This window comes from Spea bombifrons, chromosome 2 (genome assembly GCF_027358695.1).
Source record: "Spea bombifrons isolate aSpeBom1 chromosome 2, aSpeBom1.2.pri, whole genome shotgun sequence".
Classification (NCBI taxonomy): domain Eukaryota; kingdom Metazoa; phylum Chordata; class Amphibia; order Anura; family Pelobatidae; genus Spea; species Spea bombifrons.
This window is the reverse complement of record NC_071088.1, coordinates 101,186,279-101,330,457: the sequence shown is the minus strand read 5'-3', so window position 1 is coordinate 101,330,457 and position 144,179 is coordinate 101,186,279. Positions and strand designations below refer to the sequence as shown.

Here is a 144,179-nt window from a genome sequence, read left to right as displayed (position 1 = left end):
CTAAAACTGAACTTCTTATCTTCCTTCCTATAGTCAACCCCCCTTAATGTTAATGGTGCAACCATCATGCCTACCCTACATGCATGTCTCCTCTGAATCACCATTGGCCCTGTCCTCTCATTCACCGCATTAATTTTTTTTTACAGAAACTGCTGCCTACATAATAAAAAACATTGCTCATTTTCCCTCTTTCTAGCACAAGAAACAACAAAAGTTTTGATTCATGCAATCATTGTCTCCCGTTTTGACTACCTAGTCTAGTTGGTCTACCTCACACCCATCTTGCCCCCTTACAAGCCATTATAAATGCTGCCAGGCTAATCATTCTCACTTATCACTCGAGTAAGAACTTATCACTCCTCATGTATCTACAAATAAAAACGGATCAAAATCATGTCCCTCCTCTCATCTGGTGAACTGTCCTCTGCTTTAACCTCTGCCTCTAATGTTCATACACAAGCCTTCTCAAGGAATACCCTATGTCTGTTTATGTCAGCAGAAATGGTAGAGGTTAGTACAGTGAGGAAATTCAAACATGGATTGGATAGAAATAAGGTAAGCCTGAATTTAGGACAATATAGGACCAAACAAGGCTCAAGGATTTTAAAGGAGGAAAAAATGGACAGATTAGATTGGCCAAAGGGTTCTTATCTGCTATCAAAATTCTACGTGTTTATAAATTGTAATTGTGTAAAGAAAGTGTGGATTTAACAAGGCACAATATATACAAACATGAAAAATGTGTAATGTTAATTAGGGACCCAATGTTAAGAGAACAAACCTATTTTTTAGGTATTTTTTAGGTTTCAGAATTGTCTTTATAAAGATCCTTATCAAGGAGAAATAAAGGTTATTCAACTCCAATTTCACATTAGTCTATCGTTGCTTTGGTTTGTATACTGCATTTTTTTAACGTCTATACCATTTACCGATTTATATATTGCACGTGATGAGCACAAATGATTTCTGAACTATAAGCAGTCAATGGCATTTTCTCTGATTCATCACTTTCTGAGATTTATCATTCTTTTGGGGCCTTCCGGGGAAGTATCATTTTTTTTTCTTTTATCATCAGCCTCTATATTTCATTTTATGTGTCTGCCAGGGTTTTGAAAGATAAGTCTATATCTGCCTTTCCGTGTATTAAAGTTCAATATGGAATCTGTTCACCTGTCCGTCACTCCTCATTAATTCCTTACCTCTTCATTCTCATTCTGATCATTGCAAATGAACATTTGCTTAATAAATGTTCCCAAGACTAACAGTGCAGTGAAAATCCCACACAGCAGTAAATTATTAACTCAGTCACAGGGGGAGTGCCATATATGACTTTTCAGAATGAGTTATTAGGTGGATCATCATGTAATTATGAATTTTTCAAACCATGATAGAAGAAAATTGAATATTTAATATTTTATGGACATATTCTACACAGAGGACATCTTTAAAAATTTTATGATAATTTTTGGTGTAAGCAGAGCGTAGAACAAAAGTTACAAAATAATTGCAAGGTAGAATATTTAATGACAATAGACATTCCCGGCCCAGTACCAGACACTGGTTCATAATATAATTAATGTCAAATACCTTCTAAAAACATCTTAGTTAAACTTTCTAGCAATTGAGTGCATTTGTAGCGTGCATAATGTTAGCATAGTAGTTTGGTAGCAAAGTAATTGAGGTTGGAAAAGAACTTAAGTTCAGCCCGTAAATGTTTATCAAGTTTATCATTCAACTTTTCGTAGTTAACTTGAGTATATTGTTTATATGTTGGTTTATTGTAAAGTTAAATACATGTTTGGTCTTTTTTCCCAGGTGTGATCATATCTGATATACAACCACAATGGTTAAATATCATGGGTATCAAGGGTTTTGGAAAGAGTGAATAAGAGTGAATAAATTAGGGGAACACTGACAATCCCTTACACTCTCAGAGGTGTGTGTAACACAAGGCAACAGACAACTTGTAGAATGTAGTTTTCATTGGTTATTTGTTTTTTATTAATACCTGCTCTAAACTAAATTTGATACTAAACAGTGAAATACAGATTTATAGAATAATCAACTTATTTTGGTGGATAAACTTAGGTTCTACTTGTATCTACCAGCTTGAAGATGTAACTTGTTGATACCAACATTGGTAAGGTCATTCAGTAGAAATTTTGTAATACATTTCTATCAATAGAACTGCAGTCGTTCTGTTGGTACCTACTACTGACATACCCCGTGAAGAAGCTGAAGACTTACCAATCTTTATGCCTCAATCACAATAAGTGATCCTGCACCTACCAAAGGGATAACCATGTTATGTTTCAAATTCAACTTTTGCAAGATTTCCCAAATTACACTGATCCAGAAAAAGGCGCAACGACTTCTAAGCACATTACATTGGGTATTAATACTATATGTAACCTATATATACTTTCTTGTTAAAAAAAAAAAAAAAAAAACAACAACTTTATTTTCAAGGTTTTTACCTACTGTCACCATCTCAATATGTAGTGCATTCCAGAGATTTACAGCCCTTACTATGAAGCCCGGTACTGCGATTGTTTTTCTATTATTCCTAAATTTGTCTATGTGCCTACTATTTCTAATTATATTCAGGGAATTTGTGTTTACGTGTATACATCTGTATGTCTTTTCCAGTGGATAGCTGCATAAACGGAAGGAAATTCTGCTATAGGAAGAGAGCAATTTCTAAAGTGCTCTACTAAAATTTTTGTCATGGGCCCCATACATGCCAGGTTAAAATAAGAGTTATTACCAAGGGAATACAACTTGTTTCAGGCCATCTGGAGAATGTGAGTTATACAATTGTTTTATTTTTCCATGTGTAACCATAGTCTAGGTGTGGACCCTGTGGTAGCAACAAGCTTTATGAAGAATATTTCATGAACCGCCACATATGCACCAATGGCTTTTAAAAACTGTGTCATGAACACTTATATTAGCTTGGATATCACCAAAAAAACTGGGGCACAGTCTTGCTGGAATAGAAAGTGTTGGTGACTTTTACGCACCTCGGTGACCCCACTCGGTGACTTTACACGGTCTTCCTCTTCGGGGCAGAGTTTTTCAAATAATACTGCTTACAGGTGACTGTGGAATATCTAGCAGTGATGAAGTTTCTTAAACTGACTTATTGCAAATGTCTCCAGAGCGACCCATTTTTTTTAAATAAATGTTTGTAAATGCAGACTGCATGGCTAGGTGCTCGATTTTATAAACCTGTGGCAATGGGTCTGAATAAAACAGCTGAATTCAATAATTAAGAGGTGTCTGCCAATACTTTTGTCCATATAGTGCAAGTTTTAGTGTAATTATGATCAAAACTACCAATACATTATTTGCCTTCTAACATAAATTACTCTTAAAAAATGTCAATTAAAAATAAATAAATTTTACTATCTCATTGTATAATTATTCACACTGCTAAATATGACTCCTTATTTTAAATAGAGATCCCATTGTGGAAGAGCTCTGAATGTTAAAATTGTGTGCCTAGCCAAATCATAAAACTGAAGCCAACAGTGTGCACCTTTTGGTACCTGTTTGCTTCCTTGTTCCAAAGAGACCGCTGTGAAAGGTAACTAGGCCAAAAACAAGCTTAAGACTTTAATTTTACATGACAAAGAAATGTTACGTTTATAAATAAATTAAAATTATAACTTCCCATGGCAATTTCCCAAAGAATTTTATATATCCTCTGAAATCCAAAAGGATTAGAGGCATGCAGGTACATAATTATGCAAATTGAAACACGTAGCGTTCGTGTTTCAAACTTTAACATGTACTTGGAAGATTTGTAACTAAATGTCTACTGCTCAACAAAATCCTGATAGTAACTTAAATATGATGCAGGTTGAACTGGAACACAATAGGAATACATAAAAGAGAGAATGGAGTGTAGGGAAACAGCATACCTTTATTCTATAAAGTTTTATTTTTTGTGTATCACAAGGGGGTGAAAAAAAAGATCTCTCCTAAAGAGCTCACACTCTACACGTCATTATGAGTATAAAAATCATATCCTTAAGCACCTTGGGAACATACAGATACACAGATGGTGTGTTATATAAAATGTCTGTTTAATATATATATTTGAATATTTGTATATATGTTTACATATAAGCAATAGATACACATATACACTTTTACAAACATATTTATTTTGTTTATTAGGCTTTTTTCCAATGTTATCTATTTAACATTGAAGAATGGATTTAGTTCTAGAGGTCTTTTTGCTAATAGAAAAAATAACTGTTTTCCATGTAGAACTAAAAGCTAACCCTTGAAACTTTCACACATTTGACTGAATTTGATTTTTGAACAGATAAATGCATGTTTCCAGTGCACACTTTATAGGAGTAACTGATGTATTTACAGTATTGGTCAATAAAGACAATTTTTCTTTTTCTTAGAAGCTCATTGCCAGTAAAAAAGAATATTACAATATTTCCTAGATAAGAGATTATGAAGTTGTCAATACAACTCAATTATAATTTCTTTGTAGGTAAAATGCCCATTTAAAAATTAAAAAAAAAAAACATTTAAAAAAGTTATATATTGCGTGAACAGATATCTTTCATATTCCTCTTTTATTCTATTTAGTTGGTAAAATCTAGATTGTAAGCTCACAAGAGCAGGGCCATTCTCTCCTTTTGTACCAGTTTGTTATTGTGTCTGATTTTAAATTATTAAAAACATTCTTTAGCAAAATGGAAAAAAAAACTCTTGATATTTTTTATTTTCCTTCTGAATTAACATCCAGTTACATCAGCTTCTGCTGGCACTATATAAATAAATGTAATGTGTAATTGTAATATTTGCATGTGGTGCAGCAAAGACAATAGATACCCATAAAATGCATACATACAATCTGATTCATTTTTACATACAAACATTCACATAAGTTATACATAAGATTAACATAAGATTTAATTTATAAAAAGCAGAGAAAAAAATAGGATCCACCCCTGATACAGATATGTGCTCAATAGAAGTTGGATATTATTTTTTTGCGTTTTTTTTTTGTTTCAGGTAGCCAAATGTGCAGCACCCATCCCAAAAAATGTGAAAGGTAGAGAAAAGAAAAATCAAAATCCTGTGTTCCTGTTACATTTCAGGTTACAGTGGGCCACCTACAAAGATAAGAGAGGTGTCTTCTAAATCCCCTGGGGGTTTGCTTTTAGGGAATATTTCATTTCTGCAGGTTATTTGGGTGTTTAGGGAAAGTAAACCCCTCCAGAATCAAGTGTTTGGTTCACCTGATCAAATTCTCAGCTTAAAACTACTTTGCCCGCATATGAATTGGGGTCTCTCATGGATGTATCATGCTAACACAACCACACATCTCTGGTATTTATGTGTATAAGAGACATGGGTGATTCATTTGTGTGTTTTCTTTCTTGTTTGAGGTAGCCCAGCATGTAACGTTCATCCTAAAACCGGAAAACATTGAGAGAAAAAAAAAGATCTGTTCTTGGAAGACTTGTCATTGCTGATCTAGAATGGTAAGTATAGTATATGCTTATGGGGGTTATTTTGATGTGAAGAGGCACGCATTTTGGGTTCCCCTGCAATTTGTTTTCAGCTTGAAACTACTTTGAGCACTCATGATTTGAGGTCTGTCATGGCTGTGTGATGTTGACATACCATAAATGTATTGTATCTCTGTGCTCAGGATACATGTGCAATTCACTTTTAGTGTTTTTTGTCTTGTTCCATGTAGACTGTAGCATCCATCCTCAAGTATGCTTGGAACATGGTTAAAAAAACAACAAACATCTGTTTTTTGAGGATAAATGGATGCTGTGGGCCACCTAGAAAAACAAGTGGAGTGTTTTTGAAATCAACAAAAATATATAGTTTGTGTGTGTTATTTTGATGTTCAAGGGTAGTTATTATTCCCCCAAAATTACAAAGGTGTGCATTTTTGCCTCAACCACTAAAATTTCTCAACCACTTTGAGCAGTCATGGTTTGGGCACATGTTGTGTATTATGTAATAGAACGTACAGTATTGTGTTATTCAGGAGACATTGGAAATTCATCTAAAAAAATATTTGTTCCTTTCATTCAGCTAATATATCCCACAAATATTTCAACCCTGTATTTGTTATATCAATAATATATAATAAATAAAATTAATAATTAATAATAACTAAAAGACATGCTAAAAACTTTTTTTTAGTACATGTTTACAACAATATATGTAAATCTACACATGTTCAATAAAAATATATGCAGTAAAAAAACATTTATTTGAACCCACCTCATACAGTTTCGTAGTTTTATAAGATAAAATAGTATGGAAATATGTATTTTTGGGGGGTATACTTAAGGCTTAATATCGTGTCCCAAAATTCACCTCATATCAGCTACCAACTCCTGCCGGAAAAAAAATAAAATAAAAAAAATATATATAGTTTTCCAGGAATCACGATTAAAGGTGTGAATGCTCTAAAGGTTCATGATTTAACTCTTTGTTTTGCTAGCTGGAAAGTTGATGACGTCAGTCAAATAAAAATTAGGTAAATTATGTTATTTAACTTTAACAACAAACCAAGTCAGCCGTTTATCAGCGCAATTTCAATTTAGCAGTGCTTAGCTGATGGCTTTCACTAATAGTGACTCAATATTCATTTGTTTCCCGTGTAAATATTTTTCAGTAGTTTTGCGCCATGTAGTTTTACCTCAGACGGTTATTACGTGTAGTAACGACACAGGCTACAGTTCCCACATTCTAATTGGCTTCTAATGTAACCAAGGAAGTGTACATGACGCTAGGCCCTTATTACTTCATTACTATGCTTAATGCAAATCAGACAGAAATAAATGTTTGGCACCAGGTGGCCCAAATGTACAATTTAGAATTCCTTTTTTTCTGTTTCTTTGTTCTTTGATGTTCAGTAAATGAGCTTCAAGTACTCCACTCTACACACAATTCAATTTTACAGGCCTATTATCTGAGATGTAATGTTGAGGTTAAATATATCCGGGCAGTCATTATGTGAAAATAATTAACAGTAATGAATAATGCACTAATTCTGCTGATGAGAGATGGTTATATGTGTAATGAAGTGTTGGGGCGCCACTGACAAATGAAATTACACATATTTAAACACTGTTTTATGATATTACTTTGCTGTTATAATTTCCTTTACCTACAATGAGCCACTTTGATTATCACCATTATCTTGACAGCGCTAAAGGATGAAATACAGCGAGTTAATGTGACGGCGATTAGTCAGTGAGAAAGTCTGTCATACGCGCTAGAGCCCAGTGAAGTAAAAAAGGATTTTCTGTACTTTCTTGTTTCAGACATGAGAAGAATGATATCATCAACATCACTTCAATATTAAATGGATAGAATTATCTTGTCAGGCAGTTCGAGCCTCCTGAAGAACTACTTATTTGTACCTTCAATGGAAAGGTCAGCCCTTCTTAGCCATTCATAACAATGTGTTGATAGATCCATTAAATCAATAGTAATGACAGGGAACTGCGAAGGAGTCAGAGCATAATGTCACAGGGATATCTTTTTTCTATTCATGTGGCTAATAGTATTTGTGTGTAACAGGCTGCTGCTCAAACTAGCAGTTTGTCTTTGCACGGATGGGTCTAGAATAGGATAGGATATGGCACATGGCCAGCCCTAGCCAGATGCCAGCGGTGCATCACATGGAGCCATAAAACCGCATAAACCTGTTACTTTAATGATCACCAGTGGCATCCATGTTCACTCCCTGGGCACACCTTGGTCAGCAATATCCAGAATTGCTTTATATCACAAAAACACTACTATAACTAATTAGGAAAATGCCGCAGGTTGATAATTGGGCTACTAGTTCAGTGTGTTTAACTTCTGTGCGGGGATATCTTTTATGTATGGCTACCTTTACCCCCTGCAGCATTTAGAAGTCCCCAAAAATGCTAAAAACAATTAAAGGCATGTACTGTATACCTAATAAACTGACACAAACACATTTTCACATCATTAACTGTATTTATTTTAGCTACTATAGTTTGTTTTGTTTTTTTCAATCAGTGTAATTGTTTTGTAGATATTTGGTTTAAACGTTAAGGCCTTGCTGTCAGGAAATGTGCACAGTGGAGCTCAAATTTGTTTATTCATGCATTCTAGTTTTTGCAGTAGTAAAAAGAAGACTTCTGTTTTGTTTTCATCTACCCTGCCTGTTTTCAGTGAAGCAGAAAGTCTACTTTACTATGCTCAGTAACTCAAGTAAGCTGAACATGCAAGTATGGAAGTTGTGTTCCTATTAAAGGGCTTATATATTCTTGATGGTGTTTGCCACTTATCACTGCATCTTTGTTTTTACTCTTTTTTATAGGGATGGCAAAGTTAGCAGTTGAAGGACATCACAATCTTTACCTGTACACACTGATTAATACCTGATTTACTGCACTAAGGTGAGACAATCATATAGGTGTGACAATGCGCGATGTATGGGACATCTTACCCTTCTTCATTGCAGAACAGAGCAATTGATAGGTACTGACCACTGCAGACTAGGAAAACCCCATAAGAGCTGCAGTTTTGAAGATCCTCTGACTCATCTAGCCATCACAATTTGGCCCAGATCCTTATGCTTGCCCATTTTTCCTGCTTCTAACACATCAACATTGAGGACAAAATGTTCACTTGCTGCCTAATAGATCCCACCCACTGAAAGGTGACATGATAACAAGATTATCAGTGTTATTCCCTTCACCTGTCAGTGGTCATAATGTTATGGCTGATCGGTGTATATGTATGTATGTATGTATGTATGTATGTGTGTGTGTATATGTATGACATTTGATTACAATTTTCATTTTTAATAGTATGGAAACAATACTTAATTTGCTATATTCAGCCCTTGGATACTGGCATATTAATGACTTCTGTTTTCAAAATAAACAGATGGTGTTTGTGAAAAGTAGGATGCCAGAATGCTATTATTCATCTATCATCAACTACACTATCAATTGCAGGGCTTGTAAATCTTAGCTTGCATGGCAGCATTTTATGTTAGGTGAGTGTGCCAAGGCAACTGGCTCTGGAACAATGTAACATGTTTATATGTGATCTTCTTCCACCAACTAATCTCCCAAAGAGTAGTATCATCTGGGATCTGGCTCCACTGTGGCATGTTCAGTTCATTACAAACAACAATAGTGCTTTACATGAGGAAAAAGGATAAATAATGTAATTTAGGCTGGCATTATAAAATGAAAAATTATGAAAAAAGTGCAGTTTGAAGCATCCATGCACTTCTCTTGTGTATTACTGATGTCATACCCACGTGAAGTTAACAAGCTACCTCAAATCTGCCGTGGATAGGAAAGTATAAGGTAATGGGTTTGTAGGAATTGATTTGGATCAGAGGTCATTCTGCAGGCATTGAGATAGTGTGCATGGAAAGGGAGAGCAAATTAGGAGGACAGCCTCGAAGGAGTTGTTTTGCACTGAAAGTTTCTTAATGGAGCCAGATCCCTGGAGACTTGGCTTTTGGTGGGGTGCGTGCTGTGCCCTTTGTCCACCATCCCTCCTTGAAGGACTTGGGAGCACAGAAGAAGATTGAGGGCCTGTTTTCCATGGGGGCTTGGACTGTGACCACTGTGTATAGTGGGTGGGCTTAAAAGTAAACATCCTCAGTTAAAACTCCTTCATCTTGGCTCAGTATTATTTGTTGAACGCACATTGACTATCTGGTAGCAAGTAACTTTCACTGAACTTATAAGTGTTATATGACAAATGCTCATGAAGAGCAACACCTCTCTGGGCTGCTCTTCGTTTAGGCTTCTAATGGTTGGGATGGCCCGGGGGACACTCTGCAAGCAGCCAGAAAGAAACTACAAGGAAAGAAGGTAAGGTTGTGTGAAGGAGTGATTGAGTAAATATGTATGTATGCTAGAGTGAGAGTGTATGTATAAGAGCATGTGTTAGCATGAATGTGTAAGTGTATGTGAACATGAATGTGTATGTGTAAGTGTATGTGCGCATGCATTTGTATGTGTAAGTGTCTGTGTGTGAGAATTAACATGTATATGTAAGTGTGTGTGAGCATGTATGTGTATATGTATGTGTGAGACGTAGTGTGTTAGCATGAGTGTGTAATTGTGTGTAAGTATGTGTGTATATGTTTACATGTGAGGGTATATAAATAATTATGTGTGCTCATGTGAGTTACCTGGGGCCGATGGGACACTTGGATTTACCTCCCTCTGGGCCAGAATGTGCCATCCCTCCTCTGATGCTTGCAGTTGCAAATATGGCCGCAAGGTTCATATAAAATAAGATGCAGTAATTACATTTCACTGCATTGCACCTGGGTTGAAAGTCACCAGTTGCATTAGCTCAATTAATGATGCAATGTCTCTTTAACCCAGGAAGTTTACAGTTGACAATATTTATGGGACAAAAAAGAATAATTTTCAAATTACTCAAAATGTGAATCATTAAAGCTGTCATAGTGTCAAATCAAGACCTTTATAGGGACTTTGTAGAAGAAGAATCAGTAAAATGCACTACTAAAGGGTTATCAAGGGGAGTTGTGATGTGAACTTTCTCACATCACTATTCATTATGAAGAGCAAACGCTGGCAAGCTTCCCTCGCAATATGGACTGAATTGGCCCTGTATAATGCAAAATTTGTGTAAGGAGACCTTGAAAAAATCTTGCTGGTTTAACTATGCATTACACATGGCCAGCCAAGCTTTTCCTACAGCAGAAGCTTGTTGGGGACGGTCCTTCTTAATGCATAGCAGCTGAAACACAACTCTCATGACAACTCTCCCTTTAGTAAATAATGTGTGTGGATCTCTGTTATGTGCTTCATGATCCAGGGATATAATCCATAACATGGATATATTAATTTTTATACTTGTTTGATCAATATGAAGCACCCAATAGAAGCTCCGCTTAAAGATAAATGGAACCAAAAAATTTCACAAACATGGATGGAATCCTCATTTATAAAGATGGTACCGGAAACACCTGTGGAAGAGTGACTGACTACCAAATCAATGTGCCACTCACAGGTTAAATGCTCAATAATACCTTTAAGTAAAGCAACATATGAGAGCAACATTTGTGCTTTTTATTGCCTTGATTGTGTTATAGGTTTCATAAATTTCTCCAGTCCTATCTACGCTTCCTAATTTCTTCTGCCCATCTTTATTTCTATGTGGTGTATATTTGACTAAAGCCTTGTTATGTATGAAGAGAAAGGCAGACTCATTTGATAGGAGCACATTCTGTTGCCAAGTCATGTGCAATGATTTTAATCTCCCCCTATGCCTTGAACCTCAATGCGTACTACGTATTGAGTAACATACTAAATGTTAGTCTTCAAATAAAGAAATGCACATTCAATGGCTGCATATCATAGATTACATACAGTTTCATAGTAGATAAGAACCATTTGCCCTCTCTAGTCTGACCATTAATATAAAGACTCGGACATTAATCAGTCCTTGATCTTTGATTCGGGATGACTTTATTTCTAATGCATATTTAAATTCCCTCACTGTATTAGCTTCTAAGACTTCTGCTTGGGTTGGCTTCGAGGCTGTTCCATTAATCTACCACTCTCAAATTCTACAAAGATTATACACTATTGGGTGTTTCTTTTCTACTGATGTTGTATGTGCCTTTCCATGTTCGTAGATAATAAAATGTATGAAAATGTGTGGTCTAGCGTATGTTCTCCTGCTACCAAATGTATTTATAGCCCATAAAATAGTCAAGAGGATGTAAGAAAAAAAATGGACTCCAGTAACTGAGCTTGTACATTTACAGAAACCAGGAGTTCTTTTAAAAACTGGAGTCACTTTCGTAAAAATGTCAAAAAAGTGTATTCATGCGATACGCTGTACATTTTCATGCTGCTGTGGCCAATCTGGAAGTCCTGGGCGCTTCTACATTATAGAATGACACAATTGGATTTTTTAAGGGAAAAATGTTATTCTGAGACAAAAGGATTAATTTGCTCCTTGTGTTACTGTTCTTTATCGTACTCATTTACATTGCAATAAATAAATCTAAGTTACTTGGAAAAGAAAAAAAAAACAAATCCACTGGTTGTAACTGGTACAGATGGAAAATGTTCTATTCAATATATATTCAACAATTCAACTGAGGTGACTGAATATACAATCTCTATTCCAAAATGTAACAGGTAGGTTTGTTATCATTTAAGGAAGCAAAGGGACTATCTTTTGAAAACTGCCTACCATTAGCATCAAACGAGTGACAAATTGGAAGGTAGTATTTACATTACATGTGTAATTGCAATGCCTATAATATTTTTTTCTTGCATCTTGAAATTTAGTTGTGACAAGATTGACACAAAGTTAAATAACAGCTGTTTTTTGTAGCTCTTTCATTTTGCTTGTTAAAAATACAATTTAGTTCAATTATCTGACAATGAAGTCCCTTAGTAATAAATCTAACATTCAAAAAAATCATTTCCAGCAAATTACTCCAATAAAATCAATGTCAGCATTACCCAACAGTAGAGCTAAATAAATTACATTCTATTGATATGCTCAGTGGGCTCTCTTGTTATTTAAAACAGCTAGGAGCAATATACAGTTGTATATTTGTGCAGTTCAGCACTTGCATCATTAAAACAAAATGTAAAATGTATAGGCAGGAATATATTCTCTTATACATTGTGGTTACCACATATATTAAAGAATTCAGACTTTCTTGACATGAACTGTTTGGAAGTCATCTGGACATACAATGGACCATTTAAGTACATCACAATATGTAATGGCATACAGAAGAGGTTGGTTCTAATTTTCTGGATTCCACAATCTACCCAACAGCCTAATCACTCATCAAATCCTGCTGCCGTTACCCACAAAATATTTCTCTGATTCGTCCTTTCCCCATACAAGATGCAATAAAAAGTCTGATTAGTTCCCTTGTGATATCCAGTCTGGATTGTTATAACACCCTACTAACTGGCTTTCCCCTCCTAAAACTTCTGAACATCTCTGCAAGATTTTCTTATCCCACCTTCTGCCCCATAATGCCAATCCCTCCCCAAGCGTTCCAAAATTAAACTTAAGCATTGGGTCCTCCCTACTGAGTTTACACTAAACCCACTATATCTCTGCTCTTATATCTAAATATTCTCCTAATTGGCATCTTTACTCTGCCCATGAAAGGATTTCTATACCTATTCTTTGAAATTCTCTAAAGCATTTTCCTATACCCTACGTATCATATCTTTAAATACTCATAAAACATTCAATCTATCTTCTTAACACCCACAACTGGGATTCTGAAAGAAACCATCTGCCCCCTACCACTACCACCATCTTCCAGATCTCCAGGCTACTGACATCCACATGACCTTCACAACAATCAAATCATACTTGTGTAGGCAGTCCTTCAACTTCTGTCATGTTCCTCAACCTTCTAATAAATTATAAAATCTCAAAAAGCAGGGTTTTTGTACCAATATGTCCTAACACGTGCTCATGTTACTGTTATTTTCTTATATTGTCGGTTTTAATATTATTGTTAATTTTGTATTCTCTTGCATTAGTTCTACAGAACAGCTGGTGTACAATAAGTAAAATGTAATGTAACGATGGGAGCGATATTTCCAAGAAACTGAACAATGCTGAATGGACTTGAAAACTAATGGGGATTCCCTGCGTAGGTTCGAATCCTTCTGACTATGCGTGTTTCTATCTGGTAAGGAATGCAAAAAGTAAGGACTGCGGAGGGCTAGAATGCAGCCCTCCTGATTCCTCCATACCTCTATTGTTGATAAAATAATTATAATTGACTGTATTTAGCCCCAAAACTAGAAGGCTGGGAGATGTCAGCAAGCTGAAAAAGAGCACATCATTACACTACAGGACTTCCTTAGGCTCAAATTTTGAGATATCAAGTTTTTGGAAAGTATAATAAAATTGAAAAGAAACAATAACAAATAAATTGTACTTGTGCAGTACAGACTCTGCGTAATACGTGTTTCACAATAGGCAAGTTCAAAGCAGTTTCCACTAAAGATGTGTTGTCGAAAAGATATATGGTTTAGTAGATAATTCTGAAAATTAATATCATGGTATAGAGCTATATTGATGCTTATGTTTTGTTTTTTTTTAAAACTTCAAGCTTTAGAACAAGCAACATACAGTAAGTAGTTAAAAAGTGCAATTCTGCCAATATCAATATAATTTTAGAAAATGCACATAAAAACAAATTATTTAACTGAATGCTGTCCTCCTCATAATGTATGCATATCTGTGGCAATTATATAAATGTTTTTCTATATTCATAGAATAGCACTATTAACCCACTGTGTGGGAGGTTACGTTGGTTAACCTTTCATTAATTGTACTGCAGGTTATTTTTTTTTTCTTCTAATAATTAAATCATTTTGCACTAAGATGACTGAGACAAACTTATCCTGTCAATGTATTACCATGCATTGACAAGGAATATTGATAAAACGTCACTAGGCTTCTATCCACTGCTATATGTTATCCAAATTGTACTAAACAGCCTTTATATAACAAAACAATTTAACACGATCATTACTCATTTAGATTATTCATTTGAATATATTATTTAAACCCCCTTTCTTTGTGAAAATATAGTTTTTAAATGAATATTAATTAATGCTTTCCAACAGAGATTTTAGCAACCAATTGCTCTTGAACAAAACCATTATCTTAATTCAGAATATAAAAACGCAACTGGAAACATAACATGGCAACAACACTACTAGTAGATTTACTCAACAATATTATGTTTAATAATCAATTGTAACTATATTTGAATACCTAAAAGACAATAGAAAAAAAGGGAGTTATTGGCTTTATTCACATATTAAACAAATTTTAATTGGCAAATTCTAATATATATAACGAGTGTATTTTCATGTTCTAGGCATATAAAAAGAAATTATAGTTAATCACGAAAGATCCCTCCCCAAAAAATCTTTCACCATTTGCAGGCAGCGGATCATGATGGCGCTATATAAAATAATAATAAAAATAATAATTTGCTGCTCTAATCGTAAAGGTAAAGTATTAATTCTGAGTATGATTTCCTGGAAATTATGAAGTTAAACAATTCTAATCTTCATATTAATAAACGCATGTAACTGTATGACATTGATGATTTCACGTTATGAAACTATCCAGTAGGATAGAAGAAGGCAACTTTTTGTACATAGCTCTCATGTGAATGAAAACCTGGTATGCCCCATTCACTCTTTGCTATAGATAATTACCTTCTATCGTCTGGGTGGCACTTTTAGCTTCATTAACTGATGGTAAATATATAGTATCAAACACTATCCCCGTGACTTTAAAAATATATATATTCCATAAAAATGGAAATGACAAAAGAAGGTTCCTCATTATTGAAGTATATTGCAGATATGTGTTGGACAAAACTTTGTTAATATAGAACTAAGAAGAAATTATGACCAAAAAAATAGTTCCTTTTGTTCCTTGAAATTGTTTGTTGTAGAGAAACATACAATATGACGGCAGATAAGAACCATTCGGCCCATCTAGTCTGGCCATTTTCTTGACTTTCTTGTCTTAAATTCAGGAAAGCTTTATGTATATCTCAAGTGTTTTACCCTCTACTACTTTTTTATTACCCTCAAATTGAGAAATTAACTTTACCTGCTCCCTTCAACACAAACACTGCCTAAAACTTTAACCCATTGAAATTCAGGGAGCTGTGCAATGCATTTCTCCTTTAACATATAGGGTTAATCTTCTGTAAATAATAATGATTCCACATTGTCTCAAATTTAAGTTTTTTTTTTTTTATTAGTGTGAAGGACAAATACTTACATATTTCCAAGGCCCTCTTTATCCCTAAAAGTCATAAAGGCTTCTTTGGCAAAATACAGCATTACCATGATTAAGGCTTAAAATGTTAAGAGCAAATTACTATGAAAGTATGAAACAATTTGCACTTAATGTTTCAGTCATATCGGTGAAAAATATGACTTAAATATAGTTTTATTAATAATACATATTTTAATTAAACGGGTTGAGGTGCATCTAGCAGGAAAAATTGAATCTTCACTCGATTTCACATAGTGGTATGATTCATGGGCAGTAAATATGCAAAGCTTTTTGCCCATAAGGCAATCAAACTGCAAAGCTGATATGCATGTTTTTATCTAAAAGAAGGAACCTAGAAATGCGAGAAGCAATAATAAAAAGCTGCCAGGAAAAAAAAAAATCAAACTAATGAATCTCTTTTAGTGAATACAGATCTGTGTCACAGGAAATCATTAACACAATAAACACAAAGGCCTTAGAATTATTCATTGTTATCTACATAAATGTAATTGCATCGGCTGCATGATATTACAGGTGAACATGATTTCAGCGGAAAACTAATAATTCAGAGAAAAAAAAGTATACAAATCGGAAGGGGGAAAAAAACTGTTCCTTTCCTTTAGAAACAATCTGCTATTACTTCCCTTAGGAAAATGTAAATAATTGTTGATGGAAATTTCTTGTTTAGAATTTATTTGATTAAGCATGGTAGACAATTTGTAAAAAAAATTTGTTTTCCAACATGCAACTAACATATTTTTGGATTACTTACCCTGTCCGATACAGCTATAAATGAAATTCAAGATGATGCCACTGCCTTGTAGTTTACTTATATATATATATATATATATATATATATATATATATATATATATATATATATATATATATATATTATATATGCCCCCCTGCAAGGGTCCTTAAGCTTTAATGGCCATCAATGGTTTTTAGTACACAACCAGATGCACTGATGCTCTAAATGACATAGAAATGTAGAATATGAAGGAAGGGAACCATTTGGCCCATCTAGTCTGCACTTTTTTTTAAGTTGACTGCTAACACGCCATACATTTATTTCCTCCATAAACCCTGCCGCTAAATAATGCCATTTATTCATTTAATTGCTAATGTAAAAATGTTACCACTTATTGATTGAATTGCTAATTTAAGAATTACAATATATGTATGTATTCCTAATTTAGAGTTAAAAAACAATATTTTGTATGTTGTTAACATGGTGAAAATTACAATGCTATAACTATACATAATTTTATTTCATAAAATCTTTTCTATTGGAATATACTAAATACACTATAGCTTGGTACAAGAATTTTGTAATTTTGTATATATTAACTGACCATGCAAACAAATCAATAATCAAAACCAACTATAATACTGCTTTTTAACTATTAAACCTTATAGTAATTGTTTTGTATTCAAATGCTTTATAAGACCATAACAGGAACTATATTTAAATACTATACCAAGCAAAAACATTTTTGTAATAAAATTTCAAATTTTTAGTGTTATATTTCTCAGGCTTTAACAAGACAGCAAACTATTATTTCTATATGTAATTAACGCCTAATGATATGCTTTAATATCACACCCTTTAATGATGTTTAACACGAGGCAATGGTAGAATTCCACATGGATTAGTTGCTGCCATCTCATTAGACATTACCTCAGGGGAAGCAAGGAGGTTTTGACCTGCTATAAACCATTTGTTTGTCAATGTATTGGTAGTATAATTCTTCTTGTATATAGTGTTCTCTAGAATAACCTTTCAAGTTTGTTTGAAAATGAAATCAAACCTTTGACCTTTTCAATGACAATGTCTTTATGGGTCATAAGGATTCCGACTACTTGACATTGATTTCATACTACAAAATATTCAGTAGTAGTTTTTGTCATATATTTTGAAATGTTAAAATAAAAGCCTATACACTGATGGTGCTATGTAAAGTAATAATAATAATAATAATATCCATTTTCATGTATGCAAAGTGTCCCTGAATGAAAGGGTCAGTCCCGAGTCCCTCTGTCTCTCTTTCCCTAACTGACTGATGCTACGCTTCCCCCCCCCCCCACTGGTTACTCTTTTCTATGGGTTCAGAATGTTTGGCTAAAATTTGTATGTTTCAGCCCTTAAAGTTACAATAATGCATTAATAGTAGTAAATGTGTAAATGTGTAAAATAGATGATTGATATTGTAAAAGCCTTAGTTACATAAATGTCTATCAACAGTCCCAGAATTATCTCTCAATGAAGCCCTGTCCTTGAGCAATGTTTTAACGACAACCCAAACACAAGTGTCCATCTTTGGCCATTTGAAATTTATGAAGTATCTATTATTTTGAAGCAAAACATATATATATATATATATATATATATATATATATATATAAACTGTTGTTAATATACATAGACAACCAAGCTGTTATAAGTATATAATGCAACAATATTAGATATTGACTACACATTCACTGTGCAAGCTCTTAGTTAACATTTTGATCAGCATTTTCAATATAAATTCATGAATAAGCACTTTGAGACAGATTTACTAAACTGTGAAAAGCTAAAAAAATAAAATAAAAAAAGTAAACTCTGGGAAAAGATGACCATTACATTTCCTGTTTAACTTTATAACATTACTGCAAGTTGAGCAATGGAAAATATCTTCATGTGAATTTCACCAATGAATATTAACAGGATTCTGCTGGCATAAAGTCTAGAAAAAATGTAAAAACATTATTTTAAAAACACTGGTATTTTTGTACATTATAAAACAAAGTCCAGGGAATTATTAATAGGTTATTAGCAGAATTATTATTATTGATTATTTAATTATATACACCTGCAGTAAACAACACTATTATGTAATGCGTTTCCATGTTGGAACATATTAAATTTAATCTGACAATAAAAGGTTAATTTGTGTTTGTGAGTTTAAGTAACAGGCGCTATTTTTCTACGGATCCATCTATTGACTGCAGATGTTTCTATTGGTTTCATTGTAGCAATTTTCTACCAATCATCAGCTAGTTTCCATGCTTGAGGTAATTGAATCATAAACAATGTGCTAATAACACGTGTTAAAAATAATTAAGGGCCATTCAATCAAGCCCTTTGTGTTTTACAAACACTAAATATACGTATGCTATATGTGCTGTGTATAATATTGGAATCATAAGGCAGACAAGACATATACCTAAAGTTCATATTTTAGATGTGCCATTGAAAGAAAGGATGTAGAGCACAATGGTGACCCTACCCGTTACCATGCATGTTCCACCAACTGAGGAAAGGACACTAGATATTTTTAGTGCTAAACAGTGCTTTAAATCTAACTGTGCATCAAATTTATATGCAAATATGCAACAGTAAATTACAAAAGTTACAATTGCAAAGTGATTCCTCAGGTACAAACAGGAGCAGGGCCGGACTAGGGATGGCTTGTTGGCCCTGGCACTTTCTGCACCCACTGCTGGCCCGAATAGGGGTAAAACAAAGAATGCTGCAGGCAGGTAGCAAAGCCAATAGGAAACCCCTACAACAACCCCTACAACAACTGCTTGTGTTAGTTTATATATTTCAAGAACAAAAACATAATAGGCATGTTTTTGTTACTGCCACACACATTCAATTTAGTTATTATCTAGGTCTGTGGGGAAATTATCTGGCTTGTATGAATCTGTTTGATTGATATTGGTTTACTTTATCCCTTATTATCCAGAGTTAAGTGTTTTAGTCTTTAATACATATAATAACTTCCGTACAGAAATTGTCAAGGGACTATTTTACCTGGTTTTACTCAGAGAGGTATCTATTCTTGGTATATCGTCTAAGATTATTATATTGAGATATTGTTCGTATCTGGATTGTTCTGTAAATCTTAATTTATAATAACATTATTGATATCGGCAAGAATATTACTAGATTTCATACCACAATTGATGCTGTTAAGCGAAAAACACACTGTATCTTCTCAGTACACTTTTGGATAATCCACGATCACATGGGATTACATTTTAGTTTAATGCTTGTATTGATCCCCCTCAACTATAAGTGATAAGTTGCTCCAATTCTTGAGGGTACACGTTATGAATATTCAGGAGATATAAAATGTATAAGCTATGAGAAATAATTTGTAGATTTCTATAGATTTATGTTCCAATATTTCAGTGGGACTAAAACTAGTGGTACTTCTTGATGTTTAAGAGCTGTCCGATGTCTCATTTAATGGTATTCCTAAATTACCTAACCTGCAGTACATATTTTTTTCTACTGATATAAGCAATGTTAATATAATATATAATGTTGGGTATAATTACAATTGTTTCCAACAAATGTGCTAAAAAAGAAAAACACCCTGTCAAGGAGGTCTACTGCAGTTTCATTTTATGTTGTATTTTAAGATATAACAGACAGACAACAAAAACAATTAGTGGAAACCTCTGATACAGTTTAGGGGTTTTATTTTACATCCAATGAAGAAAAACAAGATAGTGTAATTGCTTATGAAGCTCTTCATTGATCACGGGTAAATATGGCATCCTACAGGTTCATTGATGTCCACACTTTACTAGAAAACTGACCCTTGGACCTACAGTATGAGGAATATCATAAATGATTTGGCGAAGCAGTGCCAGGACTCCTTCCTTACTACAATGCCGCAAATACCTGTTGTTTGCAAGTGTAACAATTTTGGTTTCCCAACTCTTTCAGCTACAAAATCATATATATTCACTACATGCAGCTTGTGGAGAATTCATCAAGTGTTTCCATTTAAGTATTTTTCTGTCTACAGAGATTATGTAGAATGATAGATTCCAAAAATCTATAGGTGAAATGTATGCAACATGAGTGTTCTAAGGTCTGGAAAGCTATTTAATGTGTCCGTATTCATGCCATAATATAAGCATAAATAATACAGATTAACCCCATCATTTTTTAACCCAAGAGGAAAAGACCAGGCTCCTTCCAATATATTAAAGATTCCGTGCTTGTATGTGTTGGGCCCTAAGTCAAAAACAACTTCTTATCCTTAACATATTCAATAATTCTTGCTTCCAATTGCTTCATCTACCTATTGCTTGTTTGTTCTGGGACTCATGTCAATAAAACAAAATGTGTATGTGTCACCTTTTTTTCCCTTAAAGATTCTGTGTTTTGGGTAACAAGGCAATACAAATGTGTGGGTTGCTTCAAAAATGCTTTCTTTGAAAACTGCTTGCACAGATTCCTACATGCATGTCTACTGATATATAGGGTTCTTCCAAAACGGGTCCTATTTTTTTGTTTTAACTGCTTGCTTTATGCGGGGCTGGTCTCCAAATAAGCCATATCTCAACAGATAAAAGAAAATGTAAAAGATGTGATTTTTACATGAATAGGTCACTGTAAAGCCTACATGTATATTGGTATGACAATAAATAAACATGGATTCCAAGTTTCTGTCTCTTTCTAAATTGAGTACATAAATTATTTCTTAATTCATAGTTGTTTCTTAACCATCCTCAACACAGTCAGGATAAAGAAGTATTGCAATGCAAATCTTTTATTAATTATAATGATGTATAGGTAATTTTACCTAAACCAAAACACATTGTAATAGAGGTAGAGTGTTTCAATGCTCTCAATATTGGAGTGCATTGTTTTCATTACACCTATGTAGTGCTGAATAGGTTAAGCCAGTAAATAAGACAGGAGATATCTTCACAGGAATTGTGCAGACCATCTATAATTCACTAGTCTAGATAGAAATATTTTTATTGAAAGAAAAAAATCTTTGGCTATGCTTTTTGGGGTCAGATAGGCATCATACATTGCTTTCAATGGTCAGTGAGATATAGCATAGAATTTTTTTTTTTACATTATACATGAAATCACTATTATATATATAGTGTATAATTTATTGTATATTGTAAATATATATATATATATATATATAATTATTTTTCAAAACATTTCTAAAAATAAGCTTATTTCTAAATATGTCTTTTGAAAAAAAATTACAAATACTCTTTACGCCAATTATAACATATAACGTAATTGCTAGCTATAACACATACAGCATGTTTATTTTACATATATAGTTTCCAGAATGGGTGCCCTTCATCATCTTGTCAATTTAATTTAAAACCTGAAACCCCGTAGTCTAGTTTACTGCATATGTACTCCATTAAGGTATATAACAAAAATTGTGCTATATAGAGTCATATATCATATTTGCAAGTTCAATACAAATGTCCTCTGACAATAATTGTTCCTTTTTTTTCTACTTCTGTGTCTTGGCTTTTTTTTCTGCGGCAGGACGGATAGAGTTGCCTTTCAATGTTTTAATATTGTTAGAGCAGAGAGATAAACACTTTAGTACATATTGGAGAGTAATAAATTGTGTTGAACATTGATAAACTAATGCAATTACCCACAAGGTCACACAGTCAGCTAATTTAGAAATATCAGTAGAAGGATTTTGAGTTGCCCCCTGGAGGACTCTGGACACTTTATTACAGCAGCAGGGTGAAGGGAAAATGGTACATTAGAATTGATCTTTCTATCTAATTGTAGAATTCTGCCTTTCCTTGTTTGTCCAGAAGTGCTTAGCTAGCAAGAGACATCACTGTACGACTAATTGAGGTATGTACCCTAAAATTTGATGAAATGTTGGATATCAAGAAAAATGTGAGTTTTCGAATTAGCACTTTATTAAACATAAAGCAGAGGGTCAACATGTAATCATCACCGTCTGTTATTTAAAGTAAGACTGCACATATTGCTGCTTGTGTTATCATCTTTTAATAAATTAACACTCATTGCCGGAGAACGTTCAATGCAGACACATTAAACACAAAGCCAGATGCTTTCCATTTGTAGACAATGGGTCAATAACATTATCACAAGAATTATCAATAATGGTGATTGTTCAGCTAGTGGATGCATACAACTAGAACCTTAAGGAATTATTATTCTGTATTGCTCAATGCAGAAATAACAATAATGTTAATGTTCATAAATATTTTTAAAAAATCCACATTGACTTTGAGGGCCAGATGGTTGGGAAATAATTGAAGAGCAATGGTTTGGTTACTTCCTTATCTAAGGTGGGTTAATTAAGCTATTCGTAACGCATCAGAACTGAAGTAAGTAAAATGTAAGTTCAAGCAACAGAGGGCGTTTGCAGTTTACTAGTGTTTGTGTTTGAGTCTGTATAATGAAAACATTGATTGCCATTGGAAGTGCAAATGCCTTCTTTCAAGGAAAATTTGGATTTTGGTTGAAAAATTCCATCTGAAGAAGAGCTCTGTGAGGTCTGAAGACTTGTGTTATGAACTTCAACTCCATGAGTAAACTCACACAAGGAAACATTTAATCAGTTATATACAGAGAACCATAATGGGTCTTAGGAAGACATGAAGGCATTCATGTGGGGTGTTCAAAGTGGGCACTAATGACATCCATTGCTAATAATGAATTAGCTTAAAAAGTGTTCTTTATTATGCTTTCTAAACTCTAATAAAAAGTCTTACAACTCAATTAAGCTATCTGGTTCAATGATATTGATTTTATCTGTGAGGTACTTGGTATGTTACTAATAATTTATTGTAAAGTTAGAAAAGAAAAGTAATATATGTAATAAGCAGGAAAAGAACATGTACCAGGAATACATGATGCATGTGATGTACATACTTTAGCTAGTGAGTAACTCCTGGATTCAATGTTCCCTCAAATTTTTCTTAGGTGGTGTGCGCAGAAAATTTTAGTTGTGCAAAAATTTTCCCAGAGCCAAAATTTTGTGCGCACAATATCCTTCTAAAGTCCATATAAAGCGAAGTTGGTGGATCACATTGCAAGGGGGATGGAGCTATATATTTCCAACCCTTTTGACTCCATTGTCTATTTTAAAGGTGAAATTCTCACTGCAAAAGTTAATCGTGCGAATCATGAGCGGGGGCTCCGGGCTGCATAAAGGATCAATATATATATATATATATATATATAATTTTTTTTTTTATTGGGAAAAACTGCATAGCTTCTGTCGTTAGGCAACCATTGACAGGGGTACAGCATAACACCTATCACTATATACTGAGGCACACATTGACTGGGGTACAGCATAACACCTATCACTATATACTGAGGCAGACATTGACGGTGTTGCAGCATAACTGCTATCATTATATACTGAGGCAAATATTGACAGTGGTGCAGCATAACTGTTATTATATACTGAGGCACTCATTGACGGTGGTACAGCATAACTGCTATCATTATATACTGAGGCAAACATTGATGTGGTGTAGGCCTACCGCTTCAGTATCCTGCTTAGTATATAGGGATGCACCGAAATGAAACTTCTGGACCGAAACCGAAAATTCTGCATTCACTTGACCGAAACTGAAAATGACACCCCCTTTAAAAAAAACAAAACAGTTTATTAAAAATAACACACCAAAATTGGACAAAAAAAACCCCAACAACAATATTATAAACATTCAGCATAAACTACAGCATAACACCCATCACTCTCACACACTTACTTATCCACTCTCACTTAATGTTTTCCTACCTTTCCTCTGTTAGTTACTTTTCCTCCTCCTCTTCGTTCTTCCTCTTGACTCTTCTTCTTCTTCTGTGTCCTGTCCTTCCGGTGCAGTGAAGGTGGTGGGTGTGGCTTCAGTGCTGTGAGCTAGGATCTGACATCAAATCCTGACGCAAAGCATCAGTTGCCGCGCGCATCGCAAGGGAGCAGGATCGGAGGTCTGCATTAACAGACCTCCCGCTCCCTTGATTGATTTTAAGCCGGTTGGAGGGAGATCCTTGATCTCCCCAACCGAGTTTGCTCCTCCAGCGGCGGACATTACTGTCCTTCTCTGGAGGAGTGCCAGCGTGATGAGCGGCACCCTGGACGGACTGCCCACTCCCTAGTTCCCCGTTAGGTACTGTGTGCACAATTTTGGGACGTGCCCGCTCTTTCTAAAAGTTATGTGCGCGCGCACAGCTTAGAGGGAACACTGGTCATTGTGTGTCTTTCTCTGCGCCACACTGAATTGATTATTTATGTAAACACTATTAGGTCCCTTCATACTTAGACTTTATTATGATAGAAATGATTACTCATTAGTCAGTTGTGTGATTAACAATGAGCCATTATGTTGTTTGTCACAGACAGTATGATAATAAGGCTGTTTGTCTAGTATAGAGGTCTTCAAACTATAGCCCGTAGACCACATCCGTCACGCCACAAGTTTTATTCTGCGCATAGCAACTTGCCCAAGCCAGACTGAGATACCTGGAAAGTTCTCCCATCCACTGTGCATCTGCTAGTCACTGGATATGACATCATATATGGCACGATGATTAAGAACGCACCACAGACTCACAGGTAGGCAGACTGACAGACTCAGCCCTGTACAGAGAGGTTAAGGTGATTGACATACAACAAAATATCAATCAATGCATGCTGGGGGAGGGTATGAAGGGCAAATAATGCTGGGCATAGAGATAATGATAATGATGGTGGTGGGAGGTATGAATATGGTGTTTGGGGGGACATGATGTACTAGTTCTAAACTATGGGTGGGGGAGCTCTACAGATACACACACACACACACACACAATCTATCAAGTTACACATACATACATACATACATTCACACACACAGCCACTCTAACACCATTCACTTGCGCATTCATACACAGCCATTTCTACACTATACACATTATTGAAGATCAAATTTGGATATTTATTTAAAAAATGCTATAGGCATTCCTGCTAAACTGTTTATCTCAGTTTAGCTAAACGTGCAATGCATGGTTTGCATGTGATATTCAGTTGTTTCCATGTCGTTCTCATACCTGAAATGCACCTGTAAGCATGGCATCCTTTCTTTGTAATTGTTATATTTCTCTTTTGTTATGAATACAAATTCATTCTAAGCAACTGTCTGAAAATATTATATTATGCAAAAACTAGGATTGTGCTAAAAAAGAACGCAACACAATAGTTTTGAAAATCTATTTTTAATTTGCTACTAGTACAAAAATAATTCCCTACAAAACCCACATCCTCTCGGGGATTATGAGATCAGGTCCAAACTGCCTGATATTGAAGGGTTTGCACAAACGAGGAGCTTTGTTGTAAAACCAGTGACAGAGGAACAGAATGGATGGCTGGTACAGTTTCCCTCTGCTAGACTACTGCCTATCTTTAGTCAGGTTTATGAAATTATAATAAGCATAATTATTCTAATGACTTGAAGATCCATGAAAATGTGAAAATGCCCAAGAAACTTGGCTTCTAAACTCCAAGGTTCGCAGACCAGACTGGCCATCTAGCAAACTGGTCAAATGACTGGTTGCCGGTGTCCAGTTTCTCTGCACGGTCTTTACTGTGATTCAATCAGCAGGTCTGGCCCTTCAGTGTGCTTCAACTGGCTGGATACACGCAGCTGTACGTTGTGATAAAGTGTGTCAAACCATAGTGGCTGCCGCCTATCCAGGTGGCAATTGCACATTTGTCATTTAGCGGTCACGGGCCTGAAAGTGCCAGAGCCAATTTTAATACCCAATCTGGCCATGATGGTTCAAATTACATACAGTGACAAGTAAACAAGAGAAATATGCTATTTGCAATTTAATTGCTATAGGATTTTTAAAACAAGAGATTTTACCCTAAACCTTTTCATCTGAAGATTTATTTGTAATACAGTCGATATTACAAGTGCGGTATCTAGATTTAGATAAGGTTAAGTATTTGTTTTAAAAACAACGGTATTATGCATGTCCCTCGAGTATGTTCATTTGCATCAAACTGTTGTGGAGAAATCAATCCAAAAATATTTAACAGTGTGTACATTTTTACACAGAAAAAAAAACATGCATTTTTATCAAGTTTTGTCAATAATAAAGAGATTTACAGCCTTTTGCCAAGTCATTATTAAATCACGTGCAAGCTTATAAATTAAGCCACTATTAGCTAATCAATTGATATCTGGTTTTCTGTATGTTTATTTCAGCTGATTTATATGGTTTCAACAAACAAAATTACTAGTACATTTATGACACATATAACTACTCTGTTTTCAGGAGAATAAAAATAACACCAACACTTTTTTGGAGAAATTGGGTTCAAAGTTGTATTTACACAAACATAGATGAGATATTAAAATAAAAACACTAAGCCCATATTATCTGCTTTTTTATTATTTCTGTAAAACAACCTAAAACTTTATTTTTTATGTGGGTTTTTTTTTAGCTTCACATATTGACATTATTCTTTCTTCTTGGAATAGTGTTTCATCTTCATAATGCTGATATTAAATGCTATTTAATACATTTCAAAGGCTATTTAATTCTATTACATCTTTATTTATATTTTTAACCCAACATTGATAAACTAGATAGACTTGAACTATTATTGCAGCCCACCATATTATTGTGCACAACACATAATGTAATTCTGGCAATGAGTAGAATCGGACTCACCCTTTAACTCCTCATTTGTGATAGGGACCTGCTTAAAACAGAAGCATTTTCTGCCCTAATTCTTGCATTGCCCTTATTTTCCCTTACAAACTTTTCCCTCCCTATTTACTTATAGTGCACTATTCAAATAACTTAAAAAATGTTAATGTCTTAAATATGACAAATCCTCTAGAGACACGTTATGAAATCATTACTACCTTCAAGTTAATAACTTGTGCAGGAAATTCAAGAACAGCCCCGGAGGGAAAGAACTGGACGGAGGGGCTCCATGAATGAGGTGCAGGACAGGTACCAGTTTTAATTTAACTATCCTCACTTGGGATAAAATTGTGCCAGGTAAGGGTTAGTACCCCCAATGGCCGGTAAGGGCCGGATAAGGGAGGCGGTAGGTGAGAGTCACAGAATGGGTTACATTTCTATGTGACTATTTACCAAATTATTATTATTATTATTATTATTATTATTATTATTATTTCACTACAAAGATTGAGATATATACAGAATGTGTGCTGTAGCTCTGCAGTTGTCCTTTACATTGAGTTATTGCCTTTTGCATCCATAAATATTCATTTTATTTTAACTATGTTAAGTTTATTAAATCAATTTTGATTTTTAAAATTCCTTGTCAATCAATAAGCAAAGCAAACGTGACTATTGGTGTTTTCCAAAGTCGGCTTTACACCAGAGTATTCATGAGTAATTTACTTGACTTCCCTGCGCATGATTGATTTTATTTACATTTAATATTACATGTCAAATACATATTTTGATCCACAGCACTCATAATATGCTACAAAGTCTCCTATATAACAGATAATACCCTGTTGTACATTGTGCAATGATTAAAGCTTATTTATGCTTTTTATATATATTAAATCTACAAAAAAACTTATTTTACAAAACTATTTATAGTAATAGTGATCTGAGCTGTAACTATATCTGTGACCTAGTACAAATATTTTGTTTAAATTCTATTACAACGCTAGTAAGATGTCACCGAAATGCTCTCCAACTTCAAGTTTGAGTCTATTGATTGAAGAAGAGGGTCTCCATTGAACCCTTATAAATCTATCAAAAACTCATGGTGCCTGCCATTCAACTTAAAATCATAATCCTTTCCATGTAACCCTATGAAAAGAATTAGCTTTCTATACTCCAAAACTAAAAATCGAATGGTTTGTGTGATAAAAATGATCAGGAAATGTATCTCAATATGTATAGCTTGGAGAAAAGAAGAGAGAGAGGGGGTGTGATAGAAACATTAAAATATATAAAGGGTTTTGGCAAGGCACAGGTGGAACTTTTAATTTCAAAGGAGGAGAAATTTGAAATAAAATCATTGATACAATAGGTAATAAATCTTTGAGAGATGATGATATAAAACTCGATTGTCCATTAGATATGATGTACATGAGATGCTGGTAAATAAGTGTTAGAGGCTAATAGAATGATGGAATTTAAACATCCATGAGATCTATCCTGAATTTTAGAGGAGACCGAGTACTGATTAATGTTTTAGCATGTACATAAAGACAAATGGGCAGACTAGATGGACTTTATGGCTCGCATCCACCTCCAAATTATGTGTTTCAATGTAACTTTATCCCAGAGAACTTCATATGTGGTAAAATGGTCTGATTTTAAATCCTCCTCTCCCCTTCTCTTGCCCCTTAAGCCTTTTTCTCTTCATAGTTTGTATTTGGTTGTTTCACAAAGTTTAAGGGGAATTGGGACCATTTTCCCAATTTTCGATTTTCTTTTTTTATATTATTAAAAAAAAGATTCTATCTAATGTCATAGATCAGTATCTGTGCCTCTATGTCACAGTATTTAACTGCCATATGTGACTATAAATGTAGAGCACATGTGTTCCTGAATGTTCCATGTTTTGTTAAATAAAACCTGGTATATATTAGGAATCCCATGTGCTATTTTCTATGATAAATATTTTCAGGATGGAATAAATTCAGAGATACTGTTGACAAAAAGACATCTTCCTAAGATTATCTTCTTCTTAACAAACCAATGACAAATTCTACATTTCTTTCAACACACAAGAGGAATCCCAACCGCACTACAGCATTCCAAGTAATGATGCATTTTCCCATTGTGTTCTCATTGATTCACTTTGCATACATCAGATCCCATTTTACAGTATACTGTTGTGCTGATGTAGACATAACAATTGCATGAAGAATAATGCGTGAGTCACATGGAGTGATTTATTGAACTAGTTGGTTTGTAAGGGGAAAAAGCAAAAGGCTAATCTGATTTATGGTTCTAATTTTGTTTGGTCACATTGCAACTTGCCATTTATAGAGGTATGGAATTACCATGTACAATAAATGTCAAAGATTCATTACCTATTGTATTAGTGCTTTTAAACTGCATACTTAACAATTTTACCACAGTATAAGATTTCTGCACATTAGTCAAGTCAGAAAGCGCATAACATTGAGCTATAACTATTAGTATAGAGCAAACAAAGTTAAAGCTTCAAATGTAAAAATGCATATGATAATTTAATATAGATGGTTTCTTTACAAAGTTATGTCTGAGTTTGTTAAACCACTATAGCCTTCACGCACAGTAATTATTAAACATCTTCTATCTTGCTTTGTGGTCAATGAAATAAAGATATGTATTCTTTGTTTTGATGTAAACATCCAACATAAAATGAAAGTGTATAGCTATTATGAGATTGAGGGCACATAATTAGAATGTGGACAATAAAGCGCCTACATAAGCAATTGTTTTATTACCATAATTTAGCTAGCTCACAGACCATTCTGAATTTAGACTGGATTATTGTATAATACGTATTATAATTAAACATGGTGTTGATGTCATAATATTCTGGACAATTTAGGTATATGAACCCTGCTGAAAAACTGAACTATTTTGAGAGAAAAAAATGAAACAAAAAAAAACCGAATACATAATATATTTAATTGTTATAACCCTGGACTTATCACCTCATCAACGTATAGATATAATCATATATATCATATCATGGAGCTACCATGAGCATTGTTATATTAAGAAAGAATGCCATTATATTGAAAAGGCGGGGTGGCACCTTCTGGCCCGGGGGGGGCAGTGCCCCCCATCAGCCCCTTGTCCACATATTTATATACACTTGTACAAACTTACCCACACAAGGTGCACACATACGTACACTAACACAAACACACACTTACACACTCATGCTAACGCATACTTACACATATATTCTCAAGTGAGTTGAATCAAAAGTGGTTGCAGACCTTTCCTAGGAGTAAATTATCCTGTCTGACCCCATGGTCCTAAAAGTCACAGTAATGTTTTGCTAATCTTCCAAGTTAAACAAACATTTTATAAAGGAAAATGGGTAAAAATAAAATAATTGTGTAAGAATATAATGTCATCTAAAATGGGGGAATAAACGAGGGTGGGGCACCAAAGTGTATTCCTGCCTTGGGTGCAATCTTGTGTAGGACCAACCCTTAACTCATACTGAAAGAAATAGATTTTAGAAATAAAAACAAAACTGTATTCATTTTGTGATTTTTTTCTATTAGGAGGTTGGGTGAAGGTTCTGTTCATGTAAGTCCTTCTATGTCCTCACGCAACCAAAGTTCTAGTATTTATCTAGTTATAATTATTAATATATGTTATTGTGTTACCTGGCCTAATTAGGAGGGCTTAAAAGGACCAGTAGTGTAATTCAGTAAACCTTCTTTTCATCCAACAAACTTACATATTAATGTCCTTCTGCCAATATTCCTTTAGCTCACCTTTCCTAGTACGTTTCTTGCAATACTTATACTAGTGTGGCTGATCTCTAATGGTGGCATATTTACCTCTTGTATAATACAACCTAACACCCCCTAGATTGTTAGCTCATTTAAGCAGGCACATCTCCAGCTGTTGTTTCTGTAAGTATAATTGTTAAGTTATATATTACCTGTTATGTCCTCTTTACCCATTGTACAGCACTGTGAAATATGATGGCCATACCTGGGAACTGTCCCAGTTTCGCCCGGAGAAGTCAACACCCCAATCCTCAGGGTCATGGGAGCGGGGTCCTGACACGTCCCACTCCAAACCCAATTCTTTCCAACAACATCAGCGGGACCACCCACTGACATCAGTGAGCAGGCCATGCCGTGTCCACAAGTTCCCAGAGAAGATGATGGCGCTACATAAAACAATAAGTAATAACAATAATATTAGCTATTTATATGTGCCCATTCCTTACCAGCAGTCATAGGTGAGATACTCCAGCCAGGTAGGACAGGGAAAATGCTATAAAGAGATAAGCAGGAAAAGGGACTCCCGGTAAGTTTTAGCCTCCATTTCCCTTGTCATCCTCGGCAGCAGTGACAATAAGAGCTTCTCAAGTAGCCTAGAGATCTGAAGGGGCCTGTCCTCCAAGCATTTAGTCTTTGTAGATAGATTAGTTAACATCTGCGAAAGTCCAGAGAAATAAGCTTTCTTAGTGAGAAGGAAGTCTAGGATAAAGTGTAGGTAAATGTATTCCCTGGTATATGTGGGAATCAACCTTGGGCATAAAGTCCAGAAAGGGATGCCTATTAGAGAGCTTGAAGCTCCCACAACCTTCTGGCCGATGTCACTGCAATCAAGACTTTAATGTCTGGATATGAAGAGGCCCTTGATCCAGGAGTTCAAAAGCGGACTTCATCACTCGTTTATCAACTAAATAAAAAAGCTCAAGCAGCCTGGGTAAATATGTATGGTATAAGAGTAAAGCTATTCTGAATTTAAGACAAGGCCAAGGAGTGATTAAGTTCTGAGTCTTTACATCAGAAGAAATGGGCAAACAAGACGGACTGAATGGTTGTTGTTTGCTTTCAGTAAATCTTTATTAACCCCTTAATGAAAAAGCCCATACATGTACAGGCTTAAAATGCATGGTTTTCAATGGGTTTAGGGACCGCCCATTGTCCTTAAGGGGTTAAATCTGTATTACTGAATGATAACTCAAGCTCAAACTCAAGAAACTGCAGAATCTCCATTCAAAGTTTAGTGTAATAGCTCTACAAATACTTACATTGGAAAAAGATGTTACATAGTATAACATATTCTAGTATTAATCATATAGTTTAACACTTTTATATCAACGAGGAAAGAGAAATTTGTTGTTTTTGTAAGCTGAAGTCTTGCGGGAATGTTGCTATGAAATTTAAATACCTTTTCTAGCATAACATATATAGTATAAATGATCGTATTACTTTTCTCAGAAACTTGCCATTCTCACATATGTGCTTTTTAAATCTTTAATTTGCTTTGAACATATCATGAAACAATAAATGCAGCAGCATATGTATAATAATACCATCAGTGAAAGTATACACCAATTATATTTCACTTAGACAAAGGAAAAAAATGTATTTGTACAATGAAAATAATTAATGTTACAACTAACATAACAATACATTTTCTCATTTATCTTTACCTTAAGCTTATAATCAATTACATAACCAATCTCTCCATCAAAGGGGAGGAATTACTTAAAAGGATGGGGATGATAAGGCAAATTCACTCCTGTGGTATATATATATATATATATATATATATATATATATATAATCAGTTTATTGAGCATTTAAGGTGACTAAGGTGACGGGTCCAATCATTAGCAAACCTCAAGCGTGAGCAATCAGTCGCTAGTAGTAAAGTGATCCAAAGTTTGGTTCCCACATAAAGAAAACTGTCAGTTGCATTGGTATGGATCCTGATAACCATCATCATCATTATAAAGTTGGTTCATAAACAGCAGTGGGTTTAGATTTATGAGATCTATGATTTAATCAGACGTCTAATGTTATTTTGCTTGATAACAAAAAATATGCCCAGCTAGAACTCATGCCTTTTTTCCCCTCCCTAATGTACTTAAAGGAAAATTAACATGAGGCAATAGAATTTTCTCAATTATCCTTCAGCACAACAATTAACTTTGCTCCCATAATTAATTTATTAAAAATGTGTGTTTCTGGATGAGCCAGGGAATAATTCACGTCACGTAAATCCGTTCTCCTTATTAAGATCTTCAGTAAAATGTAGCCTGCTTTTTCTCTTCTCACTGTCATGGCCAAAGACTCTACAGTAGAGGACTGCATTGGGAGGCGGGTCCCGCGAGTCCCACCAAGAAAGTTGCGTACGCAGGCGGTCTTGCTGGTGCTGCTGGCGGGAGCGGGCGGTCAGGCACTGTACCTGTGGGTCCCGGTAATCCCGCAAGGCTGCCTTCTCGCTGCTCCCTTACAGTGTCTCCTCTCTTGCTCGGCCCAGGAACAAAACAGAGTCACGTGATGTGACGTCACTTCCCGTGACTCCGCCTTGTTCCTGGGCAGAGCAAAAGAAGAGATGCTATGAGGGAGCAACTCGAGGCCAGCCTTGCGGGACTGCGCGGGAAATCTACAGTTCAGGTAAGGAGGTGGGCTTGATTGGCCACAAATGTGGCGGGAGCGGGCGGGATTGGCCACAAATGTGGCGGGAGGGGGCGGGAGTGGAACACCCACATTGCGGGATCGGGATTGGTCAAAAAATCAGCGGGAGCGGGATTAAAAAAACAGTCCCGCGCAGGGCTCTACTCTACAGCTCCAATAGTAATGGCTACGTGTTAATATGTAAAGACAATTTATAAAGAGACTGTTTACCAACACTTGGAGCATAGCGATGATTATGCGTACTGTAATGTGAAAATGCAGTGTAATACATGGACTGTACAGAACTGGGGATAAATACTAATTGGAGGTGGTCTTCAATTCTAGAATAATTCACAAAAGGAATTGTATTGGTCAGAATAGTTACCTGGAAGTATCCAGAAGTATGGATGGATATTTGGCAGAACATCTGAAAGAGCAATGTGGTCTCGCATTGTGGCCTCATTAGTACAATTGTCCAATCTAATCTCTACCCACTAGATTTTTTTTTACTTTCCATTTGACCTGGCCAGCAAAAGTCAATAATTAGGTCAGTTCCCTATGCCTGTTCCATGTATAATGTATTTTTTTTTTAACCTGTTTTTACAGAAACTTGCCATGTTTACATATGTGCTATATCAATATTTGGATATGTTCCTGGATTTGGTGTTAAACCTTAATTTATGTTAACCCTTACTGCCATTACTCATATGATATATAGGTGAACGCTGTTAAAAATCATTACGATTGTTACTTTTTTCTAGTATTTTTTCATTTTTCATGGCAATGAGAGGCATATTCTAGCTTTATAAGGTAATAAAAAATGTCCATGCTTGCCAACTTTATTTTGTGATTTCACCTACAGTGATAAAAAATTGAGGTTTTTGTTTTTCACTGAAACAATAAATTTGTATTCATTCATTTGATGCTATTTAATAGTATCTGCATTTTCAATATGTTATTTTTCTCTTAAATATTATTGGGTCAAATCAAGGTTTCTCAATAAAATCTACATATATTACACCATTACTTTCAACTCTTTATAAATAGACTACTAATTTTATGACATGTGTTACCATAAACGAGGATGATTACAGTTGAAATTGATGTTGCAAACGTTAAGTATTATTTAATTAACTTAGTCTAGGCATTTGTTTTCATCACTAATTTTTATCAGGCAAATTGTGAGTGTTAAAAGGTTGTTTTTAATTATAGGTCATTTACAATTCATTGAAATGTTAATAGTGTCAGACACTTTGTGTATATAATAAAATGATGTGTTAATGCTGCTAGTCTCCTCAAGAAGTGATGAGGAAATGTCCACTGTTTACTGTGGGGAAATAAACCTCTTTAAAGGGCACTCATACCAATTTATTTTATTACGAATAGGAGTTTTCAAAAATATTGTATTATTATGTACCCTTTGCACAATATGATGGCACTATATAAAACAATAACAACAATAATAATTTAACCCTTTATTTGCCATGCCATTTTCTGTGTGTTGTTGTGCAGTGAAATGAACATATCATGTAAATAAAGTTTGAAAATGTGCATGTTCTATTTTGTGGCCCGTAACTTCCAAAAAACATTAACAAAAAGCTATGCATTTTTGTTTTTTTTCAAATTCAAGAGACTTACATTAATATATTTATTTGTATTTTCAACTGAACTGGTTTGAGGACCATTATCATAGTAAAATATTAGAAAACAAAAATCCCCAAATATTATCATTATTTTAATGTATCATTCATACTAAGTTTTGGGCTATACATCCAACAAAGGTATCAAAAGGAAGCTCTGTCTGTCCTTGAAAAAACAATTTATAATGTGGGTACATGAAAAATTACTAATGCTGAATGCTGAAAAGGTATTTTGGGCACAAGACATCTTCAGTAAAGAAGGGGTTAATATCTCCAAACTGGAGAGTCTGATTTCCAGAACCTGTTTCCAGAGCCTGTCTGTTTAGTAGCCACACCATTTTCTAGGAGCTCAAACTGTTTGGTGGGTATGAGACAATCGTTCTACAGTCCTAAAAGAGTGTATGAACTGTATGGAATTCAGTACATTTATTCTCTCTCTCTCTCTAAAGGAGATCGACATTTGGATCATTAATTTTAAAGTTAAAAGATTTAAGTTAATGTGCAGTCAATTTTAAAATTAGGTCCTACTGAAAAAAAAAAAAAAAAAAAAAAAAGATACATTAAGTTAACTTCTCGGGGAAGCTGTTCTAAACCAATATAATTAAACAGATACTGGAATGATCAGGTTTGTCATTGGTGATTAATGAGTTAACTAGCTGTGTAGTTCATGGGTGAGTGTCGCCATGATAAACTACTCAAATAATAGGTACTGATCTTCCAGTGAGGGAGAATAAACAAAGATGAATACATGTAGTCATTACTTACAATCGACATTTACACGGTATAAATGCTTAAAATATTCACTAGATTTCTATATGTTTTTATTATTATTTTTTATATTTAGCAAAGGAAAAAAATGTAGCATATAGGTATATAGATGGGACACTCCAAAATTGAGGTAGTTTGACATAGTGAAGCAATTTATGGCCATATTATATATATATATATATATATATATATATATATATATATATATATATATATATATAATATAAATATTTCTGAAAGATGTGGCAGGTATTTGTCACAATCCACTCTCCAGTTATCATAAATTCATACCATTTTGTTCATGCATTCACAGACACGTACAAGCAGAGGAGTACATCAAGTGAACAGAACAGATGAACACTATACGGACAAAAGTATTGAGACACCCCACCATTACACCAATAGAGACGTTTATGACATTACATTTTAAATTCAAAGACATTAAAATGTAGTTATTCCCCATTTTGCAGCTATAAGAGCTTCCACTCTTCTAGGCAGGCTTTCCAAGAGATTTGGGAGTGTTTTTTTTTTATTCATCCAGTAGAGCATGGCCTGGCTCGCAATCTCCGTTCTCATTCATCCCAAAGGTCCTTAATGCAATTGAGGTGAGCTCTGTGTGGGGCAGTCAAGTTCTTCCACACCAAACTCCAACCATGTCTTTATGGACCTTGCTTTGTGCACTGGGGCACAGTCATACTGGAATAGAAAAGGGCCTTCCCCAAACTTTTCCCACAAAGTTGGAAGCATAGCATTGCCCAAAATGTCTTGGTATGCTGAAGGGGACATACCTATTATAGCAACAAAGGGTTGACCAGCTGACATATTGATGTCTGTGTATTTAGAATGTGATGTCAATAAAAGTCCCCGTTGGTGTAATGGTCAGGAGTCCCAATACTTTTGTCTATATATTGTATAATAACCTCTCCTACATAATCTCTTTACACCGGGAACTACATTATACAGTCAAAAGTAGTGAATACTGATTATAGGGAAGGCTGCTTACTTTTTGAAATAAGAATATAAATTGAACTCACAGCCTTTCTAATGTATACATAAACTATTTGAGAAACTAATATTTTAGCATTGTTGATTTTTGGTTCATTTATGTAATACAGAAATAGCAAGCATATGGATATACCCTGAAATAAAAGGAACTCATAAACTGTACATGTCTTGTGTACACTGTTAATCCCTTTGGGAAGAATAAGGCAAAGACAGCCATGATTCTTCAAATAAGAGTAATGGCGGCAAAGGAACAAAAGAAAGGAAACACAATAAAGTATTAATGCTGGATCGTCTCAATGCAATAATTGATTTAGGATATAATTTGTACAGACAATGAACACCAGCGTTGCTAATATAAATTTTATTTTAAATCATTTTATCTTTACTAATAGTGTTTTTCCTACAGACAAGAAGCAATAGAAATGGTTAAAGAAGAGTGGACAGCTATGTCGTACAGGGTTAAATTAATAATGGTCTCTGTGGAATATGAAAGTCTCCTGAAAAGGCTGAAGTTGGAATAAAAAATTTAGAGAGTGATGAAGGTAGGAGGTTGCAAAGCAGAAAGCTTCACATGGCACTTCCAATGTGAAAAAACCATCACGACTTCTCGCACGGTTCAAGGAAAACATGCTTTCTATAAAACCGTAAGACGCAGGAAGTGTGCTTTGACAGACGCAACTGTGAGGGGATCTCTCTCGCAGGCAGAAGGAGAGGGGTGATTGACAAACCCTTAGCTTTCCTATGATGAGGCTAAATATGAAAATAAACTCTGCCAGTGGGGTACTGGATCAAAGCTGTTCTCCTAGCCGGGGACTCCTTAAACTCTATATCCAATACATTAGTTGTACAGCAACTTTAAAAACTAAAGCATTCAGTTTAACTGAACAAATACACACATATACTGTATGTATGTATGTATGTATGTATGTATATGACTTCCAATAAAAGGGAACCTATTGCCAGTGGCTTGTAGACGTGTAATCGGAGCTTTTAGAAATCAGAGTTAGGTTGTTTTAAATGCTCTTTTACTTTTCTTACATGTTTTTAGAATCAAATTGTGATTTTCACCTTTGATTCCCTCAGCAGTATAGGGAACATTATTTGAGAAATGTATTATTTAAGACAACAGTTCATTCAAATTCATGAATGCCTTTATGGGCACTTCTTTAAAGAAGACTCTTTTTCATAGATACTTTTTTTTTGTCATACATTTTCTTATTGAACATCATTATTATAGATTTTGGTTAAAAACAATCCATGGTGTTGTATGCAAATTCAAAGGTTAACAAACCCCCAAATGAAACTTGCTTTAGTTAAGAACTTGACGTATAGAATAGAATATACAGGAACAAGACCCAATCTTGCAGGCTTTATAATGTTCAAAAGGAAATTTTAACAATGTTCTAATTCGATTATATTTTGTATAGGGTGCTTCCTAATAATATAGGGTCATACTGTTTTTCTTTCTTTCTTTCTTGAAATAAACTCCTTCTGTGATATTTCCCTTGCAGAATACAATGATGATTCTTAATGTCCAGTGGCCACCACTTCCACATCATTCTATTCACATCCTAATTCTAGGTCAGTTTCAAGGTGCTGTTCTACTTCGACAAAACTTTAATTGCACTCTCTAGATTGAAACATTATTTCATTTAATGAATGTCAAAAAATTATTAGTGCTTCCTTTTGTTTCACACCAGTGTTTCTGGCAAAAGGGATGACTGAGACAAAATTATACTGGTATGGGTTTGGGGTTCAACAGTAATGGAAATCATGTTTTTAATGCTGTACCTAGTTATACAAATGTTAAATTTAGCAATGCAGTTGAAATAGAACATTTTGGTGAGATATTCTATGGGTCTCATAGAATATGAATGGAATGGACAACCTCTTATCTCCAATAAGTTCAAAACCCAGTTTGTATATTAAAATAGCACACAATATGTTGATACAATGAATCACACAAAGTGTTCTTCTAAATTCCTCACTCAATTAGCTATCAATAATGCAACACAATTATATCAAAATAGCTCTTTCAAAATGCTTTTCTACAATGTATTATATTTGTTGATTGTACTGCTCTTTTTGTACAGAGAAATACCATTTTAAGATTAACCCTTTGAGTGGAAGGGAATATTTCCTGAACACTATCTAGAATAAGATATCATTTTCTATGTGCTTTAAAACAGATTAAAAGATAAAGTATGTATATTTGGCATTAAAAAAGAAGCAAAGAATGATCTGTTTTTTATTTTAATTTATTTAGAAGTAAAATTCTATGGATGCGGTATAGAAAACATCTTTGTATCAATGTTGCCACCCACGGAAGAACAAATATACTGTCATCACTTTAAATTTGACTATTGTTTAATACGTACTGTTTGATAGGCATTCTTTTTAGCATCCAATTACACTTTCTAAGAGCTGATTGCTAAAAAGCATTAAACAATAATTAGATTGGCTTGATTTACATCTGATGTGTATAGTTTAAAAGAGCAATATAGCTGGTAATTGGCCTTGACCAAAGTAAATAATGTCCTCCTTTTTACTTACATTTGGTTTTTAACATAAACAGCCTACTGTGTTGTGCGGAAGTTAGAGGCTAGCAAAAACACAGTGTCTCCATCCATCAGTATTAATCTCACACTATACCCAGGCTTCGTTCATTTATCTTACCGACACAAATTAGAAATTCAAGAGTTTTAACAAATGAGCCTGCAAATGTAAACTTATTAGGCCATATATTTTTACTACACACTGTGCCGTGTCCTCCACAAAGCTGTCCCTTCAGAGAGTGTTTTCTTATTTTGCGTTATTGATGGCAGCTAACTAATCACATTTTTAATGTTGTCTTTGGGGAGGCCCATTTGAGTGAACGTGCAAACCAAACTACCTAGAATAAATCTACCTTATTAAATGCCTAAAATTATGTGTCTTACACGATAAAGAAACTTGAAAGCATTATTACACTTGCTAACCTCCGTCTGCTGGAATCAAAATAGAGGGATAAATTAAAATAATATGTCAACTGCAGCGAAGGTGTCTGGGAAGAGAAAGTATAAGAAAAATGGGTTAATTGGTATCTTTCCTCCTATTCACTTGCGCACAAAAAAAGATCTATATTTAGTTTTACTCTATATTAGTGACTAATAATAAGGACATTTAAGTTAATTAAACCAATAAAGGATGTCTCAAGTGGATGGAGAAAAACTATTAAAGTGTCACTGCCATATAAGACAATTTAAGTTGTATTTCTGAGTAACGACCATGTTCTTGACCATGGAAAAAAAATATTCCAAGCATTATGGCAGTTATTAAAGTGCTCAATAATGATGCACCATTTGCATAATGGAACCAATGTGCCTGTAAGTCGGAGCACTAAAATGTGGGACATAAAATTGGAAGCCCAAGGTTCTAAAATATTTGTCTTCTGAGGGGGTTAAAGGGTACACCTACAGCTTAACTGAGGTATGGAAGCAGCAGTGGCTGACCAATTGGACAATTATATGTTTTGTATGATGGAGGGAAGTAATTATCATGTATCTAAAAATATATCCTTCTCATACCTGTTATATTGTACTTACTAACCTCTAGTTTGTTTTTTTGAATTGATAACCTCATCGCTAACCTCACTACTTACCTACCTGAATTACACAGGTTTTAATATAAGCAAAAGTCAATCAAGTAAAATGACAGATCACAAACTAACCATCACATTTTGTAGTGGCCCATAAGGCTCCCTCTCTTGATTTCTGATGAATGATATCAGTATATTTCGTACATACATTTTGACAAAAAAAATCTACACCACCACCCACAGACTACAGTGTCTCGTAGAAAGTGTTTTTTAGAAAGTTTTAAAAAGCCAACGCATTTCATCCTCTTGGACTTCCTCAAGGCTGTATAACAGACAACCCTCAAACCTTAAACATACAAGTGGATTAACTTGTTCACCACTCGCTAACATAATAAAGTGCAGGTGCCTTTTATAAGGTCCAATTGATGCAATATATCTCCCATTAATATAATATACGGCAGGACAGCCCTCAGACAGGGCACACGGCAGCATACGGACAGGATGCTGCTAAACGTAACAGGTCAGGGGCCAATGACAAAGTCACAACCAAAGGCTGCAACTCATATAATGCAACGGCTCTGAATGAGGAAGGCAGGTACCAAATTGTAGCCAGAGATCCCAAAACCTGTTAGAGTGACCACCAGATGCTGCAATCTCTCTATCTCCAATTTGCTATCATCTTTCTTCGTCCGCATCTTTGCAGACATAACCTCGTGGAAACTTCTGCCAAAATGGCGGCGCTTGTAGTGAAGACTTCTCCCCTATACTTCGATGGGGAGAGGGAACATCACCAAAAGCACTGTCATTTTGCCCTCGCTTGAACTCAGGGCAATATGTCGGTGCTTGCGGTGACATCCTCTCCCATAATTGGAGACCCCTGTAGTTATGCCATTGGTTGTACTAAAGAGATCAGTGACTTTAAATGTAGCACTGTCATGGGATTCCACCTTTGCCACAAGTCAGTCAGAAATGTCTACCCTGCTAGATCTGCCCTGGTCGATTGTAAGTGCTATTATTTTGAAGTGGAAGTGTCTAGGAGTAACAACAGCTCAGCCAAGCAGTGCAGACTACATTCACTCACAGAGCTGGGCTGCATGGGAACTTCTGGGCTCTGGCTACCCGGAGCCTACCCTTGCAGGACGTGGCCAGGACTGCCCATTGATGTCAGCGTGTGTTCCCACTGATGTTGCGGGGAAATTTGTGGGGAGTGGGACGTGTCAAGACCTCACGACCCGGAGGATTCAGGTGTTGCCCTGGAGAACCCAAGAAGCAGAGAGTGTATCACTCTCTACACAGTTCTAAACTGCCCCAGAGCACTGCTTTAGTAAAAAGCACTGTGTGTCAGGAGATTCATGAAATGGGTTTCCATGGCCAAGCAGCTGCACACAAGCCAAAGATGTGCAATGTCAAGTGTCAGCTGAAGTGCTGTAAAGCACAACACCACTGGACCAGTGGAAATGTGTTCTTTAGAGTGATGAATCCATGGAGGATGATGCTACCTACTGGAATACATAGTGCCGACTGTAAAGTTTTGTGTAGGAGGGATGATGGTATGGAGCTATTTTTTCAGGGTTTGTGGGAGGCTTTTTCCTGTTCTAGCATGACTATGCCTTTTTACACAAAGCAATGTTCATAAAGACAGAGTTTAATGAGTTTGGTGTGGAGGAACTGGAGTTACCTATGTAAAGCCATGACATTAACCCTGTTGAACACATAGGGATTAATTGGAACACCGATTGCTAGCCAGGTCTTCTAGTCCAACATCAGTGCCTGACCTCACAAATGCTCTTCTGGCTGAATGGGCACACATTCTCACAGGCATAGTCCAAAATCTTGTATAAAGCCTTCCTAGAAGTAGGGGGGCAATTCCATATTAATATCCAGGATAACCTAAAGTACCTAAGATTTCCTAAATCTTTTAAATTGGGATTTTACTAATACTTCTAATAATATTAATAACAGCAGAAACAAGAAAACATGTAAAATCTTAGTAAATCTCATGTTAGTTACATTATAATGTAAGGTAATTCATAAACAGTTTTCTTTAATGTTGAAAAGGTAAAATAATAACAAAGGATGGAGTATACAAATGTATACAAATATTTGAAAAGTTACAGAAGATGCAATAACTGGATTTCTTTATATCTTCAGCCTGAAGCCAGTTACAATGCACTTGCTACTTAGTAAACATGGGATCACATTCTTGGCTCTCACTTCTACTTAGTGTGAATAATTCAAGATGACTTTTACATGAAGCCTCAAACAATTTTAAATCCCATGTGTAAAAAGACTTTTAAAGACAATAATGTATTATGCTTAGGGTTTTTTTTTCTTCTGGGAGCCCTAGAGATTCTTTACTCCATATAAGCAGTACTCATCATAATTACAGCTGGACCATGGGTTGGAGTCCAATGTCTGGCTCTGTCTAGCTTGTCAGAAGGGGAGCATTATGAACTGAGGTAGGAACTTTGGTTCCTATTCCTACAGACTTGATGGTCAAGGAACATCATATCACTGTGAATGCCACACTTGGGTTTATTCACTAAAGGGGAGGTTGTCAGGAGAGTTGTGGTTTTATAAAGAGCCCGCAAGAGCTGGCCCTGTATAATGCACAATAAATGTGTAAAGAGGCTGAAAAAAATGCACTGATTTAGCTACACATTATACAGGGCCACCCAAGCTCATCCAGCAATGGAAGCTCACTGGGGTTGGCGCTTCACAATGTAAAATGAAGTTGAGGAACTGAAACATAAGTCCCCTGAAAACTCTCTTGTTAACTCTCCCTTTAGTGAATAAAACCAATTGTGTTCCAGTATATTGAGTTACCAGTTTACAAGACCTGAGCTCATTGCAGGGATTCATTAGTAAAAAGGCAATATAGTGTCTGCAGAAAGCTCAGACAGCAGTTTTTTTTTTAATACAGATATTAATATATTCTCTTAGGACTGAATCCGTTGTATTCCAATTTCCTACTGTTAATTTTCTTAATTGACCCTGTCTAATCCAGAGTCCTAGGTTATCTGGGCATGTGCCACTTCTAGGGTTAAAACTAATATTATGCAGAATATCTTATTGCATCTTTCTTTGACTTCACATATTTGTAGTTGTAATATGGCTGAACCATAGACTAACTAAAAAGTTAGGTTTGTTTCTTGATTCAAAGCCGTACAGTATCACAGATTAAAACCAATTTCCCTGTCTTTTCAATTTAACATTGCCATATTGCGCAATACAAAACTAAAAATCCATTATCAACATGTTTAAGGGTCAATTAACAATAATCTGCATATCATCAAAGCAAATAAAATCATTCTACCTTCATTTTAAATTAAAAAGCATAAATATTTAAAAAGCTCGGCGATTTGGCGTGCTTTTTAAAACCGTCACACGCAAAAAACAAAACCTAACTGATATACACACCTCATTACAGCTCCATTCTGTCGCAGGTTGAATTTGGTCGGAGAGAACTAATTTGATTTAAAAGCTAAGCCTGTTCACGGTAGAAGGTTCTAGAAATCACTGTTTTACAGGGCGACACATAAGTCTTATAGACAGTACGTGTGTGTTACATGATCAAATTGTAAAATATGAGCCCATGAGTGAGAACAGCAAAATCAATTTAGAATGTGCGTGTGTACTCGTAGTTTTTTTTCCAGGTTTTAATTATGTGTTTGTTTGCCACGGTGGCCTAATTTAGTCAAGTAGATGAGCCCACATTAAAAGCTGGTAGGTGAGGTAAGTAATCCCAAGGGTGGGATGCTACTGCATAGAGTTTAAAAGCCTGATGTTCAGAAGCACAGACCAAGGCAAATTCGAAAAGGGGGTCTATGTGATAAACAGCGAAAAGCCAGCAAATCGAATTTTTCACAATTAGTTGAACAACAACGGTGACAGGCTCTGCGCTTAGCGTTTTCATTTGTGTGCTCAAATTTGGTTATCCGTCCTCTTTTATGCAAATGTGATGTGACAGCAGAAGCTGGGAGCACTCAGCCGGCCCGATCATTCACAACAGGGGCTGTGGTCTGTACAGCAGAGAGGCATAGATTAAATGGACTGAGTGCTGATGGATAAATGACAAGAACAGCACTCAAGGCCTCATAAACTGATTTCAAACTTCACCGGGAGGGCGCTGTGAAAGCAATTAGGTTTTTGATCAAACCCTTAACTTTCTTAGAGACGGGAGGGGGAAAAAAAAAATATAGTATTATCTGCCGCTGTTGAGATACAATAGTTGCCCCTGCTTTCATTCAGATACCTTTTTTAAATTCTCCTTTTAAACTCGCATTGTTGAAATTACTTTATGTTACTTTTATGCGCGGATATATGTATCGTAGATGTATGTATTGTAGGAGGAAACAAAGGAAATGGAAGTATAAAATGTTACAGAACCAGATTTAAGTTACGTAAATTATTTCATCCCTTGTTGTCCATGCTAAAAATATTTATATACATATATATTTAATATATACAAATATATCCCGAGCGTCCGCGCAGTATTGCTGCAGAGCTCCAGAGACTGTATTCTTGCTCTGATTGATAATACTGAAGAAGGAGACATTCTTCATAAGGGAAATGGGATTTCTTTCGAGCACTTTAGGTTACAAGAAAACAGAATGCAGTTTTATGGCATCTGTAAGTTAAAAGGCTCTCCTTTGCATTGAAGATTCGGAATGAAACCATTAAGGACGAACATACTGTTAAAGATATATCACCATTGTCCTAAAGAAATGAATACAAGAAATAACGTCTGAAATTATGGGCGGCTTGTCAGGCTGGATGCCTCCCTTTTCCTAATAAGACGAACAAAGGCTTGATGGAAAACTGATTGTGCAGATCAAAGTTAACGGGGTAGGAGATGGGGGAAAATGATGCATTAAATAAATAAATAATGTGTAGTTGTAACACACAATTTAGATATTATTCACCCACTACATGTGGGTATGGTGACCTCAAAAAAAAACTATATGTAAATTGGGAAAGTATATATAATTTAAACACAAAATATGTATTAAAGTTTATATACATTATTAAGTATTATTATATTTAATAATGTATGCAGCTTCAATGCTGGGCGCCATATCCCTGTGGTCACCACCAATAGCAGGCGCGCTGAGTCAGAGGTCTGTAGGAACCGACCTTGCGCTACCTTCATTTTTGGCTGGTTGGAGGGAGATCCATGATATCCCCAACCGGTCCTGCCGGTGGTGGACCGTTCAGTCCGCCCTTGGAAGGAACCAGAGAGGTGGTGGTATGCTGTACCATGGCGCACACAAAAAAGCCCAGTGATTAACACTATGTATTTTTATATCTACACTAGTTAAGACCACTAGAGACTCAATATCCTGCTGCCATATACATAGAACTAACCAACTATAGGTTTTTATTCACAGTCATGATCTGAATGCTAAAACAGACTAAGAACCTATTAGTATTTTACCATGACAGTATTATACGGTGACCTACCCTTCGATAATAAAGCACATAGTTTAGAAACATTAATTCCAGCCTTTATTGCTCTTTAGATAGCAATTCTTGAAGCATAAATTCACATTTTGCTTGATTCCATTGCAGTAAATATTTGAAATACCACCACTCATCTTCCCATTATCTGATTAAAGACAATGAAAGCATCAGTCTGAAATTTTATACAGAGACAATATCATAACATTACTATACTCTGGGTAGCAGAATGAGTAGGTAAATGACAAGTTTCACTCTTGGGCACTCTAGAAAAAAAGAGGTTTTACTAGAAATTTTATTCGAGCAATAATGGTCGGTATATGTGATATACACGCTTTGCATTTTAGTTACAGTTTTGTTCCCTGTTCAATTAAAATTTAATTCTGCCACTTAAGATATGTAGTAGAGGAACCATTTTTTACTTAACGATTTTAATCTTACCAATCTACATTGATTGGGAGTAATTTTTCTTTAGAACATTTTAAATGAAAGGTTTAGAGTGAGTTATAAAGACTGTAGGGTGTCTAATGCAGAACGCAACAGTATACTGGAACATTCAATATAGATGGGGAAAATATTCTGGAAATAGCCATGTTACAGGGAGCTACTTTGTATTTGATTTTTGCCGGGGTCCATTTATAATGAGCTGTTCTGGTGCAAACTTTTCACCATAACAACCAAATTGTCCGATCATCAAAAAACACCCCTTTGATGGTCGAAAACATTGCACATCTAATTAAATTAAATTTTAACAGCGACATCTTCCCTAGCCTCTATAACATTGCAATTTCAAAATATATGCAATCTCAGCAGACATGTGCAAATGGGCCAAAAATGGTTCAGGCAAAATTTTTCGTTTCATTTTTGGCCCATTAGTTTTCAGGCAATGACCTCGTTGCATAAGTGTGCACACCCTCTTATAACTGGGGCTGTGGCTGTGTTCACAATTAACCAATCACATTCAAACTCATGTTAAATAGAAGTCATTACACACCTGCCATCATTTAAAGTGACTCTGTTAAATCACAAATAAAGTTCAGCTGTTCTAGTAGGATTTACCTGGCATTCGCTTAGTTCCATCTCAGAGCAAAAGCCATGGTCCTCAGAGAGCTTCCATAGCATCAGGGGGATCTCACTGTTGAAAGATATTAGTCAGGAGAAGGGTACAAAAGAATTTCCAAAGCATTAGATATACCATGGAACACAGTGAAGACAGTCATCATCAAGTGGAGACAATATGGCACAACAGAGACATTACCAAGTCCCTCCAAAATTGATGAAAACACGAGATGAAAACTGGTCAGGGAGGCTGTGTGCTACATATGACAACAATCTTTCGTATTCTTCATATGAATGGGCTATGGGGTAGGGTGGCAAGACAGAAGCCTTTGCTTACAAAGAAAAGCATCCAAGCCCGGCTAAAGTTTACAAAAACAAACATCAAGTCTCATAATTCCAAAAGGTATGTTTGACGCAAAAACAACACTGTAATCACCCAAAGAACATCATACCCACAGCGAAGCATGGTGGTGGCAGCATCGTGCTTTAGGGCTGTTTTTCCTCAGCTGGAACTGGGGCCTTAGTCAGGGTGGAGGGAATTATGAACAGTTCCAAATGCCAGGCAATTTTGGCTCAGAACCTTCAGGCGTATGTTAGGAAGCTAAAGATGAAGTTCACCTTTCAGCACAACCACCCAAAGCACACATCCAAATCCACAAAAGCATGGCTTCATCAGAAGAAGATTAACATTTTGGAATGGCCCACCAAGAGCCCAGACCTGAATCCAATTGAACATCTGTGGGGTGATCTGAAGAGGGCTGTGCACAGGAGATGTCCTTGCTATCTGACAGATTTGGAGAGTGAAGACTGGGCAAATATTGCCACGTCAAGATGTGCCATGCTAATAGACTCCTACACAAAAAGACTGATTGCTGGAATAAAATCAAAAGGAGCTTCAACAAAGTATTAGTTTAAGGGTGTGCACACTTATGCAACCAGGTTATTGTGAGCCCCCCCCCCTCCCTCAAAGATTTCACTTTGTTTTGCAATTGAATTGTAGGTCACATTAAATGTGGAAAAAGTTCTGACATGATTTATCTTTGCCTCATTCTTTAACATCACAAAAACCTGGTATTTTAACAGGGGGGTGTAGACTTTTTTATATCCACTGTAGGTAGAATATAATAAATAAAATAACTTTAATATAAGAAATTATCCCATTAAATTGAAAATTAGATAATTTAATAAATCTTTAACCAAACTGGCACACCACTTCTATCCTTAACCTTACATTAACTTTTAACTCCTGTTTTTTCAGTCCTGTCCCATCAAACTCAGGTTGTTCAGGTAAGTATGCCATTGTAGGTAATGTCTTTACCATGGAAAGGATCCTACGATCATCCACCACTGTTGTCTTCCGTCGACACCCAGGCCTTTTTGTGTTGCAGATCTCACCAGTGTTTTTTTTTCCTCAGAATTTATCAAACTATTGTTAGCCACCCCTAATGTTCGTGCTGTCTCTGATGGATTTTTTTCTTTTTTGCAGCCTCAGGATGGACTGTTTCACTTGCATTGACAGCTCGTTTGAGTGTTGGGGGTTCACAGCAACAGCTCCAAATGCAAATGCCACACCCCAAGTTAACTCCAGAACTTTTACCTGCTTAATTTATAAAGAAATAACGATGGAGTAGCCCACACCTGTCCATGAAACAACTTGATTTAATAGTCCAATTACTTTAAGTCCTTTAAAAGGCTACATATTAAAGAATTGTAATTCCTAAACCTTTCCTCCAATTTCAATGTGAATACCTTAATATTAAAGCTGAGAGACTGCCCTTATTCATTTTATAACTGTAACTTGAATTTATTTTGGTAAACAGCCGAAATAACTAAACTTGTGTCAGTGTTCAAATATTTCCGAAACTAACTGTATGTATGCGACATTATAGAGCTGCCCCTGACCATCACACCCCAGACATCCTAATTCATTCCAATACCCAACTACAATCCTCCAGCCACCACAATCATAACCTCATATTTGTGCCCAGCATCATTTCCTTCACCTACCATTATCTCCCTGTATTTCACCACATTCATTGTCTCCTTGCCCCAAGGCCCGACAGTGCTACTTTTGTCCCCAAACAGTTGTGAGCATCAGCTTTGCCCCAAAACAGTTTTCTGTGCTCAACCGCTTGACGGTGCCATGTTTATCAACGCTCAGAAATGGCTTGTCTATACCATCTTTTGCCCCCAGCATTTCTTGCATTATTGACCCAAAATAGCTTACCAGTGCCATCTTTTTCAGAAATACAAACTTTTATGGGGAGTACTTTGAAGAAAAGAAAGTTTCCAGCGTAATGGGCATATTTCCAACATGAGACCTGAAATTTTAAAAAACTACCAAAAATGTCCATTATCCTGAGATGCAGCCAAAAAAAGATTTGGTGGATTTCTGGATAACCTACACAAAAAAAGCATTTGTGGAAATAAATTACTTTTACCTTTTTCGAGATTGGTGGTAAAATGGCCGCATGTTGTCAAACTGAAAATCTTTTTTCTGACTGACTTTAAAATCTGGTCATCATGCGCTCATATCCTATTTGAGACATCTTTAAAGCCAGCCAATTCAATTTACTCTCCGGCAAACCATATATTTTTTGAAAACTAGACACCACAGAATATTTCAAATGCACTAATTCTACCACCAGCTTTTCTCAATTTTTTTGGCTTTGCTGCTATTGTATATATTTATCTAAATAAACAATTACCAAACAAACAAACAGAAACACAACACAATGGAATAAACTGCATTGCTTTTATTTATTTTTTTATTAAGAAAATATAAAAAAATAACTCGGTGAATGTGTAGGGAACGTACATTAACTTTTTTGGGGAAAAAAAAAAGTCAAATGTAGCAACACCAATGTGTTTGCATGCTATATTTAAAAAAAAATTACACATTGTTAGTATTAAATAATTCATGGCTAGCCGTTCTAACTGGGACTCTAGTTAGAAAGCAGTTTTTTTTTTTTTTGTTTTTTTTTATAGTTCCAACATATTGTGTAGCATTGGACAATTGACTGACATACAAATCATTTGTGATATAGCAGAAGTTAGATATTATATGTATGTGTATATATTACAAGTTTATTCAGAAAATTATAGAATCGGGTGACCAAGCAATGGATTGCATGTAAAATTAAAACAGTTGGTGGTCACTGATTAAGGGTTATTCAGTAAGTAACACACTGCTTGCACTCTATGCTAAAAAAAAACAAAAAAAAAAACACATTTATTATATATCATAGCGGTCTGAACAGTTCATTACCAGGGTCAAATAAACCTATGAGAAGATAAGTACTGAACATGGAAATGGAATTTAATACACTTGCATAATGTGAAAAAAAAAAAAAGTTGTAAAACTAGTTAAAAGGACACCCCAGCCAGCATATGCACTTTAATGATTGATAGCCAAGTGTATCCTCAAAATCTACAGTGTTCATCTTGCAAATCAATTGGGTGTGGGGGGGGTAGGGATTAAGCAAAATTCTCCCATATATTTTCTTATTTTGCTCACTTTACGCACACAGCTTATTTCAGTTCAAGGTGAACTTGCTTGTTGGGGTCCCAGTAAGGTCAATGGGAACAGAACTTGAAGACTCGGAAGGTGGGAAGCAGTGTATGAAGTGCAGGTATAAATATGCCCATTAAAGAAATGCTATATGGTACCCAGCACAAAAAATAGAAAACAAAAGATTTTACATTGGCGATTCATTAATTTGCCATTTTTTGTGCGAGAACTTTAATATTTTACCTTTTTAGAAGTATTGTTAAGGTCAACATATATATTAAGATAATAGTTGTGTTATGCTGGCCTACATCCAATTATATACATTTCAATTGGCTTATTAAGGCTGCTGCTTGTTTCACCCCGTCCCCAAAGGTATGAAAGCCCAGTCCATACAGAGCACTTATTATGGTAGGGAAATGTGGTTATTTTTACCAGGGACAAAATATGTAAATCAATAATTGCATTATAACCAGCTGTGCCCTACAGGATGAGTTTTATAAGATTCCCTGATTAATGGAGCAATGATCACCCTGTCATGTTATTTAGAATATGTACATGAATCATAGCTCAGTTTGCTTTGCAAATGCTTATATTAACCTGACACTGAATAACTTATTTAAAAATACATTTTCTAAAATGTAACAAAGAAGTGATATATCCTATTCTAGCCTTTACTTTACTTGATAAAAATCAGTTTTCTTACATTTGTTTTGGTAGCGAGTTAAACTGCATTTTTGTGCGGGACACAACCATCACAAGTAGAGTTTTTATCAGAAACTGCTTGCCCAGCAGTATGGAAGGGTCACAGCTAAATTCAATTCTGAACATAGGCATCAGGGTAAAAAGGAAAACAAATGAATGCTCTCTCTCCTATCTGTGCACGCACATGTAGAGACTCTGGCTTCACTAACCACCACCAGTTAAGTGCAATACATATCTAGAATGCCCTTTAATAGCGTGGGGGAACTTGGCTTTCCTTATAATAAAATTAAAAAGTATAAGCAGTGTCACTATTGCCCTTGTGATTTAAAAGACACGCTATGCAACAGTTGTCAGTCTTTGCCCCTTTTTTACCTAAACACTACCCAACAAAACGTACTTAGTATGTGGATTTTTTGGTCCTCAGACATACAGGAAATGTATATGTATATTAAGGCACATCTTCAGTAAGTAACTTAGTTAAAGCCAATATAGATTTCATTATGTTATCCTAAACAAGGACTACAGAGTTAATTTTTTTTACAAAATAAAAAAAATATATAAAAAGATTTTGAAGTATATACAAGTAGTAAAAATCATCCTGTTAAAAAAAACACACCGCTGCATGTACATTAGTAAAATAGACAAAAAAAAAAACTATAAAAAGTTTCCTGATTATATCCAGTTTAACACAAAATGTGGACTGAAAGCAGTAGAACTTGCAGCAACCTGCAAAAGAAGCATATTGTGGGTTATGGAAAATCAAGTGACGACAAAAAGCAAAAACTCAAAATACCAAAACAAATCAACTTGTAGATAATGGAAATACTAAAAAGTTAGCATATAACTACAATGCCTATGAATAATGAGAAGAGGAAAATTGCTGCTATGTTAAGGGGGGGGACTATAAGCTGATCTTTCCTATTAAATATTTTATTATAACGAATACAAAATGCAGTTACAAGAAGAATATTTACTGAAAAAATCTTTAACATTACCTTTTCTCGATTAACATACATCTCTTGATGTATCTTGCAAATTATTGTAAAATTCAAATTGCTAGAGGAAATAAAAAGAATGGTATTAAATAAAATAAATATTTTTCAGCAACCGCAAGTCTAACAAGACCCTGATTATAATGTGTATTTTAAGATAGTCGATACAATGACTTGGAGGGCAACCAGGTGGAAAAAAAAAATACTCTTGTATGCACCGACACAAAACCACACGGTTATGCTTTGAGTGGTCGTAGGAATATTAAGCTACATTAACAATCATATATTAATTCAAGCACTCACCAAGGCCTGCAGAGCTTTGTTACTTCTTCAAAAGCGCAGATCCAATATATCCAGACTGGACAATGTTTGTTCTGAAAGATGCCTCCATATCACCATATTAAAAATAATGCACATTCCATGTAGGATTTCACAGAATTAAAGTTTGTTACATAAAAAAAGCTTACAGTGCCACTACATAGTGAAACAGCTATTTCATGAATGTGAGTTGGGTGAGGTGTATCCACTGGAATGGTATTTTTTTTTTTTTTTTTACTTATTTTTTTTTCTCCCGTCCCACACAGGCCGTCTATATTGTCATAGATGGATTCTTTTTTTTTAACATTTTTTTTTTACATTTTTTTATATTACCATTCCATTTATTTTCTTTTTTTTTTTATTCATCTTAAAGTCACACGGACCTATATCCAAAGCAGTCATACAATGTCGTTAAAATCCATATACGTAAAATACGTACACAAAGTAAATTGAACAAAAAGGCTACTACATAGTAAAGCCTACGCATAACACTATGTATTCAGTATACATATTGTGAGACCTCTATTCAGTAATTCATATAGGCATGTCTGAAAACAGAGTTTAACGCAAACTTTCATTCTGTTATTAAGGACACAAATTTATCTTGCATTAAACAAGTTCCTTAAGTTACAAAGAGACAAAATAATTGTACACCCAACAAGTGTGCATAATAAAACCATTGCATATGTGTTTAATATGATGCGTTGTGCAGTCAGTTACTGAAATTCATGTAACAAAATATGTTTTCAAGTCTGCTTTCTTTTTTTAAACCAAGGAGTCCAGCACACCTTTCTCACAGAAATGCAGGAACACATTATATGGAAAAGTGCATTAGGTGATCTGAATGTGAATCCAAGGCATTTGTCGCTCAGTCTAGACGAATCATCTCCTCCAAGAACGTGATTCATTATCTTCTTCCTCTTCATCGTCGTCCTGTAGTAAAGAGTCATCCACTATTGAATCTTCCTGGAACTAAAGGTTTCAGAAGTTAATATTTCTCACAGAATTTAGAACAGGTATACAAGGAATATCATGTGAACATAACAGGAACACAAATGGTAAAGGCTGCTAAAGATGGGTTTAAGCCCCATGACTCTGGGCCATAAGGAGGGAAGCACAATGGTGATTGCATAGTTAATGTGATGAGATTGGTGAGAAGGTGTGATCTGATCCACGGCCCAATATTTAGTGAATCTCCATCAGTGATGGTGAAATAGGTTGATTCAGCTTTAACTAAAAGCTTGTGAAGAATACCACAAGCAATGTGGCATATATATATATATATATATACACATATACACACACCGCAAATAAAGTTGATGCACTCAGTGGGTCTTTTTTTTTTTTTTAAATGTATTAACTTGGTGAAGGTCCAGCGTTTTGGCTCTCAATGTGCCTGTCTCAAGAATATATATATATATATCTATATCTATATCTAGATGGATATATATATCGAGAGAGAGAGATCTGCAGCACTTACTTCTTCTTCCTCTTGTTCAGCGTCTTCTGCTTCCGCGCTGGACGCACGTGGTACCGGTTTATTCCAGGCTAATCTTAGGTTCTGTCCTTTGAAATGTGCTCCATGGATTGCAGCCTACAGAGGAAAAAAAATTATTTGAAAAAATAAATTTACTGTCAAGGGATCCATTTATCAGGGTGATTGAGACAGATATTTTCTTCTATACCACAGGCCAGTATAGGAACTGATAAAATAATTTAGAAAACATAGGGCAGCGTGAACTCTTATTATTAGAATGGCTTTTCTGGAGCACCAGTAGGTTTTGTAGCACTATTACAATAGGGGAACAATGAAAATTAACATTAAAATCGACATGATTCGGTTGCTATACAACTCCTTTTAATCAAATCACTTATTGTCAATACGAATAACTATAAAAGGAGCATGTGTTGTTCATCGGCCTTTTCTGTGCAGGGAAAGGCATAAAAATGAATATCGCCGTAACCTATTGTAGTTAGAAAGAAAAATAACCTCTGTGGAATAGCTACAGTAATTGAAAATGGAAAAAAAGAATATCAAGCATTGGAATAGTCAAGTCCTCCTTAGCATCGGCTGCATGGCGCGCATGCCGTGGAAATCGCACGCTCAAATTAAAGTAACATGAACTAGCATAAATCAGGGTTAGCAACGTATCCAAATAACTAGGACAGTCACAGAAGATTTATAGTACAATCTTAAAGTACAGAATAATGTGAAATGTAGAAACAATTACATGTTCCGTGACATCTGAACATGAGTTGTGTGATATTGAAGTCCCCAGGTATAAATTTTAAATTTCTACGTAGAAATTTATGATATATTTAAAGGATTCTGTATTCATTACCATGCAGCTCGTGAGTCTTCGGTTCGTAGTCTCGTCATAATGTCACACAAGTCAAATTTTCTATAGTATTTATAGGCGACATTTGAGATCAGAAACAATTTTTAATCCTAAGAAAAGGCTTCAAACTAATGTTTTACGGCTAACTGCTCCATCTCCTCTAGAGCTAACAAGTGCTTTTTCTATAAAACAAATAATTATATAGCTTCAAAATTATACGTTAAGCGAATGTTTTGCATTCCGTGGTGTACATGAAGAATACGTTTCAAACGTAATCACTCCTAAAAGTTAAAGCCGTGTGCTTAAAGGGGCTTTTGGTCAGTTTCTTCATTTTTTTTGTTAGTTTCAGCATTATTTCATTTATTGTTACCCCCCCCCCCCCTAATTTGATCCAATGTAGTAACGTTTGGGAGGACATTTCATTTTTAGGATTTAAAAAGAAAAAGAAAAATGTATTCACTAAAACATAAGCGGGAGTGAATAAACTTACAGCCTCAGCTTCAGCTCTTGTCCGGAAAGAGATTATTGCGTGAAGACCGGAGTCATCTATCCGGCAGTCTTCGATTTCACCGAATTGCTAGTGTATGTAAGATAATAAGAAATACAGTCAGGTTTTACTACAAAAACACAGGGCTTTGGCATAACAACACAAAATAACCACAAGGTTAAAGGGGTATGGGGGGTATAAGCCCCAGTTTGTCTTGCCCACGACTAATATTAAAACAATATAAATGTTTTAATTGTAAAAAAATTATTTGTATTTCTCAGTTCCATGCGTTACTTCATTTATCCAAGAACCGCAGAGTCCTCTGCACAAATGGTTTTTATTGCACAAGTCTTGTGTATCTGGATGCTTGGCCAAGAAAAAAAGGTTCTGTTCTTCATATGGATATAATAAACCTTAACAGATAACAAGCAGATATTGTTACACACACTGTAAGCTCTTACATTTATTTGCATTTAGCTGTAATAAAGCCTTGTTGAGTAGTTTTTATGGAATTTTTGCTACAATTTCTTTAATATAGTGTACGCCTTGCAACTTTTTGTTTGTAAGATACAAATAGATGAGAGTATTAGTCTAAGCGATAGCACATTGCCTTCCTACAGACTGAGTTTAACTAAGGATGGAGGATTACTAGCCGACCAGATCGAGAGGATGTGTACAAGACATGGACAGGAGGTCTAATTTCAATATTCAAAAGACGTGATAACGAACATGAGCGACAGCCACATACACAGTAGCATTCCCTTCTAATGCATTCGGTGATCTATAAAGCTGGCTTTTGCCAGTTTTACCGAAGCTAAACGCTTTCAGTTATAGGTAAAGTTGTGCATAACTCTTGGAGAGAAAGTTGGCCTTTCTGGCCTCGAAGCACATCTAGATTGTACACCAGGTAAAGGCTCTATATGGCTACATGGAAGCTTTAGTATTAGACACTGGAGAATGAATGTTCACGTTCCTCCACTGGGACCTACCGCAAAATGAGGAAGCAGGTCTTCTCTATCACTTTCAGCAAAACCAGATATCTCTAAAGCTCTAGGCCGGTGATCTACCACAGCGTGATGATGAATGCCTCTTCCCCTGCCACGTAAGCCCCGACCTCTACCACGTGACATACCCCTCCCCCTCTGGTGGGCTCCCCGGCCACGACCAGAAGAAAGAATTCCACGTTTTGCTGCCTATTTGGGAAATTGATGAAAAATGGTTAAATGTTCGTATGGTGCAATACAATAATTTCAGTTAAATATGTAACAATGCAAAAAACAAAAATAAACAGTACAGTTACATTGTCAGTGTAGAGCACTTAATAAGCTCCATCCACAAACATGTAAGATATTTTACAAAAATGTTCCAAAAGATTCTGTGGCAACAAAAAACTATTGGCTGAATAGAAATTCACGGAGCCTTGGCGCCACCTTCTGGCAAAGCTGAAAAATCACATCCCCCTTTTCAGCACAACAGTGATGTTAGACATTCACGTTAAAAATAAACACACACGCAGAACCACTGCGGATTTATTCTAGACAGGCTTCCTGCGCTTCACAGCTACAAGGATGCCGCTGAAAAACACGGTCCTGCATTGCACCCATAAAACACAAACAAGAGCCATTTAAAATCTTCACACAAATACCCACTGTATAATTATGGAGGTGTGTTATTATTGCCAAGACCAGTCCTATATTTTTCTCATGTCTTACTAAATATTTCCCTAACCTAAAGAATGTAGCTAGTTTGTCGTGTCCAGGTTATATCAGAAACACTTCTTTACATTACAGAAAGTGTGGTAGATTTATGGGATAGCACAAAGTAAAGGAATTCAAGAAATAGTAGGATACGCATAAAGCTTTTATAAAGGTTTTTTCTATAAAGGCGGACCAGATAAGCCATCTATATGTTTCCGTGTGCTATACAGATCACCTGGCAGACTGGTCAATGCTAGTGTTTTTATGGTAAGTATCGTGTCCACAGGGCTAACCAGCTGCTTCTATAAAAGATAAACCACTTACCTCAAGCTGAAGCTCAGTGTATTTCTTCCTTAGTTCAGCTACATTCTCTCCAGCTTGATTTTTCTTGTACAGATCTAGCTCCGTGTCAAGAAGCTCCTTTTGCATCTAGAATAATATTTTGATGATTTTGTTAACCTGCGTGTCTCACACACACACACACACACACACACACACACACACACACACACACACACGACCTAAACAAAGCAAAGATCCCTATAAGCTTGCGTTTAAAATACGGTCTTGAAATAGTTTTGCAGATACGTGTATATTATATATAGTGCTGCATATTAGTTCTGGGTTTGGAATGTAAATTTTAATGCTCAAAATATTAAATAGGGGCTCTAGCCATCATATGTCCTTTAATGCACATAGGGTGTCCCCTTTAAATGACTATTTCAGCCTTTGCAAACGCATGTAGGGATCCCTTAGAACCCTTGCTCTCAAGTGCCTAACCTCGAGGTCAGCCAAATATCACGCGTTGTCACTGCGTACACATGTTATACTCATTGCAGGCCAAGCAAGGAGTTCCAACGTGTCTAATGACATTTCCGAGCACATGCTCCCCCCCCATGTAGGTTAGGGAATGCGTATTAACGTACTTACAAAATACTTTAATATGCATTCTTCATGGTCAGAGTTATATGGAACACTAGACATTACCAAGCAAACAATATACCATACCTGGGCTTTGCTTTTGTTACTTTTTACTGCATTTGCAGTTGGAGGGGATGCTTTCAATTCATCTCTTAATTTTGTAATGCTATTGGTCAAGATCTCCAGGGTTTTCAAAATATCTGTCTTGTCCTCAGGTTTCATATTCTTATTTTTTTCTAATTTTGATATAAGTATCTGCAGACGCAAAAAAAGCACATTCTATTGTTACAAACTTATAATAAAACCAATTGATGACCCCTTAAGTTTGTCCTTGGTATTTTAAGCATTTATGAATAAAGGTGTAAATCAGAGAAGTTCCAGGGCAAAAAAGTTTGTTTTATTATAAATATATGTTAATATTACAATGGTAGAGTGACATAGGCTGGGGCTAGGATTCTATAATATGATTTAGTCAATAGGCTGTTTAACACTGGAGGGCCAATAAGAAGCTACAGAAACAAGATAAAGCATTAAATGGGAAGTGGGATGCCGGCCTGACAACAGCTCCCTCAAAAGCCATCAAAAGTGTGTGTTCATTGCTCCACTCACTGGGAGAAGCAATACAACAAATCAAGTGCTTCATTAGGAGCAAATAATGGCTAAGACAAACCTCAACATAAATGGCGCAGAATACTGGATCCACCTTGAGGAAAAAACCCTAAGAAATGTTTGTTTCTTTGGATACAAGACATCCACAGGTGTCAGTAAAGAGATCACTTTATCTAGATACTTGGCATCCTCACCTTCTGTGTTTCTATGTGCTTCTCCAGTATCTCCTGCTTCTTCTTCATTACATCTTGTTGAAGTTTTAGAGCTTCCTAAATACGGCAATGATAAAGCAGACAGTAGGAAAGTTTAGTTAGTACGACATGTTGTTATTTCATCTTTCACTCAGTGTATCACATTATTGGCCTACAGAGGATTAGGCAACACACAGGGAAAAAAAGGTATAAAAGACCACTCACAGCAGACCTCCTCTTCCATCGTGACATCTTGTATTTTTAAACATAACCCGCGTCCCTGAAGAGTTTGCTCACCTGTTTCTTTTTCTGCGCCTCGCTGCTGTCTATGGAAGGAGGATAGGGCAGGGACTTCTGCATGGCTTTCAAAGCCGCTGGGTTGTAAACTGTTTTTGTGAGACCGGTGGAGGTCGACAGGACCTAAATTGGATGCAAGATAAACACTGAATATTGACTGTATATAAACCGACGCTCACTGTAGCAACACAGCTTAAAAAATAGCATTTAGAGGTTGAAGCAAAAAGCATCCAACGCCAAGTAAAATTGCTTATATAAAGATATAAAATCTCGGGTATAATTTGCTTGTTACATTTAGCAGTTAATTTTCAGGAACCGGTGACCGTTTTTTCTTAGACATATTGTGCTAAAATAAACAAAAATAAGATCTTATAGTAAATAAAAAAATAAAATGGTTTAAATGTGAAATGCAGCTAGAAGGGGGCTTATCACAACAAACTGAAATTAATTTTAAAAAACTCCCTATATCGATATTTTTAACAGCTTATAATGAAGATTTTTTTTTTAACATACTGGATGATGTCAGGGTTCATTTCTGTGACAAAGCCACTTTAATGGCAAGTTTGACGAGACTCCCTCAACAATTGAAAACTTTAAAAACTAATATACATGCAGTTCCAGTAACTTGCAAAATCAAGGGTTGAAATACCTAAAAAAAAAATATATATATATACATTGTATATTATAAATAATTGAATCATCTGCATCTGGATTTTAGTAGAGGTTCCACATAAAAAAAACAAATCTTTTCCCCTGAAATGCATAAATGTCATTCAACCCATCTGTGCTACTGCAAATACGGTATACAATAAGGCTCAGGCATGCATGGATAGGGGGATCATTTGTCAACCATATTCACACAAGGATCTGTAAAACACTGCTTTCCAGAGCACACGTCCTCAGAGCTCCCCAAAAAGCCATAGAATTCTGAAGAATGGAAGGCAAGTTGCACATTGCTCACCTACTATACAGGCACTAGTGTCTAAATGTGTCCGCACACACCATGTGCTCGATGACCTACAAACGTGTGGTCTAGATGTGAGAGGGAAACATAGCCCCCATACACTACTTCCTTTCCTAAAGCTGCGCATGGGACCAGCTGCTAAACAGCAAAAACGCTGACTGCCCGATTGCCTTCCGCTCCAGTCACGGGTGCTTCATTAATGTAACCCAATGGCTTGTGCAAATGTACAGTGACAGCACCATGACAAACGCAGAGTTTTGTTCCTGTAACACAAGGTGGGGTTTTTCTTTTTAAATAGTTATCCCCACGCAACCGCTGAATACAATAATTTACAGAACATTGTGAATTGACAGTTACTCCTTAAAGTGATATTATTGAGAAAACTATTCAAAAAAGATACGAGTTATGTTTTCTGACCTTTTCTGTGGTGGCAGAAGTGGGTTTTGAGATATAACCCAACCTGTCTTTGATTGACACTTTGGTTACATTCTAGAAAAAAAAAAGCGTTAAGATGTAAGTAATTTTATCACCCTATGCAGTGAAAACACGGTAAAAATGAGAACAGAATCATTACAATGATGTTTCAGTGTCTCGAAAGGTGTTATTTTGGATATTATAGGGAAATTCCCATCCAATGTCTGTACCATGAACCTATACAATAATAAACAAGTTAGTTTTAGTTAATTTCAATGTATTTCAGAAAAAAAGAATGTAATTGCATGGACAAACAGCTTCCATTTCAATCACCAGATGAAGTTTCTGAGTGGGTTACTACAGAGAGTTTCTTTTAGAAAGCAGTTGTCGCCATTACCAACCAGCTCTGTATGCTGGCAAATCAAGTTACTCACTTCTCGTGACCTACAGAGTATTACGACACGCTCATAGAGTTCTGCATTTAGCCACTTAAGCTTTCCTGGCTGATGGGTTGGGAATGGAACTCTGCAAGGGCTTAAGGTGACTGATAGCATGGATGCCCGCAAACATGATTTGGTGTGCATCATGGAAAACGACCCAAATGCATAGATCATTGCCCAAGCAACTAGTACGGTTCAGGACAGATCCAACCATCTGTGTAGTGTATTAATATACCTTCATCCCAGTAAAGCCAAACCCAAGTGATATTTGTAAAAAGCTATAGCTATGCAGTTTCTCAAACCTCCCAATTGGTGACCGAAGCAAAGAGAGACTCAAAACTAAGTTTTAAAGAGGAAAAAGTTTAAGCATCAAGTATCAATTACCTGAGCAGTTTCTGCATTGGCGCTCTGGGCCTCTACTGGCTCCATATTACTCGAAGGGACCGGTCCTAGACGTTCCTTCACGGACTGCTTCACAACAGGCAAATTGGGTGGCTGCGTCGTAAGCTGACCAACCTTAAATCCAGTCAAAGTACACAAACGGGTGAGAACGAAGGCAATCTTTACAGCTATCTTATAAGACAAAGCAAATGCAATCCCTATCCTGATTTCTAAGTACCACAATTTTATTTAAGGTTCTTCAATAGGAGGAGAAAAGAAAAAAGATAAAAGAAGCTGGAAGAGCTGTAATGCCACCATAAACAGCTCTTACATTGATAAGTTTAATTTTATTTTTAGTTGACTTCTCTCAAAGGTGAGCATTTGAAGATACAGATCCTTGATTTTTATTAAAAAGCACCCCCTGCCCAACTGAATCCATTACAATAGCACGTAAGACAGCAGGCAAACCTTCAAACACATTTTGTTAAATGCAGGTGTAGATGGTGCCTGATAGGAAACGGCCATACCTTCGGAGCAGCTGGAGCTAGTATTTGTTGGGAGTGGCCTTCTCGATGCCAGTACATCTTGATAAAGCGATTATTTAAAACCGCTTCTGTGCTAGATATTGCTTTCTTTGCTTCTCCATAAGTTGCAAATTGGATAAGAGCACCTTCTGGATCGCCTTCATAAGCAACCTGAACATCGCAAAAAACAATATATTACTTTTCTATTAAACATTATTTGCAATGATTTACAACATCCAAAGCTCATGGTGTATCTAAAACGGGATTACAAGGGACAGAATTAACATATACTAAAAACAAAAGACTATAATCATGTAGGTTGTCTCCTGAAATGGATAACAATGATTGTGAATTACAAAAGCAAGGATCATGGCAGTGAAAAGTCATCATACGACAGCCCCATGTCTGGCAAGGCTGACACAATTCTAATAATAATAAATAAAAAGATTTATATAGATACCTGCACATTCACCAAGGTGCCAAATTTACAAAAATGCTCATTCAATTTACTAATGTTGTTCAGCTCCGGAGGTATTCTCCTTAATTCAAGTTTAGTATTTTCATTTGGAAATGGTCCCTTCTTCTGGAAGCCAGGGTTGTTTAATCTATTAAAGTTTGATCTGCAAAACACAATTACATAGATTTAAGAAAATAATAAACACATACACTGCTTAAAATAAGGTACCAATTTTACCTACAACAACGAGAATTTACTAGTTTCTATTTAACTGTAGACAACGAAGCAGTCGCTCCACAATTTAACAAAAGGAAATTAATACAACAACTAGATGCACTTTACGCGATCTTACTTGTCAAACCAGGGTTTTTTGGGATGTATTCCAGAGTCCATGTGCGCAAGATTTCTTTTACGAGATTCGGAATCCACCACAACCCTCATATTGTTGTTGATGACCTTCTCTGCAGAGAAAAACAATATTTTAAGTGTTTTTTTTCCCTTTGTGAAGTATTAAACAAGTCTCAGCCCAGAGATTTAGGAGAATTATAATACTGAAATGGCACAAGGTATTCAGTGCAGTTAAACACGGCTGCAGCACCTCTCGGGCGTAGATCCATGTCTCCAGAAGTCAAGCCTATTAAATTAGGCCGCTGGGCGTGTACACGATGCCGATACATAGGCCTCGCCGTATTTGTCATGCTTGGCGCTTCTGGATTATACCCATCTGCTTCATATGTTTCAGGGAAAATGGAAATCGGCCCCGTTACTGCTGTAAAATTAAAGGAAAAACAAAATAAAAATGAACCACTGATTACATAGAAACAATGAGATTGTTACAATAAAATAATGGTGAGCAGAAAGCAGCGTGTGTAACGCTACCAGGCAGGAAACATAGGGGTTATGTTGTCCCCGTATGGAAGCACTACTCACATGGTTGCGGAAAGTGTCAGTCCTTTACGTGTACAAACGAGACATGTGGGTTATGAACAAAAATGTATTCTAGCTCAAGTTTACAAAAAAAGTGGTCTCATCACCACAATGCTGGAAACGTAACTAAAAAATAAAACATTTAAATGCCTTACTGCAATGCAAGGTAAAAAGACAACATACCGGGTGAGAAAAGGGACGGGGGTGCGACCGGCGGAGGAGGATGGTGGATTCCTGTAGTCACAACAGTGGGTACAGAGCTGGTGGCAGAATTAGGAGGAGCATCCATTCCAGCCGGCTGTAAAGGCGGAAGTGGAGGAGGGGGACCTGCTGAGCACAGATGACGTGGGAAACATCACAAATGGCACACAACATACACTGCTCAGTGTAAAAATGTAATTTGGCAACATACTAATATTTTTGAACAATGCTTTGGTTAGTATGTCATCCTGCATCTTGATGAATGGCAGAGATACTACATACATGAATTTATAGAAAGCAACGATTTCGTTGGTACATTACCTGTGACTGGAGGAAGGCTGGGTGGAAGAGGACCCGGAGGTGGTACTGGGGGGCGAAGATTTACGGGTGGCGGTGTTAAAAGGGACGGTGGAGGAGGAAGGCCTGGTGGAGGTGCCACATCCACGCCAGGAGGCTGTGCCGGGAACGGCAGTATGCCAGGTAGATTAACATCTTCCACTACAACAGGGTCGCTGCCGTGATCAAAAGGGCACATATCCCCTCTCATGCAGAAACCCTTTTCTGTGAAGCAGCAAGTTGGTAAATGGTGACAATGGTGACAAGCCATACAATTCTATAAAATATAGCGGTTTGAAGAAATCAAGCAGGCTTAAAAATAAATAAAAACAAATAAAACACGACAGATTACATTGAATACAATTTTTAATAGACTGGTTTTGTCTATAGAAATATAAAAAATAAAGAGATTGACAGTTTCTGAATATTCCTGCTACCTGTGTGGATATTTGAATATGCTGGCCTTTTTGCTACTGTAATTTGGCAGTCTGATCTACAAATCCTAATAAAATCAAACACATCTGCATACCGTCATAGTCCCTGCAGCGTTTCTTGGGCACGGAAGGTCTGCCGTAAGCACCATGGTCAACCTGATCTTCGTGAAACTCCGGCCAGTTTTCCGCGGCATTGCTTCCGTGGTGTGACGGCGCGATTACAGTAATGGTGCTGCTCAGGGTTGGAACTGGGTAATGCGGAGACGCAATGTGGGGCACTGAAGATCCTGCTGAATAATCTGCAGAGTCCGGCCTATCAACTTCATATTTTGGTTTCCCGGAATCCTTGTCTGGTTAATAACAACAACAAAAAGTTTCAAAATGCAAGTATAACAAAAAAAAAATAAAAAAAAAAAGAAGACAGAAGGTTTTTGTTTTAATAAAACAACTCATAATCCAAAATGGAAAACCAACTGTCACTTGTGCTATTGTTTTAAAATCCAATATCTATCAACAGCAAAATCAAAGAATTTCATGCGAATTTTTGTGATATCCCACAATACCCGCTGGGGTGGGGGCCATAGTACTGTATGCAGCGCCGGGGTGGGGGTCATAGTACTGTATGCAGCGCTGAGGGGGCTGGTCATAGTACTGTATGCAGTGCCGGGGGGGGGGTGTGTCATAGTACGGTATGCAGCGCCAGAGGGGGGTATAGTACGGTATGCAGCACGGGGGGGTATAGTACGGTATGCAGCACTGGGGGGGGTATATTACGGTATGCAGCACCGGTGGGGGATATAGTACGGCATGCAGCGCCGGGGGGTATGGTGTAGTACGGTATGCAGCGCCGGGGGGTGGGTGGGATTTGTATGGTATAATACGGTATGCAGTGCCGGGGGGTGGTGGTATAGTACTGCATGAGGAGCTGGGGGGGTTATAGTACTGTATGCAGTGCTGGGGGGGGTTATAGTACTGCATGCAGCACTGGGGGTATATTACTGTATATAGTCATACCTGAACAGTCACTGTATGAAGATAATATTGATAATATTTGGAATTTTATAAGTAACAATAGCGAAAAAAGATAAGTATTCATATATACTGTATAACAAAACAGACTTGGATGCCCAGCACATTCACTGGCAGACATATGACATCACAACTGATAATGTGACAGAAGGATTCTGTGACATTTCATGTATTCAGGCGATGCTTTACAAAGTTGCCATTACTCTCAAACCTTTAGAGGATTAGGTCAGCTTTCTCAATCCCTGAGATTTTGCAACAAAAATATGAAACGCACAAAAAAGAAGTTTAAAAAGACTTCAATGGAGAAAACTGATAAGAAAAGGAGAGAAGCAGCGGTGGAGCGACAGAGAAAGGGTGACCACGGGGCTGAAAAAGACCTATGGCTGATGGAGCTGGACCAACTTCCCCCTGTAAGCCAAATGCCCCTTGGAGATAACCCAGAGATGCTAAAACAGGCCACAGAAAACCATAGTAAACACCTAGGACAGGGCGCTGGGACATCATGCGCTAATGTGGACTGTGGCAAGAAAAGAAAACAAAAGGAGAGCAAGAAGCAGGTGAAGAACCAGGCCAAGAAGGCGAGGAAAGAAAGTAAAGGCAGGGACAGAAAGCGTAAACGAGACAAAACGGAGGGACATGGTGATACGAAGAAGAGGAGAGATGAGACCAGTTCCCAGCCATCTAAATCTGACATTCCTTTGGAGCGCCTTCTGTTCCATGGCCTGTTGGGAAAGGGCGGCTTCGGCAAAGTCATGCTGGCTACCGACACCATCAGCAAAAAGTTCTTGGCCGTTAAAATAATCAAGAAGAAGCAACTTCTTGAGGAGGACAGGAGCAGCACTATGGTGGAGAGGCGCGTGTTGGAAGCGGCAGTGGGGAGCCCATTCCTGACCCACATGCATGCCGCTTTCCAGACAGAGGACTCCCTGTTCTTTGCCATGCAGTTCCTAAATGGAGGAGACCTGGATAAGCTTCTTGCTACTTTTGGCAGACTTGACCCCAACATCACCACGTTCTTCGCTGCCGAACTAATCTGCGGTTTGCGGTATCTCCATAGCAAGGGCATCGTCCATCGGGATTTGAAGCCAGAGAATGTGCTGTTGGACAACGAGGGTCACCTTAAGATAGCAGATTTTGGTCTGGCTGTGGAGAACATGTTCGGAGAGCAGACGGCTGATGGTTTGGCTGGGACCCTGGGATACATAGCCCCGGAAATGTACCAAGGTAAGAGGTATAATGCCTCTATAGACTGGTGGGCCTACGGGGTTATACTGTATGAGATGGCTACGGGAGACATACCATTCTACGGCGGGACAGACATTAAAGAGGTGGCCAGATCGGTCATCAAGGACACACCGCTGTACCCTGACCATCTCAGCACTGAGACCAAAGACCTCATAAAGAAGATGCTGTGCAAGAAACCCTCCAAGAGGCTGAAAGAAGCTGCCACCATCCACTTCCATCCCTTCTTTCAGTTTATTGATTGGGGAGACCTTGAGGCAGGAAGAGTAGCTCCTCCGTTCTTCTTCCTCCCACCATCTCCGGAGAGCTTGATGCTGGCATTGAGATCGGAGAAAGGGTTTTTACCTCCTGAGGACCTGGGGACCCCCATTAACCTTGAAGATCAGAAATTGTTCAATGGGTTTTCCTTTGCGGGTGCACAATGGAACAATTCAACATCTTCTCGGCAGGAACCACGCAGTAGGTCTGCTTTCAGCTTGTGGGAGAACATACTACCTTCCATCCCACCGCTACAGCAAGACCAACTGCTGTACCCTGGCATCCCACCGCTACAGCAAGACCAACTGCTGTACCCTGGCATCCCACCGCTACAGCAAGACCAACTGCTGTACCCTGGCATCCCACCGCTACAGCAAGACCAACTGCTGTACCCTGGCATCCCGCCGCTACAGCAAGACCAACTGCTGTACCCTGGCATCCCGCCGCTACAGCAAGACCAACTGCTGTACCCTGGCATCCCGCCGCTACTACAAGACAAACTGCTGTACCCTGGCATCTCGCCGGTACAACAAGAAAAACTGCTGTACCCTGGCATCTGGCCGGTACAAGACTAACCGCTGTACCCTGGCATCTGGCCGGTACAAGACTAACCGCTGTACCCTGGCATTGCGCCAGATACAAGACTAACCACTGTACCCTGGCATCGCACCGGATACAAGACTAACCGCTGTACCCTGGCATTGCGCCGGTACAAGACTAACCGCTGTACCCTGGTATTGCGCCGGTACAAGACAAACCGCTGTACCCTGGCATTGCGCCGGTACAAGACAAACCGCTGTACCCTGGCATTGCGCCGGTACAAGACTAACCGCTGTACCCTGGCATCGCGCCGGTACAAGACTAACTGCTGTACCCTGGCATCACGCCAGATACAAGACTAACCGCTGTACCCTGGCATTGCGCCAGTACAAGACTAACCGCTGTACCCTGGCATTGCGCCGGTACAAGACTAACCGCTGTACCCTGGCATTGCGCCGGTACAAGACTAACCGCTGTACCCTGGCATTGCGCCGGTACAAGACTAACCGCTGTACCCTGGCATTGCGCCGGTACAAGACTAACCGCTGTACCCTGGCATCGCGCCGTTACAGGAAGGCCTCCTGCGGACTCAGACTGATCTGCTTCGATAAGGACAGCCACCTCCACCTGTAACCGAGAGCCAGCAAATAACGGTTCACAGAAAAATACATTTTATTTTTTAAAATCTCAAAATCTTTGCTTCTTTAGTAATATTCTGTTTCAAGCTAAGCATGTCCTCCTGGTGATAACATAATGTGTGGCTTAGTATTTAATAATAGAAATCCAGGGTTTAAGTGCTACATCTCTATAGATTCCCCCAGCGACATCTGTGTTAAAGCTCCACAGAAGCAGGAACACGTTAGTTCGCTCAGAAAACAATGGTAAAGTCTTATTCGGCAAATGTAGAAAAATATCTGGTTATTTAAAACTTTCAAGGACAGCAGTATAAAATGAATATTTGGGCTGCTGAAAGTAAGGGAAGGTGGGGTTAATTTATGGGCAGTTATGGTTAATGGGGCATTTAGGTTTAATTTAGGGGCAGTTATGGTTAACAGGGTCTTCAGGGTTAATTTAGGGGCAGTTATAGTTGACGGGGTCTTCAGGGTTAATTTAATGCTGAGGACTGAGGGTTAATTTAATAAGGTTCACTTAAGGTGCAGTTAGAGGTAAAGGGGGGGGGACCAATTGGAATCTAAATCCTGGGGCAGTGAAGATCAATCCTGTATTTATTTATAAAAGTATTGTCAGTGTGCGGTGAACGAGTCTGTGAATCTATGAGGGCACTTTGGCATATCTGGGAAGGACGGAGTGGCACATCTGGGGTACAAGGCATACTAGGGTATAAAGCATATCAGGGGGCACAGTGGCATATAAGGGGGTATAAGGCATATGTGGGAAGGGCAGAGTGGCATATCTGGGGTATAAGGCATATTGGGGTATAAAGCATATAGTACGGTATGCAGCGCCGGGGGGGTATGGTGTAGTACGGTATGCAGCGCCGGGGGGTGGGTGGGATTTGTATGGTATAATACGGTATGCAGTGCCGGGGGGTGGTGGTATAGTACTGCATGAGGAGCTGGGGGGGTTATAGTACTGTATGCAGTGCTGGGGGGGGTTATAGTACTGCATGCAGCACTGGGGGGTATATTACTGTATATAGTCATACCTGAACAGTCACTGTATGAAGATAATATTGATAATATTTGGAATTTTATAAGTAACAATAGCGAAAAAATATAAGTATTCATATATACTGTATAACAAAACAGACTTGGATGCCCAGCACATTCACTGGCAGACATATGACATCACAACTGATAATGTGACAGAAGGATTCTGTGACATTTCATGTATTCAGGCGATGCTTTACAACGTTGCCATTACTCTCAAACCTTTAGAGGATTAGGTCAGCTTTCTCAATCCCTGAGATTTTGCAACAAAAATATGAAACGCACAAAAAAGAAGTTTAAAAAGACTTCAATGGAGAAAACTGATAAGAAAAGGAGAGAAGCAGCGGTGGAGCGACAGAGAATGGGTGACCACGGGGCTGAAAAAGACCTATGGCTGATGGAGCGGGACCAACTTCCCCCTGTAAGCCAAATGCCCCTTGGAGATAACCCAGAGATGCTAAAACAGGCCACAGAAAACCATAGTAAACACCTAGGACAGGGCGCTGGGACATCATGCGCTAATGTGGATTGTGGCAAGAAAAGAAAACAAAAGGAGAGCAAGAAGCAGGTGAAGAACCAGGCCAAGAAGGCGAGGAAAGAAAGTAAAGGCAGGGACAGAAAGCGTAAACGAGACAAAACGGAGGGACATGGTGATACGAAGAAGAGGAGAGATGAGACCAGTTCCCAACCATCTAAATCTGACATTCCTTTGGAGCGCCTTCTGTTCCATGGCCTGTTGGGAAAGGGCGGCTTCGGCAAAGTCATGCTGGCTACCGACACCATCAGCAAAAAGTTCTTGGCAGTTAAAATAATCAAGAAGAAGCAACTTCTTGAGGAGGACAGGAGCAGCACTATGGTGGAGAGGCGCGTGTTGGAAGCGGCAGTGGGGAGCCCATTCCTGACCCACATGCATGCCGCTTTCCAGACAGAGGACTCCCTGTTCTTTGCCATGCAGTTCCTAAATGGAGGAGACCTGGATAAGCTTCTTGCTACTTTTGGCAGACTTGACCCCAACATCACCACGTTCTTCGCTGCCGAACTAGTCTGCGGTTTGCGGTATCTCCACAGCAAGGGCATCATCCATCGGGATTTGAAGCCAGAGAATGTGCTGTTGGACAACGAGGGTCACCTTAAGATAGCAGATTTTGGTCTGGCTGTGGAGAACATGTTCGGAGAGCAGACGGCTGATGGTTTGGCTGGGACCCTGGGATACATAGCCCCGGAAATGTACCAAGGTAAGAGGTATAATGCCTCCATAGACTGGTGGGCCTACGGGGTTATATTGTATGAGATGGCTACGGGAGACATACCGTTCTACGGCGGGACAGACATTAAAGAGGTGGCCAGATCGGTCATCAAGGACACACCGCTGTACCCTGACCATCTCAGCCCTGAGACCAAAGACCTCATAAAGAAGATGCTGTGCAAGAAACCCTCCAAGAGGCTGAAAGAAGCTGCCACCATCCACTTCCATCCCTTCTTTCAGTTTATTGATTGGGGAGACCTTGAGGCAGGAAGAGTAGCTCCTCCGTTCTTCTTCCTCCCACCATCTCCGGAGAGCTTGATGCTGGCATTGAGATCGGAGAAAGGGTTTTTACCTCCTGAGGACCTGGGGACCCCCATTAACCTTGAAGATCAGAAATTGTTCAATGGGTTTTCCTTTGCGGGTGCACAATGGAACAATTCAACATCTTCTCGGCAGGAACCACGCAGTAGGTCTGCTTTCAGCTTGTGGGAGAACATACTACCTTCCATCCCACCGCTACAGCAAGACCAACTGCTGTACCCTGGCATCCCACCGCTACAGCAAGACCAACTGCTGTACCCTGGCATCCCACCGCTACAGCAAGACCAACTGCTGTACCCTGGCATCCCACCGCTACAGCAAGACCAACTGCTGTACCCTGGCATCCCACCGCTACAGCAAGACCAACTGCTGTACCCTGGCATCCCGCCGCTACAGCATGACCAACTGCTGTACCCTGGCATCCCGCCGCTACAGCAAGAACAAATGCTGTACCCTGGCATCCCGCCGGTACAACAAGACCAACTGCTGTACCCTGGCATCCCGCCACTACTACAAGACAAACTGCTGTACCCTGGCATCTCGCCGGTACAACAAGAAAAACTGCTGTACCCTGGCATCTGGCCGGTACAAGACTAACCGCTGTACCCTGGCATCTGGCCGGTACAAGACTAACCGCTGTACCCTGGCATTGCGCCGGATACAAGACTAACCGCTGTACCCTGGCATCGCACCGGATACAAGACTAACCGCTGTACCCTGGCATTGCGCCGGTACAAGACAAACCGTTGTACCCTGGCATTGCGCCGGTACAAGACAAACCGCTGTACCCTGGCATTGCGCCGGTACAAGACTAACCGCTGTACCCTGGCATCGCGCCGGTACAAGACTAACTGCTGTACCCTGGCATCACGCCAGATACAAGACTAACTGCTGTACCCTGGCATTGCGCCGGTACAAGACTAACCGATGTACCCTGGCATTGCGCCGGTACAAGACTAACCGCTGTACCCTGGCATTGCGCCGGTACAAGACTAACCGCTGTACCCTGGCATCGCGCCGTTACAGGAAGGCCTCCTGCGGACTCAGACTGATCTGCTTCGATAAGGACAGCCACCTCCACCTGTAACCGAGAGCCAGCAAATAACGGTTCACAGAAAAATAAATTTTATTTTTTAAAATCTCAAAATCTTTGCTTCTTTAGTAATATTCTGTTTCAAGCTAAGCATGTCCTCCTGGTGATAACTAGGGCTGCAACTAACGATTATTTTAATAATCGATTAGTTGGCCGATTATTTTGTCGATTAATCGGATAAAAAAATACATTATTTTAAATTGAAGAAAAATTGCAATAAAAAACGTACAATTTACACTTTCATCTCTTTATTGCAATGGCCTCTCTTTATTCACCTTCTTATTTTACAGACATAATAATAAAAGCTACAAGAACCCAAACACAGTGCTTCTCAAACTAGGTTTTAATAAAGTTATTAGTAAATATTAATTCATATGTTAACTATTTTTCATATTTAATAAAAACTGAGAAAAAAGCCTTGTTTAAATTTTTTTATTTACCAAACTGCCCCCAGTTATGCACATCTGACCCCCAGCTTGCCACTCTGCCCCCATATATACCTTATACCTCTTATATGCCAGATTCCACTGTGCCCCCTGATATGCCACTGTGCCCCTGATATGCCTTATACTCCTTATATGCCAGTGATATGCAACTGAGCCCCCTGATATACCTTTTACCCCCAGATTTGTTTTATGCCCCCCTGATATGCCTAATATCGATGTCTTATACCCCCTATATGCCACTGAGCCCCCTGATATACCTTTTACCCCAGACATGTTTATGCCCCCCTGATATGCCTAATATCCATATGCCTTATACCCCCTATATGCCCTAAAAATTCATAATACCCCCATACACCACTATAACTCACCCATACACCACTCTGGCTCCTCCCCCTCCCATACACCACTCTGGCTCCTCCCCTCCCATACACCACTCTGGCTCCTCCCCCTCTCATACTCCACTCTGCCTCCTCCCCCCTCCCATTCTCCACTCTGCCTCCTCCCCTGCCCATACATCACTTTGGCTCCGCCCCTCCCATACATCACTTTGGCTCCTCCCCCTCCCATACTCCACTCTGGCTCCTCCCATACATCACGTTGGCTCCTCCCCCTCCCATACATCACTTTGCCTCCTCCCCCCTCCCATACTCCACTCTGCCTCCTGTGAACCTCCGTTTCTGACAAGACACCAGGGAGCCGGGTAGAGAGGCAGAGTGGCGTATGAGAGGGGGAGGAGCCAGAGTGGTGTATTGGAGGGTGGCTCCCATACACCCCTCTGACTCCTCCCCCCTCCCATACACCGCTCTGCCTCTCTACCCGGCTCCGTTACTGAAGGCACTTTCATTGCAGCTTCATAGAAGCCACAGTGTAAGTGAAGGGCAGTAACGGAGTCTGTCTGTGCGATGCAGACCCTCACCGGCTATCAGAGAGGATGATTCTCTGTCAGCCGGCGGGGGTCTGCATCGCACAGACAGACTCCGTTACTGCCCTTCACTTACACTGAGGCTTCTATGAAGCTGCAGGGAAAGTGCCTGTCAGTAACGGTGCCGGGTAGAGAGGCAGAGTGATGTATGGGAGGGGGGAGGAGGCAGATGGGAGGGGGAGAGAGACGGAAGTGAGAGACCGGCCGACAGTGAGGGGAATCCAGGTCCCCTGCAGCGTCGCGGGGGATCTGGATTCCGGTGTTATAATCCGATCTCTGTTTGAGGTCGGATTATATAAGGAGAGGAGTTTTTCAGAGCATTTGCTCTGAAAAAAACCTCTTTTTATAATCGATAAAAATCGATCCGATTAATCGATGATGAAATTCGTTGACAACGATTTTCATTATCGATTATTATCGATTTTATCGATTAGTTGTTTCAGCCCTAGTGATAACATAATGTGTGGCTTAGTATTTAATAATAGAAATCCAGGGTTTAAGTGCTACATCTCTATAGATTCCCCCAGCGACATCTGTGTTAAAGCTCCACAGAAGCAGGAACACGTTAGTTCGCTCAGAAAACAAGGGTAAAGTCTTATTCGGCAAATGTAGAAAAATATCTGGTTATTTAAAACTTTCAAGGACAGCAGTATAAAATGAATATTTGGGCTGCTGAAAGTAAGGGAAGGTGGGGTTAATTTATGGGCAGTTATGGTTAATGGGGCATTTAGGTTTAATTTAGGGGCAGTTATGGTTAACAGGGTCTTCAGGGTTAATTTAGGGGCAGTTATAGTTGACGGGGTATTCAGGGTTAATTTAATGCTGAGGACTGAGGGTTAATTTAATTTAATAAGGTTCACTTAAGGTGCAGTTAGAGGTAAAGGGGGGGGAACCAATTGGAATCTAAATCCTGGGGCAGTGAAGATCAATCCTGTATTTATTTATAAAAGTATTGTCAGTGTGCGGTGAACGAGTCTGTGAATCTATGAGGGCACTTTGGCATATCTGGGAAGGACGGAGTGGCACATCTGGGGTACAAGGCATACTAGGGTATAAAGCATATCAGGGGGCACAGTGGCATATAAGGGGGTATAAGGCATATGTGGGAAGGGCAGAGTGGCATATCTGGGGTATAAGGCATATTGGGGTATAAAGCATATAGTACGGTATGCAGCACCGGTGGGGGATATAGTACGGCATGCAGCGCCGGGGGGTATGGTGTAGTACGGTATGCAGCGCCGGGGGGTGGGTGGGATTTGTATGGTATAATACGGTATGCAGTGCCGGGGGGTGGTGGTATAGTACTGCATGAGGAGCTGGGGGGGTTATAGTACTGTATGCAGTGCTGGGGGGGTTATAGTACTGCATGCAGCACTAGGGGGTATATTACTGTATATAGTCATACCTGAACAGTCACTGTATGAAGATAATATTGATAATATTTGGAATTTTATAAGTAACAATAGCGAAAAAAGATAAGTATTCATATATACTGTATAACAAAACAGACTTGGATGCCCAGCACATTCACTGGCAGACATATGACATCACAACTGATAATGTGACAGAAGGATTCTGTGACATTTCATGTATTCAGGCGATGCTTTACAACGTTGCCATTACTCTCAAACCTTTAGAGGATTAGGTCAGCTTTCTCAATCCCTGAGATTTTGCAACAAAAATATGAAACACACAAAAAAGAAGTTTAAAAAGACTTCAATGGAGAAAACTGATAAGAAAAGGAGAGAGGCAGCGGTTGAGCGACAGAGAATGGGTGACCACGGGGCTGAAAAAGACCTATGGCTGATGGAGCGGGACCAACTTCCCCCTGTAAGCCAAATGCCCCTTGGAGATAACCCAGAGATGCTAAAACAGGCCACAGAAAACCATAGTAAACACCTAGGACAGGGCGCTGGGACATCATGCGCTAATGTGGACTGTGGCAAGAAAAGAAAACAAAAGGAGAGCAAGAAGCAGGTGAAGAACCAGGCCAAGAAGGCGAGGAAAGAAAGTAAAGGCAGGGACAGAAAGCGTAAACGAGACAAAACAGAGGGACATGGTGATACGAAGAAAAGGAGAGATGAGACCAGTTCCCAACCATCTAAATCTGACATTCCTTTGGAGCGCCTTCTGTTCCATGGCCTGTTGGGAAAGGGCGGCTTCGGCAAAGTCATGCTGGCTACCGACACCATCAGCAAAAAGTTCTTGGCAGTTAAAATAATCAAGAAGAAGCAACTTCTTGAGGAGGACAGGAGCAGCACTATGGTGGAGAGGCGCGTGTTGGAAGCGGCAGTGGGGAGCCCATTCCTGACCCACATGCATGCCGCTTTCCAGACAGAGGACTCCCTGTTCTTTGCCATGCAGTTCCTAAATGGAGGAGACCTGGATAAGCTTCTTGCTACTTTTGGCAGACTTGACCCCAACATCACCACGTTCTTCGCTGCCGAACTAGTCTGCGGTTTGCGGTATCTCCACAGCAAGGGCATCATCCATCGGGATTTGAAGCCACAGAATGTGCTGTTGGACAACGAGGGTCACCTTAAGATAGCAGATTTTGGTCTGGCTGTGGAGAACATGTTCGGAGAGCAGACGGCTGATGGTTTGGCTGGGACCCTGGGATACATAGCCCCGGAAATGTACCAAGGTAAGAGGTATAATGCCTCTATAGACTGGTGGGCCTACGGGGTTATATTGTATGAGATGGCTACGGGAGACATACCGTTCTACGGCGGGACAGACATTAAAGAGGTGGCCAGATCGGTCATCAAGGACACACCGCTGTACCCTGACCATCTCAGCCCTGAGACCAAAGACCTCATAAAGAAGATGCTGTGCAAGAAACCCTCCAAGAGGCTGAAAGAAGCTGCCACCATCCACTTCCATCCCTTCTTTCAGTTTATTGATTGGGGAGACCTTGAGGCAGGAAGAGTAGCTCCTCCGTTCTTCTTCCTCCCACCATCTCCGGAGAGCTTGATGCTGGCATTGAGATCGGAGAAAGGGTTTTTACCTCCTGAGGACCTGGGGACCCCCATTAACCTTGAAGATCAGAAATTGTTCAATGGGTTTTCCTTTGCGGGTGCACAATGGAACAATTCAACATCTTCTCGGCAGGAACCACGCAGTAGGTCTGCTTTCAGCTTGTGGGAGAACATACTACCTTCCATCCCACCGCTACAGCAAGACTCACTGCTGTACCCTGGAATCCCACCGCTACAGCAAGACCAACTGCTGTACCCTGGCATCCCACCGCTACAGCAAGACCAACTGCTGTACCCTGGCATCCCGCCGCTACAGCAAGACCAACTGCTGTACCCTGGCATCCCGCCGGTACAACAAGACCAACTGCTGTACCCTGGCATCCCGCCACTACTACAAGACAAACTGCTGTACCCTGGCATCTCGCCGGTACAACAAGAAAAACTGCTGTACCCTGGCATCTGGCCGGTACAAGACTAACCGCTGTACCCTGGCATCTGGCCGGTACAAGACTAACCGCTGTACCCTGGCATTGCGCCGGTACAAGACTAACCGCTGTACCCTGGCATCTCGCCGGATACAAGACTAACCGCTGTACCCTGGCATCTGGCCGGTACAGGACTAACCGCTGTACCCTGGCATTGCGCCAGTACAAGACTAACCGCTGTACCCTGGCATTGCGCCGGTACAAGACTAACCGCTGTACCCTGGCATTGCGCCGGTACAAGACAAACCGCTGTACCCTGGCATTGCGCCGGTACAAGACTAACCGCTGTACCCTGGCATTGCGCCGGTACAAGACTAACCGCTGTACCCTGGCATTGCGCCGGTACAAGACTAACCGCTGTACCCTGGCATTGCGCCGGTACAAGACTAACCGCTGTACCCTGGCATTGCGCCGGTACAAGACTAACCGCTGTACCCTGGCATTGCGCCGGTACAAGACTAATCGCTGTACCCTGGCATTGCGCCGGTACAAGACTAACCGCTGTACCCTGGCATTGCGCCGTTACAGGAAGGCCTCCTGCGGACTCAGACTGATCTGCTTCGATAAGGACAGCCACCTCCACCTGTAACCGAGAGCCAGCAAATAACGGTTCACAGAAAAATACATTTTATTTTTTAAAATCTCAAAATCTTTGCTTCTTTAGTAATATTCTGTTTCAAGCTAAGCATGTCCTCCTGGTGATAACATAATGTGTGGCTTAGTATTTAATAATAGAAATCCAGGGTTTAAGTGCTACATCTCTATAGATTCCCCCAGCGACATCTGTGTTAAAGCTCCACAGAAGCAGGAACACGTTAGTTCGCTCAGAAAACAATGGTAAAGTCTTATTCGGCAAATGTAGAAAAATATCTGGTTATTTAAAACTTTCAAGGACAGCAGTATAAAATGAATATTTGGGCTGCTGAAAGTAAGGGAAGGTGGGGTTAATTTATGGGCAGTTATGGTTAATGGGGCATTTAGGTTTAATTTAGGGGCAGTTATGGTTAACAGGGTCTTCAGGGTTAATTTAGGGGCAGTTATAGTTGACGGGGTCTTCAGGGTTAATTTAATGCTGAGGACTGAGGGTTAATTTAATAAGGTTCACTTAAGGTGCAGTTAGAGGTAAAGGGGGGGGGACCAATTGGAATCTAAATCCTGGGGCAGTGAAGATCAATCCTGTATTTATTTATAAAAGTATTGTCAGTGTGCGGTGAACGAGTCTGTGAATCTATGAGGGCACTTTGGCATATCTGGGAAGGACGGAGTGGCACATCTGGGGTACAAGGCATACTAGGGTATAAAGCATATCAGGGGGCACAGTGGCATATAAGGGGGTATAAGGCATATGTGGGAAGGGCAGAGTGGCATATCTGGGGTATAAGGCATATTGGGGTATAAAGCATATAGTACGGTATGCAGCGCCGGGGGGGTATGGTGTAGTACGGTATGCAGCGCCGGGGGGTGGGTGGGATTTGTATGGTATAATACGGTATGCAGTGCCGGGGGGTGGTGGTATAGTACTGCATGAGGAGCTGGGGGGGTTATAGTACTGTATGCAGTGCTGGGGGGGGGTTATAGTACTGCATGCAGCACTGGGGGGTATATTACTGTATATAGTCATACCTGAACAGTCACTGTATGAAGATAATATTGATAATATTTGGAATTTTATAAGTAACAATAGCGAAAAAATATAAGTATTCATATATACTGTATAACAAAACAGACTTGGATGCCCAGCACATTCACTGGCAGACATATGACATCACAACTGATAATGTGACAGAAGGATTCTGTGACATTTCATGTATTCAGGCGATGCTTTACAACGTTGCCATTACTCTCAAACCTTTAGAGGATTAGGTCAGCTTTCTCAATCCCTGAGATTTTGCAACAAAAATATGAAACGCACAAAAAAGAAGTTTAAAAAGACTTCAATGGAGAAAACTGATAAGAAAAGGAGAGAAGCAGCGGTGGAGCGACAGAGAATGGGTGACCACGGGGCTGAAAAAGACCTATGGCTGATGGAGCGGGACCAACTTCCCCCTGTAAGCCAAATGCCCCTTGGAGATAACCCAGAGATGCTAAAACAGGCCACAGAAAACCATAGTAAACACCTAGGACAGGGCGCTGGGACATCATGCGCTAATGTGGATTGTGGCAAGAAAAGAAAACAAAAGGAGAGCAAGAAGCAGGTGAAGAACCAGGCCAAGAAGGCGAGGAAAGAAAGTAAAGGCAGGGACAGAAAGCGTAAACGAGACAAAACGGAGGGACATGGTGATACGAAGAAGAGGAGAGATGAGACCAGTTCCCAACCATCTAAATCTGACATTCCTTTGGAGCGCCTTCTGTTCCATGGCCTGTTGGGAAAGGGCGGCTTCGGCAAAGTCATGCTGGCTACCGACACCATCAGCAAAAAGTTCTTGGCAGTTAAAATAATCAAGAAGAAGCAACTTCTTGAGGAGGACAGGAGCAGCACTATGGTGGAGAGGCGCGTGTTGGAAGCGGCAGTGGGGAGCCCATTCCTGACCCACATGCATGCCGCTTTCCAGACAGAGGACTCCCTGTTCTTTGCCATGCAGTTCCTAAATGGAGGAGACCTGGATAAGCTTCTTGCTACTTTTGGCAGACTTGACCCCAACATCACCACGTTCTTCGCTGCCGAACTAGTCTGCGGTTTGCGGTATCTCCACAGCAAGGGCATCATCCATCGGGATTTGAAGCCAGAGAATGTGCTGTTGGACAACGAGGGTCACCTTAAGATAGCAGATTTTGGTCTGGCTGTGGAGAACATGTTCGGAGAGCAGACGGCTGATGGTTTGGCTGGGACCCTGGGATACATAGCCCCGGAAATGTACCAAGGTAAGAGGTATAATGCCTCCATAGACTGGTGGGCCTACGGGGTTATATTGTATGAGATGGCTACGGGAGACATACCGTTCTACGGCGGGACAGACATTAAAGAGGTGGCCAGATCGGTCATCAAGGACACACCGCTGTACCCTGACCATCTCAGCCCTGAGACCAAAGACCTCATAAAGAAGATGCTGTGCAAGAAACCCTCCAAGAGGCTGAAAGAAGCTGCCACCATCCACTTCCATCCCTTCTTTCAGTTTATTGATTGGGGAGACCTTGAGGCAGGAAGAGTAGCTCCTCCGTTCTTCTTCCTCCCACCATCTCCGGAGAGCTTGATGCTGGCATTGAGATCGGAGAAAGGGTTTTTACCTCCTGAGGACCTGGGGACCCCCATTAACCTTGAAGATCAGAAATTGTTCAATGGGTTTTCCTTTGCGGGTGCACAATGGAACAATTCAACATCTTCTCGGCAGGAACCACGCAGTAGGTCTGCTTTCAGCTTGTGGGAGAACATACTACCTTCCATCCCACCGCTACAGCAAGACCAACTGCTGTACCCTGGCATCCCACCGCTACAGCAAGACCAACTGCTGTACCCTGGCATCCCACCGCTACAGCAAGACCAACTGCTGTACCCTGGCATCCCACCGCTACAGCAAGACCAACTGCTGTACCCTGGCATCCCACCGCTACAGCAAGACCAACTGCTGTACCCTGGCATCCCGCCGCTACAGCATGACCAACTGCTGTACCCTGGCATCCCGCCGCTACAGCAAGAACAAATGCTGTACCCTGGCATCCCGCCGGTACAACAAGACCAACTGCTGTACCCTGGCATCCCGCCACTACTACAAGACAAACTGCTGTACCCTGGCATCTCGCCGGTACAACAAGAAAAACTGCTGTACCCTGGCATCTGGCCGGTACAAGACTAACCGCTGTACCCTGGCATCTGGCCGGTACAAGACTAACCGCTGTACCCTGGCATTGCGCCGGATACAAGACTAACCGCTGTACCCTGGCATCGCACCGGATACAAGACTAACCGCTGTACCCTGGCATTGCGCCGGTACAAGACAAACCGTTGTACCCTGGCATTGCGCCGGTACAAGACAAACCGCTGTACCCTGGCATTGCGCCGGTACAAGACTAACCGCTGTACCCTGGCATCGCGCCGGTACAAGACTAACTGCTGAACCCTGGCATCACGCCAGATACAAGACTAACTGCTGTACCCTGGCATTGCGCCGGTACAAGACTAACCGATGTACCCTGGCATTGCGCCGGTACAAGACTAACCGCTGTACCCTGGCATTGCGCCGGTACAAGACTAACCGCTGTACCCTGGCATCGCGCCGTTACAGGAAGGCCTCCTGCGGACTCAGACTGATCTGCTTCGATAAGGACAGCCACCTCCACCTGTAACCGAGAGCCAGCAAATAACGGTTCACAGAAAAATAAATTTTATTTTTTAAAATCTCAAAATCTTTGCTTCTTTAGTAATATTCTGTTTCAAGCTAAGCATGTCCTCCTGGTGATAACTAGGGCTGCAACTAACGATTATTTTAATAATCGATTAGTTGGCCGATTATTTTGTCGATTAATCGATTAATCGGATAAAAAAATACATTATTTTAAATTGAAGAAAAATTGCAATAAAAAACGTACAATTTACACTTTCATCTCTTTATTGCAATGGCCTCTCTTTATTCACCTTCTTATTTTACAGACATAATAATAAAAGCTACAAGAACCCAAACACAGTGCTTCTCAAACTAGGTTTTAATAAAGTTATTAGTAAATATTAATTCATATGTTAACTATTTTTCATATTTAATAAAAACTGAGAAAAAAGCCTTGTTTAAATTTTTTTATTTACCAAACTGCCCCCAGTTATGCACATCTGACCCCCAGCTTGCCACTCTGCCCCCATATATACCTTATACCTCTTATATGCCAGATTCCACTGTGCCCCCTGATATGCCACTGTGCCCCTGATATGCCTTATACTCCTTATATGCCAGTGATATGCAACTGAGCCCCCTGATATACCTTTTACCCCCAGATTTGTTTTATGCCCCCCTGATATGCCTAATATCGATGTCTTATACCCCCTATATGCCACTGAGCCCCCTGATATACCTTTTACCCCAGACATGTTTATGCCCCCCTGATATGCCTAATATCCATATGCCTTATACCCCCTATATGCCCTAAAAATTCATAATACCCCCATACACCACTATAACTCACCCATACACCACTCTGGCTCCTCCCCCTCCCATACACCACTCTGGCTCCTCCCCTCCCATACACCACTCTGGCTCCTCCCCCTCTCATACTCCACTCTGCCTCCTCCCCCCTCCCATTCTCCACTCTGCCTCCTCCCCTGCCCATACATCACTTTGGCTCCGCCCCTCCCATACATCACTTTGGCTCCTCCCCCTCCCATACTCCACTCTGGCTCCTCCCATACATCACGTTGGCTCCTCCCCCTCCCATACATCACTTTGCCTCCTCCCCCCTCCCATACTCCACTCTGCCTCCTGTGAACCTCCGTTTCTGACAAGACACCAGGGAGCCGGGTAGAGAGGCAGAGTGGCGTATGAGAGGGGGAGGAGCCAGAGTGGTGTATTGGAGGGTGGCTCCCATACACCCCTCTGACTCCTCCCCCCTCCCATACACCGCTCTGCCTCTCTACCCGGCTCCGTTACTGAAGGCACTTTCATTGCAGCTTCATAGAAGCCACAGTGTAAGTGAAGGGCAGTAACGGAGTCTGTCTGTGCGATGCAGACCCTCACCGGCTATCAGAGAGGATGATTCTCTGTCAGCCGGCGGGGGTCTGCATCGCACAGACAGACTCCGTTACTGCCCTTCACTTACACTGAGGCTTCTATGAAGCTGCAGGGAAAGTGCCTGTCAGTAACGGTGCCGGGTAGAGAGGCAGAGTGATGTATGGGAGGGGGGAGGAGGCAGATGGGAGGGGGAGAGAGACGGAAGTGAGAGACCGGCCGACAGTGAGGGGAATCCAGGTCCCCTGCAGCGTCGCGGGGGATCTGGATTCCGGTGTTATAATCCGATCTCTGTTTGAGGTCGGATTATATAAGGAGAGGAGTTTTTCAGAGCATTTGCTCTGAAAAAAACCTCTTTTTATAATCGATAAAAATCGATCCGATTAATCGATGATGAAATTCGTTGACAACGATTTTCATTATCGATTATTATCGATTTTATCGATTAGTTGTTTCAGCCCTAGTGATAACATAATGTGTGGCTTAGTATTTAATAATAGAAATCCAGGGTTTAAGTGCTACATCTCTATAGATTCCCCCAGCGACATCTGTGTTAAAGCTCCACAGAAGCAGGAACACGTTAGTTCGCTCAGAAAACAAGGGTAAAGTCTTATTCGGCAAATGTAGAAAAATATCTGGTTATTTAAAACTTTCAAGGACAGCAGTATAAAATGAATATTTGGGCTGCTGAAAGTAAGGGAAGGTGGGGTTAATTTATGGGCAGTTATGGTTAATGGGGCATTTAGGTTTAATTTAGGGGCAGTTATAGTTGACGGGGTATTCAGGGTTAATTTAATGCTGAGGACTGAGGGTTAATTTAATTTAATAAGGTTCACTTAAGGTGCAGTTAGAGGTAAAGGGGGGGGAACCAATTGGAATCTAAATCCTGGGGCAGTGAAGATCAATCCTGTATTTATTTATAAAAGTATTGTCAGTGTGCGGTGAACGAGTCTGTGAATCTATGAGGGCACTTTGGCATATCTGGGAAGGACGGAGTGGCACATCTGGGGTACAAGGCATACTAGGGTATAAAGCATATCAGGGGGCACAGTGGCATATAAGGGGGTATAAGGCATATGTGGGAAGGGCAGAGTGGCATATCTGGGGTATAAGGCATATTGGGGTATAAAGCATATAGTACGGTATGCAGCACCGGTGGGGGATATAGTACGGCATGCAGCGCCGGGGGGTATGGTGTAGTACGGTATGCAGCGCCGGGGGGTGGGTGGGATTTGTATGGTATAATACGGTATGCAGTGCCGGGGGGTGGTGGTATAGTACTGCATGAGGAGCTGGGGGGGTTATAGTACTGTATGCAGTGCTGGGGGGGGTTATAGTACTGCATGCAGCACTAGGGGGTATATTACTGTATATAGTCATACCTGAACAGTCACTGTATGAAGATAATATTGATAATATTTGGAATTTTATAAGTAACAATAGCGAAAAAAGATAAGTATTCATATATACTGTATAACAAAACAGACTTGGATGCCCAGCACATTCACTGGCAGACATATGACATCACAACTGATAATGTGACAGAAGGATTCTGTGACATTTCATGTATTCAGGCGATGCTTTACAACGTTGCCATTACTCTCAAACCTTTAGAGGATTAGGTCAGCTTTCTCAATCCCTGAGATTTTGCAACAAAAATATGAAACACACAAAAAAGAAGTTTAAAAAGACTTCAATGGAGAAAACTGATAAGAAAAGGAGAGAGGCAGCGGTTGAGCGACAGAGAATGGGTGACCACGGGGCTGAAAAAGACCTATGGCTGATGGAGCGGGACCAACTTCCCCCTGTAAGCCAAATGCCCCTTGGAGATAACCCAGAGATGCTAAAACAGGCCACAGAAAACCATAGTAAACACCTAGGACAGGGCGCTGGGACATCATGCGCTAATGTGGACTGTGGCAAGAAAAGAAAACAAAAGGAGAGCAAGAAGCAGGTGAAGAACCAGGCCAAGAAGGCGAGGAAAGAAAGTAAAGGCAGGGACAGAAAGCGTAAACGAGACAAAACAGAGGGACATGGTGATACGAAGAAAAGGAGAGATGAGACCAGTTCCCAACCATCTAAATCTGACATTCCTTTGGAGCGCCTTCTGTTCCATGGCCTGTTGGGAAAGGGCGGCTTCGGCAAAGTCATGCTGGCTACCGACACCATCAGCAAAAAGTTCTTGGCAGTTAAAATAATCAAGAAGAAGCAACTTCTTGAGGAGGACAGGAGCAGCACTATGGTGGAGAGGCGCGTGTTGGAAGCGGCAGTGGGGAGCCCATTCCTGACCCACATGCATGCCGCTTTCCAGACAGAGGACTCCCTGTTCTTTGCCATGCAGTTCCTAAATGGAGGAGACCTGGATAAGCTTCTTGCTACTTTTGGCAGACTTGACCCCAACATCACCACGTTCTTCGCTGCCGAACTAGTCTGCGGTTTGCGGTATCTCCACAGCAAGGGCATCATCCATCGGGATTTGAAGCCACAGAATGTGCTGTTGGACAACGAGGGTCACCTTAAGATAGCAGATTTTGGTCTGGCTGTGGAGAACATGTTCGGAGAGCAGACGGCTGATGGTTTGGCTGGGACCCTGGGATACATAGCCCCGGAAATGTACCAAGGTAAGAGGTATAATGCCTCTATAGACTGGTGGGCCTACGGGGTTATATTGTATGAGATGGCTACGGGAGACATACCGTTCTACGGCGGGACAGACATTAAAGAGGTGGCCAGATCGGTCATCAAGGACACACCGCTGTACCCTGACCATCTCAGCCCTGAGACCAAAGACCTCATAAAGAAGATGCTGTGCAAGAAACCCTCCAAGAGGCTGAAAGAAGCTGCCACCATCCACTTCCATCCCTTCTTTCAGTTTATTGATTGGGGAGACCTTGAGGCAGGAAGAGTAGCTCCTCCGTTCTTCTTCCTCCCACCATCTCCGGAGAGCTTGATGCTGGCATTGAGATCGGAGAAAGGGTTTTTACCTCCTGAGGACCTGGGGACCCCCATTAACCTTGAAGATCAGAAATTGTTCAATGGGTTTTCCTTTGCGGGTGCACAATGGAACAATTCAACATCTTCTCGGCAGGAACCACGCAGTAGGTCTGCTTTCAGCTTGTGGGAGAACATACTACCTTCCATCCCACCGCTACAGCAAGACTCACTGCTGTACCCTGGAATCCCACCGCTACAGCAAGACCAACTGCTGTACCCTGGCATCCCACCGCTACAGCAAGACCAACTGCTGTACCCTGGCATCCCGCCGCTACAGCAAGACCAACTGCTGTACCCTGGCATCCCGCCGGTACAACAAGACCAACTGCTGTACCCTGGCATCCCGCCACTACTACAAGACAAACTGCTGTACCCTGGCATCTCGCCGGTACAACAAGAAAAACTGCTGTACCCTGGCATCTGGCCGGTACAAGACTAACCGCTGTACCCTGGCATCTGGCCGGTACAAGACTAACCGCTGTACCCTGGCATTGCGCCGGTACAAGACTAACCGCTGTACCCTGGCATCTCGCCGGATACAAGACTAACCGCTGTACCCTGGCATCTGGCCGGTACAAGACTAACCGCTGTACCCTGGCATTGCGCCAGTACAAGACTAACCGCTGTACCCTGGCATTGCGCCGGTACAAGACTAACCGCTGTACCCTGGCATTGCGCCGGTACAAGACAAACCGCTGTACCCTGGCATTGCGCCGGTACAAGACTAACCGCTGTACCCTGGCATTGCGCCGGTACAAGACTAACCGCTGTACCCTGGCATTGCGCCGGTACAAGACTAACCGCTGTACCCTGGCATTGCGCCGGTACAAGACTAACCGCTGTACCCTGGCATTGCGCCGGTACAAGACTAACCGCTGTACCCTGGCATTGCGCCGGTACAAGACTAACCGCTGTACCCTGGCATTGCGCCGGTACAAGACTAATCGCTGTACCCTGGCATTGCGCCGGTACAAGACTAACCGCTGTACCCTGGCATTGCGCCGTTACAGGAAGGCCTCCTGCGGACTCAGACTGATCTGCTTCGATAAGGACAGCCACCTCCACCTGTAACCCAGAGCCAGCAAATAACGGTTCACAGAAAAATAAATTTTATTTTTTAAAATCTCAAAATCTTTGCTTCTTTAGTAATATTCTGTTTCAAGCTAAGCATGTCCTCCTGGTGATAACATAATGTGTGGCTTAGTATTTAATAATAGAAATCCAGGGTTTAAGTGCTACATCTCTATAGATTCCCCCAGCGACATCTGTGTTAAAGCTCCACAGAAGCAGGAACACGTTAGTTCGCTCAGAAAACAATGGTAAAGTCTTATTCGGCAAATGTAGAAAAATATCTGGTTATTTAAAACTTTCAAGGACAGCAGTATAAAATGAATATTTGGGCTGCTGAAAGTAAGGGAAGGTGGGGTTAATTTATGGGCAGTTATGGTTAATGGGGCATTTAGGTTTAATTTAGGGGCAGTTATGGTTAACAGGGTCTTCAGGGTTAATTTAGGGGCAGTTATAGTTGACGGGGTCTTCAGGGTTAATTTAATGCTGAGGACTGAGGGTTAATTTAATTTAATAAGGTTCACTTAAGGTGCAGTTAGAGGTAAAGGGGGGGGGACCAATTGGAATCTAAATCCTGGGGCGGTGAAGATCAATCCTGTATTTATTTATAAAAGTATTGTCAGTGTGCGGTGAACAAGTCTGTGAATCTATGAGCACTTTGGCATATCTGGGAAGGACGGAGTGGCACATCTGGGGTACAAGGCATACTAGGGTATAAAGCATATCAGGGGGCACAGTGGCATATAAGGGGGTATAAGGCATATGTGGGAAGGGCAGAGTGGCATATCTGGGGTATAAGGCATATTGGGGTATAAAGCATATCAGAAAATAATCGTTAGTTGCAGCCCTAAATTTCACTATACTATACGTCATGAAGGGCTGACCCCAGCATGTCTCTGCTCCAAGAATAGCTTAAAGCGTTTTAAATCAGTAAGATTTACTGAAAGTCACGTGACCGGATGTAATACATGAATTTAATTAAAACACCTCTTGTATGATGCCTGCATGGAACACACTCAAATACAGAAGACTTACAACACACAGCCTCAATGATGGTTCCCATGGCCTGTTTCAGGTGCTAGGCAGCTCCCTGTATTTTTAAATCTCTTTTCGCACAACGTACCAGACTGTCATAAAGGGTTTTTAACCCTAGTATTGTTATGACATGGTGCATCATGAAATGAAGGGGTTAAGATACCATTAAAGATATATTAAATGCATTTAATAAAACTCTTCACAGGCCTTAACTGGATTCAGATTACTACCTCTGCTCCTCGTTCTACTTCTTGTTCGGCTTCGGCTTCTATCCCTGTCTCTGTCTCGTTGCCTTTCTTTACTCCAACTACGACTGCGGCTTCTGCTATAACTGCGGCTTCTTCCTCGTCTCCGGTTGTACCGGTCCCTGTAAGAATCGCGTCGGGGTACATTTCGGTCGTATTCCCGTTTACGGGGGCGGTCATCTTTCTTTCGATCATCTCTACCCCTAAAAATGGAAAAAAAAAAAAGATGACATGAGCGATTGGGATAAAATAATAAATGTTGACTATACTTTTGTTGTATCACAGCCCCATGCCTTAAAGATAGAGTTTTAATGTTCTGCAGCAACAAGAAACTACACAATACACACATTTATTGTACAAAAGTTAATTCAGCAACCCTAGCAGGTCACGTGTGAACTACTGAACAGATTAATCATATTTATACTTTGATATTCAACTTAGTGTATTAATTTGTTCGGAAATAAGGTTATGGCGATTTTACCTTGAGGTTTTTATACTTAAAATTTTGTTTGCGCTCAAACGACTCTGTGGAATATCAACATTCTGCTCCTGTCCGGCTGATCTGAACGGATTTTGTACGGAAGAACTCTCACGGTCAGAATTGCTCCTTTTTCTACTGTTCTCTCTTTTACAACAGAAATAAAAAAAAAGTTAAGCACCTTCAGAACGTGAGATATTATCACCCCTACAGTATTAGAGGGAGATCCTGCAGCACACATTTATTCTACAGGGTGTCCCGTGAGTCTCAGAGGACTTACACGGACACGGAGAAAATTAAGAACTCTGCATCTGAAACAATGCATCGCGGAGGACTGACAATGAATTCTGGTCGCAGGGATCACACGTGTTCTGGCGGAGCAGAGGAATCGCCTTCTCTTGTGTATGCTGCACATCAGCGGATTTTGTAATCGGATGTCTTTTCCTCCTAAGGTTATATACTTTGTTGCTAGAGTGTATGACTTTAGCCATATATTTATATTCTTAAGGGAGAAGTCATTAAAATGAGGAATGAAGCCCAAATGATCACAGTGGCAAATATTTGATAACAAAGGTATACATTTTGGGGCCAAGACATCTGATCATTTGTTTGGTCAAACTCATTTCCCGGGGCCTTTTAGGACTACAAAACTCACGTGTGATAAGCTTTCTGTATGTTTAAATCCCTCATATTTCTTCACCTGATATATAGCCTTCAGCTACATCCACACATTATTACTCTTTCACGCATTACCTAGTTTCTCTATGCCGGGTGCTCGATTGCTGAGGACTGTGGTTAACCCTTCTTGAAACTTTTTTTTCCTTTGATTCATCTTCTTTGGGAACCTTTAGTTAAGAAAAAGATAATAACATAAATAAATGAAAGAGAGAAAACATGCATCTGTCTTCACATACACATAGCTACCCATACCGTGATCCCTTTAACCGCAGCTCCCCAACAGAATTACTTTAAAAGGTTAGGTTGCTTCATACAATAGTTATATTTTATTAAAGTACTGCCTTCCTTACCTCTCTCACAGAGTCTACCAGAAAACAGAAAATGACAGAGTACAATATATACTAGTCCTGTCTGCTCTTAACTTTATGTGTCTGGCTTATGCTTTTTATAACATTCCCAGTGGTGTATGTGTAGCGCCAAGGCCTACAGCCGCAGTTCCAGCCTTATGGCTAATCTGGCTACCCGGTGTGCCACTACTTAATGGGCTGGGTGGGGAAAGTAAGAAAGAAAGAAAGAAAGATCTCATATATATATATATATATATATATATATATATATATATATATATATATGTAACTATATATATAAAATGTAGCACTGGACGTGAGTTTATTTATGCCTTAGATGTGTTTCTTGCTTTGTTTCATATTTATATTTGTATTAATATTTGTATTGTAATTAAGACACTACATTTTTTCCATTAAAAACAACATCAAGTTTATCAAAAATCCAATGCAGACATTGCTAATGTTATAAATGACTATCGTAGCTGGAAAGGCAGATTTTTAATGGAATATCTTCACAGGCGTACAGAGGCCCTTTATCAGCAGCCATCACTCCTGCTAGCTGATGGCACGCTGCATTTGCTAATCCAAGTTTAAAAGGCTAGTTGATCGTTTAAAACTAATTTTGCAATTATGTTAGCGCAGCTAGAAAACGGCTAAAGGACCCCAAACTTTTGAATGTTAGTGTGTCTCTTTGCTGTCTCGTCTAAAGGAAGGTTTGTATCATACAAAGTATTGTTTGTGGGGACTTCTGATGAATTCCATACATCACATAGTAAAAACGTACAGTCCTTGATGTATGATGAAATGTAGAGTTGTTAAAAATTTAAACTGCTATCATTGACATGTTCAAGAGGTGCTTTTTTCAGAAGATAAACTTACATTGATCACTAGGGCATAATATGTCCACAGTTTCTTTAAAATGTAACTTTAGTCGCACATTGGCAGCATTACCTCAGGCTGCATATTGTGTACTTTAAAAAGAAAACAAATATTTGCATCTTGCTTATTCTGGAATGAAGCCAGGCCTACATACTAGTAACAGAATGAAATCCACAGCAAACACACTGAAATGTTTCACTAAATCTAAATTGGTGGCCCGTTTCACAGTTTAATAGAAAGTAGATAAAACCATAGCCCGAGAGAAGAGGGAACCTTTATTCAACGCCAATAAGCTTACATTTGAAGCTTATGTGAAGTTGCATAAGCTTCCAGGACCTCAGAGGCATCACCACTGACTAAAGACAGTCGCCATGCTCCATTGATTGCTTTAATGTCTGCTGTGTCAATTTAATTAAAAATATTAAAAATGAGCCACATTTTGGAGACGTTTTGTTTTAAAGGGTCACCCCAGTGCAGCCGCGTCACCTAAGAACGCTTTTATATGTATCAGTCAACATGTTTTGAGAGCTTTCTGTTGAATACATCTCCAGCAAGCCTAGAAGCAGAGGGCAGGGAAGGAAGCAAATGCATATGGGGGTTATGCAGAATAATCAACCAACGCAAAGGGGGCAACATGAAACCTTAACGGGGCCACTAAGCTATCATACGCATTAAAGTGCATATGAAGGCTGGGGTGTTCGTTTACACATACCTCCTCTTTCTTCACTTCTTTTTCTTGCTGTTCCAATGCCTCTGGTTTTACAGAGGCCGACGAAGAAGAATCAGCATGAGCAAGGTAGCTTTTATTGCCGACGGCTTCAAATAGTTTATCCACAAATCCTTGAGTGTCTGGAGGAAAAGGACATTTATTCGGTCAGGTTACAAAAGAAATAAACGCCTCATAACATACAGCTTTATTCTCTATAAACAGAGTCCATTCTATGACATAATTCTGTCTGGTAAGCGCCAGAACTCGCAGCGCTCGCTATTGTTTCGTTACCTCTCTGTAGAAATACATCCAGCTGATCTATGCACAAAGCCTTCAACTCTCTGTCATTCTTATCCTTTTTCACCAAAGCAAGAACGTATTTTGCAAGAGCTGACGGGTCGGCATCACAACTGTAAACAGAAAAAGAGAGGATTAGAACCAAAGCGCGCGTCAGCAAGCAATTAAAAAGCCATAGCTCCTGGTTTTGAAGGAAGACTCCATACATCAAGGAAAGAGCAATACACGGGTCAGGATTCTGCAGACTCCGGCCAAACCTTGTAACCTGGTTAAGGGATGCAGATGGGCAAATGACTACTGTAATCATATGTTGACTACCAAACAGCAAACACTTACCAGTAATGATCTTAACGCATTATCATTTACATGACTGTGTCTCAGTAAGTAATCTCATCATTAACTTAACTGCACACCTTTCCACAAATTAAATGGGTACTTCTACCATGTTTGTTTTACACATATTATTCTTCCTAAAATACAATATTTGGATGGTCGCACATTTACTGGATAAGTTTTAGGGTATTTTTCCCACATCAGTCCAATCTACAACTTGGTACTTCATCACCCTCAAGACTCTCTGACTAATGCAAAGTCATGAAAGCTAAATCTCCCCTCTGAGCAAATCATAGGAGGCCTCGTACCTAATGAGGTCTATTAACTAAAGAGAGGGCTGGGGCTTCAATTCCTTGACTTCATTACTGGGCCAATACTGGACGGTATTGAAGGGCTGAGCTCTGTATAATGTATAATTTAATGAGGAGACACTGTGGAGAAACCTCACAGATTTGACTATACATTATTCAGGGCCAGCTTTCCTGCAGCAGAAACTCATAAGGGCCATTCATGGGCTGTGTTTCATGAATGTATGGATCATCGTACATGGTCTCCGTGGAGACTTTACTCTTTACCGTTTGACCCAACGGATGTGATCTATAAAGAGCAGCTCTGGCGCAGTAACCAAAGTAGAGCAAGCAGCAGAAGCAAATCTAGAGTTGTCATGGTCACTGGCCCGCGCTCCGCATTTATCACTTTGCACCAGAACTGCTCCTTATAAATAACACCACGTATGTCAGTAAACAGCAGCCATAAACCAACGGTGATGTTAATATACGCGGCGCTTCTTATCCTCCTACATACATCACTGTAATTATACGCAGGTATAATAATACCCCCGTCCAAAAGCCCCCGCAGCATTGGCTATTTACTCACATAGGTTCCAAGGTCTTTGACAACCAGTTTTTCAACGCCTCGAAGTCCTCTATAATCATGGTGGTGCCTGAGTCTCTCAGGCCCGGGCAGCACCTGGGAACTGTAATGCAGGGTCCGGCCTGCTCTCCTCACTGGTAATTTAAGTCACTGCGTTCTGACTGAAATTACCCCTAAACAACGTATTGGTATTTCCACGGCTCTGTGCCCACAGCACGGTAATAACGTATATGGCCCCCTTTAAAAATAATAACATTAATAAAACACTTTGAAACGCAGACCCCGCCGTGCTAAGATGGCGGCCGCCAATAATCGCGACACTACGGCACGCATGCTACGTCATCACGCAGTTAATACGGCTCAGCGTTTCGTGTCCACGGCAACTCGTTGGCCGCGCCTCCTGGGTGCCGCTAACCAACATGGAGGATATGCGTGTTCCCGAGGAATAAGGCGGGAAATGCGGTCATCCGAATTTACAGTGCCCTGAGGAACTAATATTAAGAGTGTTTTTATCTGCCGTCAAATTCCATGTCCTCATACACCGCAAGGCCCTGTCCGATAAGAGCCCGACTACATGCGCTGAAACACTAGAGGTGGAAGTTAAGGGTTTGCAATATGATTTCATTAAATGACGCCTTTCTATATATGTCATATATGGCTGAATTTATTTTATTACTAAATCATGCTTTTCTATATATGGTTCTATTCCTTCCTTAAGCCCTTTATGGCTGGTTATTTTTTACTCTAAAGTCCTTTTTTTTTTTTGCACTGAATGATTTTATAAATATGGTGGTTCTTTTACCCCTTTATGGCTGAATTTTTTTTTACTCTAAAGACCCATTTTTATCACTAAGTGCTTTTGGTTTTTTTTGTTTTTTTATACATGTCATTCCTTAACCCCGTGATGTCTGAATATATACTTTTCTTTATGTACCCACAGAAAACTGCTTTCCCAGGACAAGTAATACTTTGTTTTTGCAGTTTTTCTTAAATTTTCCATAATGTCACCAAAGACAAATCTTTTAACAAAAGCCTCTACTGCAAAATCTCCTTTAATGTCCATGTTAAAGGGGCACTGCAGCAGCCATATGCACTTTAATGTATATGATGGCTGAGAGGTCCCTTTCAAATGACATGGTGCCCCCCTTGCAAATGGGGGGGAGGGGCAAATGCAGAATCCCCCACCTTGCAGATTTTTTTCCACGCAGGAGCTATGTTTGTCTGGACAAACCTCCTGTCACATAATATATACTACCACCAGTCAGCTCCAGCGCAGGCCCCGCTGCCTCTTTGGACCCCTCTCGTCCGCCTGCATGGAAAATGCTCACATTGATTTCAATCAGGGCATTTTCTTGCCACTGATTGGCTGCTTAAAGCTTGACTGTAAGCTCGTTTGAGCAGGGCCCTCCTCACCTGTTGTCTCTGTAAGTCAATTTGTTATGTTACATACTACTTGTTATGTCCTGTCTACCCATTGTACAGCGCTACGGAATTTGATGGCGCTATATAAAACAAATAATAATAAAGCGAAAATTGTAAGACTGCAGGGAGATGCAGCTTCTACCTAAGGTGTGGATTTTAGACTGTCTGTAGCATAAAATCAGCTGATGAGTAACATCGGACTCAACAAGAATCAACGGCTGAAGGAGGCCACCAAATTTAATTGCAGAATCCACAAGACTGGAGGTAAAATTTCCAAGATGTTGGTGTAAGCGAATTGGAATTTCACAATGCACGGCACTCACTTTACCACTAGAGGTCACTGTTACCTATCAAAACTTTTTCAGAAAATTGAGACACGTGTTATATTGTTTCATTTAATGCATCTTAAACCAGGTCACGATAGTTTAATTTGTCTTTTACATATACTGATTGCGATAACAGATATTTATTACGAGGACCGATCGGACTTTAAAAAGAATGGAATCAATAATTGGCTGCTTTGCGTTTTCTTCTAGCAAAAATGTATTATTCAACATAAAACGTTGATACTATATGTGGCAACAACTGCAATCAACAGTTTGCGATAGATGGCAATGAGTCTTTTACATCGATGTGGAGGCATTTTGGCCAACTCTTCTGTGCGAAATTATTTTGATTTGGCTACATTGGAGGGTTTTAGAGCATTTTTTTGAGGTCACGCCACAGCATCTCAATCAGATTCAAGTCGGGCGTTTGACTAGGCCACCCCAAAACATTTATTTTGTTCATTTTGAGCCATTCAGAGGTGGACTTGCCTGTGTGTTTGGATCATGGTCCCACTAAATAACCCAACTGCACTTGAGCTTTACTTTACAAACTGATACCTGGACATTTTCTGGTAGAGGGCACAATTCATGAGGAGTCACCCAGGTCCTGAAGCAGCAATGCAGCCCCAAACCATTACACTACCACCAGCATGTTTGCCTGTTGGTATGATGTTGTTATTTGCAATGCTGTGTTGGCTTTATGCCAGATGTAACTTTTGACTCCTCAGTTTTTTGGCCAGCAGTGGTTTTCACCTTGCAGCTCTCCCATAGAGGCCATTATTGTAGAATTGTGAACCCTGACCTTAACTGAGACCTCAACTTTGACAAGATCTCCCTGTAGTAAACCTGTGCTGCTGACTGATCATGCAACACATTTAAGTCAAGATATTTAACAATCCAATCCTTTAGCTTTTCCATAAATTTCCTAACTACCGACCTAATACCTACTGGTCTTGCTTGTTACCTTTTTTTTTGTGAAGTGTTACTACAATTGCCAGCTTCCAGTTCTCCGGAACTGCTCCTGTCAAAATCATCTGATTAAGTCTGGCAATGGCTTTGTCAGGAAACTTTTAAGCTCTTCTAATAATTTTGGGTATATCCCATCGAGTTCCATTTGTCCGTTTTTACTTTGGATAGTTAAAGCAGAATGTCTTCCTCTGTTAACACACCATTCAGTTTCTGCATGTAGTCTTGACAATATAGTAACTTGTAGTTTTGCAAACTCAGCTCTCAACAGCTCCATGTTTCTGGAAAAACTGGACTACTGTCCTAGCCACTGTCCTGATTTCCAGGTCTGCTAGCACAGCCATATGGGAAATACCTACACTGCCATGGCATAAAAGAGGACATGGCAGCACAGAATGATTCACATGGATGATTGTTATTCGGAGGTTGAATGTTGGTACTTATGCCATAGGTGTTTTGGAGAGGACAGGCACTCGCCCACTCACTCTAATAAACACACACCTTGCCCTGAGCCTGTCTTCAGAGCTGCGCACACACGATGCAAGCTGGATACTAGGGTCAAGTAACATCGTACTATGTCACCCAACAGAGCACCCATCTCCATAAGTGTTGGTCCAATTCCCTGCCTTACTCCTGGACCAAAACACCCCTGCAGGTGTAGTTGTTTTGGCTAAAACTGTGTTAAAGGGACCTCCATCATATGTATTTTAATAGCCGAATGATCCCTTTAAATAATGTTTTTCCTCCTTGGAGTCTACAAAATCCCTAGCTCCTTAGCCTGCAGGAGATGTGTCTGTCAGTACGTATCTCCTCCTGTCACTGCGCCCATGTGGTGTACCAGCTAGCCGCAGCTTCTTAAGGCAAGTCATTTGTTGTAATTAACAGGATTTAGAATGCATATTAAAGTGCCCCTTAATATGGATGGAAGGAAAGATCTCCCACTGAAACGGAGGCAAAATCATCAAAATACACGGAATAGAAACATATCACTTCCCTTTATATGCACAAGGTGGGTGTTTCTACAGCGTGCATGATGTTGATATAGGTTTGTTAAGTGACAGACCATCTTTCATTTGGGTTAAATTCCAAACTCTAACTTCTCCTAGCATCATTGTAATGGCCTTATCTGTGAGGGTTTTAAGCAGCAGATAATCCCTCAAGTGTTCCCTATAACAATGCACACTAACTAGGTCTCTGATATCTCCCCTTCTGAGACTTCTATAACAATCCATACAGCTGGGGCTAAAAAAGTATTAAAAAGTGACAAACAATTGCATGATAGTGTATCTCACCCTATGTTACATAGATGGGCTACCATATAAACAGCTTACAGTCCTGCTCTACAGTCAGGTGGAGAGCTAGCGTCATTTGCATACCTGGGAACTCACCGGTTTTGACCCGGAGATTGCCGAGTGAGCACTGCTCCTCCAGTTCTCCGGGTCAGGACCTGAATCCTCCGGGTCGCGGGAGCGGGGTCTTGACACGCCCCATTTTTTACATTTTCCCCTTTAAATGGGGGTGTTTCCCGCTGCCGTCAGCGGGAACGCCCCCGCCATCAGTGGGAGCTCCCCCAGACGTCAACAGGACTGCCCACCGACGTCAGTGGGCAGTCCTGGCCGCGTTCCACAAGGGAAGGCTCCGGGTAGCCGGAGCCAAGAAGTTCCCAGGTATGGTCATTTGACCCAGGGGAAGCAAAGCCAAGTTGCCCTTTAACACAGCAAATTAGAACATATTTAGTAAACAACACACTGTGTCCAGTGCTGGCCTATATAAATTCATCAAAAAGGGGCTACACAGAATTAAGTCCTGTAACTGAGACACAAAAAACCCAGAATAAAACCCTCTAGTCAATCTTGTGTTGAAATACAAGTAAAATGCCCAGAAGCAACCCAGGGGACAAATGCCCTCCTGCCTCCCATGCCAGTCCTCCCCTGTCTACAGGGCCAGCTAATGTGGATGAAGGCAGGAATCTACTTAGATGTGGTACAACATATGTTGCATCATTATAATATAAAACAGGCATGTGTTAAAATTATTTTTATATAATGTCTAACCTTACTGAAACCTTCCCATCAAGTCTTGACCTTGAACTATTTGACCTTTGGAGGAATGGTTAAGGCTAACAATGGCCTTCAGAATGTCCAATAAAGAACATGTTTTTTCCCATGCCCAGAGCTTTCCTGCAACAGGACATCAACAGAAACTTGATGAAGTGTTTTGCACTTGTGTGAAACCTCACTGACCTATGTCTCAGAAACTAAACACCACTTCAAGTTGAGTTAACATTCAGTTCAATTAAAAATAGAACTTGTTCTGCACTAGTTGGATGAAACTGTCTATAAATATATAAACATATTGGTGGGTAAGTGTTCTCTTTCAAATGTGATACACAATCTGAATGAGGTGGATCCAGCACCAAGTGATGGGAACGTACTCAAAATGTCAGAAGGAAGTTCACATGTTACATGAAACCAGCTCTCATAATTTCACTTAACTCATTCACGCATGTTACTGCGGCCCTGGATTTATACAGAGCTACGCTATTTCCACGCTCTTTGGCTGTAAGGGACAGAAATCAAACGTTTTCTGAATGGTGGAATCTAGGTTGTTCCCTTTCTTCTCCATTTCCCTATTGTGTCTGTGTAAAGTCTATCATGCAACAAACAGTGGTGTGATTTCCTGCGAAAATAATGAGCAGAATAATTAATAATGGTCATGGGATGAGATCAGGGGTTAATGCCCAGGTGTATGACAGATACAGTTTTAAATGGCGCTTTGATTTGCAGTGGAGAGGGGTGTTGTGGCTTTGTTTTCCTTAATGGTGAACACAGGGTACCTGGTTACAAAAAAAAAAAACATTTAAAGATACAGTCTAGAGTCCAATGTAACCTTACCAACGAAGGTTGGATATCACAGTACTTTAATATGTATTCTTCAAAATGTTCAAAAATTACTAACTTTTAGGAGAAGCTGCAGCGCCGTGCCATGCCTTCTCCATGGTCCTGTATTCGCATTGCTGATTGGCTGCTTAAAGCTGCCAATCATTGGCAGGAAAGTGCTCCCACCGGATTTCTGAAGCTGACTGGCAGTCGGTCTATCGTGTGGAAGCAGAAAGCTGGAGATGTGCCCAGCCAGCCAAGGAGTCAGGGGAGCTGAGAAAGATGCAGTTGTGTAGTGGACGGTTCTGCACAATCCCTAAATGGATATGCAAGGGGGGGAGGGGAGTTGAAACGAAAAGGGGACATTCGGCTATCATATACATTATATCAACTCATACCATGGTTGGAGGGTCCCTTTAATCAAGTAGTGATTGGTACGATTATACAAGTGCACAATTATCAACTGAAACTGATTGCATGACTGATGTCTTTCTAGCAATGGATATAATGTATTGCTGTTTAAAATGTATACATATTATAATACAAATTATTGTTATGCTCTGGAAAGCTGGGTCCTTCACATAAAAAAACGCTACATGTTAATATCAGTAAAATAACAAAAGAGAGATGCGAGTTTGGTGTAAAAATAGACAGCCTGAGAACATTTTAAAGAAACAGCATGACACAGCTGCTCCTTTATTAAAACCCGACTCCTGCTCATCAGAATGATTCTACAGGACAGTATCTAGAAGAATAATTATTCTTGCAATTACCTACATTCAGTGCTATGTACCAATCGCTCATACAAGATTTAATTCCATCTTCTGGAGCTATTTTGTTCCTATCATGAAGGGTTCTGCATATCTGAATCCTGCAGTGTTCGAGCCTATTTTGACTAGTATTTTAACCAAACTAGGTTTCCAAAGTACTTTCATAGAAACAAAACAAAAATCGTTGTTTTTCTTCCTTGGATCCATGCAGCTGACTGAATGAAATATTCATAATCAAGTCAGCAGTGCCATAAAACATATGTGTGCGATGAATATGCTCTTTTTCTGAAGACACTGCATGGAAGAACGTTGGAACTCTGCAATTAAGATGATTATTCAGAATAATCTACTTTAACAGATGCATCAGTGGCCCTACTAAAAGCAAGTTGATGGGATAAAATGGCTTATCTCCTCTCTCCAGATGTGAAAAATCTGCATGTAGTCTTCTGATTTTGTTGCTAAACTGAGAGCTTTTCTTCTCCAAATAAATGATCCGTGTCAGAAGACAAAAAACATACTTCACAGTAGATTTCACAAAGAACACTGAGAACAGTGTCAATTGTAGGAAGTTCTGAATATCATCAAGAAGCTGTTTATTGAAATCTCACATTGAATGCAAAAATCTCAGTTTCTATGGTTACGGTTTACATTTAAGATATGCTTCTCTTAATGATAAATCTTTTCCATGTCAGGGTTACATTGACATTTACGTAGGCAGGGCCTGGAATACATGAAGTCCCAACTAGACAATGCAGGCCTCAAAGTGGTCACAAATGCGGGAGCTTGCCGACAAAGGATGTTCCTCTGCTTAGTTCCTGCTTGAGACTTCTGTCAATTAGCCTGCTATTAGTAAAGCCTGTGGATTCTTTTAACTCTACTGTTGTGATAAAAAAAACCTAAGGTCCCTTAAGTCATTTTTGTTTATGTAGAACACGTGCTATACCTCTGGTAGGCTCCTCACGTATTGTCCTCCAAAGAGAACACACTGAGGTGATTCATTTACATCAAAGTACATATATGGTTTTGAGACATTTTCAAGATAATGTGACAAATGTGGACAAAAACAACACAAAATTATTCTAAAAAAAGTGTCAAATCCGGTTTATGAATATTTATTTTTGCACCAAAAAATAACTCACACAATCACATCCCCAACAGGTGTATGAATGAAGAAGATTAATTCAATACATACATTGTAAATCTCCCCCAATAAGTGCATCAGTTGGAAATAGCAGAAAAAGTGCTAAAAGTACATTGAGGAGCCACCTCTTTTGCCCAGTGTTTAATCGATGCTTGATTGTGACTAGTGGACTGGTTTAGAAGGGGTGGCTGATCACTGCTGTTCATGCTAGCACCATAAGGACAGAGACAGCTCTATGTATTGGTGGATCAGGTGCGGCCCATTAGGCGGTGGTGTAATGTACTGTATGAAGGAATATTCTGATCTAGTGATCTTTACTTAGCTGTTTAGAGAAATGTACACAGAAAACTTATTAATGTACCTTACCTAAGAAAAGACCGGGGCAGAGTTGATGTTAACTCCATTATATCACATATGTGTCCCATATTAACAGCTACAACTGTGCAGTAGCATCTCGGTATGTATTGCACATCTGCCTACAGCTAAAAATCTTTCTAAAACAAACTTGTTTTCAATCCAATCAGACATTCAATCCCTCACCGTTAATGATGTCATTAATTCACTATGCATAATGCTTTTTGGGTGATATCAAGAGATATTTGAAATGTCTGTTCATCGAACCTGCATATTCAGTACCTCTCCTGGACCTGTCACTTCCAGTTAAGGACCTTAATGAGTTATGATTAAAGAGTAAAAGTTGTAAAAAGTGAGTCATTAGCAGGAAAATCCCTTTGATATACTGACTATATGATTTTGCAGTTAAATTCCACTTTTTACTTAATTCCATTTGGTGAAGTTTCGTACACAAGGCACAAAACAACCCCAATAAAACACGAACTCTAGTCAGGAATACTGCTTGGGCAAATGAAGGTTCCAAATTAAGGATATACACTCGCTGGCCACTTTATTAGGTACACCTGTTAAATAGCTTGTTAACACAAATAGCTAATCAGCCAATCACGTGGCAGCAACTCAATGCATTTAGGCATGTAGACGTGGTCAAGACAACTCGCTGAAGTTCAAACCAAGCATCAGAATGGGGAAGAAGGGATTTAAGTGATTTTGAACGTGGTATGGTTGTTGGTGCTAGACAAGCTAGCCTGAGTATTTCAGAAACTGCTGATGTACCTCAAGATTGTAAACTTGTTTGAGCAGGACCCTCCTCACCTGTTGTCTCTGTAAGTCAAATTGTTATGTTACATACTACATACTATGTTTTAGTAAAGGACAACCATTCCAATGGCTTTCAGATAAGAGAACCTTCCGGTTTCAGCCAAGGAAGATGTGATTCATGATGACGATGAGCCGTGGCATTCACGGTAACATCAGCCATGGAAATAACTTGCATTTATAAAGCATAAAGGCAGCTGGCAGCTCGCCCAGGAACAATGATCTCAAGATTTATATGTATTTTAACATTAAAAGAGCGATCAGGCGAAAACGGTTCAATAGCATGACAGGTAGAAGGTGGTCAGATCAGCATTTGGTCTTTGGGGTTCCTGGTTTTATTACCCAGACAGTCATTTGATTGCGATACATTATGTCTCAGGCTGATGGGTGTGAATCATGAAGTGTAAAGTTCGCTAGTTCAAGAACACGACTTCACGAATAAGTGAACATTGTCACCTAATAGGACACCGGCGCATATGTTAGGATTGTAGGGAAAGCTGCTGTTCCCCTTACGTACATTTATACTCGCTGGTGTGCTATCTTAATACACTTTAACACATCTACCAGTGCTTGCTTTTGTATTAAATAACAAGTAAACGGGATCCAGTAAACTTCCTAAGTAAAGCAGATGTTTAAGGATTAAAAAAAAATCTGGATGCTTTTAGGTGTTCACTAGAAGTTAGGTTTCTAATGTTATATTTTATAACAAAAGTGTTAAATATAGCAGAGCAAGTGGAACAGCACCGTTAGGAATAAGTATAAGCCTTACGCTTTGTATATTGTCAGTTAGAGTACTACTTGTTTTGTCCTGTACACCCATTGTACAGCACTACTGAATTTGATGGTGTTATATAAAACAATAAATAATAATAATACTGGGATTTTCACGCACAACCATCTCTAGGGTTTACAGAGAATGGTCCAAAAAAGATAAAATATCCAGTGAGCGGCAGTTGTGTGGACAAAAATGCCTGGCTGATGTCAGAGGTCAGATGAGAATGGGCAGACTGGTTCAAAGATGAAAGAAAGGCGACATAACTCAAACTCACATAACCACTCGTTACAACCAAGGTATACAGAATACCATCTTTGAATGCACCTCTAACCTTGAAGCAGATGGGCTACAGCAGCAGAAGACCACACCGGGTGTCACTCCTGTCAGCTAAGAACAGGAAACTGAGGCTACAATTCGCACAGGCTCACCAAAATTGGGCAATGGAAAACTGGAAGAAGGTTGCCTGTTTGATGAGTCTCCATTCAGCTGCGACATTCAGATGACATGCTCAGACCTTGGCATAAACCACATGAAAGCATGGATCCATCCTGCCTTGTATCAACGGTTCAGGCTGGTGGTGTAATTGTGTGGGGGACATTTTCTTGGCACACTTTGGGCTCCTTAGTACCAATTGAGCATCGTTTAAACGTGACAGCCGACCTGAGCGTTGTTGCTGACCATGTTCATCCCTCAATGACCACAGTGTACCCATCTGCTGATGGCTACTTCCAGCAGGATAATGCACCATGTCACAAAGCTCACATCATCTCAAACTAGTTTCTTCAACATGACAATGAGTTCACTCTACTCCAATGGCCTCCACAGTCACCAGATCTCAATCCAAAAGAGCATTAATTTGCATCATGAATGCGCAGCCGACAAATCTGCTGCGACTGTGTGATACCATCATGTCCATTTGGACCAAAATCACTGAGGAATGTTTCCAGCACCTTGTAGAAAGTATACCATGAAGAATAAAGGCAGTTCTTAAGGCAAAAGGGGTTCCAACCCTGTACTAGCTAGGTGTATCTAATAAAGTGGCCAGTAAGTGTATATGCAAGTCCAAAGTTTTGTGTTACTGTAGAGGTTGTGTAGCTCTGGCTGTTGTTCTTTTCCTCTTTTTGTATAGATATTGTAGGCTGCTAAATCTTGTTTGTTCCTTTTGATCATTGAAGGATTATTGGAAAAATAGTGGTACAGGAAGCTCCTAATATTTGAAATGTTTATGAAATTTCCACTTTTAATTTTTTTGTCCCTTTTAATATGAATTAATCAAATCATTATTTCACCTTTGCTGGGGATCACAAACGTGTGAATAGAGGCCGGTTGCCGTTGGCACGTGTAATGCTGGGCTACAATTACAATTAGCACTGGAATTCTGCTGACGTACCGATAACCCCTCTGACCATCGTGCAAAATCAAAAGGAGGTGAGTTTACCGCAGGGAACAATGTTTGCCTTTATTAGGGACTTTTCTTTTAGTTATCTGCTGGTGGCAACCTTTGTCTCGTCATCAAATATTAGTTGCACGAAATGACGGTCAATTATGAAAAGAAAAAACAGCTTGGCAATCTAGAAATTGTTTATTTTTGCATTTTTATAGTTGTTGGGGAGTTTTACACACCCTGTTGCCATTGCGGGATACAAGGAATGCCTAATAAAAGAATTTAATCACAACGACGACATCTCAATTCATTTTATACTAAAGAAATGCTGGCAGGGTTCTACGAATACACTCTGGGGTCCGCTCTCTAAGGGAGAGCCAACACGTTTCCCAAGCAAGAAGGTGGCCCTGTATAATGCAGAATTCAATAGGCAAGGAGACTTTGGAGAAATATTAGATTTAACTATACATTACACAGGGCCAGCCCAGCTGTTCCTGCAGCAGGAGCTCGCTGGGGCTTACCCTTCATAATGTATAGAGAACAACTATCAGGCAAACTGTCCTTTTAGCAAATAGACCCCTTTGTGTCCAACTAAACCTAAATATGAAATTATGCAAAACAAGGAAAAACTAAACATATCAAGTTCTGCAACTTGTGAAGTTAAGATTATTAGAAATCAATCTAGTTAACGCTGACTCCCACGATTCCTAGTCATCAAAGTGATGCATCTAATTCACGAAAGCCCTACGTCGCCGTGTTCACATCGCCTTTGCGCCACCCAAGCCTGAGACGCGCTCCTGATGACGACACCACAGTGCGCCACGACACGAGACGCTTTTTACAGAATCCATAGTAACATTATTCAACCCTGCCTCTATGGTGTGACTGGCTCCGCCCTATAGGCGGGTCTTCCGTGCTGGAAGGGGTTGGGCAGAGTCTCGCTCTCTAGCGGTTGGTAGATTACGGGAGGCTAGAGGTTCACACACAAACAGGAAGCGAAGGGACAGCTAGATACGGGACGGCCCGCAAACACGGCGGACGGTTCAAGCTACTTATAGAGCACAAGGGCTGAGGCTCTTACATAGGTAAACGCAGCCAGCTCGGGGCTTCCCCCATCAAGCCATGGATCACCAATACCTCCAAGCGGCCAATCGATACCAAGTGGTAAGAGCTGGGCTGACGTCACTGTTATGTGTCATGTATGGAGGCGGTGTTGGTTCAATACGCTTTATTTCTCGTTCGCTGCAGTGCGATTCTGTAGGCTCTTCATGCCTGCCCTTGTAGCTTGTAATATATGCGTCCAGCCTGCAGTTGTTTAGTCTCCATCTTGGAAGGCAGACTAAACTGTGATTAGTCGCTGTCCAATTGTTCTCTCATTTTCCATTTGTAAGGCCTTGAGTTTCTGCTTATCTGTAAAGCTGCATAACTGTTTAGTGACATGTGTTACCTTATTACACGTCATTAGATCTAGAATTATTTATACAGCTGCGATAGGGATAGGATATTGTGTGTAAGTTCCTTTGTATGTTAACTGAATGAAGAAACCATGTAATCGATAGACTCCTCGTGCCAAAATACTCACAGATAACCCCAATGTGACAAATCCTGGGAAATGCCTTCTGTCTACCTTGATTTATGTCATATAATGTGCTCATCGAGGCACTGCGTTTAATCCCGTGTCTGTTTCGTCCCATAAGAACTATTCCAAAAAATATGATGTCATGTAAGAAAGCTGTGCTTTACCAGTATGGTGGTAGATAAATGGAATAGCCTGCCAGCTGAAGAGGTAGAGGCTGATACAGCGAGGGAATTTAAGGATTAGTGGGATAGACATAAAGCTATCCTGAATCTAAGACGAGACCAAAGCCTGATTGAGAGCTCTACATCAGGAAAAATGGGCAGACTAGATGAGCAAATGGTTCTTGTCTCCCTTCAATTTCTATGTTTCTATTCCAAATATAAATACGGAAGAAGGGAGTCAAGTATTTGGACTGCTTGTTATTGGCAACACATACTTGTCACATGTTGCTGATGTCACATGTTGCCCTGCAGTACTTTGGGTGTATGAATTCACTTTAAGCGTGCTGCTCATTAACTGATGGCCAATGTGGTCATCCTACCTGATTCATAATTCTATTGTCATTCTTTTAACTTTAATTGACTGTACATCTAGAGAACATCAGAGCGTGCCGTATTCCATGATGGGTGATTGATATGTGCGGCAGCAACCGCCCAAGTGAGCATGGCCTGAGTTACTGAGTTAAGGAATTGTTTGGCCATAATAATAATAATAGTGTGAGGATAACAGTAAAAAAATATATATACATCCTAGCACTTCACCAGAATTTGAAACATTTAATGTTACTTATTTACGCTCTTTTGTGTCTTGTTGGCTACACGTCCGCACCGAGGACCTTTGATGTAGAAATGTCTTCTTTGAACCCAAAAGTGGGAGCCTGTTTTTCTGTACTAAATCCATGGCCGCACCACTTGTCAGAAACACAGAGGAGAGTAAGTGCCCCAAGCTACGGGTACATATTTAAGGAAATTAACTCTTTGTAAGAGTTTTGGGGTAGCATCATTGCGCATCCCTTGCAATAAGTTAATCAGCACATGACGCTTATTTGCTTCATAAAAGTAACTTTGGCAGTAAGCCCTAGAAGACGCGTCACTTATGTTTTAGTAGAGGACAACCATTCTAATGGCTTTCGAATAAGAGAACCTTCAGGTTTCAGCCATGGACTCTGAGCAGGAAGATGTGATTCATGACGATGAGCCGTGGCATTCACAGTAACATCAGCCATGGAAATAACTTGCGTTTATAAAGCATAAAGGCAGCTGGCAGCTGGCCCAGGAACAATGATCTCAAGATTTATATGTATTTTAACATTAAAAGAGCGGTCAGGTGGAAACGGTTCAATATCATGACAGGTAGAAGGTGGTCAGATCAGCATTTGGTCTTTGGGGATCCTGGTTTTATTACCCAGACAGTGATTTGATTGCGATACATTATGTCTCAGGCTGATGGGTGTGAATCATGAAGTGTAAAGTTCGCTAGTTCAAGAACACGACTTCACGAATAAGTGAACATTGTCACCTAATAGGACACCGGCGCATATGTTAGGATTGTAGGGAAAGCTGCTGTTCCGCTTACGTACATTTATACTCGCTGGTGTGCTATCTTAATACACTTTAACACATTATTCTACCAGTGCTTGCTTTTGTGTTAAATAACAAGTAAACGGGATCCAGCAAACTTAATAGGTAAAGCCGATGTTTACAGGATTAAAAAAACAAGTCTGGATGGCTTTTCTAATGTTATATTTTTATAACAAAAATAATAAAAATAGCAGTGGAAGTGGAACAGCACCTTTAGGAATAAGTATAAGCCTTGCGCTTTGGTATGGTATATTGTCAGTTAGCGTATCATGCTAAAATGTTTGGCCTTGCAGAACAAGTTCTCTATCCCAGTAGAACAAGTTCTCTGTTTGTGTCCCAGGGCAGCTTAACATTCTAAAAGGTTCTAAAGCATGATTTGCTTCCATAAGGCTAATGTGGTGTTTGCATTATGCTCCTGGCAATATAATCGGTTTCTTCTAGACCTTTGCTTCAGTCTCGTGGATTGTCAACCCATTCTTCTCTTTACCACCCTGGTTCTAAGCACCACTATTATCCCCAATATACTTTTTTTTTTTTACCATGGATAAAATATACGTATGTGTGTATGTATATATAATATATATACCGTATTGGCCCGTATATAGGCCGCACCCTAAAAGTTTGGTGCTTTTTTAAAGAAAAAGTTGTTTTCTTTAAAAAAGCACCAAAAAAACATGCTGCCACTCTGTCCCCCCCCCCCGAGATATGCTGCCACTGTCCTCCCTCCCTGAGATATGCTACCTACTGTCCTCCCTCCCCGAGATATGCTGCCACTGTCCTCCCTCCCTGAGATATGCTACCACTGTCCTCCTCTGCCCCCCCCCGACTTACCGGAGCAGACTCCCGGGTGTCTTGCGGGGCCGGCGGGGGACATCTACGCAATACGCGTATACAACTTCCGGTGCCGGCACATCCAGTGCCCGCACCGGAAGTTGTATTGCGTAGATGTCCCCCGCAAGACACCCGGGAGTCTGCTCCGGTAAGTCCGGGAGGGGGCAGAGGTAAAATGCATCGTGCGGACGGTCCGCACGATGCGCTTAGACAACCTCCCGTGCCGGCAACCCCCGTGGGAAGTGCTGGCACGGGAGGCTGTCTGAGCGTATCAGACAGTAGGATACGGGTCCCTTGCACCGCTGCGGGGGATCTGTATCCTAACCCCGCTGCCTGGCCGTCGCCCGGGACTGCATGTCCCGGGCGTCAGGCGCTAGACCCCGAATATAGGCCGCACCCCCACTTTAAAGACTTAAAGTGGGGGAAAAAAGTGCGGCCTATATTCGAGCCAATACGGTATATATTTTTATTATTATTCAAAATACTATACGTAGCATTTCAGCAACATATGTTATAAAAATGCCATCATCTCATCCCTTGCTTGACTTCATAAACTCGCATTCAGGTATAATAATTTGTACCCAGACATGTAGATTCTTCACTGATTGGGTTTATGAGCTGAACCCTCGCTGCTCCTGTTTTCTTCTTACATGCACTTTGGCTATAAAGCTGCTGTCTTGATTTCCCTGTCTGGCAAGAGCTGACACCTTCTGCAAATGATCTCTTATTTATACATTCTTCTGTTATACACGCTCATGCATGCATCCTGTGGATGAGTAGCCTTATTACACATAGGGTTGCCAGATAAATGGCAGCTTCACTTTTTTTATTTATTGAAAAAGGGGGAAATATATAACACATCCACAGTGTCGGACCCAGGCAGGCAGCAGCGGACATATAATCAAGAACAAAAACAGTTCTTTGCTATTGGAGAACAGGAGAGTCCAACATAGAGAAGCAGCTTGGGGACATGAAATCATTGTGTTCAAAACTGCTGGAGCAACTGAGGCTTCTAGCTCAGCTGTAGGTCCACGTCAAGAGTTCAGTAGATGGGTGTACCAGGGTCCCACTGTCTTCTTCTAATGTTGAGCTGATGGCACTGCTGGACATCTTATGATTGCGAAGGGAAGCAAGCATGATGTGTCTTTCATCTGCTGTACTAAGTTTGTTTGGCTGACCACTGCGTCTTCAGTCCTCGACATTGTCCATTTCTTTGTGTTTCTTCAAAAAAGCTTGGACATAAGATTTGAAAAAAACTTGTCTGCCTTGAAAGTTCTGCGTAGGAGAAACCTCACCGATAACTAGGGAAAAGAAAAATGTTGGTGCACTAAGCTAGGCCCAGGCTTAAAATTTAAACCTGGGACTAGCTTAACGCACTGACATTTTTCCTTTCTCTGCTTGCACATATGTGAGGTTGTTGGCTCCTTATTTGTCTGGTTGCAGCTTGCTGTCCAGGGGTTAATAGGGAGGAGGTTTAATTGCACCTCCCCCAACACATTAATAAGGTTTTGGTAGCAGTATAAACTGCTTTGTGTGCCCACTATGTAGGAGGTGAGAGTAGTTTCTCACCTTATTGAGAGTGTGCCTTGACGTGGTGGGTGAGTTTAATTATGCTTTGGCCAATTCATAGAACCAAAACCATTTATATTATATAAACCATTTATATTATGTTTATATATTTGTTGCCAACTTTTTTAGGGTGAGAAGCGCTTTTTTTTGTATTACTACCATGTGTTTTGTTACTGCGCTCAGTCTTGCCATGATGTGTGACTTTTGACATTAAGCAACCTCATCTTGTTAGTGAGTTTGGCTGTTCCTCACCCAGCTTTATTCCTCCTACACAACTGTAACCGTTTTAGTTAATTACTGTATATTAGGCTACATATTAAATTGATGATCATTAGCATCTGTTTATTGTTTAGTCATTCGCGTAACTGTATGCCTACAAAATCCATGACTTTGTGCAAGTGTACCTAGAAGAATTGAATTGATGCTGTTTTGAAGGCCAAATATTGATTCTATTGAGACTGTTCTTCTGTTTACTCGCATTGCATTTTGATAAATGATAAAAATAAACTATTAATGTCTATTTTTTTTAAAGCATTTCTTCATACCTGCCTAAGATATTTGCATAGTACTGTGTGTATATGTTTTTGTGTGATATATATTACATACATCCAACACACTACATAACTGGTACACATGCTATACATCAGAGGTAGTCAGATTGTAGCGTTCTTTGATTTTAGGTGAATTTCAGATCCTATGATGCTTATTTGCCCATGCTGGTGCTAGTGGATGGTTGTCGGGTAATACAGGTTATGTTGCATAATTTAGAGCTTCCTAATTAGCTAATAGTTGAATACAGAATAAATAAGGTGAATCAGTTAAGTGGTTCCCAATCCTGTCTAGGTTTTAAGAATTACCCTATGGAAATATGTGGTAATAACTGCATCCTTTAGTGTTAATGTGCTTTGAGGACTGGGTGGTGGAATGGGCTGTCCACTTGGCCAGAATAAAATGCTTTTCCTAGCAAACTTCAGCCAAATGGCCAAGCGTCAGACTCGTCTTCATCCACAAGTCTAATATAACTATATCACTGTGTATATATACTCACTGGCTACTTTATTAGGTACACCTTGCTAGTACCGGGTTGGTTCCCCCCTTTTGCCTTCAGAATTGCCTTCATTCTTCGTGGCATACTTTCTTTAAGGTGCTGGAAACAATCCTCAGAGATTTTGGTCCATATGGATATGATGGCATCACGCAATTGCTGCAGATTTATCGGCTGCACAACCATGATGCGAATCTCCCGTTTCACCATATTCCAAAGGTGCTCTATTCAATTGAGATCTGGTGACCGTGGAGGCCATTGGAGTAGAGTGAACTCATTGTCATGTTCAAGAAACTAGTGTGAGATGATGTTAGCTTTGTGACATGGAGCATTATCCTGCTGGAAGTAGCCATCAGAAGATGGGTACACTGTGGTTATAATGGGATGGACATGGTCAGCAACAATACTCAGGTAGGCTGTTGCATTTAAACAATGCCCAAAGTCTGACCATGCCGTCTGAATGTCGCAGCTGAATGGAGACTCATCAGGCCAGGCAACGTTCTTCCAGTCTTCCATTGTCCAATTTTGGCAAGCCTGTGTGAATTGTAGCTACAGTTTCCTGTTCTTAGCTGACAGGAGTAGCACCCGCTGTGGTCTTGGCCTTCAGCCCTGCCCAGTGGGCCTCCTGCCTTCAGCCCTGCCCAGTGGGCCTCCTGCCTTCAGCCCTGCCCAGTGGGCCTCCTGCCTTCAGCCCTGCCCAGTGGGCCTCCTGCCTTCAGCTTTGCCCAGTGGGCCTCCTGCCTCCTTCACTGTATATTATATAACAAATCTTAAATATTGTAATTGGCACCAAATATCAGTATTTCTTACGCTTCAGTTTTTTTTTTTTTGTTTTCATTTTCTCCTAATGTCTGCAAATTCTACGTCTTTACTTTTTGCACGCTTGGGAGCAGCTCCTTGACTTGACAAAGTTTACAGTTGGCAGTTTGGTACAAGTTAAACTGGATTATGCAAGTATTTTGTTTATATAAAAATAATGAGATAAATGTGAAAAAGCAACATTGTGGTTTGTTTGAAAACATTGGCTTTTTGTGATGTTTCTTTCTCGCATTGCACAGTGGCTTATGTATCTAAATCCTATGTATTTTTAATCTTATTTTACCAACATGTATTTAATTTTCTGGTTGCTTATTTAAACTCTTAATTAGATGTGGGTAATCTGTTTTATAGCGGATTCAGAAAGAGAGAGGCTTACAAGTGCACATAGCTGTGATCTATCACCATGGCAGGCAGGTTCAAATTAAGTAACAAAGTTCTTATTTTCAGAAGATATTTGTTAAAGGAGTAACCATTGTTTTCTGTGCTCTGCAATGTTTCTGTGTGAGCCTCTTAGCTCACCCAGTACAGCTTGATGGCACGTAAGCTTGTTGACGATAAACGGAACCTCCCAGCAGAGGCTAATACAGAGAGTGAATTTAATCCTGCATGGGGTAGCCATAAAGATATCCTGAATCTTAGACAAAGTAAAATAATTATTAAGGTTTGAGTTTCTACATCGGGAAAAACGGATGTACTAGATATGACATACCTCCCAACTTTTCTGACGAGACAAGGGAGCGGTAAATTGGTTGGAGGTCTGTTCTTCTGCAGAATGGTCTGAGCTGCCACACTCTCCAACAAAAGCAACCTGGTTCGGATACACCCAACATGTCGGGGAGTATGATGACAGCTACTGGCAGGGTTTGGTCTTGGACCCGGTCTCTAACTTTGGCACACGCATTAGTAATGCCTGGCTGAAAGTGGATAGCAGCTGCTTGTAAAGTAAACAAATGTTTTGAGTGACATCCACCCTAATTTCACTAAAAGAAAGGAACCTGAGAGGCAAACATTATGAATCATAGTGCCTTGGTTCATTAGCACTGCATGTGCCCACAGTCGGACACATACTCTCTCATTGGGAAATGTCTAAAAATAGAACCTAGTGGCCCTGGCACAATAGCAACCAAAGGTGTTTCCTTTTGATGAGACTATTCTATTTATTATTGTTCCAGTTGTCAAACTTTTCACCATGTTTTATATAACTGACACGCTATGTGTACTTAATATATTATGCCCACTAGGCATTATAGATCTATGATTAGTGACCAAAAGTATGTGGACACTTGACCGTCATATCTATATGAGCTTGTTGAACATCCCATTCAACAACCTTGGGCATTAATATGGAGTTGTCTACACCTTTGCGGCTATGACAGCCTCCGCCCCTCTTGGAAGTTTTTAGACAAGATTTTGGAGTGTGCCTGTGGCAAATTGTTTCCATTCAGCCAAAAGAGCATTTGTGACGTCAGGCACAGATGTTGGATGAGAAGGCCTGGCTAGCAATCGGCATTCAATTCCATAGGTGTTCAGTTAAGGTCAGGGCTCTGTGCAGGTCGCTTTGGTTCACAACAAACTCCTACCATGTCCTCTTGCACCAATATTTTTGCATCCCTAATTCTACTGCCGATGTTTGTCTATGTGCTTGATTTTATACATCTGTTAGCAATGGGTGTAGTTGAAACACCTAAACTCTATAATTAGGACGGGGGCCCACATACTTATGGTCATATAGTGTAAGCTATGCATGGACACTAGTCTGTCTGAAGTTCTGTGCAGCCATTTTGAAAAATCCCACTGCAGATGTAACTGTTCTCACCTTTTACTTTTTTTTATTATTTTTTAAGCTTCAAAATGAGGATGACCCTTCAGAAGCCGCAGCCACGGAACAGCCTTCAACCTCTTCACAGCCTGCACAGTCATCAACCTCCTCTACAGTGGATGTATCTCCTCCACCGTACAGCAGCATTGCCGTGGAAGGAACCACAGATGCAGGTGCGTCTGCTAGTTGTATCATCCTAGATAATGCAAATAACTTCACAGTACCAAAAGTGGAATGCCCTTGAAAACACGTTACTGGAACTTGTACAAATGGCGTTAACTTTGTAGATGTTCCTGACAAAAGTCAACAAAGTGTTCAGTTCTGTGCCCCAGGACAAGCATATATGAGGTCAATTCACTTGCTCTAATGGTAATCCCACGTAAACGCATGCTTTGTTTGCAATAAAGGAGACTTTATCTAACCTTTGCCATATAGAAGCTGTGTTTTAATTGAATGAATGTACAGGGTCATAATACAAAGCCATCTCTGTAAACGTGGGCTTGCTTAAGTCCAATCAGAGATGTCTGTTGGGGGGGACTGCTTAATTACATTTGGAGCAAGACCAGCTGCTGCATGTTACCATAGGTTAGGATAGATTAATTGCTAGTGAGCACTTTACTTGAAGAAAGTGCACTTACACATTGAAGAGAGTCCACTGATAATCTACATATGGGATGTTGTCTATGTTGGTGTGTTCCTTCATTTCTCTTGTATGCTCCCGCGTGTTGTGTGTGTTTAGATATGTTAATATCAGCTATGTTGGTGGTATGTAGTGGCACATATATACCACGTAGTGATACCCAGGGTGAACCCTTAGCAATCGTTAAAACTAAGCTTTATGAATTGTCGTAAAACGTTATCACCTTAATCTTACTATGACAAAACTTTAAAGAAAAGAAAAAGGTTGATCCTGAGCTCCTGGTACTCATAGGAATAAATCCCAACATGGTAAATAATTCTAAAAAAGTAACACAACATTTAATATTTACGTTACGTATTTTTTTTTTCTTGTGGCAAATTCATCCTAAAGGATTTTGCCAAACCCCACCTCTAGAAGCTAAAATGTCTTTCTTATTTTGTCTTGACCGTTTCCTTTTGTTTGTCAATAGAAACACACAATGAATTCTACCCTGTGCCACCTCCTTACAGTGTAGCAACCACCCTTCCAACCTATGACGAGGCTGAGAAGGCCAAGGCTGCTGCAATGGCCGCAGCAGCCGCGCAAGCAGCACAGAGAGTAAGTAAGCAAGCTTGTTTGATTTTCATTTGTGGTCATTGAGTCAGGTGTTGCTGGTGACTGAAACTTTATACAGGATTGTGATGTGTTTTCTTTTTCTTATCTTATTTTTCATTTTCTGGTTGTGGCAGTTAGACCAAATTCCAGACCAAAATCTCGCAGTAGGAAGTTTTCCTAGAGATGTGTGAGATGTGTCATCATTTTTTTTAGGAAATCTGCCAAGCACTGTAACAAAATTAAATTGAACTGTATACCATAGGGTGTTACATATTTCTCTTTCTGTTGACATTAAGGCATTAGTGAACATGGTTCTCACTGACTCTAACTAGATTGATCTCTTATGTTCCACATCCCCTGTTTTTTACAGTGATTTGCTTGACTAGTATATGCAATAACCACCCTTAAACCAGTTGTGATCTGCTGAGACCAAACTGATATAGTGTGAATGATGATTAAATACCCAGGCAGCTGGAAACCTAGAAAGAGCTCTAAGTTGAGAGCGAGAAATAACTGGCTGGGCCAAAATTAATAGAAAATAAAAAAACTGCCCGAGACACGGCAGTACTGTAGCATGTGCACAATGTAATCTACAAATAAGTGAAAAGATAACACCTTCTGCAAGTCAAAAGCTCTTACAGCAAGACTTGTAGAGGTTCAGATTCGCAACACCTATGTGTTGGCTGAAATAGTAGATGTCTTCAGGAAGTATGCCTTCCCCTTAAGTCTGGGTCCTCGCATCAGCCATGTTTTACAACAAAGAAAACAGATTTATCATAGGCTGACTTATTGTCTGAATCTTTGCAGTGTTAATGGGAAAAAATACATAGCTTAAAAGAATCAGTCTAAAAGGAACATAAGCTTAAAATGCCATGAACTATAGCTTTTGCATTCCTCATACAGTGCTGTGAAAAAGTATTTGCTCCCTTTACAATTTTATTATTCTTATTTGTCACATTTGAATGTTTCAGATCATCCAACGAATCTTTATATAAGACAGACTTGGGTAACTAAGTAACGCAGTATGTCATTGCATTGTTTTCAAACGGAAGAGGTCAGCAAAACGCCCTCTTACCTTCAAAGTAAAACTCACTGTTGAATATAATTGATAACCAGTGTCATGCCTTAGATGCAATGTAACTTGCATTTTGCCCTTACACCCCTATTTTTGGGGGCAATGATGTGAGTGTGATTGTTGGTTGCTAGCAACTGTAAGCAATTGCACTCCTATCATGCTCAGGCAGCCAGTACATGCACATCACTTTCAGCCTCCCTGTTCCCCCTCCCTGTGCCCCACACACACACACACACACACACACACACACACACACACACACACACACACACACACACACACACACACACACACACACACACACACACACACACACACACACACACACACACACACACACACACACACACACACACTTACTCCCCCACCTTACCTGAACTGCAGATCTTCTGCTGCCGCTTGCCCACTTCCGTGGTGGCCGCTGTTTCCCCTCTGCCTTGCTTGAACAGGAACTGTATACTGTATAAGACGCACTACCACCAGTGTATAAGACGCACCCAATTTTTAGACCCCAAACGTTAGTCGGGGTGAAACGTTTGGAATATATATATATATATATATATATATATATATATATATATATATATATATATATATATATATATATATATAATTGGAATATATGTGTTCCAACCCATATTTATCATGGACAATTGTATGTCAGTTTTTTCTAGGGCTACATAATTAAGGTGAAATTCTTCATACCCTCACTCAGGATTATACACCAAATGTTGTTTACAATGATGTAACAAAAATCACCCCGTCCACTGAGTACACCATACCACAAGCTTTATTATATCGTTTTAATATAAGACAAAGATAACATGGGTACACACAAAATGCTGCTTTTTAGCTTTAAATGATCATTTCATTTATTTAGGGTGAAGAGTTAATCAAAGATGTGGAGGACATGAATTGGCAGAATTGTTTTAATTCGGCTACATGGGGGGGGGCTTAAGATCATACCACAGCATCTCAATTGGATTCAAGTCAAGACTTTTAACTAGGCTGCTCCAAACCCTTCATTTTGAGCCATTCAGAGGTGGACTTGCCTGTGTGTTATCCCCCTATATAACCCAACTGCGCGTGAGCTTTACTTTACAAACTGATGCCCGCACATTTTCTGGTAGAGAGCAGAATTAATGGTACCATTGATTATGGCAAGCCACCCAGGTCCTAAAGCAGCCCCAAGAAATCAGACTACTACCACCATGTTTTACTGTTGGTATGAAGTTCATATTGAGGAATGCTGTGTTTTATGCCAGATGTAACGGGACCCATTTCTACCAAAAAGTTCCACTTTTGATCGATTAGTCCACAGAATATTATCCTGAAAGTCTTTGGTCATCAAGATGTTTCTTGGCAAATGTGAGCCATTGTGGTTTTGACCTTTGCTGCTCTCCCATCGATGCCATTATTGTGCAGTCATGACACTGGCCTTAACTGAGGCAAGTGAGGCCTGCAGTTCTTTACATGTTAGTCTGGCTTTGTGACCTCTTGGATGAGTCACTGATGTTCTCTTGGAGGAAGTTTTGTAGGCAAAGCCGCTCCTGGGAAGGTTCACCACCATTTCAGGTCTTCTTCGTTTATAGATAATGGCTCTCAACGTGGTTCGCTGGAATCCCAGAGCCGTAGAAATGCCTTTGTAACCCTTCCCAGACTGATAGATGTCGATGACTTTGTTTCTCATCTGTTCTAGAATTTCTTTAGATCGTGGCATTGTGTGCATTGATCTGAAACATTTAAGTGTGACATATATGCAAAAATAGAATAAATCGTGAAAAGGAAAAACACTTTTTGCTGATTACCGTTGATTCATTTTTAAATCCCATCGAACCTCTGACTAAAATAAGTGCTTTTCCAAACGTGATTAGTTTACGTCCATTGCCCCATTAAAGAATACCAGTTAAAACTTTTGCTTCATTTCTAGGTATTTTTAGGAACGTTTGCCCTGAAACATTTTATTGGGCAAACGAAATAAAGCACCAATGACATAAAAGTGACAATGCCTCAAGAAATAATTGGGTTTCTCAGGAACAAAACAGTCTTTTCGTCCCGTGGGTCCCAAACTCTGCCAGTCTTGCATCTGGTTTGTTATATTTCCCTAGCAGTGCGCGGAACTAGAGGACTGAAATTTATTGCTTCAGATGTCTGATATAAAAGATTATTAGTGTTTTGGGCAATAACCACTTGTTATTCTTTTTCTACATAAGCTTTTAGAAAGCATGGGACAGAAGAGGTAAATATATGACTGTGTTATTTTCCCGGCCCAGACATAATAATTAAGTATCCTGTAGCCTCTCCCATGATATATTGGAGCAGACTCGGTCTTATATTTTTCCGCTTTCCTTTTTAATTGCGCTTTTGAGGGATTTATTTAGGGGCTGTGCATGTGTATGCAAAATATTAGTATTAATAATTTTGGAAAGTGTACCAGCTTTAAAACAACTGTTTGTCTTTGTATAAGAGGGCTTTACAAATAAGCATATTCCAACGGTAGATTATTAAAATATATGCATGGCAGATACAGATATAAAAGTCCCTTGACTCCGGGGAGAATAGTTTTTCTACAGTGAAGGGATCATATCTTTATGTCTGCATGTTGATTATTGCAATTTCTAGTCATGGGTATAGCGTTTAGGAGTATAGTCTCATCTATCCTTGGGCTGGAATTGGTGTCAGCAGGACACATGGTGGCCAAATGTTTGCGAAGCACATTAAAAGGCTTTATAATATCACATGGTGTTCTGTGTAGCGTGAGAGGAAAGCACTTCGCTTTATCTTGTTCTACAGGGCTATTTTAGCATCCTAATCGGGCCTATCCACAAAATAACACACAATGAAGTGCCATCGTCTCTTATGGAACTAGATAACACTAGTTGGTGAATACATACAGCTCAACACCTATTTAGCGTGTGAATGTGTGTGTATTTCGCATCTTCGGTGACTGAGGCAATATGTAAAGAAGACTGTTCCAAACCAGTCTGACGCTGAAGGGATTAAGCAGAACCCTTAAAGAGGGACAGTCTAACGCCCCCCCACACCTCTACTTTACAAGGATGCACATTAAAGTACTTTGTGCTACAATATGGAAAACAAAGCACTTGCCTAACGCACAATCCAACGGTTGGCAGGAAAGTGCTCCCATTGGTTTCGATAAGGATCGCTATAGCTTGATGTTCCATTGGTTATCCGTTATCACATTAGATTAGAAGGTGGGTTAACATCCTAGATAATGAAATTGTGGTTTTGTCCAGCTTATGCTGTTTATCTAGTGTTGCTACCTATATATTTTGGGTTTGAAAAGACATCGCTGCTCTTTGTTGGATAAAAAGCACTTTGTTGTTTTACTTAAAGCTGGAATGTAAAAAAATTATATATAATTTGTGCAAAGTAAGACATTTAATAAAACCTGACCATTTCAAACAATGTATTGCTTTTTTTTTTTATTTATAAAATACCGTATTTGCTCGATTATAAGACGAGGTTTTTTTCAGAGCAAATGCTCTGAAAAATACCCCTCGTCTTCTAATCGGGGTCGTCTTCTAATCAGACCTCAAATAGAGGTCTGATTAGGAGACTAAGATCCAGATCCCCCGCACCGCTGCAGGGGACCTGGATCCTCCTGTCTCACCCCCCCCCATCCTACACACACTTACCGGTGCTTCCTTGCTTCCTGCTGTGTTGCCGGGGCAGCGGGTGGACGTCTACGCGATCCGCGTAGACAACGTCCGCTGCAGCCGGAAGGAGGTGTGGCTAGCAGCGGGGGTTGTCTGCGTCCGTCGCATAGACCTTCCCCGACTGTCAGAGATCAGAGTTCCCCGCACCGGTGCCGGTGCGGGGAACTTTGATCTCTGACAGCCGGGGAAAGTATACGCGACGGACGCATACAAACCCCCGCTGCTAGCCACACCTCCTTCCGGCTGAAGCAGAAGGCGACATCAACCCGCTGCCCCGGCTGGAAGCACCGGTAAGAGAGGGGGGAGAGCGGGGGGAGAGCGGGGGAAGGGAGGGGGGAGGGAGAGAGAGAGAGAGAGAGAGAGAGTGTGTGTGTGTGTGAGTTAAATGGTGGTATAGGGTGTGTGTGTGTGTTAAATGGGGGCATAGGGCATTTCTGGAGTGGCGTTAAGGGGGGATTTAATAGAGCACTCTGCCTCCTGAAATGCCTTATACCTCCCTATATGCCACTCTGCCCCATAATATGCCTTTTAACCCCCTAAATGGCAGAGTGGCATATAGGGGTATAAGGCATTTCTGGAGGCAGAGTGCTCTATACAATGCCTTTTAACTCCCTTAATGCCACTCTGCCTCCTAAAATGCCTTATACCTCCCTATATGCCACTCTGCCCCATAATATGCATTTTAACCCCCTAAATGCCAGAATGGGATATAGGGGTATAAGGCATTTCTGGAGGCAGAGTGGCACATAGGGGGTCAAAAGGCATACCATGGGGCACAGTGGCATATAGAGGGTTAAAAGGCATATCATGGGCCACAGTGTCATATTGGAGTGGCAAGCCTGGGGGCAGATGTGCGTAACTGGGGGACAGGTTGGAAAATACAAGAAATAAAAACAAAAAAAAACTTTTTCTCAATCATAGCTTTTATTAAAAAAAATAGTTTACATGAATTAACATTTACTGGTAAAACTTTTTTCCTTTGGGGTCGTCTTATATTCAGGCTTTTTCTTTTTTTCCTAAGTTAATATTCAGATTTTGGGGGGTCGTCTTATAATCGAGCAAATACGGTACATTTCACTCCATAAGAAACATACTGTATGTAAGCCTGGTCTTGTTCCAGTTGATTCATTGATTATATCCCAGCCATTGTTGTAGTGATGCTAAGGATATTAATCAATTCTTATTTTTTTTTCTGTGCACTTCAGTAGAATATTAAAAAAAAAACCTTTTTTTTAATTTTTTTTTTTTTTTTAAATCTGACGTGCTGAAGTACATCGTGATCCACTATATTTAATTTGCTATCTGAAGAATACTACAAATTTGGCAAAATAAATGTTGTTTTGTACAGTCGGTGGCTTAACATTCTGTATACCTGCTTCAAATTTATATATATGTCCATATTTTTGTCTTGTGTCTCTGTTTTCCATGCTAAGCACGGCCAAATTAGAGAGTCTAGGAGTCTGTTTGATGAAATATTCCTCAGTCCTTCAGAGGTATGGAACAATTTCACACTTTGATATAAAATGTATTTCTTGCTGTGCAGAGAACTCTAGTGCTGTTTTAACTCGGCGACTCTTACTAAGCTACCGTTTCATGAATTGATCAGTTATGGCTATTGCACAAGAATGCTGGGTTTTATTTTATAGAAGTAATCAGTAATTCTTTTTACATAAAATCTAACAGTCATTCAAAGCCAACTCAAGTGACATGCCCGAGAACAAAGACACTTACTGGAGAACTTGTTCCACCTTTGAAGCTCGAATCATTGCCATCACCTGTTATTAAACATGAATTATTACGACATTTCTTACTTACCCGCGTGTGGCGTTAATCATGAAACCGTTATTCCCAAAAAAGATTGGGCGATTAGTTCTACTAATGCGTGACAATGGACGAGTATGTCTGGTAACATTTGACCTTGGACTTCTAAATGAAAGAGTACTAAGCGACTCGCACAAAAACATCTAAAGAGTCCAGATGGGCAAAAAATACAATTCCCTGAGCATTTCTCATTATATAAAATAAATGGAACACAGCGTACCGAGACTATTTAAGATCTAAATTTAGATTATTTTAAAGATTCCGTGGTTCTTTTTCCTGTACTTTTCTTATTATTTTTTCTATAGCAGGTTCTTTGCCATAAGAATTATATTCAATTCTCAAGAGCACTACCGCAAACCATCATGTTGCAAACTTTTTCGAGACTCTCTAGGTCTCTTCTTCTGGCCTATTATGCCAATATTATTTTTATTTATTTTTATTAAAAAAGCTATTTTCTTCCAAAGTTCTAAATGTAGCTCGATCACAATAGTAGCGTGTAATATTTCTACTGCTACACCAGAATTGCTCCGCAATTAATATGGAGATTATTTCTGTCTGAGTCTATTCTGAAGGGTCATTCGTCTCCTGAAATAGATTGAAAATCAATGTGTTCTACATGCAGTCATTCTCCATTTTACCTTTTTTATTTTGTTTCTCATTTTTTTAACAGATATATTCTAGTTTTTCGTTCCTTTCAATGCAGAAAAAACTGGATTAACCATTCCCTTTAAACCAATTATACCAGTCTATCTCATATGCTTAACTCTCTGAAGGTCTCCTGGGGGGGAAATGTTTTATCAAAAATAAGTGGATGGATACAGCTATGTAGGTCAGCATTGGCAAAAACCTGATTTTATCTAATTTTGTTCCAAAAAACTTTGTTTATCTTCAGACCTGGAGGCTGCCATTGATGTCAGTCATGTGATATTTTGAGTGACTTTTCCCGCTCAAACACCACACTGAGCTGATTCTTTTATAGCAATGTTCAGAGCCGGCCTTAAGTGTTCTGGCACCCTGTGCGGACTACTCCTCTGGCGCCCCCTTCTCACTACCCCCCCGGCCCTTCTCACTACCTCTCCCCCCTCTGCCTCTTGAAGGATGTTAAATAAAGTTTTTGGTTTTTTTTTTGTTTTTTTTAAAAAACAATGGTTTAATTTAAGTCCCGGGCATGCGTCCCTGCTGCTATGGCGCCCGCACAGGTCGCACACCCCTACCCTTACGAAAAATTACTGCAGTTTTTCTGAAGTAATACTGCTATTTTTTGGACATGAAAAAACTGCAATACTGCACTTTTACTGCAGTATTACTGCATATTTACTGCAGTTTTACTGCATTTGTACTTCACTGTACTGCAGTTTTACTGCACATTTACCGCACTTTTTTTTTATATTGCAAACCTACAGTTGTAATTCAATGTACTGCAGCTTTATTGCATTTGTACTTCCGTACAAAAATAACTGCAGTACAACTGCAGTACAGTGAAGTACAAATGCAGTAAATGTGCAGTAATACTGCAGTAAAAGTGCAGTATTGCAGTTTTTTCATGTCCAAAAAATAGCAGTATTACTTCAGAAAAACTGCAGTAATTTTTTTGTAAGGGTAAGGCCGGCCCTGGCAATGTTAATGAGATCTGTTCCTCATTAGTCCGCTTTTGTAGTGTGTATGTATTTATGTGCGTGTTATATATATATATATATATATATATATATATATATATATATATATATATATATATATATATATATATATATATATATATATATATATATATATATATATAAAATGTGTGTGTACATAGTTACACGTGTATGCAGGCTTTGAATTGGAATTGTTAAATAATGTACAGAGATACACTGATTTTAAAACATAATGAAACTAAGCAGGCATCCAGTTGAAGATGTTTGTTAAAATTATAAAAGATATTCATTATCATCAATCTCTAATGTGATAAAAGCTTCTGCTTATCCATGGAATAACTTAATGGTTTGCCGATCAGTGTAGTTATGACGCTAACGCAAACTATGGATCTTTCGCTATTTCCAGATGTTGTAATTTTAGTCGTCTGGCCTAAAAAATTTCTTCTTCTATTTCTTCAAAGAGAAAGCTAGGGGAAAAAATCTAAATACCAAGATCAACCTGTAACCTGAAGGTGGAACCTTTTCTTGCTAATATGAGTTAAGATTCTCATTTCGCTAAATTATGGTATCAGAAGGTTGATTGATACTCCACTTTTGAGCAATATGTTTGCTCTTCAGCTGGTCTAGCAACAAGATTTCTGTGTAATTACACTTGAATGGTAATTGAAAATGTTGCAATCCACATGGGATAAAACGGCAAATGCATTTACAAGACTGCCTGGGGATTTCTGTTTCATCTGAATTCTATAACCCTCTGCCAACTCCTCTCCAAAACTACAATGGGAGACAATGAACTAACCTGCAAGAAGATATTGTTTTCTGAGCTATTTATTAAGACGCTCTCCATATACCTTTTTTCATTTCAGTTTTGTAGTTTCCTTTGCACTATCTATATTTAAATAGGATTTGAATGTATGTTTCTATCCTTCCAAATATATTAAAGCATATGTGACATTTGCCCACTTTGAAATATATTAAAACAGGAAGAAGAATATCCACCAAGGGATGACTTTAGTGATGCTGATCAGCTGAGAGTGGGAAATGATGGCATCTTCATGCTGGCCTTCTTCAGTAAGTAATTTGTATAGAACAGAAATATCACTTTGCCTTTATATAGCGTGTATGCGTATAAATATATAATGCGTCTCTGTGCAATATATATATATATATATGCTTCCTTATGGTGTTAAAAGAAGCATTTATGAAGAAGTTACTCCTAAATGTCCATGAACTTTGTTATAAAGATAGCTGTAACTGTAAAATGTTGTACTTTGTGCTCTCTAACATTAATACATACAACACTAAGAATGTAATAAAATGCTATATATTTGCTGATAACTTTGTATTGATTTTCTTAGCATATTAAAACAAACTCGTCCCCCGAGGTATATCACAAGTGACTGTCTGGCCGGTAGTTAGTATGCAGAGTATACAGCGTACTGCGCTAGTGCATATTTATTCTGACACCTTATAAAATTAGATCAGGGCTTTCACAGTGATTGCTAGTATGCAGTTTAGCATTATCTCTGTAAAATGCATTCGTCTCAGCCTGTCCACCAGCGTCGGGACACCTATTGTTTTGTTATTTGTACTCTGTAAATTTGAAATAAAGAAGTGTCATAAAATGCTTGCTGATTTTTATAGGGGAATCCAGTGTGCACATTTAATGAGCAGTCGTTATACATGGTAATTCTTGTTTTAATTGGCTATAAAGCATACTCTGTCTAATGCATCTCCCGTAGAGTAACGTACCGCCATCTAGTGGAGCATAGATGAGCTACAGGAACTTGTAGATAGAAACTTAATTCGGGTTTATAATAGGTGGGGAGATGTTAAGAGGAGAGAATTTTAAGGAATAAGAGGATATTTCATTGAAGGCCTCTTTTATACGCTTAAAGGCAAAGACTCTCATCTGCACACATCCAAAATTAATTGACACAATGCTGTTAATATGACATCTTGATCTCTGCATTATTAACCTTAGTGTAGGATATCTGTATTTTTTGGGATTGCTGATCTGTTCCCGAAACAGGGTATTCATTTAATTATTCTCATGAATAGAGTTCAGTGCTGTTTCTCTTCTTACTGGACAGCCTATAGCAAATTTAAAGAATATGTTGCATTTTTGGAGGCGGTATGTTTCATAAATACCATACTTATTAAACTCATTTCTTGTTTTAGTGGCCTTTATTTTCAACTGGATTGGATTTTGTTTATCCTTCTGTATAACAAACACAATTGCGGGACGCTATGGAGCAATCTGCGGGTTTGGCCTGTCGCTTATCAAATGGATTCTTATTGTGAGGGTAAGTATGATGCAGTGCGCGTTTCTTATACGGGATACGTTCTTTTTTCCACAGTACAAATCAGATGAGTATTTTCTGTGAATGTCGGATATAATGGTGTTATACAGCAGTGTAGGATACGCAATACAATTGTTATTGCAGCCGTTCTAAAACTCGTAAACCTTGATCAAATTTATTTTCCCCTTAGATCTTGTTTCGTTCTGTGTTCTTCTTGGGGACCTAAGATCTGAGCATTGCCTAGCAGAGCACAATGTTGAGAAATGAGGCGTTCATAATTTTATCTAGCAGACTGAGATAAAATGAGAGCATTTATACTGAGACGCCAGCTTCGAGATCTGTTACCGCACTTGAGCAATTGACTTAAAAGTGCAATCATATCATGTTTTTGCATTCACATAATTTGTACAAAAGCGAAGTATCCTGAGATTTCCTGTTTTATGGAACAAAAAAAACCCACTTCTGCTGCTAATCCTCTCCCTTCCCAGAATGCACTAGGACACTGAGTGCTGATGTGTGACTTGATGTCAGGTGGCAGCTACCGAGAAAATGAACAGGCAGCATTTGCTTGTGTTCTTGATAGACATAGAGGATCAAAGTAAGCCCTTTCATTCAGTGATTCCTGGGAAGGAAAAAATGGACATTGCTGTCCCTTTAAATGTTCATGAGAGTTAAATGTCCCTTTTAATTGTTTTTTGTCTCCCCTTGCCAAATGCATGTGTGGATTCATCTGTCTTGCTCTCTTTCCCCACCCACAGTTCCTTGGCTTGCATGAGTTGAACTGTTCCACCGTAGCGCACATACACACTCTACCCCTGCCAGCCAGCTCCAGCACTGGCTTGTGTGAGAGTTCCAGTCTAATATGACATCATGCACAGAAAGCTCTCGTATATATATTTGAATGGGAATACTTTCCTGCCGGTGGTTGGCTTCTTTAAGCAGCAAACACTTGTGTGACAGTCTCACAACAGAGAGGGGGAGGTGCGCTGCTTTCTCCTAAATATTATATATATATATATATATATATATATATATATATATATATATATATATATATATATAATGTCTAAATATATAAGCAAAATAATGCATATGAAAGTACATCAATATGCATTCTTTGTTGGTGGGGCTGCATGGGGGACTAGAGTGTCCCTTGGAGTTATATCTCCCACCCTCCTCAGCCAGCCCCTTAGCTGGAAGAGCATTATGGGAGATGTAGTCCTGCAGCAGCTGGAGGGCTGCAGGTTGGCCACCCCTGGTCTATAGCCTTCTGAGCTTTCTTGCTACCTGACGTGTGCAGGCTTTCATACTCTCATGTAGCCTCCAGTAATTATCCTGCAACGTAAAAAACATTTTGGAGACGCAGGGTACAATAACGGAAAAAAAAATGTAAAAGCAAAGTAAAAACTATATATCGATTGTTTAAACGACATTATCAATGTGTTTCCAAATAGCTAACTTTTGTTCTTAACGTTCTCCTTTAGTTCTTGTTGTGTCTGTGTTTGGCCACTTGGTGGCACTGTTGGCACAGTTATTACTCCCATAGCTTTTTATTTATTTCTGGAAGCTTCTGTGTTGGAGCTTCTAATAACCAGGGATAGGATATACATAACACAGTAACAGGTTTATATCTGTTATTTATGCAGCTTCACATTAGCTCAAGACTTTGCATTCCTTGCAGCGTTTTTATTTTTGAAGCTCAAGGAAGATCACATCAATAGCTATTGGTAAATAATTTCATACACTCCAACCTAGTAATGTGGACGTAAAATTATATAGCCTGCCCTGTGACAGATGCTGTGCGTTATTGGGTTAGAGTGCGCAGGATATGTCTTCCATGGTCTAATGTCTGCATCCTGGCTGTATCTAGTGATCTTTCAGTGCAAACTGTGAGGACGGTACGGATTGGCAAAAGAGGGAACCTTGGCCGTTTTTATAAATATTGCAGATTGGACACAGGTTGGATTTCAGTATCTGTCACCATATCTGTTTCTCACATGATTATTTGTTATAGACTATGAAACTGTTTGAATCGTGTCAGCGATGCAGGAGCTTATCATACGCTAATCTTAAATGCTTAACAATTTATTATCTTGAATGATCCATCTGTGTGCCCTTCTTGGCACAGATACAGTTTGGCTATGGGCTGGGTGGCGTATTCACTAACCCTGGAGTTTGCAGGAGAGTTGAACATTACACCATCTTGATATACTGTGTCAATGCTTGAAGGCCATCCATGCAGGAGAAGCTGACCAGGGATGGTCCTTTAGTGATAGCAGCTCCTTGGCCATTAGAATGTTTCACGCCTTTCTGTTTCAGAATCAGTCAATGTATAGCTAACTAATCTTATAAAACCAATAAAGATTTGTGTCTTTGAGCTCACATAGTAAAATGATGACAATGATATCCCAAAGAAACCTTTGATAATCTGTTTAGGGGGCATACATTACTGTATTGAGAGCAGGAATACATACCACGGTAGGTTTACACGGCTCAAATACCACTTCAAGGTTCATTTACCCCCGTTCTGCTCTCTGCTGGGAACCAAATACGAGAGCATCTAGTTTGGAAATGAAAAGACTTTAATGACTGGGAGCCTTTTGAGGTTGGTATCCTTGGCAGCATTTAGCTATAGGGGGTTACTGAAGGTCAAAAGCTGCTTTTTTTGTTTTGAAGGGTCAGTAGCATATCCCATTCTGCTAAGATTAAAGTACACGTTGTCTTTGGTGCTAATATCCAAAAAGAGTAGTGTTGGCCTTGGAGGATGGGTTGTATGAAGTCCAAGTCGATGTTAAGCGATTGATTCTGCGGGGAGCAAATAAACCATCCTAATGCCCTCCACCTGATCCCTGATGTCGAAAAATTAAAGCGTTAACGTTTTTTTGTTTTTTTTAAGAAATCTGAAGGAATACTGCATTTTTTTTTAATTATACATTTATATTTATTTAGCATCAGTCATGCAATAAATCATACTGTCGATTTTTTTTTTTTTTTTTTTTTTTTTTTTTTTTTTTAATTGTTTTGTCTTTCTACAAATCTGGGAAATTAAAAAAAAAAAAAAAAAAAGTATTATGTTGCAGTTCCAACAATTATACAATACTTATATATAATAATATTATAATATAATATGTTTGAATATACATTTCAGTCAAACTACAATTTAGGAATACATATAGACTGTGATATAGTGATCAGGCTCCCTGTACCAATCTATAACCGATGAACTTAACAATACGTACCTAAATAACCTATTTAATAATAAGAATCAGATCCCTGAAATGGTTGCTTCAGTGCTATACCTTTTTATTATATATTTCTTATTGTAACTGGTAAACACTATTACCTTGTTTTCTTTTTATTATTTTTGTAAGTTTACTGAACTGCAAAATGTAGAAACATGACAGGTCTCCTTGAACCTTATAACCACGTTGATGTGTTTTGGTAGAAAACTACAATATAAGAGTCGACAAAAACTAATTCGTTTATGGAATCCGTGAAATTTCTAGTGACATTTCATCTGTTATTATTAAGCTTTTAGTGATCCTTAATAATTAAATTAACACAATGTAGCATTGGTTGCCTGTCGTATTAATGCATTTAATTAAAATGTTAAATGAATGTATCTACAAACAATGTGATAAAGGTCTTTGTAAAATCTGTTGATCCATTTAGTAAGTTGAAGACAGACTGCTTTATTTATGAGCACCTACGCTCCCTTTCAAGGTCAAGGTTGAGCATGTTCCTGTTTTGTTTTTTCCTTAGTTTTCAGACTATTTCACTGGATATTTCAATGGACAGTACTGGCTGTGGTGGATATTCCTGGTGCTCGGTAAGTTTGTGCACATCCGTTTTAATATACCAGTTCTTTTTGTTCTGATTTGTAAAACATTCCGTGTAATGTCCTGAGTGAAATACATAATATTGCTTTTATCTGTGCATCTATGACCTTCCTGTTTTCTGTAAAGTACAGAGCTGATAATCAATTGTTACATTCTTGGAATAATAACAAAAGTCTTGGAGTGAAATGTATAATTCCTAAGGCCTCTTCGGTACATAGAGTACAGAACATCTGATGTTCTTGACCCGCGTGTGTCATCACCAAGCAATAAAACTATTGTGCTTTTGTGATGGTGGTGATTCACGTATTCATTTTTTTTGAAACAACCTTGCCCTTCTGAAAGCAGAACTTTACATAGCTTCTAAATAAGCTGCTGTTAGCTCCTATACTTTCTGTTTATGCATGTTCTTAGGACTTGCGTACAGGCCAAGGCTAGCGGCAGATAGCACTGTTGGGTGATCAGGCTCCCTCATGTGTTGCTGGCCAGTGAGCTGGTTACAATCTCAGATCCCCTAAACTTGCCCATTTTACACTAAGGAGGACTGTAAGGACAGCCAACATGGCATACTTTACCCTGCACTTATCTCCAATACCGGCGTATTGACGGCTTCCTTGGATGCTATAGTGGGAACTAAACGATTTTTGCATGACTTCACCGAGATATGACTTCACATCTCGGTGCTTAATAGAAAAGATGGCAGTCATGGAGGCAGGTTCTCTGGGTGCATCCCTAGGGCAGCTCCCAAACCTTAATGCATCTTAGATGGACATCTTTCTCCAGGTCTAGAAGAAAGTCAGATTGGATCCCTCCTAAATCCTACTCAAAAGTCTTAAGGGGGCAGTAATGCTCAAGCATTGTATTTCAGGACAATGTGAGAAGTGTTTCATTGAGGAATACTCCTTACTGCATTACTTGGTAGCTTGGAATTATTATGTACACATAGGCAGCACATATGAGAGACATGTGGTCCATGTGCACTATTTGGGTTTAGCCACAAACGCACAAATACTCCTTATATAACTCTGTCATACAATGAAAAAACTAATAGTCACCACTTTGGTAAAATAGACTATTTTTTGTCTGTATAACTCAATGCACAGCGCTGCAGAATCTATTGGTGATGTATGTATAACTAAAATATTCACAAAAATCAAAGTTCTATTTGTTTTGCTTCTTGTTGCAAAAAAAGAAAAAAACAAAGAACAAAAAAAAAAGTCGGCACACCAGTAATGCTAATAAAGTATGTTATCCCCAGTCAATAGTATAAATTAACATAAGTCATAAATTACATTGTTAGCATACCAGCATACAAAATGCACATATTTATCATAAAGGGCAAAATGGTCGGGCTGTACTAGTGAGATGTACCAGAGGTACTCTGTGTGGTCATTCTATGTCCGGTGGAAAAAACATTATTGTCCTTAAATGATGAACAGCATTATATATTGTGCTATCACGGTGTTTTTCATTTCCCCCTAATCCTGGGCTCCAACACAATGGCTTTGAAATGATGATTGTGAAAGCAGTCACCAAACATTTGCTATTTTTCGTTGTGTTCTGGAAAAGAGACACCTAATGTATAGCTCATTTTTACATTGAGCAGAGAAATCGCCATGTGCATTATAGAAAGTGCCGCAGGCTACGTAGAGGCAATATCCGCTTTCAATGAGTTCATTTCTATCCTGTTATTTTTCAGCTTCACAAGTAACGCTTGCAGCGTCCCCTCATTTAAAGCATAGATTATTTCAACTCTTACAGTGCTGGTTTCCAAAAATGGCATTCATGAGTGTTACAAAACCCGGGGGCCGTGTGGTGTGTCTGCGAGTCGAGAGACTACTCTTTGAAATGCATAGTACATTATGCCGTGCTCAGCCAGGCATGCGAAAAGCCTTCATGCTTCCAGATCACAGGACTTCCGTTCTATCCGCTCGATTCCAGAAATATATCTTTAAATATTTACTTAGCGATCATGGTTTTCTATCCTTTTGCACTTAACAAGATTACCTTTGGGGCTTTCCCTGCCCCGCATGATGATGAGCTTGGAAATGTTAGATTAGTCTCCTTAATCAGTTGTTTGGTCAACACCTGTTTCTAATCTGTTGAATGCTTATTAAAAATGAATAGGAAGGCTCCATTTGTAATGTTTGCATTTCTAACCAGTTTTGCCTTTCAACTAAGAACCTCATTCCACCATGTCTAATGTTATGGTAATCTCCAAGAAAGCGATGATCCAAAGCCAGGGGTCTCCTTGCCTTACGGTCTAAAGCAAAATAATGATGCCTCCAAGTCAGGATAATGCTGCTTAAGTTACTAGTTAATGGAAGTCTCTACGTGTAAAAACATCAATGTATTGATGTATTGATGCCAAAGTACATGCTAGTGTCTCTCCCTCGTGGTCATGGATTGATCAATGTCATTTTTGTGTTGCAAGTACTCAAGGCCTCCATTGTGTGCGGTCATGTGATTTGGATGGCTTTCCCTGCTCCAACACCACACTGAGCTGATACTTTATGGCTATGCTAATGAAGTCCCATTTATTTCACAAAGTCTTCCCCCCCTCCATAGCCTTTCATGGCTCAGTGGGTCCCTGAGACAGTATTTTTGTTTTTACCGTAAGGCATTATGTAAAAAATAGAATTATTCAAAAACTAAAAACAATATTTTCAAATATTTGTTTTTAATGTGATCAATTTAATAAAACGTTAATGGGATTTTCTTGTAAAATAGCATAGCAAAGAAGAAGTAACAGAGAAGCATGAAATTTGTTAGGAAGCTGTAGGGGAACTAAATTTTTTTTTTTTTTTTTTAATGAGACTTCACCAGGGAGGTAGAGCTTTGGTTGCTAGAATCCAGTGGAACCAAGGATGTTAAACTGATGCTGGTTGGGCTAGGGGTTTTCTGCTGGAGCTTATGATTCCAAGGTGTTCGTTCGGGAGCTCCATTTGGCTGGCACTGAGTGTATTTTGCATGGTGTTAAGCTCCATCTGGGTAGCATTGAGCCGTGTAATTCACTCAACAAAAACCGAGAAAAGTCCTATGCAACTTTTTTCTTCTATGAGTTCCGTTTTCAAGAAATATATCTGCTTTAAATCAAATGACCAAACGACGTATATAAAATTGTATATATATACTAGCCACAGCTCTATGATTATATTTCCTCTATGGATGTAGAATGGCTGCTAGAACATAAATTCTTATTTTGTTGGGAATTCAAAAAGTACAGCAGTGTTTAACGTTTATATAATAAACAAATATAGTCATTAAAGTCATCTACAAATGATGCATTTAATTATGTAGACAGTCATACCACTTCCAATGACCGTGATCTATTTCAGTTTAAAACAAACAAACAAAAAAAAATATGTGCAGCTCCCATAGCTTTTCTCCCAAAATAAAAAGATTATCCCCAGAGCCACCCTGCTGCTTGATTGGACTTCAACTCATGAGTCCACTCAGTTAGAATCTATGTGGCTGGGTGCCATGACTATACCCGAATGGCTGTTTTTTAATCTAATGCATGTCAAGGGAGGGATGACAATCTCATACAACATGTCATGTACTGTATAGTCTTTTGAAGAAAAAAAAACATTATATATTTATATAATACATGTAATGCATGTTAAAAAAAAAATATATTTTATACTTATATATAATATTATTAGGTCCAATATAGGTTCTTAGAACCAGGGTGGCCATGAGAAGAATGGATTAACAATCAACTAGATTGAAGCAAAAGTCTGGAACCAACGCATATTGCCAGGAGACGCTGGATAAAACCCAGTAGCCAGGAAGCCATGGCTCCTACCATTTTACGGCTGACTTAATATTCTTTTATCTTCCCTCATGACACATAAAAACATGAACTTGGCTCATTAAATTCTCTGTCTAGTTCTAAATGCGTGCGAGTCTGTTACATGGCTTAACAAATACTGCCCAATACAATAATAAAAAGCACTGTCTACTCGGTAGTAACAGATACCAAGTGTAATACAAAAGTTATAATAGCCATAATGGAAGCAAATCGTTTAGAATCTTTTGGAATGTTAAGATATCTTTGCATACAATACAACTTGGAGGTCAACAAAGCAGTTTTAATAATTCTGTTATATATATTATAGTATTGGCGTGAGAGTCTAAATTATAACACACACGAGAGCATTGTTCCTTAATACCTCATTATGTTTATCTTTTAGGCTTGCTGCTATTCTTTAGGGGCTTTGTGAATTACTTGAAGGTACGAAACATGTCTGAAAGTATGGCTGCTGCCCACAGAACAAGATTTTTCTACTTGTATTAGCGGTAAGTGTTCTCAATTATTCCAGAGTGAATGAATGTAAGTCGGCACGCTGGAACAGACGCTGCCTATCACAGCCCTGGTGTTCACAGTCCTACTTGGAGTGTACTTGGTCCTTTCTGTAATTTTACAGAATAAAGCTACACGTTCACTTTAATTTGAAACACACTCCCTCAATGAGAACTAAATCCAAACACATAAGACATCTTTCGTCTACTTTTAATTTAAGGGGAAACGGATTATAGAAACACCGTTTATATCAAGATATATATGTGGATACCTACTGAGCAGCAAAAGTCAACCGTGTCAAAAGTGATTTGTCTACATATTAGTTTGAAAATCATCATTCTTAGGGTAACGTAAGATCAAGTCTTAATACAGATAATTCATATAGCATTCTTGGCCCAGGAGAGGATGGAGGCTTTACGTGATGGTGATACTTTTTATTGGACCGACATAAAATGTGTCACATTAGCTTTTGGGACCTCCGAGATCTTGTTCTGTTGAATGGAGCTCTGAGGTCCCCAAATCATATGTGACTGTACATTTTTTATATGTTGTCTCAGTTAAAGTTGTCCTTAACTGAGACAAACGTTAGCTGTCCACATGGTTACTGAGCGGTAAACACGCATCTGGAAACCCACACGTTGCTGTCATTTTACAAATATGTAATAGCTGTTAGGAGAGCATACATATGCACGCACGCCCTTTCCAGCAAATGTCTCTGTATTTGTAACTGCTACCAATATATTACCAATTTGGATATAATGCTATGTAAGTTTTAAAGTATTTAAGATTCCTTAAACTATATGCTGCAGGCGGACCAGTAGACTGAGCTTCTGCACACATTCAGCTACTGGGTTCTGGTGTTGAGTGCTTTTAAATCTCACAATATTCACAGACTAGTGCTTTGTTCAACTTGCAAATGACTGTGTTTCTTCTTTCAGACAGACACTGGCGGACATTCCTTTCCATTTTCCAATGTGAACCGACTAGGTCTCCAATCCTCCAGATTAATAGATTAGAAGACTACTATACAAGCAGATGAAAGAGAACAAGAGTTAATACTTTTATAGGGCTTTGGACATTCTGTTAAATATGCGTGTAAATATTGCCTTTAAGTTTGCACATTGGTTTGTGCTACATTTGTTGAAAGAACCGATTCCCAAGTTTGAAGGTTAAAAAAAAATAAAAAAATACTTGTTTCAGCATGTTAGACTTAACACTAGGACTAGCTTTTCTTCCTTTCATAACGCACCAGTCAGTATGTACAAAAAAACCCAAAAAACGGGGCGACCCACAAATTTTTTGATTTATCATTAAAATGGTGAATCAAAATATTAACATATTGATTCTGGTGTAGTTAGTAAATAAAAAAAAATATTTTAGTGGTTTCGAAACTAGGATGCATGATTAGTTTTTTTTCTAAAGCAAATTTCAAATATTTTAAACAAAACTAGACCTGTATGCAGTTTATTGTTAATGTGCATCTTCATATAAACACTATTGGTTAAATTAAATAATGTGTTATCAATTCAAAATGAAATGTAGGTTTTTTGGGGGGGGTTCCTTTTTTTTTTTTTTTTTTTTTTTTTTTGCAGACAGTATGTCTAGGTTATCACTCTTTCTGTAACATATCACTGCAGTTTCATTTCATTCCATGTAATGTCAGTCTATTAATCGCAGTAACTTCTGGGTGGACAAAAATGGAACACTTTTATATTTTATATTTAACCCAGGCTTAATATGTTTTATCAGACAGTGGTTTGCCAGACGGACCTCTTTATTTTAGCACCATATGAAGATTGCTATAGAGGAATGGTTTTTCATCCCAGGGAGTTGTATGACCGACTCGCATATAGTGTGTTCAAGGATAGTTATAAGATGTATACATTTATGGGTGCACATGGAGGCAATGTACTCTGGCCATGTTGTCTTCTTTTGTCATATGACCAGGTATGAGTACTGTACCTGGGTGTCCCTAAATTTACTCCATCTACCACTCATATATCCCTCTTCTTTTTATCTCTGTGTGGCTAAGAGCACATTTGGTTTATTCATAAGGCCCTAGGGGTTCAGTTCCATTATAAAGAATAGCTTGGTAGAGAATACAAAAGTATACCACAGCTCTCTGGGTTATTAATGTGCTGTAAAGGAGATATGTTCTGGACCCTCTGTGGGTATTTAGAATATTCATTTTAGTTCAAGAAACATTTTTCCTATTAATCATTACCTGTAATAGCTTTTATTAACCTGCTTTTTTTCATATGCAACAAAAAAAAGCATTTTAGCATATTTGAGATTTTAAACCTGGAACATGTAGAATCATCTCTTATTCCCTGCAGCCTGGGAGCTACTTTTGCTTGGTTTGAGTTATTGTGACATTTGCAAATGGCGAACACTGTTAAGAATAAGAATCATAGCAATTCTAACTGGGCTTAATGTGCCAATGACAAAGATGAGTTCAGATGTGAGGAGGCTAACAGCGTGTGAGAACTAGAGTAATGTTTGGCAGTTGATAAGTATTTAAGGCTTATATATTGTTATGACTGGAACAGATCTTTTTATTTCGGGAAGTACCTATTAGATCCCAACTTCATCACTATGGCGGATATATTAAGATGATCTCATTGAAGCATTCCTCATTATAACCATCTAGTGTGCAATCCCTACTGACCACTAGAAATGAGGGTGTTTGAAACTTTACTGGAATACGGTTTACAGCTAGTCAACATTCACACACTAATATGTTGAGGATGAGGTGTCCTCATTTTAAAAGCCCAAGTACAAGCCTCAGAGATTAGTCTATACCCCGAAACAAGAGCACTAAAGTGTAAGGCATCTGATTTTATGGTACGTTTCCTTTTGTATAAATAATACGAATAAGAATTTGTGTAACTTCCCATGGTGAAACCCGGTACGTCTTAATGGATTCCCTATAGTTAATTGTGTCCTTACTGTTTTGCTTTTTTCGCCAGTGTTTCTGGATTTGCTGGATGTGTGAAAGGTTGACAGGATAGGGCAAGAGGTGCTTTTGTCCTTCCTTGGAATCTTGCCTTCCCCAATTCTATAAGGCCCATGGTATTGGTGGTGTGGTTGGAGTGTTTCACCCAGGGGTAGGTGGTGTCAAACATTTCTGTGGGCATTTATGGTCTAAAAGGTTAATGAAAGGGTTCTTCCAAGTTAATCTTATAAGAACCGCTTTATTGGCAGGATGTTAGCAAAACATTACCCAACAAAAATTCTGCTAGCCATGTCCACACTCATATACAAAGCCAAATTTAAAAGTCAGCTTGTTGCTCTTGGGTGTCAAGAAACCGGCATATCCATGGGTCTGTAGAAATGCCATAGGAACTTATGTACACCAACACAAGTATCTTGTTAAATGTGGCTACCTTCGGGTTTGCACAGTTTTAATTTAGAACCTTTGTCACTTGTATGTTAGTTGTTATCCATGTGTATAGATTAGGTTTGTAAAGTTCACATTTAGGGAACATTGAATTTGACCTTGCCTGCTGTGTCTCGTTATTACAGGTATGCAATAGCAAAAGTACCTGGGCACTTCCCAGGGTTTTTTGTCCGGAGTGGTGGGAAGAGGGTGCTACGAAACACCGCTCCCCTGCCCAAACATAGAAGACACCAGAGCAGCGCTTCATATGGAAACTCTGGGTGAAACCCAGCAAGTTCCAAGTTATGATGAGAAGCGCATCACGTAAACACAAAAAAGGCTCCTCACGCTACAAATGGCAAATATTGAGAATTAGCATTGGAAAGCTCTGGTGCTTAACGCATATGGCTGTGACGTAATGCGGACTTACCACTTTGGGAGACAGTTGATTTGAATCAGTCTTCCTGTTACTCAAGTTGGACTTACACTAACTGTCCTATAACTAGAAACTGTATGTTATAGTTTGTTATATTGTAAATAAGGCAACAAAAGTTGAGTTACTGTTTTTTTTTTGTGGAATCAACATATTTATTTAAAAATGGGAAAAACTGGCTTGGGAAGAAACGTATACAAATTTCCCAGTGGGGGGGTGGTGGTTCATAATAAGACATGAGAGGAACAGATGATACAAACTGACTTTTTTCAGTTATTCAGCCTTATGTTTTTTCTTTTTCTTGCCTTTCAAATAGTGTAGATTAAATAAGTTATTGACTAATGCAAACAAGCTAATAAGTATGTAATTTTGCAGTCAAAATGTAAAATTACTTGGGGTGTAAATTTGTCAAAATCATTTGGAATGCAAACATGTTTAATTATAGATTTTGCACATTCTGGAATTCATCTGCATTTTTATTTTTCTATTTTTGGTATGTGCAGAGTTTAAAAAGACAATAAAGCATTGTTTTGTTGCTCCATTGCTTGTATGTTAATTCTTTATGGTGTTTTGTCATGACCTTTGCTAGTACTATTGCATCATAATGAACATGTCCAAAAAGACCAAGATGGCATAATAGTACCCTCTAAGATTTTTGCACTGATGGCCAGTAAGCAAAAGATCAGTCTGCCTTATGGCGGTTTAGATTCTCTTCTGTAAGCAGATGCTAGCGGTGCGGGTGTCAGTTACACTTAAAGTGTGGAAATTAAACTTTCTTTGCTTTAATAGAGCATTATATTGCCCCCATGCTTTCCCCAAATTACCCAAAGATATGTTTTTTAAGTTATCAAAGCTGTTAAGATGACCCCTTGTCTATACTTTCTCCTTAACTGCCTATCTTTTTTCTGTTTCAAGCTCTGGTAGATTTTCTGGGCTTAGTTTGCTTGGAGAGCCCCCTTTCTAGGCAGTTCTGATTCCCTCATCAAGCCCTCTGCCTGGAGAGCATGCACACTGGAGGAAGATGGTGCAGTTGGCCTTGTTTAATGAAGAGACTGCAAACAAAGGATGAGTTGCCATTAGAGTTTGCAGGAGAGTGTTGTGGCTTCAACTCCATGACTTAATATTTTTAACATTATGAAGCTCCAACATCAGTGATTGTCTTCTGCAGGAAGAGCTTGACTTGTCCTGTATAATGTATAGTTAAATCACAGCTATTTCAGGTATCCCCATGCCCACAGTGAAGTGGGAGAGTTGAAACCATATCTCTTTTACCGACTCTTGTTTCTGCATAAACCCCACTGTGTTCATTTAAATGATTGTGAGAAGAGATTGTGCCCAGAGTTACACTTCACCTCCTGCAGTGCCAGACATAAGACTTATAAAGCTACCTGCACAATACACACATACAAAATGACATTTATGTCAGACACATAAATTCATCAATAGAGTCCTCTGGTTGTAAACCCATTCTGAGCTTCATATTCGAGGCTAAGAATGAGGTTAAAAGGTCAATTTAATGCAAGGTGGCTGCTCTCATTAGACAAACAAGAAAACATTGGTTGCTTTAATAAACCAACTTTCCTTCCATTTTCAAATACATTTCTTGGATTGTTATATAGCGGTATATGGGGACTTTAGAAATTGATATTTGATGTGGCAGGTCTGCGTTTCATACACTATGAGTGCCCAAACCTAAATGGTGACCATGCTGGGATCGCCAATTATCCTCTCCTGCTGGCCACAGGTACTGCAATAAAAATGGGAGAACTTAATGGAGCAGATCTCATGGAAAGCATTCCTTTCCCTATGGTATACACATGGGTGGATTTAATACCTATATATATATAACATATTAATTTGTAAACTTGGTTATACGTGTTTATGAAGTGCATAGGATTTGGGTGACAGATCCATTTCCATGTTTGTGTAAAAAAAAAATAAAAAAAAAAATACACCCTTCCTATAAGATCATGTGCTGTTAACAGTACCCTGTTATGCCAAATCTCCTAATAGCTTAATATCGTAAGCTAGAGCCAAACTACATCAAATATATAGATATTTAGATAATAATTACCTAAATATATAGATATTTAGATAATTACCTTGTTCTACTTCTTTTGGGTGTCATGTGATCGCCCTTATAATACATTATCTGGTATTATTGGTTTAAAATGTCCTGTATGAAATTGGTCAACATTTGGCATTTATGTTGCGTGTACTTTAACAATAATCGTGGGGGGGGGGGAATGAATGATGCAAATTTGTAAAGAGGTATTAAGAAACACAAACCTGTGTATAAGAAAAAGTTGAAGGCACAATTTGCAGTTCAATGAACTGCTGTAGGACATAAAATAATAAAAGTATGTTTGCTTTTTGGTAGAGATAGTAAGTACATTTGATGACAGGGTGGTCCATCTGTGCTATATTTGTCTGTACACAGACATTATTGGCTTTTAAACTGATTGTAAACCATGCAAAGCAGGCTTTGACTTATGAGCGTTTGATCCACGCGGCAGACTAAAAAGGTACATACATTTCCTGACATGGTTTTCCGTGTGTGTAGGCAATAGGCACATGTTAGTATCAGTGCCCTGTAAATAGGGGTAGTAAACCTGAAGCTTGCCATCTGTTTGATCTCTGTATCACCATCACGGGGGTTTTGTTGTCCAACCAAAGTTAAAGTAGAACGTTGTGGCCACTTCTACTTTAAGCTCCTTTCACCTTGTAGTAATGTGCTGGATAAAATAAAGTCTTACATCAGCTGAATCAAATTTAACTAAAATAAAATAGAAAAAAAAATGTATTCAGAATTAAAATAAGAAAATCTATTATACATCAGCATCCACACATTAATTTTAAACTGAAAGTCCTTTATTCCAAGCAAAATCTAGATACTCTACTCTTAATTAAAGGTGAACCCTCCATACTTTTACATCTATATTACTTACAACCATAGCACATGGGAGAGAATTTTTTTTATTTATTTTTCTCCACGCACGGTTCCTGTTGCCGCAATTTTGGCCCTGACTTCAGTAACATGGTGCATAGCGAACAATTCTTCTATACTGTAATTTTATGAATGACGCCTACTATTGTATCCGCAGTGAAGGTGGCATTGAAACTTTGGTTAAGATTTAAGATACATAGAGCAGCGTATACACATAATGATGAGTAATAACCGCTTAATCCCGTTCTTCCAGTTTCGTATAACTAATTACCAGCTAGTGTTAATTCTAAACATAGTAAGACTATCTGCAACAGTAGCACGTACATAGTCAATTATACAAAAAACATATCAGTCAGTTAAGCACAGTGTATGTGGCAGCCGTAGCCAGAGGAAAACATCAGGAGACCAATTAGTATACAGCCTGCTAGTATCAGCAGAAAAAGAACAGAGGGGAAAAATTACACTTGAATAAATCAGGAAGAGTGACTGAGTCTAGCATTAAACAGTAAATAAATCAATAGGTAAATAGACGGGAACTCGTACAGCATGCCAGTTGATCATATTCAAATTCTATGTCTTAAACCACTAATTGAGTCTATTGTAAAATTTACCTTGAATGATCTAACGTTTTGAGGATAAACTCTGAACACATGAATTTAAAGTGAATACGTTCAAGATTCCAGTGACCAATGTGTGCAAATGAAATGAAATCTTAATGTGAAAGAGAGTTTGTGTATGATAAATCAGAAGCATGAAACATGACCTTCTTACTTTAAACTTATGCATACCTCCCAACAGCCCCAGATGTAGCTGAAGGTAGGGATCGTCAGCCAGTTCACGAGGTCCTCTGATCTCCCCTGTCCAGCAAAGGCCTTTGTAAAATCAATGGTCTGTGCTGTAGCCCACATGCCTACCACACAATGCTCTGCAGCCGAGCACCACAAAGAGGTGCTTTTTGTATGGTGGGTGGTCAGCTGGCCTTCCACTACACTATACTGGTTTGATACATGACCTTCAGCTTGTTACCACACCTTGTGGTCATTTGCAGTTACTGTATAGTAGCATGAAAATGGCAGACCATGAATCTAATAAAGCCTACCACACAAAATAGTAATATATAATGTAATACTTTCTTAGCTTGTGTGATAGGTAGTTTGCATATGGGTTTGTGGTATTGTGGTTTATAGGTGCCTGCCTGAGGTGCTGACCTTTTATGAAGTCCTCATCAGAAGTATTGTTTCATGTTGACTTTGATACAGTGGTCAGTGTCAGGAGCATTCAGAACTGCTATATACAGCTATACAAATATCACACATAACATCTAAAGCAGAGGACCAAAAGGTAGATCATGGTACCATACACTGTCTGTGCTGACATGCCAAACCAGGGTCTAGGCTACTTGATTTATGTTGTCCAATTGATTTTATAACGGTGGACACATTCTCAGTGAGAATAATAATAGACATTAGTATTCTGTGTCAAGGCAAGGTGTCTATTCCAGTACATCAGTGTCTGTAATATACTGAATGGGTAACTTACTGAAAAGTCCATCAAAAAGCCTACCATTGGCTGTGGTATCAATGCTAATGCTAGCTAAGAAACTAAAACATTCTAGTATATGTCTAGTAAGAGACTTTTTTTTTTTTTTTTTTACTATAATGAGATGACTCGTTGAGTGTTACTATTGCACCATTTACTTTTATCTGTCAGATGGAAAAAGCAGTCATGAGCCAAGGTAATTAGTAGCTGGCTACCCATAGGGTGTATTCACGAAACCCCCAAGTGTGACCTGTTGTACACTGTGAGGTTAACTGACTGCAGCTTGTTAATGGCATTCTGCAAACTGCCCATTCACCTAGCGACTTTTGGCGCAACAAGCCACTCAAAGGCTAGTATTTTTCTATAGGATTTGCCAGGGTCTGAGGTTGGGGGGTTTTCCTGAGAAAAGGGACAATGTTCAACCTTCACGTATTCTAGTAAATACCTCAAGACAAAAATACTAATTTCTGGGATAGTCTTGTCAACACAGCCCTTAGTACATTCCACCCTTGAATTCACGACCACACAATGGACATTAATAGACATTATCTTGTTTGGATGTCCACTTGCACGTTAGACTTGTCCAGATAATTTCATAAGAAATTCAGATTTTTGGTCTGCCGTTTGTGTTACAATATTCTCCCAAAGAGAAAAGCTGCACACAGTCTACAAAGTTTGATGTCTCCCTTGATGCATGCCACATGCAGCTGTATTGGAAACCAGTCTGATATGGTGAGTTCAGAGACATTTTGACCTCATTTCAGAAAACAACCAGTCTTTGGCTATTCAGAATAGTTTGGGATCAACCTCTGCAACAAGGAAAAGAAAAAAAAGAAAAAAGAGGGAAAATTAGCTCATTTTGTACTCCGATTCACTGATGAGAAGAAAAGAATTCCGTGTTTTCCTGCTTACAGTCCTTTCATGTACAGCTTGGTATCCTTGCTAACTAGTCAAGAAAGAGAAAAAAAAAACATAATGTGTTAGGCAGCGTCATTCATAATAAGCAGCAAGCAGCCCAACTCAGAAATCCTTTCTCACGCTATTTCCTGCAGAGTGAGATTCTATGGATGCCGAGAAATATCTAAACTCGGCGCAGTGTTTGAACATCCCTTTTACCTTTAAAAGCCTCCGAACGAGCCCTTTGATTTGTTCTTTGATGCCGCTTAAAACTTTTCTACTTTAGTATACAGGAGAAACAGATGAATATGTCCTCGTTTCCAACACAGTAATATCAAACATTCCTGCCATGTGCACACCATGAAAGCACAAGGCATAGAATTCTTTTAAAATCTGCTCTTCACAAACATTGTGTTTGTCTTATTCATATCATTTGGATGACCTTATTCTTCTGGAAAGAAAGGCCTTTCCTTTTATCATTCTTTATAGTTGTGCCTGCTGAGGAGGGTTTTTGTCCAGTAGTACAACTGATCTTTTGTAAACCCAAAAGACATTCAGCAATTGCACTGTCCTGTCTGCTTCTTCATATGCGTTTGTATATTAGAATTTATCTCATGCACGTAGAGTTAACGTAGAGGTACTAGTCGGGCCTAAGTCTACTTATTTTTGTTACCAAATAAACATACCATAAAAATATTATCCCTATTATTTATCAAACCTTTCCCAAAAAATCCTAGCAGTAGCGTGTGTTATAGCAAAAACCAGGAAAGGCACGTTTTATAGTAAAACAAGTTTCAAATATTTAAAAATGTATAAAATGAAGAGACCAAGTAACAAGTAGGTCGGGTACACTGTGGGGAATGTAGTATTGTAAATCTTCTTTTATTATTATGATTTTTATTTCTAGAGCACCTTCTTCTTCTGCAAGAGTGTATAATGGCTAAACCGGACACAAGTTGTACATCACATAACAAGCTGGACTGAAACAAAAAGTGAGACGGGCCCTGCTCAAATAAGTTTACATTACAGTATCTTGAAATTATTCCAAAAAATGGTGATCCTGTTCATGTTGTTATCATGCGCACCTCAAGACTTTTTAAACAAGACTTTTTTGATTGATCTTACCTTCTAAATAATACAAGATATTAAGCCTTTGTATACCGCTACTATCAGCAGAACCTGACTAAAACTCCATGGGGCCCTAAGCACTCTTTCAAATTGGGCTCCCAATCTCTTTTCATACAGGGCAATGTATCCCTATCACACAAGGCCCTAGTCTTTAAGCTTCTGTTCCTAAGCTGGAGTCTGTGGCCAGTGCTTTCAATGTAAGAGGTCCACAGAGAAACTGCTTAAATGATCTAGGGAGGTGTCTTACACATACGATAGCAGTGCAGACTACGGAGCAGCCATTAAAAAACAAATGTCCCCCCACCACTCGCACCTCAAGTCCTAGAGAGGCACCTTGAAACCTGTCTTATATGAATACCACAGGAGCAGCTATCATAACTTCTTGGGATATATATTGATTGGTTCAGGCAGCCTGTTATGATGGGGAGAGATGACAGTTGACTTCATGATGGGAAATTGATTAGTTCACTAGTTTGGCTGCCTTTTACCATATGTCTCAAACACCCTATGGTAAGTGAGCCCATAGTTCTAAACTAAACATTACATTGACTGAAAAAACAAAAGCACAATCTATAAATATCTTTAGGGAAATGAACTAAGATAGGCTGTTTTAAATAACAGGTCTGTGGGCTATATCTTGGTGGAAGGTATCAAGGTACACAAATGCTCAATTCATATACACAGAACCACTGAAATGCGGGACGTTAGTATAGGAGACTTAGTCACAAAACCTAATGTTGCACAAATAATGTTTAGTGCATGATTCTGTTAGATGGTTTTTTTTTCTAGCCACTTATGAATTTATTTATCTTTGAACCGAGAACAATTTACTCAAGGTCAACCTCATATTTGGTTCCGTTTCTTCTAGAGCACACAGTGATCTCTGCTTTATGAAAATATTAATACACAAAATATCTGACACACAGTGCCTGTAAGTTCAGCTCCTACCATGGCAAAATATCCCACTTTAAAGCTTAATACATTCTTGACGTTTCCTCCTGTACAGTACCTATTGACAATGCGAAACCTCTTTACAAACCAATCGCAAATGGTAATTCATAAATGCGACACGTCGGGAAAAACACCAAGATGTGTTATTGCTTCATAAAATGTAATTCCTATTTATTATCATGTGGCTTTTTTTTCCATAATTCATGGGGTCTCTGACATATAAGTTCAGATATCCATAAAATCATCTTTTTTTTTTATAGAAGTGGTTCTTCTGCCCCCCCTTAAGCTCAGGCAATTATATACTCTCAAATATTTTATGATTTGGTTTGCAAAAAAAAAAATGTTTTATCCCCAGAATGAAGCCACAAAGCCATCTGTGTAGTAACACAAATAACTCCCTTCTACTAGTGCTGGGTTTTGTTAGCTACACAATAGAAGCTAGTTCCTTAGAAGAAGCCTTTTCGAAAATAGTAGGGGGCTGAGACTGAAAATCTATGAAAAAATAATTTATTGAGCTGCATGGCTCAAAGAAGGAAAACTCAAAATCACTTTCCTTGTACCTCAATCCACTACTATAATTCAGTTAACTAAAGCCAACAGCCTACCCACTTATTTAACCACAGCAGGAATTATGGCTTTCAGAAGCTAATCTCTAATACACAGTTAATAACTTCAAAGGTTCACATGTTGAATAACTCCTGCTTTTTA

At 39.2% G+C, this 144,179-nt stretch overlaps 2 protein-coding genes and 1 long non-coding RNA gene across 7 annotated transcripts in view; 2 read left to right on the top strand and 1 right to left on the bottom strand.

Moving 5' to 3' along the window:
- LOC128475157 (uncharacterized) overlaps positions 1-1,868 on the top strand; it is an 18,330-nt gene extending 16,462 nt beyond the window's left edge. For both annotated transcript variants that reach the window (XR_008346453.1, XR_008346454.1), the window contains exon 3: positions 1,816-1,868. This is a non-coding gene — a long non-coding RNA (uncharacterized LOC128475157). The remainder of the gene's footprint in view (positions 1-1,815) is intronic.
- Positions 1,869-53,553: 51,685 nt separating this feature from the next.
- RBM26 (RNA binding motif protein 26) lies at positions 53,554-92,540 on the bottom strand. Of its 2 annotated transcripts, none has more exons than XM_053455382.1 (23): positions 92,234-92,540; positions 91,019-91,137; positions 90,731-90,867; positions 88,868-88,959; positions 88,118-88,261; positions 87,622-87,839; positions 64,512-64,766; positions 63,968-64,207; positions 63,629-63,775; positions 63,117-63,287; positions 62,871-62,979; positions 62,522-62,681; positions 62,065-62,232; positions 61,541-61,672; positions 60,720-60,791; positions 59,339-59,461; positions 59,045-59,119; positions 58,329-58,496; positions 57,645-57,749; positions 56,613-56,816; positions 55,627-55,713; positions 54,278-54,391; positions 53,554-53,769 (listed from the first exon to the last, which is right to left on the bottom strand). In XM_053455382.1, the coding sequence occupies exons 1-23, from the start codon at positions 92,290-92,292 to the stop codon at positions 53,680-53,682; spliced, it is 3,189 nt and encodes a 1,062-aa protein (XP_053311357.1). In that variant the 5' UTR covers positions 92,293-92,540; the 3' UTR covers positions 53,554-53,679. The 2 variants fall into 2 exon arrangements, with proteins under 2 accessions (XP_053311357.1, XP_053311358.1); XM_053455383.1 differs by having other exon boundaries at positions 63,629-63,772.
- Positions 92,541-103,999: 11,459 nt separating this feature from the next.
- Positions 104,000-133,734, top strand: NDFIP2 (Nedd4 family interacting protein 2). 3 transcript variants are annotated; one of them, XM_053455380.1, is made up of 9 exons: positions 104,000-104,227; positions 112,331-112,478; positions 113,415-113,542; positions 119,728-119,787; positions 122,736-122,823; positions 123,934-124,058; positions 127,818-127,884; positions 132,088-132,193; positions 133,140-133,734. In XM_053455380.1, exons 1-8 carry the CDS (start codon positions 104,186-104,188, stop codon positions 132,189-132,191), a joined length of 762 nt encoding a protein of 253 aa, XP_053311355.1. In that variant the 5' UTR covers positions 104,000-104,185; the 3' UTR covers positions 132,192-132,193; positions 133,140-133,734. The 3 variants fall into 3 exon arrangements, with proteins under 3 accessions (XP_053311355.1, XP_053311354.1, XP_053311356.1); XM_053455379.1 differs by having other exon boundaries at positions 104,003-104,227; positions 133,136-133,734; XM_053455381.1 differs by lacking the exon at positions 119,728-119,787 and having other exon boundaries at positions 104,004-104,227; positions 133,136-133,734.
- The last annotated feature ends 10,445 nt before the right edge of the window (positions 133,735-144,179 follow it).

What these genes read in the sequence shown, in the direction of transcription:
- RBM26 (XM_053455382.1), bottom strand. Translation starts at nt 92,292, where the DNA reads ATGATTATAGAGGACTTCGAGGCGTTGAAAAACTGGTTGTCAAAGACC. An exon ending in AAAAAACCCTGGTTTGACAA is followed by an intron (nt 62,682 to 62,870) that starts GTAAGATCGCGT and finishes TGTGTTTTGCAG; the next exon opens with ATCAAACTTTAATAGATTAA. An exon ending in TAGCTCCAGCTGCTCCGAAG is followed by an intron (nt 61,673 to 62,064) that starts GTATGGCCGTTT and finishes ACTGGATTTAAG; the next exon opens with GTTGGTCAGCTTACGACGCA.
- NDFIP2 (XM_053455380.1), top strand. Translation starts at nt 104,186, where the DNA reads ATGGATCACCAATACCTCCAAGCGGCCAATCGATACCAAGTG. An exon ending in GGAAGGAACCACAGATGCAG is followed by an intron (nt 112,479 to 113,414) that starts GTGCGTCTGCTA and finishes GTTTGTCAATAG; the next exon opens with AAACACACAATGAATTCTAC. An exon ending in TATTCCTCAGTCCTTCAGAG is followed by an intron (nt 119,788 to 122,735) that starts GTATGGAACAAT and finishes ATATTAAAACAG; the next exon opens with GAAGAAGAATATCCACCAAG.